Genomic DNA, 144179 nt, shown 5'->3' with positions numbered 1-144179 from the left:
TGTGTATATATACATTTCATATATATACATATATATCTTATACAGATATATCTATTTAGCTATATATGTATATATATAAACACATACATACATATATGCACATAGGGTATATATGCACTATGTATGCACCTATAGCCTATGTGCATACAGGTATATATGTGTCAAACTAGATCTCTGTGTAAATTACTACATAGATATTTCCTGATCTTTCAAGGTATTTTCAAATATATTGTGTCATTTCCTCTTCATAAAGTGTGTGAAGTTAATAAAAGAAGAAATCATGGTACAAAGAGTTAATTTAAATGTTTTGTCCACGATCACAGAGCAGAATCCAGATGAGAGCCTGGTCTCCTGACTCTTTTTTCACAACGCTGCCACGCTTTCTTAATAGGCTTCACTCCAGCTGAGTCTGAGAAGGACACCATGTCCCCATTTCAATATCCTTGAATCAATTTGCTTAAACAAAAGGTCATTTTTAGACAGAAATCTGGTTTGACCGATTTCTTTCACTGTATTGACCAGTTTAAATAAAATGAGCGTCAGTGTCTTTGTTTCTGTGTCACATAGACACAGCCTAAATACTCACTAGGTGCTGTTACACTAGCCTCCACGACCCATTTTAAACCCTGTCTCCTGGATTAAATAAACACATCTCTCTCTAATTAGAATGTGACTGAAAGGCAGGACAGAGAAGATGAAAAGACAGCAGATGACACCTTCCTAAGCAAACACTATTGAATTACAAAGGCAGAAAAAGCTATTTTTAAAAATTGCAACCACAAGGGAGCAAATTTATCTATCATATCATTGTTTTTTTCCTCCTCGTTGCTAGGATGTGATCTATATTAAAGATAGTCGTTGCCTTGGTGAAAAGCTTCCCAGAGCAAAGCAGTAGTGCTCCCCCTGCTGACCGAGATGCCCAGGTTAGTTTTTGTTTTTTCATTTTAAAACAAAACAAAAAATAAGGCAACTGGACGTAGCTAGTAAATAGCTTTAGACCTTACCTGCAAAATTGTATTCCAAGGATATTAGAAACTTATTTAAACGACACTGGAAATTTCCTTTCCTGCTGCACATGACGAGACATAAGGCAAATCCTGACTAAGTGCCAGGTTTCTCACTTCTTAGGGCCATTTCTTTGTTTTGTCTCTTCAACTCAGGTGAACCTGGTGATTGACTTTTCCCGCCTTGATAATTTAAATTCTGGGTGCAATTTGAATTTTTGAAAAGTCCAGGGGTAGGAAATTGCTTATAATATTAACTAGTAACTTTTGCTAATCACTAGTTACTTGTAATGGTGGAGAGGGAGAAAGAAAGAGAATTCTACAAAGATCTTAGTTTATTTCACCATGGAAATTACTGAAAGCATCTAACATTAAAACTGAGAAGTGGTAGGGATGGGGTGATCAGATTAAGGAGGGGCAGGTAAGCTCCACTGAATTTGAAGGGCCTACAACTTATCCACTTAGCTATTACCACAAAGAGTAGAGTTTAGGAGAGGGATTTAGAAATGGAGTCACAGATTTAAAAATCACCAGCCTACATATCAGAGTTAAAATCATAGGTATGGGTGAGATCATCCAAAGAGAAAATAAAGAAAATGAAGATAAGAGGGCTGAAAATGGAAACTTGGGGAACATCACCAAAATTTAAAGAATGGTCAGGAAAGGAACCATTAGTGGAAACTGAGACAGAATCCTCTGATATTTTGGAGGAAAACTAAAAGAAATTATTATCAGATTGACCAAAGTAGGAGAAAATTTCAAGAAGAAGTCAACAGTGTCAAAAACCAAAGAGAAGCCAAGAAGGATGATAACTTAAAGAAACCATTGGCTTTGCTATTTAGAAGATCCCTGGTGACCCCAAGGGAGTATAGTGGTGAAGGCCAAACTCAATTTTAGTGACAGTTTAAATGATAGATAAAAAAGTAAAAGTGATGAGGATAAACAACACTATTGAGAAATCTGGCATTGAAGTAGAAGAGAGAAACAGGGTGGTGCCCAGAGGAGAGAGTGAGGCAGGAGAAACTTTCCTAAGACTGGCTGACTTGAACATGTTTGAAGGTTAATGAGGAAGAACCAATGAAGAGGGAGAGACAGATGAGAGAAGAAGTGATTGGTTCAGACAGGCTCAAGAGAAGTTGGGAGGGGAAAGAATCAAGAGCACATGCTGAGTCTTAGAAAAGAGTAAGACTACATGTTCTTCTTGGACAGCTGGACAGTTAAGAAAGGAAGTACAAATGACTTTCGGATGGTGATGGGGGTGGTGTTTTCAGGAGGACAGCACTGAAATGAGGGTTTAAGGAGAACAGTAAAGGTTTTATGCTGGAGTAGTTCTGTAGGAGGAAAGGAAAGTCAAACCAACCAAAGGTTTGCAAAAGAATCCCTGGACAGTATTGAGAGGACAGTAAGACTGGAAATATAAACTGAAGGAGATGAGTGGCGGCATGGTTGAGTGTTTTTCTCCAGCAGCAACGGGTAAACCAAAGGTATGAGAAGAAAAAAAAACAAGTAATTGGGCTGATTAAGAGTGATAGATTGCCACAGCCAATGCAATGAGTAATGTCCTGGTGAGACTGTGGCAGTGAATGTTTGGCTGTGGTGTGCAGGAGGAACATGAAAGGAAATGAAGCTGGCGGAGAGAAGGGATGGGGTGGAGTGCGGAAGGCTGACAGTTTGGGAAGCTGAGATGAGATCCAGAGACCAGAGATGTCAAAGGAACTGAAAATCCCATTTAGTGGGACAGTGAACTTGGAGAGAGAGGTTTAAGGACAGAAGCTGGAGTATGGATGGGGCTTTGAGAATTCATCATCTCTGGGATGCCATTGTTGGCCTATGAATTGCTGACTGAGGCAGAATGAAATTTAGAGCCAGACGTCAAAACCCTCAGAGAATTCCTCATAGAATATGGGAAGATGAACCTAAATATCAGGTTATAATGACTATAAAGATGGGAATCTATGATGGGCTCCCAGTTTTTGAAGCCCCTAGTCTGTGCCAGGCACTCTGGGGAGGTAATTTGCACATGTTATCTCATATAATTATTTGGTTGTTGCTACTCTGTGAAGAGCTACTATTACTCCCATTTCACAAAAGATGAAACTGAAGCTCAGAGACATTAAGTGATTTGACAAAGATCGCTCAGTTAGTAAATGGCAAAGATGGAATGGGAATCCTTCCCAGGGCTTACTCACCGTACTGTGTAATTTAGTGTTGTGACCCCAGGAGCTGACAACACCAAGCACATTTTAGGAGCCTAAAAGTACTGTCAAGAGAAGAAAGAGGGACTTCCCTGGTGGTGCAGTGGTTAAGAATCCACCTGCCAATGCAGGGGACACGGGTTCGATCCCTGGTCCGGGAAGATCCCACATGCCGCAGAGCAACTAAGCCCGTGCTCTAGAGACCGTGAGCCACAACTACTGAGCCCACGTGCCTAGAGCCCGTGCTCCACAACAAAAGAAGCCACCGCACACCGCAACGAAAAGTAACCCCCACTGGCCATGCGCAGCAACAAAGACCCAACGCAGCCAAAAATAAATAAAATAAATAAATTAGAAAGAGAGAGAAGAAATAAAGAAGGGAGGAGCATAGATCAATGACAAAAAAAAAAAAAATGAAGGACTTGAAATCTCCTGAACTTTCCTCTATACCCCATTGCCTCCCCAGAAGGGTGTGGTCTGATATGAAGGCAAAATCTAATTACCAGCAATAAAAAAGACAGGGGCCTTCTATTTGCTCCCCTCCTCTTCCCTCAGCACTAAACATGGGGTTTTATTTCTAAATCAGAAGGCTAAACGTAATTAAGTTGCCTACGTCAAGCTTCCTGATTATCTTCTATCTGTCCCAAATTGTCCTGTAGGTCAAGTAAATAAAACAATGTGTTCTCAAACATGGACTTTTCCAAAATATGATCACCACTATCAGCCTCGTGTTAGTCCTCCCTCCACTTCCATTAAAGTAATGAAAATGGGCTTAGATTCCTCCAGGGACAGAGACTATTGATATGAATGGAAATTCAGCTGGGTTTTGCTGGTCAAAAGCCGAAGTGAGAATGAGAAATGTTTTGTGTCTTTGCAAACTCACGGGGAAGTACTTTCTCATCACAGTCACTGGAAAGGAGAACATTTTCACGTCTCTATTCTTATTAAATATTTTTAAGAGTGTAATGTTGTAATAAGAGAAAACTTAGCACTTGTATGCAGGCTCTTGGAATAGTTTCCAGGACGCTTATCCATCAAGTACAGCCTCATGACACTCCCCACCATGGCGAAGTGTTGTTAAGACTGTGACTGCCAGGGAGCTGGCACCTCACCCTCCAAGCAGGTTGGGGACAGGTAAATAACAGCCTCAAGTTTATGAGAATAGAGATCAGACCTCCAAGAGGCAGGAGGGAGTATACAAAATGAAGCTCTTGGGCAATCCTCATCTAGCAAATCAGGCGGTTTTCAGAGGTCTCTGTGGGAGAGTGTTTCTATGGTGTCTCTGGGGTGCTCTGGGGATGTGGAGAGTGAGAAGCTGGTGAATGTGGGAACCCATTACTCCTCCATCTAGTGCAGCTCTACTCTTACTTGTTTTATATGCTGGATTTCCAAATAAGGTTTCTTTTAAGCAAAGATCATGATTATTAAAAAACAAACAAACAAACAAAACCAGAAAAGTGCTAAGTTTCTTTCTAGTTCTAAAAATATACTACGGTCTACAGAGCAGCTACCCCAGAGGTGGAATGCTGTGATTTACTGTGGTTTGAGGAGATCCACAAGGATTTGTTTGCTTATAAGTTTATCCTATAAAATTCTAGACAAAAGATTGAAGAAGGAAAGGCAGCTAGGAGAGGTTCAGATTGCTCTGGGGAGGAAGGAGACCTATCAAATGATCCTGAGGGGCCACCAAGAGCCTTCGGGACATCACAGGGCCCCTGAAGGCCTGCAGTAGAGAAGGGTCTTGAACAAGGCTATGAGCACCTAGTAAATTCCATGCTTTAGCAAGACTGGCCCTAAACACAGCTTAGGCAAAGAGCTTGAATTTTTTTCTGGTATCCAGGGAAACATAATTGAGGGAACAGAGGTGGTAATCCATCCTAGAATTGACAGGGAAATTCCTCAAAGGCTTGAATACCGGGTTTGTGTCAAATAAGCTTGGCTAATCAGAGGGAATCGGCAACTGTGATCAGACAAGATGAAATAAATGTTTAAGAACTTTGGGCATGGGTGGGAAGTGGAAGGATAAGGGACAATAGATCCTTCTCTATTCTAAGCCTGAGGAGAAAAGACAGTGATTCTCAAATCCAGGGTCAATACAGAATATGTAACGTTCTGTATTTGTATGTTTTATGTGATTAAGATTCATTTTCAGTTTACGAATAGTAATGCCTAAGGACAGGGTAAAGTTGTTCTTAGTAGGAAACTATAAGTTGAAGATAATGCATACATTTACAAGGCTATTTCTTTTGATTCTTGAATATCTGTATCCTCCCACATCAACTTGCACATAGTAGGTGTCCAGTAAATATATGTCAAATGAACAAATAATGAAAGATTTTTGTATTAAGTCATGGGATCATTGAAGGCTTTTCTTACCTCAGACCACTGATAGAGTCTTTTAGGGGGCATGAGGTGTGTCCTTGAGAGTTGCCACATCAGTGTTAGCTGAACATCATCAACACTATTAAAGACTTTATTGCTCAAATTAATGATTCCTGAGTGGAAGCGTTATTTATATAAGGGATCTCTGCAAATCTAAAAATGTGTTAAGCCCTTACTAACAGTGTATACAGAAACCACGGTTTGCTTTCAGGGACTAGCTTTAGGGTAATAATGTTAAAGTTTTCCAAACATTAATTTTTTAAAAAGTGAATTGAGTACAATGGAGATGCAGTGCATTTAAAGTAACTCTGGGAAAAAAGAAACAGTTGCAATGTAAACAAAGACTGCTGGGAAGTAGAATTGGTGTGACGGCTGAGTGCCTGTATACAAAAGAAAAGAGAGCAAGTTTTTATTCCGTTTCTCGTCAAAAGATCTTCGTAGCTGAAATTTTTAGACTAGATTAACACGTTCAGGAAAGCGTTGCTCTTTTAGAAGATGAACTATTCCTAAGTGCCCTAAGTTTCTTTCCACATAAGGCACAGTTTTATTAAATGGGGTAGGTTTCTACAAACACAGAGAATATTAATTAGAATCATATTTGCATGTCTATTCCCAAATCTAATCATTTGCTTGTTTAAACAAAAATCTCCTTGTTGATTACTATCGAGAATTCTAAAAATTATTCCCTACTCAGTATTCAACTTTATTATATGGTAACTTGTTATTAATAACAAACCCTTGATCATGAGAAGTATCCTGTATGTTACTAACGAATTATTGGTTCATGAAGGTATGCATGTTCCAGAATAAATGATGGAATGATTATAAAATCAAAATCCAGTCTTCTAACCTTCCACTCTACTTTCACTCTTACCTGTTTTCATTCTATTTTATTAAAAAATAAGTCAAAATATCTCACTCCTCTGCTCAAAACCCCACAATGGCCTAAAACCCCAAACCCTTACAAAGGCTATAAGATTCTGTCTGGTCTCATCTTCTATGACTCTACTGCTTATTCACTCAGCTCCAGCCATGCTGGCCTTCTTGTTGTCACTCAGATAAGCCAGGCACACATTCCCTTCTCAGGACCTTTGCACTTGCTGTTACCTGTGCATAGAACAGTCTTCTCCCAAATATCCTCATGGTGTAGTTTGCTCTTTCTGCTCTTCTCCTCACTTCATTCTAATATCACTTTCTCAGTAAGGCCCTCCCTGTTGCCCTAGCTAACACTGAAGGTCACTTCTCACTCTGGACCTTCACTACCCCCTTTCTCTGTTTTATTTTTTCTCCTTAGCACTTATCACCATCTAAAATAAAAGATTGTTGCCCTTGAAAAATGAGCGGGTTAGGGACGCCAACCCTCTGTGCAGTCAAAAATCAGTGTGTAACACATAATTCCTCTGCATCCACAGATTCAACCAACCACGGATCCTGTAGTATGATAGTACTCACTACTGAAAAAAATCCGAATAAAAGTGGATCCATGCAGCTCAAACCCATGTGGTTCAAGGGTCAACTATATATTTTACTTTAGTATCTTTCTTATCTGTTCCCCCACTGGAAGATAAGTTCTATGAGGGCAGGATTTTTCTGTTTTATTCTCCACAGAATCTCCAACATCTAAAAGAGAGCCTGGTACCTAACAGATGCACATAGATATTTGTTGAATGAATTGCATGGAGCCAAATAGCACCAATCCCCTGAACCAAGAATAAGTAGGAAAAGGTGAGAAAATATATAACTTAAATGCATCAGGCTTTACTACTTTGGATCAACTGCTTTTGATAAAGTTAGAATACCTGTATAATTTGAATCTTCTAATTAGTGGATTGTTTCACTTATCCAAAGGTTTCTATCTTCTTTCCAATAAAAACTTCCAAAGATAATGTAATGAGTAGCAAAAATATTGCTTTGTATTTCATCTACTCTCTCTATTGCTTTCTACCAGTTTAAAGTCATAATGAGAGGGATTAGGAGTAAGAGCAAAAAATATAGATAATATCAAATTGGGCAAACAGTCCCTGGAAACAAGACAGTTGGTATTATCAATGGAAATTATCAAATGTGGGTACAAAGAGATTTTCTTCAGTGAGGCACCCTATCTGGTTTGGGTTGTTTAAACATCTAAATTCAAATGGAAATACATTTTTTTAATTATATAGATTAATGGACTAGAAGGTAATTCTCATTACACAAGGAGGCAGTGTTGCTCTGAAAAACTAAAGATTCCACTTCATTAGCTAAGTCATGGCCATGAATCATCATCATACACCCAAAACCACTATGGAAAGAGCCAGAATAATTTTCCATTTGACTACTGGTCCAACTTCTCTAAAATTCATTACCTTCAAACCGAAGTTGCAAGAAACCCAACACAAATGCATTTATAAAACTCCACTGGAAGGTGCTCTGTTTGAATATTCACTCAATACAACCTTGTTTCAGATCAGGATTTTGCCTTCCATAGGAAGATTTTCTTTCAAGAGTGCTTTTAAAAAGGTAACTTTAAATGAAAAAGGTAGCCATTTAAATTCTACAGCTTTTGAATTCTACAACTTGTTTCAGCTGGAATTGAAATCTTACTTCATTTAAATTAAGTCTGCAGGTATCCACGGCTTTGTTGGCAGTGCCAGTGTTGAGGATTGAGGATTTCCCTTCTCCTGCTCTATCAGTATCTTATTAATTCACTCTTAGAGATAAAGGTATTGACTCAGTATGCCATGGAGATCAGAGTCACAGCAGAACTAAATCACAAATCAACTAGAGTAATGAGTTTTGCTTGTAAAACTAACTCTCAATTATCCCCTATGTGGATTACTATTTGGTAGATTTTCCACATGGAATGTTAATATCAAGAGGACTTTCTCCTGCTATTAGCATTCTCTCAAACCCACTCTGCCTATCCCCAGCTGGTGAGTGTAAAGTCCTTTTAAATGCCACTCACCTAAAGCAAATCATAGCTCGCGTGCCACAACTACTGAAACCCGCACACCTAGAGCCCATGCTCCACAACAAGAGGAGCCACTGCAATGAGAAGCCCACATGTCACAAGGAAGAGTAGCCCCTACTCGCCACAACTAGAGAAAGCCCACGTGCAGCAACGAAGACCCAATGCAGCCAAAAATAAATAAATTAAAAAAAAAATAAAGCAAATCATAAATGGGAAAGGAAATCCTCTACAGGTCAGGAATGCAATGCATCCCAAGGCCAAATAAGCTACTCACTCAAAGTTTTGAATAATTAGCACCACAGTCCTGCTTCCTATAATACAGAAAAACTGGTTGCTAGTAGAACTGTACCTTTCTTGAAGACAGATGATATTTTGGAAGCATACTTCTAAAAGTCTAATCTAGGACCCTGGGTGACCCAATACTTGCATTTTCACAAGTGGATTCTGGAGAACAGGGCATGTTTAGGGCCCTCACTGTATTCTGAGAAGTAAATCCAAGGAGCATTCTTCCGAGTGTTGCTTATCTTCTCCTTTTCAGTTTTCCCTCTATTCCAAACCAAAGTTGTGTAAAAGGAAAATCAAGATGGTGTTGGTATTGCTAATAGAGCTCTCTAAAATAGAGCTGGGAGGCCATTGAGGAAGTGTGACTTAATGTATGTCTCAGCCCAGATGAAATCTGAACTTTGACATCTTATTGTCAACACAGGCATCCAGAACATCTTCCCTATGTTCCAGAAACTCAAAATACTTATTGGACCCTTACCCTAAAATAACTCATGACAGCTTATCCCTTAAAGATAATATTTCCTTTCTTGTGTCATAGCCGATCATAATTCCTGCCAGACAGTTTTAACAACCTTGTGGCTTTTGCCTTTGTAAGCCCCTGACTCTTTCTCTTTCCTGGAACACTCTTTTGGTTCTACCAAATCTGTGCCTCCTGAACTGCAATCCTTGAGACCCCAAATAAAGCTCTTTGTTCTTTGCAGCCTTGATGCTGATTACTGTTGGACATTTGACACATGTCTTAACTTAATGGAAAGTAGTAAATTTTCCCAATCTCAGGATAATCTGGGCATGGCTTACTATTAAAAAGCAGGATTTTTAAAGAAATTTGAACAGTCAAGGGACTTCCCTGGTGGTCCAGTGGTTAGGACTTTGCCTTCCAATGCAGGGGGTGCAGGTTTGATCCCTGGTCAGGGAGCTAAGATCCCACATACCTCACGGCCAAAAAACCAAAACATAAAACAGAAGCAGTATTGCAACAAAGTCAATAAAGACTAAAAATGGGCCACATCAAAAAAAAATATTAAAAAATAAATAAAATTTAAAAATTCAACACTCAAAATACTACAAAATCCATTGAGGCCAGATATGTATTTTTTTCTATTATGCACGAGTTAAGACATCTTAAACATGCACTCTTGACTAACAACAAAGACAAGGATACTGGGGCAGTGGGGAGGCGAAATGAGGGGGAAGTTTACAAGGAGACCTAATGCTTTGCTTCAACATATAAATCACTAAAATTCAAGAAATGAGCCATTGAGTACAGGAATATCCTAGTGACTATTATGTGAGTTTAGGTTGAATGCTTTTGTTAGAGAATATTACTGTTGCCCTTTGTGCCATTGACCATTAATGAGTGTGTATCTGACCATAGCTGCAACATTATTTGCACTCCAGGTTCTTCCCAGAAGTATAATTTTGCAAATGCTGCTGCCAAATTCACATTGGCAGCTCACTGACCAGAAATAATATTGAATAAGAGTTGTCCCCCAAAATATGCTGACCATTTATTTTCCTTGATCAGTGATTTTTCACTTTTTTTTTTTTTTTTTTTTTTTTTGCGGTACGCGGGCCTCTCACTGCTGTGGCCTCTCCTGTTGCGGAGCACAGGCTCCGGACGCACAGGCTCAGCGGCCCAGCCACTCCGCGGCATGTGGGATCTTCCCGGACCGGGGCACGAACCCGTGTCCCCAGCATCGGCAGGCGGATTCTCAACCACTGCGCCACCAGGGAAGCCCGATTTTTCACTTTTTAAAGGCAAAGATCTTTCTTCAAAACAAATCTTATTTAGAATCCCAATTTTTAAATAGATAAAATAAGGCTACCCTGATTGAAATGAGAGTGGAGGCTCAGAGCCACTTTTACACCCACCACTTCCCAGCCCTCAGACCCCAGAAGAACGTCTGTGCAACCCTAGGCTTCTGCAAGCAGTGGTTTGAATCCATTGCTCAAGATACTCTCAATTTTATTACTGGATTAAACCAATGTTCAGAGAGATACATATTCGAAAAGTGATTTGGGCCTTTGTAGAATTGTCTAAAAGTACAGAATTAAATTTATTCAAATTGCATCGTTACCTTATTGTTTAATTAAATTAGATTTACTTAAAACGTAACCCAAGGACCAGGAGTCATATTTAGTATAGTGGCCAAAAGTGTAGACTTTGGAACTAGACTGACCAGTTTTCAAATCCAGGCACTCACATTTACTAATTGCATGATCTCATGCAAGTTACTTGACTTCCCGTTGCCTTTGCTTCCTCATCTGTAAAAAGGAGATGAGGACAATAATAGTATCCACCTCAGAAAATGCTGTATTATAATAAGGCTGTATATAAATGAGGAATAAATGAATTCTAGTATGTAAAGAAATCAGAAGAATGCTATAAAATGAAATAAAGTGAACAGCCATGGAAAATTCTATTCTTTAGCTCTCAGTATTAAGAAAATTTAACTTTCACTGTAAGCTGTATATTTATATTATGAAAACATTGTGATTCTTGTAAATGACTATGACTTCTTCTTTATTGTGGCAAAATACAAGGATGTCTCTACTTCTCCCTTCAGGGCCCATGGGAGACAAAACTAGATGACTTCTCACTGAAACCATATTAAGCCTCAGAGTATTTTACAAGTAATCCACGTAACCACTACTAAGTCAAAGCTGGCATGTAAGTAAAACCTACTACTCTCCCTGGGTTACAAGTGCTCTTTCCATTAAACTACCCTGCATTCTAGGTGGAAGGAACAGCAAGAGCAAAGAAATAAAAACAAATGGTGAAAAACTGAAACCATTTTCACTAAGATCAGGAACAAGACAAGGTTGTCCACTCTCACCACTATTATTCAACATAGTTTTGGAATTGTTAGCCACACCAATCAAAGAAGAAAAAGAAAAAAAAAAGAATCCAAATCAGAAAAGAAGAAGTAAAGCTGTCAGTGATTGCAGATGACATGATACTATACATAGAGAATCCTAAAGACACTACCATAAAACTACTAGAGCTAATCAATGAATTTGGTAAAGTTTCAGGACACAAAATTAATGCACAGAAATCCTTGCATTCCTATACACTAATGATGAAAAATCTGAAAGTGAAATTAAGAAAACACTCCCATTTACCACTGCAACAAAAAGAATAAAATATCTAGGAATAAACCTACCTAAGGAGACAAAAGACCTGTATGCAGAAAATTATAAGACACTGATGAAAGAAATCAAAGATGATACAAATAGATAGAGAGATATACCATGTTTTTGGATTGGAAGAATCAACAATAAAAACAAAAATAAACAAATGGGACCTAATGAAACTTCAAAGCTTTTGTACAGCAAAGGAAACCATAAACAAGACAAAAAGACGACCCTCAGAATGGGAGAAAATATTTGCAAATGAAGCAACTGACAAATGATTAATCTCCAAAATTTACAAGAAGCTCATGCAGCTCAATATCAAAAAAACAAACAACCCAGTCCAAAAATGGGCAGAAGACCTAAATAGACATTTCTCCAAAGAAGATATACAGATTGCCAACAAACACATGAAAGAATGCTCAACATCATGAATCATTAGAGAAATGCAAATCAAAACTACAATGAGATATCATCTCACACCAGTCAGAATGGCCATCATCAAAAAATCTACAAACAATAAATGCTGGAGAGGGTGTGGAGAAAAGGGAACCCTCTTGCACTGTTGGTGGGAATGTAAATTGGTATAGCCACTATGGAGAACAGTATGGAGGTTCCTTAGAAAACTAAAAATAGAACTACCATACAACCCAGCAATCCCACTACTGGGCATATACCCTGAGAAAACCATAATTCAGAAAGAGTCATGTACCACAATGTTCATTGCAGCTGTATTTACAATAGCCAGGACATGGAAGCAACCTAAGTGTCCATCATCAGATGAATGGATAAAGAAGGTGTGGTACATATATACAATGGAATATTACTCAGCCATAAAAAGAAACGAAATTGAGTTATTTGTAGTGAGGTGCATAGACCTAGAGTCTGTCATACAGAGTTAAGTAAGTCAGAAAGAGAAAAACAAATATCATATGCTAACACATATATATGGAATCTAAGGGAAAAAAAATCATGAAGAACCTAGGGGCAAGATGGGAATAAAGACACAGACCTATGAGAGAATGGACTTGAGGATATGGGGAGGGGGAAGGGTAAGCTATGACAAAGTGAGAGAGTGGCACGGACATATATACGCTACCAAACGTAAAATAGATAGCTAGTGGGAAGCAGCCACATAGCACAGGGAGATCAGCTCGGTGCTTTGTGACCACCTGGAGGGGTGGGATAGGGAGGGTAAGAAGGAGGGAGATGCAAGAGGGAAGAGATATGGGGATATATGTATATGTATAGCTGGTTCACTTTGTTATAAGCAGAAACTAACACACCATTGGAAAGCAATTATATTCCAATAAAGATGTTTAAAAAATAAATAAATAAATAAACTTATCAAAGGCAAAAAAAAGAGAAAGGAATACAGAGCATGTTTATAAAATAGTAAATAAAAGACAGCATAGGTTTTTATTTATCAAAAATTAATATTAGGGCTTCCCTGGTGGCGCAGTGGTTGAGAGTCCGCCTGCCGATGCAGGGGACACGGGTTCGTGCCCTGGTCCGGGAAGATCTCACATGCCGTGGAGCAGCTGGGCCCGTGAGCCATGGCCGCTGAGCCTGCGCGTCCGGAGCCTGTGCTCCGCAACAGGAGAGACCACAACAGTGAGAGGCCCACGTACCGCAAAAAAAAAAAAAATTAATATTAACTTGTGCACCAGTACTTGAAAATATTAACTATTAATATTAAATAATATAAACTTCATAATAACCCTTTGAGGTAGATTCTATTATCCCTATTTCACAGGTAAGGAAACTGAGGCAGAGAGAAGCTAGTAAACATGCTTAAGAGCACAGAGCTAGTAAACGGTTACTCGGGCAATCGAGCTGCAGATGAGGCCTCTCTTCGGGAGTAAGGAAGAGAGAATGTCAGAGCCGGGCTTTAAGAGGATTAATCTGCTAGCAGGAAGTAGGATGGACATGGAGGGGTAAACAGTAATAATTACTATTGTGTGTTGAATACGTATATGCTAGGCACTCTACTGAGTATTTTATATACATTCTGTCATTTAATTTTCACAACAAATCTTTGGGGCCAATAAAATTATGATTCCCATTTTACAGATAAGGTAACTGACAGTCAGGGAGCTTAAGCAATGACACATAGGTACTAAGTGGCAGAGCTAGGACTCAAACCAGTTTTGCCTGACTCCAAACCTGTGTTCTTAACTGCTCACAAAATATGACTTTATGTGACATATATGAAAAACAGGAGTGAAGAAGGAACACTGATGTAAGATATATTGCAAAGAAGGAATCCATGCAGTTTAGCAACTGCTCCAATGTATCAGAGAAGTGTGGGGAGGGAAGTCAAAGATGCCTCAAGTTTGAAGTGTGCATAACATAGAGAATAGGGACAGTGTTCAAAGAGGGCGAAAAGTCAGGAAGAGCCGGCCTCTGACAGCATGATGAGTTCATACTTAGACAACACTGCTTCCAGAGCAGGAAAACAGTGTGTAGAGCACAGTGTTATTATTTTCACATTAGTTTATGTTACTCATCCGTGAGATTTTCCAAAAACCCATGCAGAGGCAGGACTGGAACTCCTGCTTCTTGACTGAACAGATTTTTCTAACCTCCTTTACCATTGGAACAATAAGCATGATTTTAAAAGTGGTCAGAAGGAAAAGAAATTAAAGAAAGGTGTTAGTTTCTTAAGGAACAGGGTAGCCTTTTTCTCGAGGAGTCTCTGGTCTGTGTTCAATCCTAAAGCAACTAACACATGCTTCTGCACAACAGCTACCAATAGTTTGGCAAGAGATATGCAGGGAATATCAAAATGGGCAGTGCCACCTCAGCAGAAATAGAAGTTCCACTTTTTTGTGAAAACTTCTGTTTCTTCTACACCCACCAACACCACGACCACCAGCACCAGCACCACCACCACAAGATAATGAGGGGAATTTTTCTGAGAAAAAAAATCATGATTGATAAAATTGTCAGGTTTCTGCTCTTAATTAGTTGTTGATCTAGGCAAGTAACTTGACTTTTCTGTGCTCACCTAGTTCCCTCCTCTATAGACTAGGTAGGTTGTCTAGATTCTATTTAGCTCAGATTTAACTTTTACTGAACTGATGCTACAGTTCTTTCCAATGCTTTATATTCTGTTATTCAAAAAAGGTAGAAAGGAGGGACCAGAGGTCTTGAGCCTAAATAGAACATTGAAGCTCAAAGTACTGCTACTATTCATTTCATGCAATTCCCTCGTTTTATAAACCAAAAAAATGAGACACAGGGTCTTGATTCAGCTGGTCAGCAACAAAGTCCACTCTAGAAATGAGATCCTGATTCGCAATCTTGTGCTTTTCCCACTACACCACCGTGTCTTTTCTAACCGGCTGGTTTAGAAATATTTGCCTTGGATGAACTCAGAGTAAGTTACTGGGAAAAAAACAAACAACAAACAAAAAACACAAAGCCTCACTGACCAGAGAGAGATTTATGTGTAGGACTTAAAGTTCTTTTAAGATGAAATCTCTTAACACTTCGACTGAGACATAAAAGTATTAGACTGTGTTATGCAAGGTTTTTTGGTGGAGTAAAATGGCAAAGGCCTCAGACAGAACTCCTGGTCTCACCGCTGCAGGCATTGCATAACCTCGGAAAAGTTGCACGGACGTCTCAGCTCCTGTGACTACAAAAGGAAAGAGATGGTACCTCTCTACCTGGGAGTGCCCACAGCCAAATCTGCAGTTGGTTCCCACTTTGACTTTGCTGCTGGAAAAGCAAACGGAGAAAAAAAAGATGTTCTGAGCTAGGCAGACAGGAAAGAACGTGGGTGACAGAGGGTGCCAGCCAAGTCCTCCACCAGGGCCCCATCTTCAATTCCCTCTTTCTTTACTGCTGACCCTAAGAAGCATACAGAAATAGAGGAACAGTAAATAGAAAATTCAAAAATGGAAACTCTAGTGAGAGTCAGCTGGCACTGGCTAAGGAGTTGTCTGCAGAAGTACATGCTGCCTGCCCCAAGGGCTAGCTCTGCTCACAACCTCTGTGCTGAGCTGTGAGGCTTAATACAACCATCTGGTGGACACCTTGGAATTCCTTAGAGATAGGCACTAAATGAACACAGAAAAAACTAATAAAACTAATTCATTGTTTTTATAGATGAGAGCCTTTTTATTTTCTAAACAAGAGTGAAGATGAAATTAACTACATATCTCCTTTGAGGTAAAAACAATCTGCAACATCAAATAGCTGCCCACTCTGAACACAAAGGAATATTCCTCCTCCGGCACTTGGGTGCTTCAAGTCTTCCAAGGGGTCCTTTTCTTAATGATGGTCTTTATGCTATTCACAATCCCAGATCCAATATACTCAGTGTATCTCTTACCCTAAAATGAATTTTTCAAAAAAAATCACACTAATATTCATTTATTCATTCACCAACAGATATTTATGAGTGCCTCCAATGTGCCAGGCACTGTTTTGGGTGCTAGGGATATAGCAGTGAACGAAACAGACTAAAATCCTGCAGTCATGGAGCTTATATTCTGGTTGAAATCTCTCCCACTTTATTTTCAAAGTGCCCAATTTGATAGATGTTTGTTGAATAAATGAATGATAAATAGTATTGGGGATAACCTGTGAGAATTAGATGAATTACAGTATAAAGATGGGCTGTGAGCTATATAAACCTAAGATAAAATATATATATATAAAAAGAACTAAGGAACACCAAAGCACATAACATGTGCTAGCATAGATAATGCTACCTTCATCTCATGGTAGTCTCTCCTTAGAAGGCAAACCTATAGTAAAAGGAATGAACTAGGTTTTCTTTGCCATCACTCTTGAACAAAATACCATTTATATTACTATTGGCTACATTCATATCCAAGAAAAGAGCTAAAGCCAAACAAAAGTTTTCAACTAATACCAAGGAGATGCAGGTAAAAAAAAATCCTAATAAAACAAAATATAAATATGAACAAGACTAGAAAATGACTTTATGAGGTCCAGAGTACAGGCTACCTCCATCCTGAGGAGAGTAGTAAGAGGTGGGTTCAAATCCTGACTCCCTCCTTGGGTCATCCTCTCAGGTAGTCCCTCGCAAGAAGGATAACTTCACTACCAGTAATGATATAGCAGCTAGAAGCAGTTCTTGTTTAATTAGAGGATCCCAAGTACTGATGAGCAATAGATCTAATATATATATTTAAAGAACATGTACAAAACCATCATTACTTTTGTGAAAGGTTCTGTGTCCACTAAAATGTATTGTATCAGAAAGGCTTGGGGAGGGGGAGAAAGATGGGGAAGGAGGGCAGATGTAAAAGGAGGAGAAGAGGCATAAGTGACACTGGTAAAATTTTTTGTTGACGAACTCTAATCTTTTGCTTTTTAAAACTTTCAAAATATTTTGAGTATTGGTTCTCTTCTTCTTCTCTTTCAAGTTTTCTTTCTTCTCTCCAGCTTTCTTTATTGTCTTTTTTTCCTTTTGGTGCCTTTTCCTTCTACTTTGTCTCCATCTTCTACATATTGCAAAGCTCCAAGTTTCTGTGGCTAAGAAAGGAATGATATGAGAAGAGAGACTGAGAGTGTGACCAGGATTAGAGGCTGAACCATGTAGCGCCCTTGAGCCTTGCTTCTATAAGAATGTCTATATAACCTGGTAAAAAATATCACAGAATGTGGCAGAGATAGAGACTTAGGAAAGAAAGTCCACCATTATAAAGACCAGTCATGAAAAATGTTACAACACTCACAGTCATTTGTTGCACCTCCATACGTTCCACCATCTGGATTTGATATTACAGAAAAGCATACAGGAAGCTTTGAATGCCAGAAGGTGTGCAAGAAGGATATGACTAAGAACAACACCTTGCCAAAAGCCAATATTTAAGATGGACAGGCTGGGCCCCGTACATTCTGACAGGAAGTGTGGCTTACCAGAGCTCTTTCTGATGATTTGCAAAATGCATGAATATTGTTCATCTTGTGACACAGACATAATCATTGCTGGCAGTACAGTGACTAAAAACAGTCACTATGTACCCAGGAAAACAACCAGATACACCTAGTAATAAATCTACACTCTCCATCCATGAATAAAATATAAAATGAAGCAAAATACACAAACAGAAAAAACAATAAGGAATAATGACGCTATCTTGAAAGGTACCATTATTTTTATTGTGAAACTACTGGAATATTTCAAAGTGTTAATTTCTTTTCTTCCTTTCTTTTCTTTTCCTCCTTTGTGTCTTTTCATTTTTCTTTTACCTTCAACCTGCTTCCCAATTCAGGCATGTAGAAAATGATGCATTTATTGCCTCCTAGTAGCTTTGGGACAAGATGGAAAGCAGAAGAGGTCTGCAAATCTTTTTCATTATTCTTTCAGGATCTTAAGAGAGCACAATGGCTTTGTGAAGGGGATGAATGTTTCTGTGCTAAACACAGAAAACGTGTCTTGGCCAGAAATAAAAAGGGAAGAAGACTGTCATAGACAGAGATTCCCTCTGTTCTAGGTTGGTGGCTGAGGGGAGAAGAGAGAGAGAGGGAGGTCTGCAGGTACTCAGAGCAAAGCGAACCTGAGCCCATGTCCTGCCAGCACACTAATGCAGCAGCGAGACCCAGAGAGAAAAGGGCTGCCTGCTGTGTCTAGGCTGGGAAGAGCACAATAACCTAAGTACAAAATTTCCAGCTAATGTCAGCAGGTAAAGGTAAAGCAGATCAGCCCTGCAGGTGATGTATAAACTAAGGTTTTTAGCTTGGAAGCCAACTGCACCTGGTTTGAGCAAGAAAAGAATGTATTATCTCAAAAGTGGAATTTACTGGAAGGTTAGAGGGAAGTTTAAGGAACCAAAAGCAATCTGGGAAGATCTAGCTTCAGAAAGAGGAAGATTGCAGTGATTTTGATGACCTAACAGGAAGTACGGGCTTCCTTCAGGGTGCTGACACCAAGTACAACAGCTACAATCTTTTCCCATCCTTGAGTCACTCCTCACAAAATTTAAATTCCTGGAGGAGTTGGAGGAAACTTACTCAGATCCCTTGCTCAACTTTCAGCTAAGGAAGGTAGAATAACTTGTCTGATAATTGCAGGCAGTGGTAGGCATTGGAAGGGTTAACCGGTGAAAGGAGAATCAAATGCTATTACAGAAAATGACAGAAAGAAAGAATGGATGCTGGGCAGGTATAAACAATATTTGCCAACTACGGATGGCCACTTTATATATATATATAAATCTCATATACATGATTACTTTTTAAGACATTGTTCATGTGTGACAATCAGCTGGAAGAAGTTGAAGTTCAATTTGTCTGAGTACTAACTTCATCGTGTCACTCCCCTGCTTACAACTATTCATTGACTCTTCATTCTCTCCAATAAAGCTCTCAATTCCTTTATATTTCTCTAGTCCTTGCTTATCCCTCCACCTTCAATTCCTTTCCTTCAGGGCACCATACGTTCCCATAACACTGCAAGGAACTTGCAGTTCCTTGAATACATTATCTTATTCATATCCACGAGTCTTTACACGTGCCACTCCCTGTGTTTGGAAAGGCCTTCTCTATCCCTTGTCTGTCCGCAGAGCCCATTCACCCAATTTGAAAACTTTCTCTTTAGGGATACCTTCTTCTCCCTATCATCCTTTCCCCACCACTTCTCTTCTTCATCTTGGTATCCCCAGATAACTTTATTTTACTGTTGTAATTATTTGTTTATATGTTTGACTCCCCTAAAGATACATGAGCTTTCGGCGGGGGTAGATTCTGAATAAATGGTCATTGAATGAACTCATGTACTTCCCAATCAGACACCAAAATTCACCCAGGGCCCACTCTGTTTGTAGTCATATACGGGAGGTGTAGTAGGGAGTCACACAGAATGTTTACTACCACATTAATTCTCCATTAGGGGTATGCAGACTACCAGTGGGGAAGGAAAAATGTTCTAGGTAGGACACAGGTTTTCACTAGAATCTCTGAATATTCACTCTTCCTTAATCCCCATATCCACTTGCAAGCACAATGCACCATTTTCTGCCTACTTTACTTGCTGATATTACTTCTGCAAATTTTATTTGTCTTCATTTCATTTCTGTAGTGGTAAAGTTCAGAGTTCAAATTATTTATATATTTTTAATTACTAGTGAAACATTGGTTTTATATGGTGGATCATTTTATAGCATTGTCCCTAAGAATGTGGGTACAGGAGCCAGATTGCCTGGGTGTGGATCCTGGTCCTGGTCAGGTGACTCTGGGCAAGAATATTTTAACTTCTCTGTGCCTCAGACACCTAATCTATACAAGTGAGGTCCATAATAGTACCCGACACATTGAATAGTTGAGAGGATAAATGGGTCACAGATGTAAAGTACTTAGAACACTGCTTAGCACGTAAAAAGTGCTAAATAAATGTTAGTTACCATTCTCTTTTTTTTTAACATCTTTATCGGAGTATAATTGTTTTACAATGTTGTGTTAGTTTCTGTTTTATAACAAAGTGAATCAGTTATACATATACATATGTCCCCATATCTCTTCCCTCTTGCATCTCCCTCTCACCCTCCCTATCCCACTCCTCTAGGTGGTCACAAACCACCGAGCTGATCTCCCTGTGCTATGCGATTAGCCACCATTCTTATTGCAATAAAATGTACACCCTAACATATAACCACAATTTTTTTGGCCATTAAAATAATGCAGTAAATGAGAAGTATAATAAAAAGTGCATGAAAACATGAGTTTGTTTCTATGATAGTAGGATTCAGATTCTTTGGTGAAGTAATCATCAGGACATAAGAAACAATTGAAAACCACTGCAACACAGAATGACCCTTAAGGAACTGATAAATGAATGGGGGAAATAGGGTAAACACAAATCCAAATCCACCCAGGGACACTTGAACATACTTTCTCACGCAAGAGCTTAGTGACTGGGAAATAACCAAGTATGAGTCCAATGAGGTTATTTAATTTGAAGTGGCTGAGAGAGGAAGGGCATTGCCTTTTAGTTTGGGAAAAAGGCAGGAGTTTAAAAAATCTTGAACTTTGTGAAAAACAATTTTGCCCAATTTAGCATAGGGAACTAGAACTAATTAATGAATCTACTTACTTCATGAGTCAGTATTTATATTTTCAGTCAGTCTTGTTTCCTAGATCAGAGCTACAAAGTTTACTAACCTGTAGTCATGTATCAGAGAATCCCAACTCATTTACTCTGAAGCTGACTTTTGTTAAAGGAAATTTAAATAACTTATCCACTCACTGTAAGAACAGTTGAAATGAAGTTGAAAGCCATATAAAACTGGCTTTCCTGGTTTTCTAAGCATTTTGGTCACTCAGTAAAAGTTATATAATAAAATACGCTGTAACTTTGTTCAGGAGTTTCCAAATTGTCACTCTGTTTATATGGGAAGATGCTTGGAAATCCAAACTTATTTCTGTAGTTTGTGCTTATTACAAGTTGACTAAGGACATTGTATGTTTTGGTAGTTATGAAAATAAGCATTGGCCCTAAAGTCCAGGGTCAAAGCCTATTGATTTTAATGATAATCAAGCCTTAAGACTACTGAAATCCTAAAATATTACCTTTCCTCCTCCCTAATCTCTTACGGTTTAGCTTTTGATGGGATGTGTATTAATGAGATAAATCAGATTACTGGCTAGGGAAAAATAACTGTGCTGTTGCAGCATGTTTGGAACAATATGTGAGGATGCCTTGGCAGGTGAGAGAGATATGTTACCTTGGAAAATGTCTTAAGTCAAATGGAATTTGGAACCTAACGGCTTCTACAGATGATGGTAAAGCAATAATAATGAATACTCTTGTTTTCAGTTTAGCTAAAATCTCCCCTTATGACCTTACTTCTACTACTCAAAAGGGTCAAAAACTCCCTCAATTTTCCCAAACTGAAGCCTACACATCTACATAAAATTATACCAATCCTTTGTTACTTTCTTTTTTCCTAAGGCCATTGCTCTTCCTGCGCTCTGGATCCCACCTGAAATGCCTTTTCTCTTGTATGTTCATTTCCTAACGCCCCTGTGTACTCGATCTTTTCCATCAGCTTTCAAATACACTCAGTCTCTTTACCTCTAAAAAATCCTCCCTCAATCCCACCTCCTCTACTCTATACCACCCTATCACTGTCCTGCCCCCCACAGACTGATAAAAGATTTGTCTACTCTCTTCTTTTTGTCACTACACACTCCTTTTTAAACTTCTATGACCTAACTTCCATTTTCACTCCCCTGAAATGACTGTCACTAAGGTCACCAATGTTCTCTAGGTTGTTAAATCCAATGGACATTTTAGTCCTCAGTGTACCTGATCTCTCAGGAGCATTCAACACGTTGATGACTCTCTCCTCTATGAAACACTCTCTTCTCTTGGATTCTATTCCACCACATAATCCTTGTTTGGTTTTTTTTTTTTTGGAATTTTTAATTTTATTTATTTTTTTATACAGCAGGTTCTTATTAGTCATCCATTTTATACACATCAGTGTATACATGTCAATCCCAACCTCCCAATTCATCACACCACCACCACCCCCATTGCCACTTTCCCCACTTTGTGCCCATATGTTTGTTCTCTACATCTGTCTCTCTACTTCTACCCTGCAAACCGGTTCATCTGTACCATTTTTCTAGGTTCCACATATATGCATTAATATACGATATTTGTTTTTTTCTTTCTGACTTACTTCACTCTGTATGACAGTCTCTAGATCCATCCACGTCTCTACAAATGACCCAATATCGCTCCTTCTTATGGCTGAGTAATACTGCATTGTATATATGTACCACATCTTCTTTATCCATTCATCTGTCGATGGGCATTTAGGTTGCTTCCATGACCTGGCTATTGTAAATAGTGCTGCAATGAACATTGGGGTGCATGTGTCTTTTTGAATTATGGTTTTCTATGGGTATATACCCAGTAGTGGGATTGCTGGGTTGTATGGCAGTTCTACTTTTAGTTTTTAAAGAACCTCCATAGTGGCTGTGTCAGTTTACATTCCCACCAACAGTGCAAGAGGGTTCCCTTTTCTCCACACCCTCTCCAGCATTTGTTGTTTGTAGATTTTCTGATGATGCCCATTCTAACAGTGTGAGGTGATACCTCATTGTAGTTTTGATTTGCATTTCTCTAATAATTAGTAATGTTGAGAAGCTTTTCATGTACTTCTTGGTCATCTGTATGTCTTCTTTGGAGAAATGTCTATTTAGGTCTTCTGCCTTTTTTGGATTAGGTTGTTTGTTTTTTTAATATTGCACTGCATGAGCTGTTTATATATTTTGGAGATCAATCCTTTGTCCATTGATTCATCTGCAAAATTTTTTTCCCATTCTGAGGTTTGTTTTTTCGTTTTGTTTATGGTTTCCTTTGCTGTGCAAAAGCTTTTAAGTTTCATTAGGTACCATTTGTTTATTTTGTTTTTATTTCCATTACTCTAGGAGGTGGATCAAAAAAGATCTTGCTGTGATTTATGTCAAAGAGTGTTCTTCCTATGTTTTCTTCTAAGATTTTTATAGTGTCCAGTCTTACATTTAGATCTCTAATCCATTTTGAGTTTATTTTTGTGTATGGTGTTAGGGAGTGTTCTAATTTCATTCTTTTACATGTAGGTGTCCAGTTTGCCCAACAGCATTTACTGAAGAGACTGTCTTTTCTCCATTGTAAATCCTTGCCTCCTTTGTCATAGACTAGTTGACCATAGGTGTGTGGGTTTATCTCTGGGCTTTCTATGTTCCATTGATCTATATTTCTGTTTTTGTGCCAGTACCATATTGTCTTGATGACTGTAGCTTTGTAGTATAGTCTGAAGTCAGGGAGTCTGATTCCTCCAACTCCGCTTTTTTCCCTAAAGACTGCTTTGGCTATTTGGGGTCTTTTGTGTCTCCATACAAATTTTTTGTTCTAGTTGTGTAAAAAATGCCATTAGTAACTTGACAGGGATTGCACTGAATCTGTATATTGCTTTGGGTAGTATAGTCATTTTCACAATATTGATTCTTCCAACCCAAGAACATGGTATATCTCTCCATCTGTTTGTATCATCTTTAATTTCTTTCATCAGTGTCTTATAGTTTTCTGCTACAGGTCTTTTGTCTCCTTAGGTAGGTGTATTCCTAGGTATTTTATTTGTTTTGTTGCTATGGTAAATGGGAGTGTTTCCTTAATTTCTCTTTCAGTTATTTCATCATTAGTGTATAGGAATGCAAGAGATTTCTGTGCATTAATGTTGTATCCTGCAAATTTACCAAATTCATTGATTAGCTCTAGTAGTTTTCTGGTGGCATCTTTACGATTCTCTATGTATAGTATCATGTTATCTGCAAACAGTGACAGTTTTACTTCTTCTTTTCCAATCTGTATTCCTTTTATTTCTTTTTCTTCTCTGATGGCCGGGCTGGGACTTCCAAAACTATGGTGAATAATAGTGGTGAGAGAGGACATCCTTGTCTTCTTCCTGATCTTAGAGGAAATGCTTTCAGTTTTTCACCATTGAGAATGCTGTTTGCTGTGGGTTTGTTGTATATGACCTTTATTATGTTGAGGGAGGTTCCCTCTATGCCCACTTTCTGGAGAGCTTTTTATCATAAATGGGTGTTGCATTTTGTCAAAAGCTTTTTCTGCATCTATTGAGATGATCATATCGTTTTTATCCTTCAATTAGTTAATATGGTGTATCACATTGATTGATTTGTGTATATTGAAGAATCCTTGCATCACTAGGATAAATGCCACTTGATCATGGTGTACGATACTTTTAATATGTTGTTGGATGCTGTTTCCTAGTATTTTGTTGAGGATTTTTGCATCTATATTCATCAGTGATATTGGTCTGTAATTTTCTTTTTTTTGTAGTATCTTTGTCTCATTTTGGTATCAGGGTGATGGTGGCCTCATAGAATGTGTTTGGGAGTGTTCCTTCCTCTGCAATTTTTTGGAAGAGTTTGAGAAGGATGGGTGTCAGCTCTTCTCTAAATGTTTCATAGAATTCACGTGTGAAGCCATCTGGTCCTGGACTTTTGTTTGTTGGAAGATTTTTAATCACAGTTTCAATTTCATTACTTGTGATTGGTCTGTTCATATTTTCTATCTTACTGGTTCAGTCTTGGAATGTTATACCTTTCTAGGAATTTGTCCATTTCTTCCAGGTTGTCCATTTTATTGGCATAGATTTGCTTGTAGTAGTCTCTTAGGATGCTTTGTATTTCTGCAGTGTCTGTTGTAACTTCTCCTTTTTCATTTCTAATTTTATTGAATTGAGTCCTCTCCCTCTTTTTCTTGATGAGTCTGGCTAATGGTTTATCAATTTTGTTCGTCCTCTCGAACAACCAGCTTTTAGTTTTATTTGTCTGTGCTATTGTCTTCTTTGTTTCTATTTCATTTATTACTGCTCTGATCTTTATGATTTCTTTCCTTGTACTAACTTTGTGTTTTGTTTATTCTTTTTTCTCTAGTCCCTTTAGGTGTAAGGTTAAATTGTTCATTTGAGATTTTCCTTGTTTCTTGAAGTAGCCTTGTATAGCTATAAACTTACCTCTCAGAATTGCTTTTGCTGCATCCCATAGGTTTTGGATCGTCATGTTTTCATTGTCATTTGTCTCTAGGTATTTCTTGATTTCCTTTTTGATTTCTTCAGTGATCTCTTGGTTATTTAGTAACGTATTGTTCAGCCTCCATGTGTTTGTGTTTCTTACGTTTTTTTCCCTGTAATTCATTTCTAATCTCATAGCATGTGGTCAGAAAAGATGCTTGATATGATTTCAATTTTCTCAAATTTACCAAGGCTTGATTTGTGACCCAAGATGTGATCTATCATGGAGAATGTTCTGTGCTCACTTGAGAAGAAAGTGTTATCTACTGTTTTGGGATGGAATGTCCTATAAATATCAATTAAACCTATCTGGTCTATTGTGTCATTTAAAGCTTGTGTTTCCTTATTAATTTTCTGTTTGGATGATCTGTCGATTGGTGCAAGTGAGGTGTTAATGTCCCCCACTATTATTGTGTTACTGTCGATTTCCTCTTTTATAGCTGTTAGCAGTTGCCTTATGTATTGAGGTGTCCTATGTTGGGTGCATATTTATTTATAATTGTTATATCTTCTTCTTGGATTGATCCCTTGATCATTATGTAGTGTCCTTCCTTGTCTCTTGTAACATTCTTTATTTTAAAGTCTATTTTGTATGATATGAGTATTGCTACTCCAGTGTTCTTTTGATTTCCATTTGCATGGAATATCTTTTTCCATCCCCTCACTTTCAGTTGGAATGCGTCCATAGGTCTGAAGTGGGTTTCTTGTAGACAGCATATATATGGGTCTTGTTTTTGTATCCATTCAGCAAGTCTGTGTCTTTTGGTTGGAGCTTTTAATCCATTTACATTTAAGGTAATTATCAATATGTATCTTCCTATTACCATTTTCTTAATTGTTTTGTGTTTGTTTTTGTAGGTCCTTTTCTTCTCTTGTGTTTCCCACTTAGAGAAGTTCCTTTACCATTTGTTGTAGAGCTGGTTTGTTGGTGCTGAATTCTCTTAGCTTTTGCTTGTCTGGAAAGCTTTTGATTTCTCCATGAATCTGAATGAGATCCTTGCTGGGTAGAGTAATCTTGGTTGGAGGTTCTTCCCTTTCATCAGTTTAAGTATATCATGCCACTCCCTTTTGGCTTGTAGAGATTCTGCTGAGAAATCAGCTGTTAACTTTATGGGAGTTCCCTTGTATGTTATTTGCCGATTTTCCCTTGCTGCTTCCAATATTTTTTCTTTGTCTTTAATTTTGGCTATTTTCATTACTATGTGTCTTGGTGTGTTTCTCCTTGGGTTTCTCCTGTATGGGACTCTCTGTGCTTCCTGGACTTGGGTGGCTATTTCCTTTCTCATGTTAGGGAAGTTTTTGACTATAATCTCTTCAAATATTTTCTCGGGTCCTTGCTCTCTCTCTTCTCCTTCTGGGACCCCTATAATGTGAATATTTTTGCATTTAATGTTGTCCCAGAGATCTCTTAGGCTGTCTTCATTTCTTTTCATTCTTTTTTCTTTATTCTGTTCCATGACAGTGAATTCCACCATTCTGTCTCCCAGTCACTTATCCATTCGTCTGCCTCAGTTATTCTGCTATTGATTCCTTCTAGTGTATTTTTCATTTCAGTTATTGTATTGTTCATCTCTGTTTGTTTGTTCTTTAATTCTTCTAGGTCTTTGTTGAACATTTCTTGCATCTTCATTTCTTGCCTCCATTCTTTTTCCAAGGTCCTGGTCATCTTCACTATCATTATTCTGAATTCTTTTTCTGGAAGGTTGCCTCTCTCCACTTTATTTAGTTGTTTTTCTGGAGTTTTATCTTGTTCCTTCATCTGGTACATAGCCCTCTGCCTTTTCATCTTGTCTATCTTTCTGCGTATGTGGTTTTTGTTCCACAGGCTGCCAGACTGTAATTCTTCTTGCTTCTGCTGTCTGCCCTCTGGTGGATGAGGCTATCTACAAGGCTTGTGCAAGTTTCCTGATGGAAGGGACTGGTGCTGGGTAGAGCTGGCTGTTGCTCTGGTAGGCAGAGCTCAGTAAAACTTTAATCCACTTGACTGCTGATGGGTGGGGCTACGTTCCCTCCCTGTTGGTTGTTTGGCCTGAGGCGACCCAACACTGGAGCCTACCTGGGTTCTTTGGTGGGGCTAATGGCTGACTCTGGGAGGGCTCACGCCAGGAGTACTTCCCAAAACTTCTGCCAGTGTCCTTGTCCTCATGGTGAGCAAGAGCCACCCCCTGCATCTGCCGGATACCTTCCAACACTAGCAGGTAAGTCTGGTTCAGTCTCCTATGGGGTCACCGCTCCTTCCCCTGGGTCCCGATGCGCACACTACTTTGTGTGTGCCCTCCAAGAGTAGAGTCTCTGTTTCCCCCAGTCCTGTCAATATCCTGCAATCAAATCCTGCTAGCCTTCAAAGTCTGATTCTCTTGGAATTCCTCCTCCCGTTGCCTGACCGCCAGGTTGGGAAGCCTGACATGTGGCTCAGAACCTTCACTTCAGTGGGTGAACTTCTGTGGTATAAGTGTTCTCCAGTTTGTGAGTCACCTACCCAACAGTTATGGGATTTGATTTTATTGTGATTGTGCCCCTCTTACCTTCTCATTGTGGCTTCTCCTTTGTCTTTGGATGTGGGGTATCTTTTTTGGTGAGTTCCAGTGTCTTCCTGTCGATGACTGTTCAGCAGTTAGTTGTGATTCTGGTGTTCTTGCAGGAGGGAGTGAGAGCACGTCTTTCTACTCCACTATCTTGAACCAATCTACAGTCGCGTACTCCTTGTTTTTCTTCTACTATTATTTCTCAGTCTCTTTTGCTAAACTTTCTTTTTTTTTTTTTTGTCCTCCTCTATTCACCCTTTACTGTTGGTGTTCCTCAAAATCAATCTTAGACCTACCATTCTTCTTATGCTATAACCTCCCTACTTGTTTACATGCATATGAATGCTTTCAGTTATTATGTTTACACAAATGACTCCCAAATTTATACCTCCAGCTCAGACTTCTGAGGTCCAGGCCATATGTCTAACTGCCTACTTGAAAACTCCAGTTAGATGTTCAAAAGGCACCTCACACTTGAAATGTGCAAAATCAAACTCAGGGCCTGCCCTCTACCCTGACTACTTGGTCTTTTTTTTGCTTTAACCTTTCCCTGTCTTGACATCCATTGATGTTCTAGGTCAGAAATGGGGAATCATCCTTCACTCTTTTCCCTCTCACTTCCCATATCCAATATTTCAGGCTGGTAAATTGTCCTCTCCCTGTGTTCTCAGAATTGCCACCAAAGCTCTAAAGCTAACAACAACAGGCTCCAAGGAACCCCTATCATCTAAAGAGTGGGTTAATGAGAAGCAGCAGAGCTAGCTTTGCAAATGCAAGCATCAGTCTCCCCCACCCTCCCTTTGCATTTTATACACACACACACACACACACACACACACACACACACTAGAGTAACATAAAGAGAGTCCCTGGGGATAAATGATGTGTCTCTTTCCCTCCCCATATGCCGAGGTAATAAAACCAATCAAATTTCTTGTAAAGACAAGAAACGTGTGGAAGAAGGAAATACAAGCATCTCCTTGCTGGGTTGGACATCTACTTAGGCAGTGGACTTGTTAATTTGCTCTCAGCACCACCCTGAGCAGCAGAAAAACAGAACTTGAGAATAAAGGAAAGTGACATCAGTTCGAGTGGCACAGTGGTTGGATTTCCCAGAAGACACTGAAGAAGAAAGCCACACTTGAAGGGAATTGCTGGTAGGTGTCCAAGAGGGCCAGAGCCCAAGTGAGGGTGCCACAACACCAAGAGGATGTGGTGTACATTGCTAAAGTAGGGTGTCAAAAGAGGCGGCCCCTCCCACATCAGAGAACTATGCAGAGGACCTTGCATGACCCTGTGAAGAATGCCTCATCAGACAGAGGCAGCATTTGATGCCTACCAAACAGAGTATATCATCAGCAGCTCCAATTAAGTGGGAGACATTTGTAACCTTTCCCCAGCTCTACACTCAGGCCCCATAGGCCACGGAACAGAGAAAAAGGTAAGAAAACAGACCACATGGCAACCCAACTTCCAGAGACATCTTTCAGTCCTTGGGTTATAACTGGACTGAGTGGGGGTGGGTGGAGAAAGGTTTAAATTGGGTATACGATTGGACTAGGCCAGACAGGACTTTTTAATAAGAGTAAATGATCTGCAAACTATGATAATCTGCTAGAGATGTCATTAAGGAATTTGAAAGGAAATGGGATCAGCACATGTGAAGACAGTGGTTAGCAACAAAAGTAGAATCTTTTCATGTTTATATCCCACTGAATTAAGTCCCTTCAACCACCTGGTACACAATCGATCATAGAGACTCCTCTCTGCTTCCAGCACTCTTGGCCCTCTCCACACAGCAGCCACAGTGCTCTCGTAAAACACAGATCTGGTCACATAACACTCCTGGTTAAACTCTTTAGTGGCTTATCATTAACACACCTGGGATAAAGATCTAACTCCTTAACACTGCCCACAAAGCCCTGATTCCAGTCTCACCTGTCCCGCCTCCCTGCTCTGTACTCCACCCACTCTGGTCTGTCCAGGCCTCAGGCACACCAAGATCAGCCTTCACATATGCTGTTCCTCTGGCCAAAACACCCTTCCCCACCCCTCCTTTCCCACTTCCCACTCGTCTAGAGTTCCATTCATACGTCACTTCCTCAGGAAACTATTCCTTAAACTAGGCAAGTATTCCCTTGTTACACACTCTCAGAGCACAGTATACATCTTCATAACACTTATTATAATAATTATATATTTATGTATTTGTTCAATGAATAAAGAGCCTGAGTAGTTTTATTTACCTTTGTACTCCTGACACTTAGCACAGTAGCTAGCAATGAGAAGGCACACAAGAAATATTTGATGAATAAATGAATGAATGAGTGAATGAATGAATGAATTTCCATGCATTTACCAATGTCATTGAGTACATCTCCAACTAGGCATCACTGAACATATTTTATCCTCAGTAACAGCAACAAATGAGATACGGTTTACCCTCAACACAAACATTGAGCAAGTTCACCTTAGCTCTTGTCCTCTCTGGGAAATCTTCTCTGATTACAATAATAGACTACTAGTAGTAATATGAGGTACTTAGTGAGAGCACACTGAGTGCCAGACAGATTGTGCTAAAGTTTCTTTATCAATCTTATCTAATCATCACAACAATACCACGGGCTAAGTGCTTTTATTATCCACTTTTTTAAAAAAAGAGAAGGAAACAGAGGCTTAGAGAAGTTAAGGGACTTGCCGAAAACCACACAGCAAATGTGCATTAAGATGGGACTGGAACCCAGATATGGCTGACTCTAAGACCTATGTTCCTCAATAGTCAAGATATGGAAACAATCCAAATGCCCACCAGTAGATGAATGAATAAAAAAAAGATGCAGGAGGAGGTTCAAGATGGCAGAACAGCAAGGCTTGGAGATCACCTTCCACCCAACAAATATATCAGAAACACAACTACATGTGGAACAACTCCTACAGAACACCTACTGAACACTGGCAGAACACCTCACACCTCCCAAAAGGCAAGAAACTCCCCACGTACCTGGGTAGGGCAAAAGAAAAAACAGGGGCTTCCCTCGTGGCGCAGTGGATGAGAGTCCTCCTGCCGATTCAGGGGACACAGGTTCGTGCCCCGGTCTGGTAGGATCCCACATGCCGCGGAGCGGCTGGGCCCGTGAGCCGCGGCCACTGAGCCTGCGAAGAAAAAACAGCGACAAAAGAATAGGGATGAGACCTGCACCAGTGGGAGGGAGCTGTGAAGCAGAAAAGTTGTCCACACACTAGGAAGCCCCTTCGCGGGCGGAGACTGCGGATGGTGGAGGCGGGGAAGCTTCGGAGCCACGGAGGAGAGCGCAGCCACAGGGGTGCGGAGGGCAAAGCGGAGAGATTCCCACACAGAGGATTGGTGCTGACCGGCACTCACTAACCCGAGGGGCTTGTCTGCTCACCCGCCGGGGCAGGCGGGGGCTGGGAGCTGAGGCTCCGGCTTCGGCTTCGGTAGGATTCCAGGGAGAGGACTGGGGTTGGCTGCGTGAACACAGCCTGAAGGGGGCTAGTGCGCCACAGCTAGCCGGGAGGGAGTCCGGGAGAAAGTCTGGAGCTGCCGAAGATGCAAGAGACTTTTTCTTGCCCCTTTGTTTTGCGGTGCGCGAGGAGGGGTGATTAAGAGCGCCACTTAAAGGAGCTCCAGAGACGGGCACGAGCCGCAGCTAACAGCGTGGACGCCAGAGATGGGCTTGAGACACTAAGGCTGCTGCTGCAGCCACCAAGAAGCCTGTGTGCAAGCACAGGTCACTCTCCACACCTCCCCTCCCGGGAGCCTGTGCAGCCCGGCACTGCCAGGGTCCCAGGATCCAGGGACAACTTCCCCGGGAGAACGCACGGCGCGCCTCAGGCTGCTGCAATGTCACGCCGGCCTCCGACGCCGCAGGCTCGCCCCGCATTCCGTACCCCTTCCTCCCCCAGGCCTGAGTGAGCCAGAGCCCCTGAATCAGCTGCTCCTTTAACCCTGTCCTGTCTGAGCAAAGAACAGACGCCCTCAGGCGACCTACATGCAGAGGCAGGGCCAAATCCAAAGCTGAACCCCAGGAGCTGTGCGAACAAAGAAGAGAAAGGGAAATCTCTCCCAGCAGCCTCAGGAGCAGCGGATTAAATCTCCGCAATCAACTTGATGTACCCTGCATCTGTGGAATACATGAATACAGAACAAATCATCCCAAATTGAGGAGGTGGACTTTGAGAGCAACGATATATATTTTTTCCCCTTTTTCTTTTTTTGTGATTGTGTATGTGTATGTTCCTGTGTGTGATTTTGTCTGTATAGCTTTGCTTTTGCCATTTGTCCTAGGGTTCGATCTGTCCGTTTTTCTCTTTATCTTTTTTTTTAGTATAGTTTCTAGCACTTGTTATCATTGGTTGATTTGTTTTTTGGTTTGGTTGCTCTCTTCCCTTCTCCTTTTTTATTACTTAAAAAAAATTTTTAATAATTATTATTTATTTTAAATTATTTAATTTAATTTTATTTTCTTGTATCTCTTTCTTTCTTTATTTTTCTCTCCCTTTTATTCTGAGCTGTGTGGATGACAGGCTCTTGGTGCTCTGGCCAGGCATCAGGGCAGTGCCTCTGAGGTGGGAGAGCCAAGTTCAGGAAATTGGTCCAACAGAGACCTCCCAGCTCCACGTAATATCAAACAGCAAAAATCTCCCAAAGATATCCATCTCAATGCCAAGACCAGATCCACTCAGTGACCAGCAAGCTACACCCTATGCCAAACAACTGACAAGACAGGAACACAACCCCACCCATTAGCAGAGAGGCTGCCTAAAAGCATAATAAGGTCACAGACACCCCAAAACACACCACCAGACGTGGACCTGCCCACCAGAAAGATAAGATGCAGCCTCATCCACCAGAACACAGGCAACAGTCCCCTCCACCAGGAAGCCTACGCAAGCCACTGAATGAACCTTAGCCACTGGGGAGAGACACCACAAACAACGGGAACTACGAACCGGCAGCCTGCAAAAAGGAGACCCCAAACACAGTAAGTTAAGCAAAATGAGAAGACAGAGAAACACACAGCAGATGAAGGAGCAAGGTAAAAACCCACCAGACCTAACAAATGAAGAGGAAATAGGCTGTCTACCTGAAAAAGAATTCAGAATAATGATAGTAAAGATGATTCAAAATCTTGGAAATAGAATGGAGAACATACAAGTAACGTTTAACAAGGACCTAAAAGAACTAAAGAGCAAACAAACAATGATGAACAACACAATAAATGAAATTAAAAATTCTCTAGAAGCGGGGCTTCCCTGGTGGCGCAGTGGTTGAGAGTCCGCCTGCCGATGCAGGGGACACGGGTTCGTGCCCCGGTCCGGGAAGATCCCACATGCCGCGGAGCGGCTGGGCCTGTGAGCCATGGCCGCTGAGCCTGCGCGTCCGGACCCTGTGCTCCACAACGGGAGAGGCCACAACAGTGAGAGGCCCGCATACCGCAAAAAAAAAAAAAAAAAAAAAAAAAATTCTCTAGAAGGGATCAATAGCAGAATAACTCAGGCAGAAAAATGGATAAGTGACCTGGAAGATAAAATAGTGGAAATAACTACTGCAGAGCAGAATAAAGAAAAAACAATGAAAAGAATTGAGGACAGTCTTGGAGACCTCTGGGACAACATTACATGGACCAACATTCGAATTATAGGGGTCCCAGAAGAAGAAGAGAAAAAAAACAAGGGACTGAGAAAATATTTGAAGAGATTATAGTTGAAAACTTCCCTAATATGGGAAAGGAAACAGTTAATCAAGTCCAGGAAGCACAGAGAGTCCCATACAGGATAAATCCAAGGAGAAACACGCCAAGACACATATTAAACAAACTATCAAAAATTAAATACAAAGAAAAAATATTAAAAGCAGCAAGGGAAAAACAACACATAACATACAAGGGAATCCCCATAAGGTTAACAACTGACCTTTCAGCAGAAACTCTGCAAGCCAGAAGGGAGTGGCAGGACATATTTAAAGTGATGAAAGGGAAAAACCTACAACCAAGATTACTCTACCCAGCAAGGATCTCATTCAGATTTGACAGAGAAATTAAAACCTTTACAGACAAGCAAAATCTAAGAGAATTCAGCACCACAAAACCACCATTACAACAAATTCTAAAGGCACTTCTCTAGGCAGGAAACACAAGAGAAGGAAAAGACCTCTGATAACAAACCCAAAACAATTAAGAAAATGGGAATAGGAACATACATATTGATAATTACCTTAAATGTAAATGCATTAAAGGCTCCAAACAAAAGACATAGCTGGCTGAATGGATACAAAAACAAGACCAATATATATGCTATCTACAAGAGACTCATTTCAGACGTAGGGACACATACAGACTGAAAGTGAGGGGATGGAAAAAGATATTCTGTGCAAACGGAAATCAAAAGAAAGCTGGGGTAGCAATTCTCATATCAGACAAAATAGACTTTAAAATAAAGAATGTTACAACGGGACAAAGAAGGACACTACATAATGATCAAGGGATCAATCCAAGAAGAAGATATAACAATTATAAATATTTATGCACCCAACAAAGGAGCACCTACTGCGTAAGGCAAATACTAACAGCCATAAAAGGGGAAATCAACAGTAACACAATCATAGTAGGGGACTTTAACACCCCACTTTCACCAACGGACAGATCATCCAAGATGAAAATAATAAGGAAACACAAGCTTTAAATGATACATTAAACAGGATGGACTTAATTGATATTTATAGGACATTCCATCCAAAAACTACAGAATACACTTTCTTCTCAAGTGCTCATGGAACATTCTCCAGGACAGATCATATGTTGGGTCACAAATCAAGCCTTGGAAAATTTAAGAAAATTGAAATCGTTATCAAGTACCTTTTCTGGCCACAACGCTATGAGACTAGATATCAATTACAGGAAAAATCTGTAAAAAATACAAACACATGGATGCTAAACAATACAATACTTAATAACCAAGAGATCACTGAAAAATTCAAAGAGGAAATGAAAAAATACCTAGGAACAAATGATAATGAAAATACGATGACTCAAAACCTATGGGATGCAGCAAAAGCAGTTCTAAGATGGAAGTTTATAGCAATACAATCCTACCTTAAGAAACATCTCAAATAAACAACCTAACCTTACAGCTAAAGCAATTAGAGAAAGAAGAATAAAAAATGCCCAAAGTTAGCAGAAGGAAAGAAATCATAAAGATCAGATCAGAAATAAATGAAAAAGAAATGAAGGAAATGATAGCAAAGATCAGTAAACTAAAAGCTGGTTCTTTGAGAAGATAAACAAAATTGATAAACCATTAGCCAGGCTCATTAAGGAAAAAAGGGAGAAGACTCAAATCAATAGATTTAGAACTGAAAAACGAGAAGTAACAACTGACGCTGCAGAACTACAAAGGATCATGAGAGATTACTACAAGCAACTCTATGCCAATAAAATGAACAACCTGGAAGAGATGGACAAATTCTTAGAAATGCACAACCTTCTGAATCTGAACCAGGAAGAAATAGAAAATATGAACAGACCAATCACAAGCACTGAAATTGAAACTGTGATTAAAAATCTTCCAACAGGGCTTCCCTGGTGGTGCAGTGGTTGAGAGTCTGCCTGCCGATGCAGGGGACACGGGTTCGTGCCCTGGTCCGGGAGGATCCCACATGCTGTGGAGCGGCTGGGCCTGTGAGCCATGGCCACTGAGTCTGCGAGTCTGGAGCCTGTGCTCCACAACGGGAGAGGCCAGAACAGTGAGAGGCCTGCGTACCGCAAAAAAAAAAAAAAAATCTTCCAACAAACAAAAGCCCAGGACCAGATGGCTTCACAGGCGACTTCTATCAAACATTTAGAGAAGAGCTAACACCTACCCTTCTCAAACTCTTCCAAAATATAGCTGAGGGAGGAACACTCCCAAACTCATTCTATAAGGCCACCATCACCCTGGCTACCAAACAGACAAAAATGTCACAAAGAAAGAAAGTTACAGGACTACATCACTGATGAACATAGATGCAAAAATCCTCAACAAAATACTAGCAAACAGAATCCAACAGCACATTAAAAGAATCATGCACCATGATCAAGTGGGGTTTATCCCAGGATTGCAAGGATTCTTCAATATACACAAATCAATCAACGTGATACACCATATTAACAAATTGAAGGAGAAAAACCATATGATCATCTCAACAGATGCAGAGAAAGCTTTTGACAAAATTCAACACCTATTTATGATAAAAATCCTCCAGAAAGTAGGCATAGAGGGAACTTACCTCAACCTAATAAAGGCCATATATGACAAACCCACAGCTATCATTGTCCTCAGTGGTGAAAAACTGAAACAATTTCCACTAAGACCAGGAACAAGACAAGGTTGCCCACTCTCACCACTCTTATTCAACATAGTTCTGGAAGTTTTAGCCACAGCAATCAGAGAAGAAAAAGAAATAAAAGGAATCCAAATCGGAAAAGAAGAAGTAAAGCTGTCACTGTTTGCAGATGACATGATACTATACATAGAGAATCCTAACGATGCTACCAGAAAACTAGTAGAGCTAATCAATGAATTTGGTAAAGTAGCAGGATACAAAATTAATGCACAGAAATCTCTTGCATTCCTACACACTAATGATGAAAAATCTGAAAGTGAAATTAAGGAAACACTCCCATTTACCACTGCAACAAAAAGAATAAAATACCTAGGAATAAACCTACCTAAGGAGACAAAATACCTGTATGCAGAAAATTATGAGACACTGATGAAAGAAATGATACAAATAGATGGAGAGATATACCATGTTCTTGATTTGGAAGACATTGGGACATTGGGAAAATGACTCTACTACCCAAAGCAATCTACAGATTTGATGCAATCCCTGTCAAACTACCACTGGCATTTTTCACAGAACTAGAACAAAAAATTTCACAATTTGTATGGAAACACAAATGACCCTGAATAGCCAAAGCAATCTTGAGAAAGAAAAAATGGAGCTGGAGGAATCAGGTTCCCTAACTTCAGACTATACTACAAAGCTACGGTAATCAAGACAGTTTTGTACTGGCACAAAATCAGAAATATAGATCAATGGAACAGGATAGAAAGTGCAGAGATAAACCCACACACATATGGTCACCTTATCTTTGATAAAGGAGGCAAGAATATACAGTGGACAAAAGACAGCCTCTTCAATAAGTGGTGCTGGGAAAACTAGAAGCTACAAGTTAAAGAATGAAATTAGAACACTCCCTAACACCATACACAAAAATAAACTCAAATTGGATTAAAGACCTAAACGTAAGGCCAGACACTATCAAACTCTTAGAGGTAAACATAGGCAGAGCATTCTATGACATATATCACAGCAAGATCCTTTTTGACCCACCTCCTAGAGAAATGGAAATAAAAACAAAAATAAACAAATGGGATGTAATGAAACTTAAAAGCTTTTGCACAGCAAAGGAAACCACAAACAAGATGAAAAGATGACCCTCAGAATGGGAGAAAATATTTGTAAATGAAACAACTGACAAAAGATTAATCTCCAAAATTTACAAGCATCTCATGTAGCTCAATATCAGAAAAACAAACAACCCAATCCAAAATGGGCAGAGGAATAAATAGACATTTCTCCAAAGAAGATATACAGATTGCCAACAAACACATGAAAGAATGCTCAACATCATGAATCATTAGAGAAATGCAAATCAAAACTACAATGAGATATCATCTCACACCAGTCAGAATGGCCATCATCAAAAAATCTATAAACAATAAGTGCTGGAGAGGGTGTGGAGAAAAGGGAACCCTCTTGCACTGTTGGTGGGAATGTAAATTGATACATCCACTATGGAGAAGAGTATGGAGATTCGTTAAAAAACTAAAAATAGAACTACCATACAACCCAGCAATCCCACTACTGGGCATAAACCCTGAGAAAACCATAATTCAGAAAGAGTCATGTACCACAATGTTCACTGCAGCTGTATTTACAATAGCCAGGACATGGAAGCAACTTAAGTGTCCATCAACAGGTGAATGGATAAAGAAGATGTGGTACATATATACAATGGAATATTACTCAGCCACAAAAAGAAACGAAATTGAGTTATGTGTAGTGAGGTGGATGGACCTAGAGTCTGTCATACAGAGTGAAGTAAGTCAGAAAGAGAAAAACAAATACCGTATGCTAACACATATATATGGAATCTAAAAAAAAAAAAAAATGGTCATGAAGAACCTAGGGGCATGACGGGAATAAAGACACAGACATACTAGAGAATGAACTTGAGGATATGGGAAGGGGGAAGAGTAAGCTGGGAGAAAGTGAGAGAGTAGCATGGACATATATACACTACCAAACGTAAAATAGATAACTAGTGGAAAGCAGCCGCATAGCACAGGGAGATCAGCTCAGTGCTTTGACCACCTAGAGGGGTGGGATAGGGAGGGTGGGAGGGAGGGAGATGCAAGAGGGAAGAGATATGGGGATATATGTATATGTATAGCTGATTCACTTTGTTATAAAGCAGAAACTAACACACCATTGTAAAGCAATTATACTCCAATAAAGATGTTAAAAAATTGTGGTACATATACACAATGGAATATTATTCAGCCAGGAGAAAGGAGGATATCCTCCCATTTATGACAACATGGATAGACCTTGAGCACATTATGCTAAGGGAGATAAGTCAGAAAGAAAGACAAGTACTGTATGGTACCACTTGTTTGTGGAAGCTAAAAAAGTTACACCTATTAAAAACAGAGAGTAAAATGGTGGTTACCAGGGCATGGGGGGAGGAGGTGCTGTTAAGAGAGATGATGTTCAAGGGTACAAACTCACAATGAGTAGTAAATAAGCCTCAGAGATCTAAGCACAGTAGAATGATTTTAGGTAATAATGTTGTCCAAAAAATTTTTTTTAGAAACCTATGTTCCTAACCATTATAATACATTGTTTCCAAAACACAGGGCTTTCCCCTCATTTAATATTTAAGATTGTTTCTGGAGATATAATCTTCTAATCCTTACGTACTGTTCTTTTCCAGTGCTACTTAACACCTGGATTAAGATATAAGACTTCATGTTTGTATGTTTTGATTTTTCATTAAATTTTAAGTTACTGGCAGAGAGGGGCCTTTTATTGTGTTTTGCTTCTCTGGCTTCCTCACATGGCCCATGCTTGGTTGTGAGGGCTGAGAAATATTTATACAGAATGAATGAATAAATGAGCACTGGAAGTACCTTACTTAATAGTTTATGTGGACTAAATGTGCTATGTTCATTAAACACAATTCCAAGTTTAGGGAGACATATTTTTAATAAAGATGCCTATGGATCAATGCCATGACTCCTATTTAAGTGTTTGATATGACAATATAATGTTCCTCTGGAAAAGTTAACACACCGTATTTTCTTATCTAGAACATCAAAACCTGACCACTTTGTTAGATGTTAGTTTCAAAACAATTGCCGAAATGTTTATGTTCATTTGAGATAAAATATTAAATAGACAATACCTTTTATCAGCTATGTAAAGTACATTAGGTTCATCTTCATTTTGTATAAGGCTAGAAGGCACCATTCAGATAGTAAACCTCCATTTACCTGCTCAAATATTAAATCTCCCCATGAATGGTGTGAATGTAAAATCTTATTCAGGTATTTGAAAACTATTTTGTTACTGAGAAAGAAACCTAGAAGAGAAATCAATAATTCTCCTGGCTTCAGACCAACAGTTTTGTAATTGTGTCAACCAAATAATTTTCAATTTATTACCTCACGTCAGGAAATCATAAAGATAATTCTTTCCCACTTACTACAACTGGGAACCCCTGAGGTAAATCTCCCTAGTTAGTCATAGATATAGGAAACAATACATCAAATATATACATTTTTGCTTAAATTCATTTTGCCAAAATTGTATGAAGCTTTATCATCTCCACAATAGAAAACATGGGTTGAAATAATTAAATGAAAAACAAATACTGCTCTCACATTCACTGCTTCCAACTTCATGCATCTGCCTCTTTAAAGGATCCACAGCTTACTTCATCAAGTGCTTTGCTCCTGAACATTCACTGCAGAGTTAAGAAAAGAAAATGAGTTATATGCAGCTATATGAGGTTGTGTTCACTTAATCATTTACTCTAAGTAATATGGACCTAAGGACATGACACATTGTAAGTTAAAAGAGCAATGGCCTAAGAACTACAATTTGTAGTTTAATCTGGATGCTGTTTTAAATCTCTTTGAATTTCCGTTTTCCCACTGGAAAAATGGTGAAATTCCTGACTTGCATCTACTTATAGGAATTTTAGGAGGACTGAGATGATATATCAGAAACACTTTGAGAATATCTAAGGTTAGCTGTATCATAATTCTTGGTATTTTTAAGTAGCTTTGGCTTTATTTTACATAGATACTACTGAGGAAGACTGGAGAGATAAATGGTTCCTTCTATTACAAGCCTTTTTCAGAATTTCTCAACTCATATCAACAACCAGAGCAAAATAATATTTGTGATCCTTGATTACTTTAAAATACAATTTTTAAAAAGCACGAAAGAAGTAAGACTGGTAACTTTCTATTCAGCTCAAATTTATTTTAGAAATGTTAACTTCACCATGAACTATTCACCTTCAGTCTTAACTGTATTTCATAGGGATGATTTAAATTTCTGATATTCTGGTTTCCACTGATGAATTCTGCATTTTGACAAGTTTTGATGAAGTCTATTCACTCTAGACAATTAATACAAACCTAACTTGAATAGTTGATTTTGACTTTATCCCCTTGAGTTCCTAGAACTGCCTTGATTAAATTTTAAAATATAATTACAGGTAGCACATTGAGTCAGTCAGTTAGTCAGAGAAATCTGAGCTCTGAATGCCGACTTCCTGCAGCACACTGCATTAAGTGCTCTGGAGAGGGTGGCGGTAGATGGGAACAGTCATCATGAAATGATTTAAGGATTATTATTAACACAACACATCACCAAGTACAAAGTATTCAAGTGGAAACTGTATACACAAAAGTTCAAGAAATGGAGAATAAAGGAAGCACCTTTCCTGCTTTAACTGCCTGTCCTATACATTTAGTAAATGTGTTTTGTGACTGCTAGTAGCTTTGCTGGCATCCCAAGAAAACAAATTAAACAATGTTGGTCGACTTACAAATGGGCAGCCTGGGTTGGTGCAGAGCAGTTCTTTAATTTGTTTTACCTGGTAATACTGCAACAGTTTTGTTAAGTCAAGGGTCAGGGAGAGATTTTTTTAAGAAACTTTTTGTTTTGGAATAATTTTAGATTTACAGAGATGTTGCAAAAATAATACAGGGTTCCTATATACCCTTACCCAGTTTCCCCTAATGTTAATATTTTGCATTGCCATAGTACATTTTTCAAAACTTAGAACCAACATTGGTATATTACTATTGATTAAACTTTGGAATTTATTCTAATTTCATTCATTTTCCACTAATGTCTTTTTCTGTTTCAGGATTCAATCCATATATCACATTGCATTTAGCAGGAGTGTCTAACGTCTTGCTGCTGCTATTTAAAAAATCAGTCGTTTCTGGACAATGAGGCTAATCAGTCAAAATATTAATGTGAGCAGTAATAAAAATGAATTGAGTGTCCAAGGGCCACCTGGGCACACCATAGTATCAGATTCTTAACTAGCTTTGGAAAAAGTTAAATATGGTTTTGTAGGCAGTCATTAATCTTTTATTTTTTTATTTTATTTTATTTTTTTGCGGTACACAGGCCTCTCACTGTTGTGGCCTCTCCCGTTGCGGAGCAACAGGCCCCGGATGCGCAGGCTCAGTGGCCATGGCTCACGGGTGCAGCCGCTCCGCTGCATGTGGGATCTTCCCAGACCGGGGCACAAACCTGTGTCCCCTGATCGGCAGGCGGACTCTCAACCACTGCGCCACCAGGGAAGCCCAATCTCTTTTATTTACCTAAAGGTGACGATTGTATCAATACAAGCTCTATCATCATTTCTAGAGGGTTTTTTTTTTGTTCTGGGGGCATTTTTTTTTTTTTAGTATATCCATGAGAACATTTTGATGTGATCATTCTTTTGGTATCACCTAGTGTAGGCACCTAGATTTTCCAAACGAAGACATGGGAAGAGGCTGATTTGGTTCCCAGTTAAGGACGCTTACCTTAGACACTAGAGAAAAAAAAAAACCTTAAATGGTCGGCTTATATGTATCAGAAGATAATTATGGATCAAGACCAGTGGGTCTCCAGCTTGGGCATGCACCAGCATCACCTAGAGGGCTTATTAAAATACAGATTTCTGAGTTCCATCCTCAGAGCCTGACTCAGAGGGTCTTGGCTAGCCCAGGCATTTGCACTTCTAACAAGTTCCCAGGTGATGTGATGCTGCTGGTCCTGGTACTAAACTTTGGGAATCACTTTTGTTGATAGTTGCATGAAAGAAAAATAAAGCTATTTTGTTCTGACAAGGTATAATTATAGGTCCCTGGATTTATCTGTTGCCTACCAGTCAGATAAGGGGTCTGTTAAATTTCATTTCATGTCTGTGCAACAACTAAGTTAGAAAAATAAAACAAATATATTAGCTTTCTGCAGTAGTTCCACCAGTCTGTCTTCCCTTCAAGCAATGTAATCATTTAAAAAATAATATTGTTTTTAACAATAATATTATAAACCAACAATAAATTTTTGGCCTGAAACAAGGCCTCTGACTGATCAGTGGAAATTAATATGGGTGGGGGATGTAACGCACATCTTCAGCAGTGTTTCTCAGACTTTAATGTGTTTACGGATCACCTGGGGATCTCTCGGTTGGCCTGGGTATGGACCCCGAGATTCTGCATTTCTGTTGAGCTTCCAGATGATGCCACTGCTGCTGGGCCATGGATCATACTTCAAGTTAGCTCTATTATGCCTTCTGAAGGTTTTAGCAAATACAAGATGTTCTAGCATCTAGTGCTCCCTGGAGAACCCTGGAACTTCCTAGCATGTCTCTGTCATAGGAATAGTGCCTTGGACTAAGGCAAATTTTGGAATATACTAATCTGCCTCTGAACTCTAGACTTTAGAATAAAGAAGGGATAATTGTAGGGAAACTAAATCAACAAAATCTTCCTGGAGGGTACTGGTACATGGTGGAAACTTTTGGAACCTGGTCACTTACTGAGGGGTCCTTTATCTCTAATCTCCACTTTTTTACCCTAGTTAATCTAGTAAGTAGGCGTGACCTAGAGAAAAAATAGAGAAGAGTATAATCCAGTTCTGCAGTTTCTGTCCACATCACTGCTGTGAATGCTGATCTCATGAACATGTCTTCAGTTCCTCAGACTGTTCTTCCATCTCCTTACCTCTCTGTCCCAGAGGTCCTACTGGCTCGTATGATGGAAATTCCAGGAAAGCTACTGACTTTTGTTATTTCCCCTAAATGAAGCTTAGCTTTCTTTCAATTTTTGTGGAGCCAAAGGCCAACATTATGTAAGACCTTATCATCCCTATTAGAGTGTAAAGGGATAAAGAATAAGGAGTCTTTTATCTCTATTTCGACTGGTTGCTATAAGAAAAAAAAAGGAAACTTCAGAAAAATTGAAAAGGTTTGTTGATTGCCTCAAGAAGAAGAGTGGCTATGAGAATGCATTCTTTTCCATCGTGGGTTGGAAAAGAAGAAAAACCTTAGTCAGAAACAGCTAATAGTATAAACTTTGGCTCTCCCAAGATGCTGCCTAATGATCCATCATAGGGTGGGATGGTGATGTGCATCTTGCACAAATGAACAGGGTAGAAGGACCCCCACAAAGCACCCCTCAGACTGTCTCTATCGGTAGACTCCCAAAATATTTTCAAGTTAATGATAAGGTGGCTCTAGCTAACTAATGGTGGCAATGGAAAAGTCAGGCAATTTTCAGGGATCCATAGATGAAAAAGGTAACAGTGAGATGGCCTAGCCTGAGAAACAGCCATTGGAAGTATATATCAACAAGAGGCCCTCACCACTCACAAATCTCCTAATTCTCTGCTTCCATCCCCTGCATTGCATTATAGGTACTACCATCAGTGACCTGGAGCCAAAGGAAGCCCCTATTCAAGAAAATCAGAATTTCAGAAAACCTCTATCCCCCATTGTAAGCTTGGCAGCCTACTAGTACCTGAAGACTTTTCTGACGAGACTAGTAGTGATTTTAACAAACGTGATTTTTTGATATTGTAGAATATAGTGTGTCAACTTTTAGAAGAAATGCATAACTCAGTGAACCAATATTTTCCAGATGACCAGTGAATGCATGATATTACAAAATCATGCATGGGTAAAAGATCCATTAAAAATGAAAAATGGACTATTAGATTTTAATGTAACAGAGCATAAAGAGCTGCTTAATATGATTTCAGATTGTACATTGCAACTAATCTTTAAAAAACTTACAACTAGTCAAATTTTAATGTAATATCAAAGACGAACATCCATGGCTATCTGAAGAAGTTCTTAAATATTCCTCTTTTCCAACCACATACCTGTTTGAGGCCAGGTTTTTCTTTATATACTTCAACCAAAATGGTATGTCACAACAGGTTAAACACAGAAGTAGATATAAATCCAGCTACCTCCTATTAAGCCAGACATAAAAGAGATTTGCAAAGCATGTAAAATAATGGCACTCTTCTCATTAGCTTTTTTGTTTGGAAAAATACAGTCATTTTCATAATGTGTGTATGTTATCACATAATGGGTTTATTGTTATTATTTTTAAGTAAAATATATTTTTTTCTCAGTTTTAATTTCTACATGGTAAATATTGATAGATAGCAACCACATAAATGAAAGTTCTTTGGGGTCCCCAATAATTTTTAAGGACAAAAAGTTCTAAAACAAAAAGTTTGAAAACTGCTAGCCTAAGCTAAGGACTATGCTTCATTAGCTTTCATTTTTAATATTATGTCTCTGATAATTGTATAGAATGTTTGCTATATTTTATGTTCATGAAATGATATGGTAGAGAATATTTTATTTCACATAGTAATTCTTTCTATGATTATGGAAAATTAGGACAAATATGGGGAAAATAAACAGCATCAGTTGAAAACAAATAAATGAATGAGTATCTGTGTCTCTGGTCTGAGTGATCTAATCACTACATTCAGGTTAATATCGATGGGAAATACATCCTGAGCTACCAACAAGGGACTTACAAACACACCTAATCTGGCTCTTTGAAGAAGACATGAGAAGAAACTTGGCCTTCATTATAAAACAAGGTAGTGGTTATAGAACCTCTCATACTTTTGGGATTTGCTTTCTTACTTGGGCTCTCCCCACTGGAGTTCTTTGAAGGCAGGGAGATAGGTTTGTTTGTTTTATAATTCTATAGCCAGAGGATCCGGCATAAAGTATGACTTAATAAATATTTGTTTAATGAATGAATCAAAAGAACACTAGATACTTAAATATACAAAAGCCATTCCAGGCTGATATTTAAATTATATTTATGGTTGCTCCATAGTCAGAAACACCACTCAGAGGCACAGTATACCTTACAAAGAAATAAATACAAGTTCCTTTGATGAACTCAAACAATAAGAAATTACTTTAAGAGATGATATTTTAGTGAAACTGCATTTAAAAAAAATGTATTACTTATTTTTATTTGGTTGCACTGGGTCTTAGTTGCAGCAGGCGGGCTCCTTAGTTGTGGCATGCAAACTCTTAGCTGTGGCATGAATGTGGGATCTAGTTCCCTGACCAGGGATCGACCCTAGGACCCCTGCATTGGGAGCACAGAGTCTTATCCACTGTGCCACCATGCAAGTCCCTGAAACTGCATTTTAATTGTGGTGCTGCTTTCCCTGGTCAGGTAAGGATCAGAAATATGCATCACCATTTCTGATATGGTGGACCTCTACGTGCTCTGGAAATATTAACAGGCAGAAAAAAACCCTGTTTATTCAAACATCTCACCTTATTGCTAAGGATCAAGCTACTTGGAAAATAAAGAGAGCACTGTCCTTGCATCCTACACCATCATGGCCAAGTTTAGAGTCTACCGAAAAAAAGTTAAAGGTCTCAAGGAAATGATCCGAAATTATTCCAAAGATACAATCTAAAGACTTATTTCTGGAGGAAAAGTTTTGGTTTCCTAATATATTTTTGGTTTCTGGAAAGGCCAGGAAATGCATTGTCTATTTCACAGTGTGGAGTATATAGGGATGATAGTATTCACCACACAATTACTCTCCAGGTTTTCAGTATCTGAGAAGTCCCTGTATTTGAGTCATTCTAATTCAGTTTTAGATAAGAGAGGGTGTGGTTCTAATATCTTCTCACAAAATTGTATTCATTCTACTCGTGTGGACTTTAATTTCTTTCAAAGGAGAGCTGACATTGTGAGAGTCCTATCGACACTTGGAATCCTTGTAATAACTTCTCAACCAACTTCCTGTGTCAGTACAGTCTGGGAAACAAACCTCATTAGTCACTAAGGTAACTTAAGGTATAGAATACTGTAAACGAAAAAGAGAACTCTCAAACTTCCATTAGATAAGTAGTTTAAGTGCCCAAAACAGGTCTTGGGTACCAAGGAAACATTCACAGATGAGACGCTAGCTTTGTAATAGTTCTCTTGTTCTGTCAAAAGAAAATTTGGAGAGCTTTACTTGATATAAACATTTTATCAAGCAAGAAACACTACTCACAAACAGGGCGATTTGAGCTGAAAGGTGGTTAGAAGCTCAGCATTCAGCAGTTACAGCTGAATTTATAAAGCATGGATGAGGGAGTACTTTTCTTTTTTTTTTTTGTGATTGGTTACTAGAAACTTAACGTCTTTTTATGGGAGTAGCACTGTGTACACTGACCCGAAGAAAGCTTTTGTGTTTTAGGTCAGAGGCAGTACTTTGGGGAAATCAGGATAGTTTAAGTTTTGGTTATTTAACTATGAGTGTTTGGTCAAAAAGTATATTCAAAATGTGGCCTCTGTTTTGGTTTTTCTTTTAACAATTCTGAGCAACAAACTGAATGGCATAATTCAAGCTCAGAAAGCATTAATTTATTACTTTGTGTTTGTCCAAGGGTTATACCACATTGCAAATAAAAAATCTTCCATCCCTAAAACTGATATTCCTTTTTCTCATGCAATGGATTAATATTTTGAACTTTTGGAATGGTTTCTGTGATATAAAGAGCTTAAGTCATATTGTAAAATACAGATCAAATTTTCTCAACAGAATCTTAGGTCATACATTTATTTAGATCACTGAACTCATCTGGTGTCCAAGTGTTGTATTCCATGGTCTCCCAAATGTCAGAACTAAAACAAGTAAAAGATATTTATTAAATATCAAAAATAAGTGTTTTATTTTAAAATAATGTATACTCTATTAGAAGTGGACCCTGAAAATAATGAACAATGAAGCAGTTACTGAGAAAAAACAAATGGAAGAAATGGACCTCATATTAAGCAGCACTCTACACTGACCACTACTGAATACTTACACTAGAATTGTGTTTTATCTTCTTCTGAACTGTAAGGTACTTGAGGGCAAACATGATGTCTTTCTTTCTCAACAATGTTTAGCTTAGTCTCTAGATCTAGACATAATAAAAATAGCTAGTTAGCATTTATTGGGTGTGTGTATTTCTTTAATGTACATTATCTCAACAACCTCTGTGGTAATATAATTAGCCCAGTTTACAGATGAAGAAAATGAGGCTCACAGAGATTATGTGATTTAACTGAGATTTTATAGCATCTGAGTCAAAATCTGAACACAGATCTGAATATAGAGCCCACTGTTTCCATCATACTTACTCACCCTATTCATTTACTGAGTAGCATTAAACACACATTTGCTGAATTGATCAATGCTTTTATGATTTCTTCCGGATAAGAATTTTATTCTAATCATAGAAATCGTCTTATTCAACCCACACAACTATTATTACCAGTAAGTCATGAAGGTAGTCTCTATAAGCAGCCTTTTTTTTTTTTTTTTTTTTTTTTGCTGTACGCGGGCCTCTCACTGTTGTGGCCTCTCCTGTTGCGGAGCACAGGCTCCAGACGCGCAGGCTCAGCAGCCATGGCTCATGGGCCCAGCCGCTCCGCGGCACATGGGATCTGACCGGGGCACGAACCCGTGTCCTCTGTATCGGCAGGCGGACTCTCAACCACTGCACCACCAGGGAAGCCCATAAACAGCTTTTGGTCTCATTTGTAGGGCACCACTGAATAAATTAAAGACAGTTATCTAGTTCAGGATTATTTTGTATTCTTATAAGGAAAGAATGTATTATATGTAGGGAGATAAAATATTAAGGCTAGAAGAGAATTCCAAAATATTTTTTTCAGTCTATGTTTTTTAGATAAAGGTTGGTTTGTCTCCTCCTGCTGCCCCTCCTCCTCCTCCTCCTCCAACTCCTCGCTTTTGATCTGATTTTTCCTCTTTAAATAAACTGCATAATATTTTATAAATTATTGCAGCCAAACCTGTATGTCAGTGATTTTTTAGCTCAACACTATTTGTTCCTTTCTATTGTATTGTACAATTCAAATCCAGTTTTGGATCTAAACATGATAGGTTTGTCTTCTAATCACAATTTTGCAGTTGTGGCTTGGTAGTAAGTTTTGGTGGGACTCTTATTCTAAAAGACAGTTTTGATGTTTTTAATGTCCTGTTTAAAAGAACTTAAAAAGGTGAAAAACGCAGTATAGACACCAAAATGTTGGATTATCAAAACACCCAATGTCAATATTGAAATATATAACTTGAAATTAAGACAATTTCTGGAAAATCAAGTGCTGACTCTAAACCAAAAGGAATTCTGTTTGGAGGGCATTTTCATAAAAAATTAAAATGAGAAATACAGTAAAATTTAACCACTGGGGAAACACTTTCTTCACTTGTCTTCCATGACACTCTACTCTCTTGTTTTTCCCTTCTTATTCTCCTTTACTAGGTCCTCCTTTTCTCTACAGCTCTTCATGTGGGACTGCTCCAGGATTCAGTCCTTCATCCTCTTCTATTTTTCAGTTCTTTATCTACACTCATTATAATGGTTTGAAATACTATCCGTTTGCTGATGACTCCCTAGTTTTGCTCTCTAGCCCACAGCTCTCTCTCCTGCTGCAGAATCACACATCCCAACTGACTACCTGACAACATGATGACGAGTAAGCATCTCAAGCTTAACATTCCATTACTGAAGTCTTGATCTTACCCTTCAAACTTGCTCCACATGAAGTCTCTCCCATCTCAATTGATGGTAACTCCATCTTTCCAGTCACTCGGTTAAAAAATCTTGGAGTCATCCAAGATTCTTCTCTTTCTCTCATGCCTTTTATTCAATCGTAGGAAGAATCTGATCACTTCTTACCACCTCCACTAGAACCACCCTGGTTCATGACATTCATTTCGCCCCTCCTGTCACTTTCCCTCCCCTACAGTCCTTTCTCAAGAGAAGAGTCTGAGTGATGCTTTTAAAATGTGTCAGGTCACGCCATTCCTTTTCTCAAAATCCTCCAAGAAATCTTCACGTCACATAAAAGCCAAAGTCCTTACAAAACCCTACACAATCTGGCACCCTAACCCCCACCCCACTCCCGCCAGCACTTACTCTCCTCCTTTCTCATTTGACTCCTGGCTTCCACGGTGTTTCCTGAACAAGCTAGGCTTGCTACTGACTAGGAGCCTTGGAGCTGTAAGTTTCCTTTGACTGGACAGCTTTTCTCAGATTAACAGATCTTCCCCCAGTTAACTGCATAGTATGCCCCATTACCTCCTTCAAATCTCTGCTCAATAATGAAGCCCACTCTGAGAATCCTATTTAAGAGTTGTAATCTGCCCCTCTATCCCCTCATCTTCTTTTATACTGTTCTATTCTTTCCCCACCGTGCACTACTTAATATTAATAGCTTACCACACTAATTATTTGGGAGCTCATTTTTGTCTCTAGTAGAATGTAAACTCTCTATACTTCAAAGATTGTTTTGTTCTTAGGTTTTAGGGGGTCGGCACACGGAAAACGCTCAATAACGTATTCCACCAACTCATCATTTCATTGTTCACACGGCTGGGCAAGCTCCCTAAACTCTCCTTAAGCCTAAATTTCAGCACCTTCTTAAACCGCTAGATCTCACAAAACTATACATTTTCCTTTAAGAACTTTCCGACCCCGGAAGTAATAGCTTAAAGACGGGGGTCGGAGGAGAAAGCTACTTCCGTTTCCGTACAGACCACAAGTAGCAAAAATACCATGGCGAAGGCCGGGGAAAAGAGTGGCGGCAGCGGAAACAAAGGCTTGAAACGCAAAGCTGCTACTGAAGAACCTCAGGAGGCTGCAGTCGCTGAGGATGGGACGACGGAAAGTGGGGTCCAACCCTCGAAGGCGGCTGCCTTTCCTCCAGGCTTCAGCGTTTCGGAGATTAAGAACAAACAGCGGCGACACTTAATGTTCACGCGGTGGAAACAGCAGCAGCGGAAGGTATGAGGCGCGGAGACGCCAGAGCGCGTGCGCGTTTTCCCTTTCGCTCCCCTGGGGTGGAAGTTGGGGGATGGAGGGGATGTAGAAGGGGCATCTAACCCATTCTGGTGTGCACGTATGGGGGAAGGGTGTCCTAGAAGACTTATTGGGACTATAATTTCTAATCCGAGATCTGATGGATTGAGGGTCAACAGGCGCTGGGGGAAAAAAAAAACAACTATTTTATATTGTGTGTCAAGCATTCTGTTCAGAAGTCGACAGAAGTTACAGATTTACGGTACATCTTGCCGGTTCTTGATCATTTTAAAAGCATGTTTTGTTTATAAAATATTTGAGTAACTAGTGATGGTTTTATTGGAAACAACCTGAAAACTCCTCTCTCATTACCGTTTATTTTTAGTACTTTTCAGGACAAGCAACCAGCATAGCCACGGTTTTCTTTAGGATGCAATTTGCAAAGGAATGCAAAACAAAACAACAAAAACTATTTAACTTGTTTAGATGTACATTTTGCACTTTCACTTAATTTGAGGTTTTATAGTAAAAGATAAAGCTAGTGAAATTTTAAACATTTAAACTTGTCAATTTAGATTAGTGTTTTGAAGGAGCAGAATCTTTGAGAAATCTTATTGATTGGCTAGCTCATTTGGTTTACAATAACAGCTACGGAAATCTAAGTCAGGATGTTTCTTTTAATACATTTCTAAGATTGCTCAGTTTAAATATTCATAGCATTAGTAATTTGTAACTTCAGTATGTGTTTGTGATATAACTGGTGGTTTCTCAATATTGTTCTTTTCTTTTTCAAATCCTTTAGGAAAAGTTGGCAGCTAAGAAAAAACTTAAAAAAGAGAGAGAGGCTCTTGGTGATAAGGTAAATGAAACTTTTAGTCCTCTGCTTTCTGTCTGGTATTAAGGAGTGCTCCCTGATACTTACATTGAATCACTTTCTTTTAAAATTTATTATGAAATATTTTGGATATATAAAATGATATAAAAATAAGGCAGCATACCCCTTTCTATCCTTTACTCAGCTTAAGAAATTATGCATTAGTAGATAGTGTTCAAGTTCTTGTGTACTTTTTTCTGATTGCTTTCCCCTCCAAAGAAACACTCATTGGGACTTCCCTGGTGGTCCAGTGGTTAAGAGGGTTAAGACACCGCGCTTCCACTGCAGGGGGCACCGGTTTCAAACTTAGATCCCTCTTGACATGTAGCATGGCCAAAAAAAAACGATAAGCACTCATGAAATTGCTCTTTATTGTTCCCATGCACTTCCTTTATTACCTTTACTATGTTTGTGTCCCTAAACAGTAAACCCAGTAGTGGTGTTTTGCATGTTTTCAAAATTTCAAAATGGTGTGTCTACTTCAACTTGCTTACTTTACTTAACTTTATGTGTTTGAGAGGCAGAGACACATCTCCCTGACTGGGAATGGGGAAGATCCCCGGTTTAGGCCTGTAACTGGAGCTCTTCTGACTTGATGCACTTTGTTATGCAAGGCTGGGGAATGGCTGGGCACAGCCTCTTCTGTTGTAGGGTTGGGGCGTGTAAGAATGAGAGCTGACTCTGAGGTTAGGAACCTTCGAAGAGTGAGAATGGGGAGTGGGAGGAAGGTGAGATACCTGAGTGGATTATGGCAAAGAAGAGAGAAGAGATAATGCATCAAGAAAGGATTTGGCTATTTTTGTGATATTAACAAAAAGTGAAATCTTTCTATTGAAAAATTTTAAAAGAACTACTAAATACTTCTGCATTATTGCGCAGCTAAGTTATTTTCATTTTAGTTTCATTTTATTTATAGTTAGTTCTAGGTTACAATTTATACTTGCAAAATTTAAAAAATGTTCGACTTTTCCCCCCTCCCATCTCTTAAGATGAGGGACCAAGAAATGATAAGCATTTCTGAGAAAGTGAAAAATAATAGACTATATATATATATATATATATATATATATATATACACACACACACACACACACACAAACTAAACGCTTCTTCTTCATGAATTCTATTTATAGTATTAGGTTAAATCACAGGAAGTTGCCAGTGTTAGACTGTTTTGACCTGCGAAATCCTATCAAGCAATGTTAGTCTTTTTTAAACTCTCAATAATCAGTCAGTTATAGCAAATTAATATGCTGATCACCATTTGAAAATATCACCTTTCTTGTTTTTGGATTGAAAGATGACTTCCTAGAACTGCCTCTTTTAAAAAATTGCTTCAAATTTAATATTCATTTCATAGAATAATAAAAAATCCTATTTTGTCAGTTCATATTCATCTCTGTTAGTGTACATATATTTTGGATTAGTTTTAGTCAGTATATGGTTACAGTTCTGTGTTCTTGCTCCTTAAAATTTCATTTACACAATATTTTGGTCTAAGCAAACAATATTGTGCATGATTGCTGATTCTCATGGTATTCCATTATGCTGGAAATGCTGTAGTCATTATCCTGTTGTTGGACATCTGCCCTATTTACTGTTCATTTCCAGTAACCATAGTGATAATACATATTTCTTTGTATAAATTGCTCCCCCTTTTCATTCCTTACCATAAATCCCCCAAACTAGAATTACTAGTTCAGTAGATGGAAACAGATTTATAGCTTTTCTTATATATTTCTGAATAGCTTTCTGAAAGTATTGAAACAAAGCTACATATATATGTACCTTTGTAATTTTTTCCCATTTGATATTTTTCTTCTTCATGAATAATTATTTTGATTCCAGTTTCTTCTCTCTGCTACTTCTGCCTGGTTTTAAGCCATTTTATTTAGTGTCAGCAGTTCTTCCAGTATGTGCATGTGTCTGCTCAGAGAATTAAAAAGCCTCTTACTCAATATTGTTATTAGGATTGATGTAGCAGTGGGTTGAAATGAGGAACAGATTGAGTTTTTGTATTATTTGCAGATTTCTGTTATTCTTCCCCAATCATAATGCAAAATTATTAATGTAAAATGCTCCTAAGACTTAACCCTTTTTCTTTTATTTAGGCTCCACCAAAGCCTATACCGAAGACCATTGACAACCAGCGAGTGTATGATGAAACCACAGTAGACCCTAATGATGAAGAGGTAATGTTAGAAGTCTTAAATGAATTTGGATGACCACACTTGATAAATTGTCTATTCGTATGTCAATGTTTAAATTAAAGTACTAACTGGTGAAGATGTATAATGGACTGATTCAACTGTAATGTTGGCATATTATCATTATTTATTGTAGATTATTTCATAATTGAGTTTCCCAACAATGCTGTAGAAAAAAGGAGTAATTATTTATTTTCTAGAAAGGTATTGTATTTTATGCCTAGGTAAACTTATTTGTCATTTAATCTCTATAATAGTTCCAGTGTTTTTTAATGTCATTTGAAAAGCATTCCTGATACTATAGATTTTTGTAGTATTTGTTATACATTTTGACACCTAAGGATAACATTTGATGGTATTTTTGTGTCCTCATAAAACTCTTGGTTTCAAGATAACCTTCCACTTTTCACATTTTCCCTTTAAATAGTTTGCAACAGTACAGTGAGAGAATCAAGGTTTTAAAACTTTGTATATATATGTATTCTTTGATTTGTGTACGGGAAACTTGTTTTTGTTATATTTATTTGCTTTCAAACAATGCTGTTACCAACATTCTTTCACATATTTCCTGGTATAGCCATTCATTCATTCAGTTTGTCAGTCAGTTTTCCAGCAAATGCTTCTTGATTGCCTGCTATGTATGGAGATCTGTTTTAGGGACATGGGATTCATCAGTGCACAAAATACACATATACACACAAAATTTCTGCCCACCCAGAGCTTACTTTCTAGGAAGAGAGACAAACAATGAACATAATAAAATAAATTACCATAGGTTAGCAGATGGTAGGTTACTAAAATTAAATAGGGTAAAGAAGATTCAGGACAACTTGGTGTAGAACGAGTTTGCAATTTTACAAAAAGGGGGGGGTGCATGAGAGGGAGTATCTGTGTGTGTGTGTGCCTGCATTTTATTTATTGCGACATAATTTCAGACTTAATAGAAAAGTAAGAATTCATGTATACAATTCACCTGGATTTCCTAAATGTTAAATTGTATCACACTTCATTTTCCTTTATGTTCTCTCTGAAATGCTTGAGAGTAAGTGGCAGATATAAGCCCCTTTACTCATACATGCTTAGTGTGTTTTACCTATAAACTTTTTTTTAATAAGCACAGTGTACAGTTTCCAAAATTAGACAATTAACATTGACATACATTATTATCTGATCTGTACAGCTTACTCAGATGTCACAATGATGTCATTTTTCATAAAAGAAAAATCCCAGTTCTTGCATTTCATTCCATTACAATGACTCTAACCTCCTTTAGTTTGGAACAGTTCCGCAGAATTTGCTTTTAATGACATTGACATTTTTGAAGAGTACAGACCAGGTATACTTGTAGAATGCCACTTAATATGAGTTTGGTGTTTGCTCATGATTATATTCAGCTTATGTACTTTTGACAGGAGTACCACAGTTGTGACGTTATGTTCTTTTCAGTGCTCTTAGCAGGAGTCACATATTGTTGATTTTCCCATTACTGGTTATGTTAACTTTCATCACATGATTAAAGTGGTGTCTGTCAGGTTTCTCCACTATAAGTACTATTTTCCCCTTTGAATTTAATAAATATTTTGGGAGGGAGATACTTTGAGATTATATAAATAAATATATGTTACTCTTTAAACTCTCACTCAAGATTTTGCAATTACAAATAATTTTTTCCAGTCTGATAGGTGAGAAATTGTATTTCCATGTAGTTTTAATTTGCTGTTCTTTTGTTATGAATGAGGTTGGACATCGTTTCATGTTTTCTTCCTTTCTTTCTAATCAATTGTTTGTTCATGTCTCTTGCCCATTTTTCTGTTGGTTAGGGTTGCAATTTTTATACAATGGTTAGGGTAGGCTTCATTGAGGAGATGATCTTTTAGCAAAGACTTGAAGGATGTGACGAAATCAGCCATCTTTGGGCAGAAAGTAATCCAGGATAAGGGGACATGGTCAGCGCAAAAGCTCTAAGGCAGGAACATGCTTAGTTTATTTTTGAGAATCAGTAAGGAAGCCAGTATGCTGAAATTAAGTGAGCAAGAGGGAGGGTGGTAGAAGAGGTGCCAGGAAAATACGGGGAAGGGAAGAGGCCAGATCAGCGACTTTGCTGGCCATTGTGAGGACTTTGGCTTTTATACTTAGTGAAATGAGGAGCCATTGGATGGTTTTGAACAGGGGAATGATGTGATTGTATTTATTTTTTTTAAGTAATTGGTTGCTTTACTGAGATAGCAGTCAGAGAGGTAAACAGACTAGTTAGGAAGCTAATCCAGGAAAGAGATGATGATAATGATGGTGGTGGTGGTGATGATGATGATGATTGGGACCACAGTGGTTACAGTGAATGTTGAGAATCAGTCTGATTCTGAGGTTTGAGTTTTTGGCCTTGGTGTATTTTGATATTAGAGCCACTAAGAATTTCTTGATATGAGGTGTTAGAGAAAGAGGATTCAAAGATGGCATTGAGGTTTTTAGCCTGAGCAATTAGAAGGATAGAATGATGGAATTATCATTGACAAGGTATGGAGAACAGGCCTTGGCTGGAGATAAATTGGGGATCAAAAACATGTAATGTAAAAGTTTCCCTAAATATTTACATAGGGGAGAATTTGTTAGGTCATGGGGTGTATAAATGTTCAACTTTACATGAAAGTGCCAAAATGTTTTCCAAAGTGGTGGTTGTATCATTTTGCACTCCCATGGTGTAAGAGCAATATTCCTGGTCATCCACGTTCTGACCATTGCTTGGTATATTCAGGTTAGTGATAAAGGGCTATCTCTTTGTGGCTTGAGTTTGCTCTTCCCTGATTCCTAAAGTGGTTGAGCATCTTTTTGTGCATGTACTGTGGTTTTGGTAGAGATATGCCAGCTCATGTCTTTTGCCCTATTTTCTATCCTGTAGTGTATTTTACTGATTTGTAGAATTTCTCTTAATTTTTACTAATCCTTTACACGTATTACAAGTATCTTCCAATTTGTGGATTCTCTTTTTACTTTCTTCTTTGGTGTCTTCTGATGAACAAAAGTCCTTAATATAGTTGGGTTTAATTTTTTTTGTTTTTGTGGTGAATGCTGTTTTGTCATGTTTAAGAAATCTGTCTCTATCCTGTAATCATATGATATCATATTTTTTTTCCGAAAAGAACTGGAGAGCTACTTTCCACATTTATGTACTTAATTATCAGGAATGAATTTCTCTGTTTGGTGTGAGAAAGGAAACCAGTTTCTCTCTTCCACTGCTCCCTCCTTCCCCCTCATACGTAACCAGTTTCCCCAGCACCATTTTTGGAGCAGTACAACCTTTTCCCATAGTAAATTGTAATGCTGTGTCATATATTAGGTATCCATATATGCTTAGTCTTTTTCTGGGCTATTTTTTTGGTAGTTTGTTGCTCGATCAGTTCTTTACTTTCTTAATTATTTAGCTTCATGATAAGTTTTGATACCTGTTAGGGCAAGATGCCCCTCCCCATTACCATCCTCAAATCCCTCTGTTCAGGAGTGTTCTCTTCCTGGACCTTTGGTCTTCCATATGAAATTATAAATTGTACTAAATCAGATCAGTTTGAGGATATATATATATATTGCTTAATTAGGTCTTATTTAAATACTGAAAATGTATTTCAGTGAATTTCATTGTTTTCTTAATACAAGTTGTACACATGAATCTTGTTAGAGCTATTCCTGGGTATCTTACATTTTTTCTTATTAGTGTAAAGCACATCTCTTTGAAAACTGTTTAAATTGCTGATTTACAAAAATGCAGTTGATTTTTTTAATACATTTTTTAAAACATCTATCTATCTATATTTGGCTCCGTTGGGTCTTCGTTGCTGCGTGTGGGCTTTCTCTAGTTGCTGCAAGCAGAGGCTACTCTTCGTTGTGGTGCACAGGCTTCTTATCGCGGTCACTTCTCTTTCTGCGGAGCACAGGTTCTAGGCCTGCAGGCTTCAGTAGTTGTGCCACGCAGGCTCAGTAGTTGTGGCTTGCAGGCTCCAGAGTGCAGGCTCAGTAGTTGTGGTGCACGAGTTTAGTTGCTCCACGGCATGCGGGATCTTCCTGGACCAGGGATCGAACCTATGTCCCCTGCATTGGCAGGCGGATTCTTAACCACTGCGCCCAGGGAAGTCCCTGCAATTGATTTTTGGATCTTGATCTTCTAACCAGTAGTTTACCTAAATTCATTTCTAATAATTTGTCTGAATGTTGTTTTCATTTCATGTTTAATCCTTTCTGCAAATAAGTTTTTGTTAATTACTTTCAATCCATTAACAGTTTCTTTCGTTCTTACTTAGAACCTCCAGCATGTCAAATAAATAGAAAAAGCAATATTAGCATCTGTGCCAAGTTACTGATTTTAAAGAGAATACTTCGTGTATCATTATTAATGTTTGTGTCATTAATGGTAGATTCTCCTTATGAGTTATGGAAATTCCATTCTTTTTTGCTGGATTTTTTGTTTAATGAAGGAATGTAGAAAGTTAGATGCTTTTCCTGCAAATATTAAGATAATTTATGTACTTTTTCTGCAGATATTGAGATGAATGTGCAGTTTTCTTGTTTATTGCACTAATGTAGTAAACGAAATAGATTTTCTAATCTTAAACCTCTTGTATTCATGGGATAAATACAATTTAGTTAAGATGACACAGGCCTACCAGAGAATGGACTTGAGGATACGGGGAGGGGGAAGGGTAAGCTGGGACAAAGTGAGAGAGTGGCATGGACATGTATACACAACCAAACATAAAATAGATAGCTAGTGGGAAGCAGCCGCATAGCACAGGGAGATCAGCTCGGTGCTTTGTGACCACCTAGAGGAGTGGGATAGGGAGGGTGGGAGGGAGGGAAGAGATATGGGGACATATGTATATGTATAACTGATTCACTTTGATATAAAGCAGAAACTAACACACCATTGTGAAGCAATTATACTCCAATAAAGATGTTTAAAAAAAAGATGTTTTATCTTCTTAACATATTGTTTTGGTTTTTTAATACTTTGTTTAGAACATGTACATGTGTGTTCATGAGTGAGACTACAGTAATGTCCTATTTTCATTCCTAATTTTATTTATTTGGGCTTTTCACCAGAGGTGTATGTTTTGTTTTTCTTTTCAAACTACTGTTTTCTTTAATCTTCTCTATTGAATCTTTGTTTTCTATTTCATTTATATCTCCTCATACCTTTATTTCTTTTACACTATGAGTTGTTTTTATTTTTTTGATTAGCTTATTTTCATCTTTTTTGTTATGAGCAACTAAGGTAATAAAATTCACTTTTGCTATAGCCCCCAAGTTTTAAGATGCATTTCTTTCATTATTGTTTAAATCTGAGTACCTCTTTTAATGAAAGATGATTTCTTCTTGTTTGCTATATTTTTTTATTTCATTAGTTTTCCCCTCATCCTTGTTATTTCTTTCCTTCTGCTTACCTGGAAGAGCAAATGAAAGCTCTTCCATTTGCTCTTCTTTTTCTAGCTTCCTAAGATGGAAGCTTAGATTATTGATTTTATACTTTTTTCCTAGTATAAGCATATAAAGCTCTGGTTTTCCCCTAAGCACTGCTTTAGCCACATCCCATACATTTTGGTATGCTTGTTGTGTTTTCATTTTCATTCTGTTCAAGATATTTTCTAATTTCTCTTGTGATTTCTTCTTTGGCTTATGATTTTCAAAAAGTGTCCTGTTTAATTTCCAAATATTTGAGGATTTCCCAGATTCCTTTCTGCTGTTGATTTCTAATTCAATTTTATTGTGGTTTGGGACATATTTTGTTTGATTTCAGTCCTTTTCAATTAAAGAAATTCCTAGCATTTATGTCCTAGCATAAATAAGATCTATTCTGAAGAATGATTTATCACAATCTACTTCAAATAAATACTGACACGATTCTGGTAAAATACAGCAAGTTTGCACCAGTATAGCTTCATGACCCTCCACTCTTACTCATGCTATTATTGTCAGCACATGTTGTTATATATTACATCTGTCTATGTTATAAACCCAGTGTTGTAATTACTGCTTTAAACATCCTGTTTTTTTTAAAGAAATTAAGAGCATACACACACAACACACCCACAGAGTCTTTTATGTTTACCTTCATCGTTACCTATTTACAGTGCTCTTCTTTCCTGCTTGTGGATCAGAGTTACCATCTGGTATCATTCTCTTTCAGCTTCTAGAACTTTCTTAAGCCTTTGTTTTTATAGCAGGTCTGATAGGTAATTATCTCAGCTTTTGTTTATCTGAAAGTGTGCTTATTTTGCCTTCATTTTTGAAAGAATTTTGTGGGATATAGAATCCTTGGTTGACTTTTTTTTTCTTCTGGTACTTTGAACTTGTTCCATTGCATTTTGACCTTCATTATTTCTCTTGAGAAAGCAGCCATTAATAATCATTGTTCCCATGTATGTGATTTATTTTTTTCTTCTTTCAAAATTTTCTGTTTTTTGGCTTTTACCAGTTTGACACTGATGTGTTTAGGTGTTGTTCTTTCTTTTTATTCTACTTAAGGTTTTCTGAGTTTGGACCTTAAGTTAGAGTTTTTCATCCTTTATTTCTTTGAAAATTTTTTTCTGCCCTCATCTCTCCTTTGGGGACTTCCTTTTCACACACACTGTTGAAATGGTTATGAGTGTTCTAAAAGTTTCTGCAGCTTTGCTCCTTTTGCTATGATTGTGTTCTCCATTCTTCGGATTGGATACTTATTAATCTATTTTCAAGTTTATTGATTATTCTGTATCTTAGATCTGCTATTAAGCCTGTATTTTTCCTTAATTCCTTGAATATATCTGTTATAGCTGCTTTGAAATTTTCACTAAATTCAACATCTGGGCCCACTCAGTCCGTTTTTATTGACTTCTCTTTTCCTGATTATAAGTCATACTTTTCTGTTTCTTTGTATATCTAATATTTTGGTTGAAAATTGGACATTTTAGAAAACATTGCAATAACTGGATTGTTTTTTGTTTTTTTAAGGGTTATTGATTCTTTTTGTTTTAGTAACTTGTCTGGACTTAAACTGGAATCTGTCTGACAGTAGCATTATGTTACTACTCAGTTTGTTATTTTTAACATGCCTCCCTAGGGACTGTCCCAGTGTTTGTGTGGATTAATGGTCAGCCAGTGATTTGGGTAGAGGTTGTGGTGTGACACCATGAACCCCTAAGACATACATACCCTCTGCCAGCTGAGCTGTGTGTGGATTGAGGAATGCATTCAGAGTTGCAGCCATTTTTCAAGTCTCCCTTGCCTTTTAGGTGCACTGGATTCTCAGGTCTCTCTCATGTGTAGTTTAGCTGTCAGTCAGGGATTTGGGGAGAGATTATGCCAGTCCCTCTATGATTTTTACTTCCAGAGCTCTCATTAAATTTTTGGCTGGTCCACATCTACCCTGAACTGGGCCTGTAACCTTGGATTGGCAAAGCTAGCGTCTTCACACCTGCCCCTCCTTGAATCTGGTCCACCACCTCTGGATTCAGGATTGCTGGTTGTCGCCTACTATCAGTCCTGAAGTTGGTAAAGTTACTGTTTTCACCAACAAGATTGATAGAGGAAATGGAATAGCTCTAGGCAAGATTCTTGATGTTCTTGCCCACAGATGTATCCATTTTTCAAGAATAAACGCATCTCAGTGTGTGTCTTGAAATTGTTTTTGACAGGTTTTTTTTGCAGTTTTATATTAGTATTCTTCAGATAGAAAATTACCCAACCTCTTCACGTTGCCATTAACCTAAGTCCCTCCTGGGCCCTCTTTAAATCACCAGTCAGCTAGGTAGTCAGTGTTATAGAATCCCTACTGTAACTACTTTTAAAATGCTGGCCCAGTAGAATGTTTGATGTAAAATTATCTCTCTTTCTGTTTTCAGGTTGCTTATGATGAAGCTACGGATGAATTTGCTTCTTACTTCAGCAGACAAACTTCTCCCAAGATTCTCATCACTACATCAGATAGACCTCATGGGGTAAACATATCAATTAGTATAGCTCTTGAATTCTTAATTTTCTTGCATTACTTAGATTACTTAAGAGAACTCTGTTCAGAAGAGTTAAATTATTAGTAATTGCCTTAGATTATGCCTGTAAATAAGCTAAATAAAATGTAATGCTGATGTGATACAGGCTCACTAAGCATGATTCTTCAGGATAGGCTTTCTCAGCCTCAGCACTGTTAGTATTTTAGGCTGGATAATTTTTTTATTGTGCAGATTGTCCTGTTCATTATAGGATGTTTAGCAGCATCTCTGGCCTCTATGCACTAGATATCCGTAGCAGCCAAACCCCACACTACCACCAGTCATAACCACCAGAAATGCTTCCAGATGTTGCCAAACATCTCTTGATGGCAAAATTGTCCCTAGTTGAGAACCACTGCTTTAGGCTGATCAGCCTTTGATGGATGAAACATTGTTTAGGTTTCACTCTTTCCCTAGCCTTGCTCTCTTTTAATAACACTATCTTATAATAATTACTTCTTTGCTTATATATATGTGCTATACAGATTTGTATTCTTTTTCACTTTTGAGGATTTTTGTTATTTTGTTTTATAGAGAACAGTACGACTCTGTGAACAGCTCTCCACAGTTATACCAAACTCACATGTTTATTACAGAAGAGGACTGGCTCTGAAAAAAATTATTCCACAGTGCATCTCAAGAGATTTCACAGACCTGATTGTTATTAATGAAGATCGTAAAATACCAAGTATCCTTTGTTTTTTTACGGAAGTTTTCCTGTCTAAACAAGAGACAGCTTCAGGGAATTCATAATCTAGTAGGAGAAAAGAAACATGCAAACAAACAAAAATATAGTGTGGATAGTACAATTAAGAGAGAAATACAGGATACAGTGCAAACTCTGGTAAAATCTGCCCTGGGGATATCAGGGAGGAAGTACTTGATAGAAAAAAGTGCTTAAACCCCGTCTAGGTGGATATGGGTGAATGAGGTAAGGAAGAGGAAGAGTACCCACTGCAGAAATAACCATTTGGAAAGATAGAGGCGTGAAGGTGCTGACCCAGTTGGGGATCTGCAACTGTCATTTGATATGACTAGATTTTATGGTGCCAGAGGTGGTATCACAGGATTGCATTTTTAAAGTAGGTATTTGGGCCCATATTATGTATTAACTAGTATATCAGATGCCAAGAATAATCTGTCCTTTTACCATGAATCACAGATCTGAGGTGAATGTGTTCCCTAAATCCTAGGTGTTTCTTCCTGTTGTGAGGTAAGAGATCATATAAAGGATGCCTAGATTTTTTGTCATTGCTGTTGTTTTACTTACTCATCTCATGGTGGCCTGTGAACTCAGTAACTTCAAAGATGGCCAGTTGAATGAGTCAAAATTAAGGACTTAAATAATAGGGACAGTACTTCTCTGCTGCCAGGTTAACATTTTTTTTCTTAAATCAATGAACACTTTTTAAAAAATAATGGTTTACAAGCTGTTTTTTTTATCTAAATAATTTTTATGGCTTTTATTGTTTTCAATGTAAGTTAAAGACTTTACCCACTTGTACAGGTTGCTTTTCAGAGACTTTTAAGACTAAAACTAGCTTTGTATTGTGGTATATTGTTGGTCATTTTATAATTTGGCCGGATCGTGAGTTACTGTAACAAAGTAACAAAAATCTCTTGAATACTTAACTATTCCAGAAGAGATTTAAGATAGTTGTTGCCTTTTTAAAATTACCCTCCCAACATAAGGTGGCAAGGTCTGCGTTCCTCTATTTTTGGCAGTTAAAAACCCATCATCATTTCATTACTAGCAAGCCTGCTAGTAACTCTTTGCTAAGAAGCAAGCATTTATCAATTCAATAAACATTCTATCCATCTCTTGCCTTTAGAAAGCTTATATTCTCTTTACTTTATAATACTGTGTTGTCTTTTTACCCAAAATGTATTAATATTTTTCTGCTTACCATATTGGACACCCTAGAGGGTAAGTTAACCGTCAGGTAATTAAGGTACCATCAGTACACAGACCTGATTTAAGGAAATAATTAGGCTACTTAAGTAATCCAAATGTGAAACTGCTTACTCCTATTCATATAAACATATATATATATATATATTTATATATATATACAGTCTGCCCTCCCTGTCCACGGGTTCTGCATCTGCAGATTCAACCAACTGTATTGAAAGTTGGAGGGCTTACTCTACTATGCCAATTTATATAAGGGACTTGAGCATCTTTGGATCTGCCCTCCATGGTGGGTCCCAGAACCAGTCCCCCACAGATACTGAGGGAAAATTACCCAAGACTTAATTTTTGGATACAGAATCATGCAGCAGTTTCTAAAAGTCCTCATGATTGGAAGTTTTATAAGTATAATCCTGCCTGGATATTAATTTTTATAATTTCAAAGATGTTTCATTTTCTTTTCTGATTAACATCTAGTAATGCAGCTGATGTCAGAGTATCAGTGAAAGACACTAGGAAAACAAATCTCTTGATTTGCTTGATCACATAGAATGATCTTCAGACTAATGCACGTTGGTAAGCCGGACTGGAAGTCCATCTTGGATAAGAGATTGTAAGATAAGGCAAAGAATATCTGCAGAAACTTGTAAATGAGACTGTTGCTCTAAGGAAGATATGAGACAGGTAAATGGAGGAAGGACAGTGGCTAATCTTTGCCATGATCCCCCCCCCCCCCGAAATGTAGAATTAAAGGGAGAATAATTTGTAAGCACCTAATAGAAATGGTGATTCCTAGAGACTTAACATGGGCTCACAAATAACAAATCATGACTCCTAATGATGGCACTTGGAGAAAAGTTGAAAGAATTGAAGATATCCAGCCTGGAAATAAGAAAGTGGGAATGTGACAGCTGTCTAAAGATATACTGACAGTAGGAAGGGCTACTGTGTGCCATATGGTGGAAATTTATAGTGGTATACATTTTTGACTTATTCTAGAAAAGAACTTTGTTATCCTACCAGTAGCCTTGTGGCTTTGGGTCAGGCAGATGTGATATCAAATTCAGAGTTCATTACTTGCTATTTTTGTGAATTTAGTCAAGTTTCTTAGTTTCCTCATATTTTAAATGTAGGAAATAATACTTATCTTTGGGGTTCCCACAAGGATCACATTAAATGTATTATGTTTCAGAGGCATGGTGCCTGGCCTGTACTAGGCATTTTATTAATTGTGGTGCAGTGGGAAGCATGAAGGCTTTTTCTGGAGAGAGACAGACTTCCTCTATTCATTATTTCTAAATGGAAATTTGAGGTAGGATAAGTCTTTGTGCTTTTGGCAGCTTATAGGGTGTTTTACTTTCCTAGCCTTTGTATCAGTCGTAACAAAATGCCTCTATACGTTTCTAAATGGAAATTACCAGTCAAGAGTTTGGGCTCAGGTGTAACCCCACCCCAGTTGTGATCTACTGCCATGTAGCACTGAAACTTGGGTCGAATCTACCTGACCCTTCTCAGACTCTTCCTCATTGCTAAAATCAGTATGACTCCTATTTTACATGGTTTGGGATAGAGATTAGCAATAACATAAAGCCTTTTGTACAATGCAGGTACTTAGGAATTGATACGTCTGGATTCTGTAGTTTCTTTTGACACAAACCACAATTTAGTGGGAATGTTCTGGAAAGGATTCAAGCCTTGATTTAGGTTGAAACTAATGACATCTACCTCTCTTAACCCCCTCAAGATTTTATGATTTTTTTCAATGTGCAAATGACACAGAAATACTTTTGCCTGTACCTCATGAGGTTGAACTTTTGGTGAGTCCTTGAAGGGAAGGAAAGAATTCAAACATTTACTGATAATCTGCTATGCAGTAGGCACTAGTATCTGTCAGAAATTAGTTAATAGATTTGTTGGGAAGAAAGGCATTTTACATGACTGTAACTCAAATGACAAGTGCTGTAGTAAGTAACAGTGAGATCGAGACTATTTAGAGCTTAATTTTGACTGTAAAGAGGTGGCATTTGAAGTGGGTCTTAATGGATGAGTAAAATATTGTAGATATTTGAAATACAATGAGCAAAAATCACATGATAGGATTAATGTGTGTGGTGTGTGAGAGACTGTGTCAGTGTCTACCAGCTTGGAAGCAATATGGGGAGACAACAGGTTAGAAAGGTAGTTTGGAGCCACAGTATGACTGCTATGACGATGTCTTAAATCTATAGATGAGTCTGTGGTGAGAGTAGTTTGAAAGTAGCTACAGCTGTCAAACTCTCACAGTATCGTTTTTCACATAGCACACGAGGAGCTATGGTACAGATAGTGACACAGCCGAGTCCCATAGCTTTAGTAACTGTAGAACCAAGGCCTGAATCCAACTTGATTTAGTCTATATTAGAAGATGTACTTGAAATGGTGAGAGAGGTCAAACCAAGCAAAATACTGTTTTCCTAATCTGGGTGGAAAATCTCAAGGACCTCAATTAAGACAGTAACAATTGGGGTAAAGAGGAAGCTATAGAAGTGAGGAGTTTAGGAAGGTGTAAAAGCAGTAGATAGGATTTGATGGGAGGAGGAAGGTGATGATAATAACCACCATAGTTTTTCAGTAGATGAATGGGAGAATGTTGATGGCTTTTTTTTTTAATCTTGAATTTTTATTTTTTATACAGCAGGTTCTTATTAGTCATCCATTTTATACACATCAGTGTATACATGTCAGTCCCAGTCTCCCAATTCATCATGTTGATGGCTTTTAAATATGGCAACATTTGTTTTATAAAACTCATATTGTGTGCAGAAAAACAGTTTAATTCTGACCTCCTTTTAAGGTTAAGTATTTGAAAGAATCAAGTTGTGCTACAAAGACTTGGGGTATGTTGTGTAGTTTAGCCGCATTCCAAACTTTTAAAGCCCTTGGGCTGCTAATCCTGCTGATTGTAGGTAGTTGTCTTATACTTCATTTGTAGTTTAGAGTGTCTAGCCTAATTCTGTTTGTGGTAGGGTAAGTGTTTAATTAATAGGTTGATTTTAAATTGTGGTACAGTAATCCCAAGAATTAAGACCATGTCTCTTGAGAACACTAATAGCCTTGATTTCCAGAAGAGAGTCTGTCTCTGGTCTTGTAGGATGATATTCAAAACTGCATATCTTGACCTTAACAAATGTGTAAGACATACATATATATGTATGAAAGTGTGCCTTTTAAGGGTTATAAAGCCTCTTAACATAGAGGTAAACTTATATTCCATTTGCAATGCTACAATTATGCTAGAATCTCATCCTTTTAGAGTATTATAGTAGTGGATTTTAGCTCTTTTCACCTACTTCAGTTGAATGCCGAACGTACCCTATAGCTATTTACCATATTGTGAAGAGAAAAAGTAGGACTGCTATAGGTTAGTTAATTTTTCTGAAAGATTTAGGTTGACTTCTGTGTCTTGAGTTTTGGGTATGGTAAGAAAATCTGTTAAGTCAGAGGAATACATGCACCCACATATTTACCTAGCTACAGATTTTAGGAGGCTTTGGGCATACAAAGGACTAGTTATTTAAACAATTTAAAACTTAGATTACAGAATGTAATCTAAATGTGTTCTTAGCTTTGTGAACAGATGGATTAATTCTGAGTCACTTGCCAAATGGCCCAACTGCTCATTTTAAAATGAGCAGTGTTCGTCTGCGTAAAGAAATTAAGGTAAGTTTTATGCATTCCTTGATTGGCATTGGTCTTCTCACAGTATTTGATCAGTAAATGCTATAACCTATATAGATCTAATTGATTTTAATAATGGTATTTGCTCTTCTGGTTAAAGGGATACTTTCGTGTACTGACCATTTTCTTGTGAGATTATAATTGAGTTATGGCAGACAAGCAATAGCCTTCGTTACTATGAAACATGTCACTTTTTAGTAGAACTTTCTTTTTGGTGCATTCACTGCATATTAAATAATTTTAGATAAATCTTATTTCATGGGTTTGATTAAGCCATTAAGATGACTAAAATGTTTCAATGTCATGTAAATTCGAAAACTTGAAATTGCAGTGAGATCGTTATTGTGACTTTTCATCATTTTTCTAGAGAAGAGGCAAGGACCCCACAGAACACATACCTGAAATAATTTTAAACAATTTTACAACACGGCTGGGTCATTCTGTTGGACGTATGTTTGCATCTCTCTTTCCCCATAATCCTCAATTCATTGGAAGGCAGGTTGCCACATTCCACAATCAACGGGATTATATCTTCTTCAGATTTCACAGGTGAGAAACTCCTTGGACTTCAATGATGAAATACATTTTACACACAAACCTGTTTTCTAATGTATTCTGACAAGTATTGTAGATGAGAAATTATCTTTCAAACTGTCATATTAAAGAAATAACAGTTTGGGTTCATTCACACTAATTTCCTTAACTCTATTTTATCTTTGAAGATACATATTCAAGAGTGAAAAGAAAGTGGGAATTCAGGAACTTGGACCACGTTTTACCTTAAAATTAAGATCTCTTCAGAAAGGAACCTTTGATTCTAAATATGGAGAATATGAATGGGTACATAAGGTATGTGCTTACTCTATGAAAAGCCATTTAGATAATTTTAAAAGGATGGAATGAGAATAAAACGACGTACTTTAAGCTTTGGGTGTTTATACCTTAAGTTAGGCTTCTGAATTTCTTCCCAGGAGCTAGCAATAATCAGTCTGTGATACAGTGTTCTGGTCTAGAGATTAACCCTGGTTCATCTGAAATATCTCTAAAGATCAGTGGTTCCCAAAGCGGGACCAGTAGCATCACCTAAGAACCCGTTACGAAGGCAGACTGTTGGGCTACAGACCTGCTGAATCAGTAACTTAGGGAGTGGGCCAGCAGTCTGTTTATGAGCCTGTGTTATAATGATTCTGCAGCATGCTTGAAAATTATTTTATAAAAGTTATATAGAAGTTATATTAAAGTTAAAATTATTTTATAGAAGGTTTTATAGAGGTTTGGAGATCATTTTAAATTATAAATGAAAACTTTAATACTTTAAAACACATAATTTTTCAACCTAATAAGAAATATTTCACCTAAGTATGACTAAAATTTTATATCTGTTATACACACACATATTGGAGCAGTAATTTCCAATACTTTTTATATTAGAGCTAAAGACTTAAACTGTCTCAGAGACAAACCTAGAGGTCCTTTTTTTATAGCACTGTTACAGATTGTTTACTTTTGTTGTTGTTTTTTCTAATTTTCAGCCCCGGGAAATGGATACAAGTAGAAGAAAATTCCATTTATAAAGTACTGAGGGGATAGTATTGGATTGTGCTGAACAGGCCTATCTTGAATTTATGAAAGAAGAACCTTTTCAAAATGGCATTTACTGATTTCATAAGCCTTCTGTCATGTCTGGATAAAGTACCAAGTGCCATGAATTGCCACTCACTATTTATGTAGCAAATAAAAGGTCATTTTGGTAAGAGTTTATAAATTCAAGTTTCCTAAAGCTTAATTCTCTTATTTTTAGGTAATTGTTAATAGTTGAAATTGGGATCAGCATTCAAACTAACATTCCTGTTTGTACTTTCATGGAACATGTGGGCTGGAGAGAAATACAGTGCTTGGTAAATACTGTGTAGCCCACTGTTTTCTATCAGACTGATCTTCATAGTTTTAATTCTGTTTCCTGAAAATACATATATTTGGGGGTGAGGTTTCTAGGCTGTTTTAACATTTCCTTAAGCCTTTCAAGAAGGGAAGAAATTTTTAAAGCAAAGTGTTTTGCCAAGGACTAAAAGCAAAAGTTGCAAATTATTGATGCTAATCTTTGGTTCCCTTTTCCTTGGTACTTCTTTACCTCATTACATTGTACTGTAGTGTACCTCGGGCTCTGAAATTTTTCTCTTCCATCTTGTAATGGAATTCTTATATATCTAGTCTTTACTATCCTTACTAGGAGAGCCATGTGTTATGAAGTAAATAACTTCTAGGTGTAATGGTAATACCCCACAAAGTAGTTCATTAGAAAACAAAGTTAACCCTGTAAATAACTCATCAATAGAAACTAGTATTATTAGCAGCCTCCTCCTGACCTTAAAAGAACAAATTTGCAACTTACCTTTAATTCTCTAACAGTCTTGCAAATGTATGGCATAAAGTTATGTGAGATGAGCTGCTGGAACAAACACTAAAAATTTTAACCCCTTAAAGATGATGGGGAAATTGTCATTTTGTTCTTAGGTGTTCAAAACAAATTAATATTATACATAGTATATTTAATACCAGTAATTAATCCAAAAACTTTTATACTAAGTATTTTATTGTATGCTGCCACCAGTGTATATAAAATAATTACCCTTGTGAAACAGAAATTCATGAATATTCAGAGAGGTAGACTGACAAAAGTAGAAGTTTGTATAGTATGGCACATGTTATAGAGACAGGCTTTTGTACAGGCTTCAGATTTAGCTTTCCTTTGAATATTCACCGGTTTATGAAAAGTGGTTTAAAAACCTGAAATGAAAAAACAAAAAAACCCCAGTGAATTAGGGTAAAGTATCATAAGAACAATAGCTTTTTTTCTGAATAGCAGTACATCTTACATTACATTTAAGGTATTCATCTGAATGTCAGCTTATAAAATGCTTTCAATTAAACTAAGCCTGTTTAAAAAAGAAAAAACAAACAAACAGACATCACAGGGTTTCTAGGGAAAAAAATGAGAAACAGGATAGAAAATGCCTGTGGTGTAAAATGTAACTTTCTCTTAACCACTCTCAAGTATATATATATATAACTTATGATTTATAACCACTCTCAAGTATATGTAACTTAGGGTTTAGAAATAAACAGACTTAAAGTTTGACTTGACAATATCATTGCCAAAATACACTCTGGATCTGAATTTTTAAAAAGGTTAATATAAAAATCTCTGAAGTTGAGAAATATCTGAACACCTCTAGGAAATGAGCAATAGTATCGAGGAGAGCAAGATGCAATCCCTTCTATCTACCCACATAAACCTATATACAAAGAGAAATGTGTACATGGATATTGACTATAGTAATGGTTTAACAGCAGAGGACTGGAAGTAGCCTAAATGCAACTCAATAAGCCAATGGATAAATAAACTAAGGTTCATACACATGACAGAATACTATACAGCAATTAAAACGACAAAACAATCTATGGATTAACACAAATCTCAAAAGTAATGCAGTAATAGCTGTTCCTTAAAAATAATACCTATGTTTTAAAACTATAAAACAATAAATATATATAAAAAGTAAAAACAGGGGCATAACAACTTCAGGTTAAGTCATCTATATGGAAAGGTAGGAAAAGTATCTTTTATTTCTTGAAAGTTGGGAACCCTGGCAGTCCAGTGGTTAGGACTTGGGGCTTTCACTGCCAAGGGCCAGGGTTCAATCCCTGATCTGGGAACTGAGATCCCACAAGCCACACAGAGCAACCAAAAAAAAAAAAAGGTAAACCATTTAATTCAGCAGAGGAGACACCTGGTTTTTTATACTTAGTTAAAAATTTCTGTTATTACTTCATTACAAAAATGTTAAAGAAGCATAAACAAAATCAGTGTTGAAAATAACAATGTGTAGCCTCAGTTAATCAGTGCAAATTACAAAAATGAGATAGGCAGAAGAAAGTAGCAAAGAATCTGAGATCTGTTTGGCAAGGGCTCAGCAAAAAAGTACTCTTAAGCTCCAGGTGGAATAGCAAAGTTTAATTTGGCAGTTTTCAAGGTTATTACATTTTAAATGTCATTCCTTATTGTTACTTCTGGGAATTTATCTTAAAGAAATGGGTAAAGTATACAATGGGTACCAAGATCTTCGCCTCAGTGTATCCTCAGATTTGGAAACCTCAATATTCGATGAAGTATAATTTAACTTATAGTACAACCACATTTACAAGGACTATTAAATGAGAGCACCAAATCCTAACCTCTAGACCACCAGGGAACTTACAAAGACTATTAAATGAAATAAGAAAATTCAAGTGTAGAAAAAAACTGTGCATACTATGCTCACTATTTTTCAATGATTGTTTTTTTCTCTTAAAAGGAAGTATCTATTAACAGTGGTTATTTCTAGGTATGTGGATCATGATAACTTCTATTTTAATACCTTGTACTATCTGTTGCTAAATTATCTATGCTTTTAAAAAAATTATATAAATATATATATTTTTAAAAGCTATGAGTATAAAGACTTAAATACAGACTCTTTGCATCCATGCCACTCAGTGTGCCTAGGACAGCCAACATCAGCATAACATCCCAGGCCTACTTTCAAGTTTGAGAAGAAATGCTTTTACATCCAAATATTCTTTTCCTAGCCAAAAGTGTTTCAAATCATAATATCCACAAAGCTAAGGGCTTATTATACTGCCAGAATTAACAGCCATTATTTTACTTTGAAATCTAGATTCTTATCCCAACCATATTTTAACCTTGAGCAACTCATTAAACACTTATCTGCAGACTCCTATGAAATGAAACTATTAACAGCCAATTAAGAAGCCAGGCTTAACAGTATTTTAAATGAAAATAAACACTTTGTGAAGAGAATACAAGAGGAACCGTAAAAATATGAAATTTCCCAAAACTGCCATGAAGAATTAATACTGCCAGGAACAAACGACTTTTAACCTGTTAAATATGAAGGTGCTAGACTTAAAAAGAATTACTTCCCTTAAACTCAAAGGCGGGGTTTTTTTTTTTTCCCTGTGTTTCGAAAATCTTAACCAATTCAACCAATCATTGTATTTACTGGAAACATGTACTTATACAAACTTCCTGGACACTCCCAAGTCTACAAAGTTTAATTAGGGAGGGCACAACTGTGTAACATGGTATTTTAGGAAGCAGCTTCCTGCACTTGGAGGAGTCAGAATGTCTGTAGATGGTGTGTGCCATACACAGTCTTTTTTTTTTGAAGCACTATTTAAGTTTGCTTCTCGTAGGTCAATATGAGTAAACGCTCTGACAAAAGTCCTATGGATTTATGAAGGTAGTACCCTTGGATTACATTTTCAATTATCCACATCATGTTTTCTTGTCACATCTCTTTTGGATTGACATATGTTTTTGCATACACTGACATTTGTTCTGTAAGTTACACGTTAACATATAAAAGTATGCTTTAAACCAGCCCAAAATTTAGTTTCTTAATCCTCTGAAAACCAATCCACTGTCTACCACCATGAACATATATACTTCACTTCTCTCATTTTATCTTTACCTAACAACAAAAAAATTAAAACCTGTTGTTCCCCAGTCCAAATGCCAACACCATGTGAGCTTATTCGGCTATCTCTTCAGTTTCTCTTGCATTCACAACTCCCAATTATTTGCTATGCTGGTCTATTAGATCATCATTAATCCAAATCAGTTGATAGTACTTCAAAAGCCACCACCATGAACACTGCAGATTTTTTTTTAATGTTTAATTTTTTTTTTAATAATGTGCTGTTATTTACTGATTTATCCTCTTTTTTTTTGGCCGCACAGCATGTGGGATCTTAGTTTCCAGACCAGGGATCAAACCTGTGCATTGGAAGCACGGAGTCTTAACCACTGGACCAGCCAGGGTAGTCCAATGTCTAAATATTTGCTAGATACACAAAAATAAAACTAAACTAGTATTTGGGGGCATCAGAATACACCATTAGGCCAATGCTATAAAAGGTAACATGACTTGTCACAGCAGTGAAATTTTCTAGTAACTCCTATATCCTCTTTATGGTTATTAAATCCTCTACTTAATCCTTTATGGTAAAATAGAAACAATTAGTCTTTATGACTACTAAATCAGCAAATTTCATCAATCCTCACAAAACAAAGACTGGAAACTCTAAGTGCCAAACAAAAGTGTATGGGATGATTTTGCTCAACTTATAAGTGCTGCAAAGAAAGAGACCTGACTAGTTATCCCTACTGTGTGGGGCTTTGTTGTTTTAATTTAAGGAAACTTACCTTGCAAAGATTCATTTTACTACAAAAAGGAACAGACTTTCTGAGGTCTGAAGGGATTTGTACTTGAAGATACTCCAGTCAGCAGGGGGTCATGTTGAGCATTCTGCAGACAGAATTGTTTCAAATCTGCAGCTGCCTGCGAAACCTGTATATAACAAAGGGTGGGGGAAGTGGGTGGGAGGTGGTGACAATGTTTTAATGAAGTTTTTCTCAAATCTTCAAAAATACCTGCCAATAAACACCTCTCTTAACTCAAAAAAGAAATATACTAATTGAAGCTCAACAGTCATATACTGAGCTTTTATACTTAAAACACTGCATGTAAATAAGTATGAACAGTACAATTCTGTTTATTTGTAAAGCACAGCACATCCTGCTAGTTTATTAATAAATAGGTTGTTCTAGTGTAACCTTGAGGGTACTCAACATCTTGTCTTTTATTAAAAGCAGTACTCAGGATATTATAGGTTAAAAAGTGTTAAAATGCTAGTAAACTATCACTCTGTCTTGAAAGCAGTATGGGAAATGGGAAAATGCTACTCTGAGTGAAGATCATGTTCAAAATCTGAACCATTCAGTTTATTGTTTTGGTATATGTACCATCAGCTGTTTAATGTTACAAAACTGGACAGTGACAGTTTCTGCTCAGGGTCATGTGACTGAAAGGCTGATTAGCAAACTTCAGTTTAACAACTTTACCAAGCAGCCTGCCTTTATGAAACTGTGTATGCCTTAAATGTGATTTAATAATTTTCATATATGTATGCAAAGCCATTTAAACAGGACTTAGGAACTTCTGTGGGTTCATAGTTAAAATAACTTTATATCATGTATCACTTAAACATCTACTATTTGTATATATTCTGGTAAGGTGTGATACAGGACACCAAAACAATAAACTGAATAGTTCAGATATATAACATGAATGACTAAAGGATGCCTCAAATACATACAATATCCTAACTCTTGAATTGAGGTTTAAGAAGATGGAGAAGATAATAATTTATTTTATTGTTTTAACTTCCCTTAAGGAGGGTGAGAACAGGTGTCCAGTCTGGCTGGGTAATATTTAGCCTTTGAAAGGGAGCTTAGGGCATCACAAATGCTCTCTACAAAGAACTTCTGCACATGACAGCTGTACCCCAGACATTAACCTGATAAAAGGATCCATCATCATGAGATGAATCTAAACTCTTCTTGGAATCTAATTTATAAGTTTGGCTTATATACCAATCCAGGGTAATGAGTTCCATGAATTTATTTAGCAACTGTGTAAGTAAACAGTTTATAAATTCCTGGTACCAAGTACTATAACAAATGGGTACCCTGCTCCCCTAAAAGGTGTAGCTACAGTGGGGGAATGGTGGTATAATTTTTCACTGTTGTATAACATGGTTTCATTCATTCACATTAACCAGCAGTAAAGGATGTGTTAATTATCTGCCTAAAGTGTAGGTAGGCGCCAGCTTAACTCCCTTTCACAAACTTCTCATCAACTCTATGTGCCAAATATAATTTTAGGGACTGAGAATATGTAAGAACAGCCAGATCCCTGCTGTTATGGAGCTAGCTAACAGTTCAGATGAAAAGAGACAAGGTGCTCTGCAGAAAAACAAGTGTTTTTTTAGATCAGGACCTAAGAGAAAGTGTCTTTGAGGAGGTGACATTTAAATTGAGATCTCAGTGACAAGAGATCCAGCCAAGTGACCATCAGTGAGAAAATGATCAGTGACAATTCCAATCAGTGGGAAAATGGACACAAAGGCTTAAAACTCTAACAAGCTTCTAGCCCCTATGGCACTGTAATAATCACCATCCAGGAGGCTGAAACCCTATAATCCTGGCATAATAATCAGCGCCCTCTTTCAAAAGTGCCCTGGGTTAAGTGTATGGTTACCAAACAGTGGGAGAGTCTGTCAAGCATTTGTGATAATTTCTATCAACTACTCAAACATGAAGGCTTAAAAAGTAAAGGTGTGGTAATTCGAAAGTAAAATATCACTACAAAAGCATCTAGCATAGAGTCATGGGTAAAACAGAAACAAAAATGAAATTGAACTAACCACATTTTGCAACATGTCTAATGAAAAGCTCATTTAAAGTCCCAAGGTGTAATGCCTCCTCTCCTTGCTACACACAGCCCTGGCATCAGACAGATTTCTAAATAAAACCAAATCACTTGTGGTGCCTTTAATGATTCCGACGAAAACCCTCCTAAGAATAGGAGGAAGGCATCATGCTGGGGAGTTATTGGAGGGGCTAGAGTTTTCATGGTAAAGCGTGAGCCTGAGGACTTCAACTCATTTTCTTTGGAGATTAGGGCTAAATACCCCTACTTAACACTTTCTGCTTTCAACCAGCATTTTTCCCCTCCCCCCATTTTTTTCTTTCCCGGGCCACTCCAATCTATGATAAAGACACGCCTGAATGATAAGATAGTGATTTCAAAGTTAAATCCAGCCAAGACTAACCATAAATCACTGGAATGAGGTAAGAATCTGGAGATTAGAGAAATGGATTCGAGACAGCAATGGAGTTTACAACACTTAAAGGACAGGAAGAGAGGAGAATCCCACCCCAAGACTGATGGGAATTTCCCTTCCCTCCCGAGATGACCACAACTGAGTAAACTAGGTCCCTGACATTTCTACTTAAGGAAATGGGTAAATAGGAGACCATCTTACTCCACAAAACATTTCAGGGGGAAGTAAAAACTAGCCTAATGAGTACAGAATCAAATCATCTTGGAAACTGGCTTTTTCTTTCAACAGAGTGCATGCTTTATACTCTTCTCTGTTTCTTTTTTAATTACAAGTGTTTCACACGTAAACTGACCCGCACCAGAAAGAAGCCAATCCACGCAGGATTTAAAAAATCAGGAAACTCGAAATAGCACTTGAACGTCAGGTTGTTATATCACCAGACACAAAAGGCTTTTTCCCCAAAGTAAATACCCCAGGACAAGATCAATGCTAAACAGATGCCAAAATAAATAAAACTGGTCCACCCTAATTACTTTTTCGGGTACGCGCGGACCAGTAGATATACCCAAAGTCACAACACAGCAAACGGTGCCAAACAAATACGAAATGCACGCTTTGTACGAGGCTGTACAGGGCACCAGTGGTAACCTTAGACATTGCGAACGTTTCCAAAACAGGCTTCTTTAAAGTTATGCAAGAATTCGTTTTCAAGTGTGTGTTCGGTGAATGAGAGGAGCTGGAAGTAAGACTCTACTACTAAAGGGAGTGGATTTGGGAAAGTTCTGAAATGCAAAGAAAAAATACTTCTGAATCAAAAGTCGGATAAAACCCCGTCGGGTGACAAAAAACAGAGGAGCTGGTCGAGAGGGCCGGGAAGGGTGCGGACTGCGCGCGGAGGAACAGCTGTTGGCGAGCACGGCCGCGGAGTCACTACGGCGGGAGGGAGACGGAGAGGAGGACCGGAATGCGGAAAGCCGCTGTTCAAGCCAGGGCCAGCTCGCCTTGGAAAGTCTTGGGGCGGAAGGGCACACTAACCTGCCCCCCAAACCACAGCGCCGACCCGCGCCGCTACTTTTCTAAAGCTGGACGCCGAGATCGCCACCGCCGAGAGCGCGTCCTCCCTAGGGGTGGCGAGAGCCGGACGCGAGCCTCGCCCGCCGCGCCAGCTCACCAGCCGGATTCCCCCCGCCACCTCCCCCGCCCTCCCCTCCCCCTCAGCCGTCCGCCCCCGCTCACCTTCACGCGGTTGAGCCCGGCCTCCAGCCGGAGTTGTTGAACCACTTTCTTCATAGCGGCGACGCTGGAGGAACCAGACATGGCGCACGCGAGAGCTGGGCAGATCGGCAATCCGTCGGTGGATCGGTGGTGGGTCCTCAGGGCCAGACGGCGGGACGGCGGGGCGGCGGGTCTGCTGAGCGGGGGGCGGGGCTCGGAACTTTGTCTCTAAGTTTCCGGTTCTTTGCCCCGTGGCTCCACCCGCGGCGCGCATGCGCGCCCTTCTCCGCCTTCTGTTTCAGCTCCTCACTCGGGCGGGAGCCCGAGCCTCAGGGGGGTGAGGGGAGAGCTGGGAGCGAGAAGGGGCGGAGCGGATGGTGGGCGCGGCCGCTGCGGGATGCTAACGCGACCAGACACCCATCCTCTCCTCTCTCCCTCTCTGGAGAGGATGATTTGGGAGAGGTAAGGAAAGAGCTTGTCGTTATCCTCCAAGACCCGAGGGGACCGGTGAGAGAAGTCAGATATTGAGGGACTTTGTAAAAGGCCTGGTGGCGGGACGACGAGGCGGTTCCTGTTTTCCTGACGGAGTTGGCGGCAGAGGTTGAGGGAAGGGAAGGGGAGAGCCTTACCGAGGCGTAAGAGCTAGAAATACGGGCTTGAGTCACTGGCACCCTGTCCCCTTAGAGACGCATCCCTAAGTGACCCAAGTTTGTCCAACGGGCGGCCCATCCGCAGCCCGCTTCCCCATCGTCGGACCCCAATAGGAGTAGATGCAAGGTTAGGGACCTCAACAGCAAAAAAAAATTGACTCTTTTCTTTAGTGCTTAGCTATAAACATGAATTACCTATGTATCTCCTCAGCCGGCATCTCACTACTGGTTCAATCAGTCATTCTCTCTAGTCTTTATCTCTTTTTCTGTTGTGGTTTACAAATAATTACAGCTTTCTCATAACATGGGCTTGCTTCATGGATATGATACTGCTTCATGACTTCCCTTTATACATTCATTTTGCTTCAGTATCTACTAACTACATACTTGAATCTTGAGTTCTTCTCCCAATTTTAATTCCTAAGGGCTCATCTATACATGCCAGGCCACTTTGTCTCTGGCCAGCCAGGATTTGGTCTTTAGTATTGATACAGTCAGTAATGACAAAGGAAATTGTAGCTCAAAACACGGCTTGTTTGCTGTTCCTTTAGAAGGAATACTATAGGGGGCAGTTTAATTTAGGATAATAGTAAAGCAGGTCTTGATTGCTCTATCTTGAGTTCACTTAATGAAAAATTTGTTCTGAGTTAGAATATCAAGTTTTTAATGCATCCAGAAAAATTGAAAATTGTAGTCTCCCAGTTGGCATACTAGTTAATGAATGCCAGTATGCTGTATTTAATATAGATTATTACCATTAATTCTTATCTAATAAAGAAGTTGAGTTGTGCTTTGTTAGGTTCATAATTGAGACTAATAGTAGTACAATGTCAGAAAGAGCCTTTGGATAGATACAGAAATAGAAATATTTAATGTTTCCTTAAAGTACTAATGTATTTAAAATAGCGTTTGAGATGGTTAAAATGACAAATCACATTTTGTTTTAATTGTTGTAAAAAATTTATATAGGAAGTAATATGTGGAAATAATTTGATTTGAAAGATTGTGTGTCCCAGAATATAATCTTTTAATTTTGATACCATTAGAACAATTAGTGGAGTCTGATAGGATTTCGTAGAGACATAATCAGTACTAGATCACAGGAATTTTAAGTTCTGTCAGATTTAAATCACTATCTTAACATAAAGCAAAGCTTTGGAATCTTTTTTTTTTTTTTTTTTAAGAGAAAGAAGCACACTCCATAGACAGTGTGGGCCATCTCAGAAGGTGAAAGGCACCAGGATATGGGGATTGTCAGTTTTTATAGGGGTGGGTAATTTCGTAGGCTAATGAGTGGGAGGAGTATTCTAGCTGTTTTGGGGGAGGGGTGAGGATTTCCAGGAATAGAGCCATGGCCCACTTTTTTTTTTTTTTTTTTTTTTTTGCGGTATGCGGGCCTCTCACTGTTGTGGCCTCTCCCATTGTGGAGCACAGGTTCTGGATGCACAGGCTCAGTGGCCATGGCTCACGGGCCCAGCCGCTCCGCGGCATGTGGGATCTTCCCGGACCGGGGCACGAACCCATGTCCCCTGCATCGGCAGGTGGACTCTCAACCACTGCGCCACCAGGGAAGCCTGACCCAATCTTCTTGAAGAGGAAGCACTTTTGTAACAGCATCAGAGTACAAGGATAACTGTCTATAAATGACAAGACTTAAAAGGCATGGTTAAACATCTTATTACAGTGTAATCCATAAAGAAGCGACAGACAACATTTTAAGATGACAACTAGAACTATAGCATTAGACCAGGACATATCCAAATTCCAGAAACTATATAATTTTTAGAATGTCTGTGTTAATAACATTCATCTATACAGTATATCTTAAGTAGGTTAATCGCTCGTGTGATAATGCTCTCTATGTAATTTAACATACCAAATAATACTGGTTAAATATTTCTCTCTGAGATGCCGCAGGGGCCCTCCAAAACATCCCAAAGTTAGCTGAAAGTCAAAAGAACTTTGATTAAAATTTGATATTTGGGAAGTTTCTCAAAAAGTTTCAACACTTGATCAAATAAGGTCATTGGTCACTGTGAGACAATACTTATTTGTTAACCAAAGTTACAAGAGATCTCAAAAGCAAATACAGATCACTTAAAGGCAAAGAAACTCACACAATATGTTATCAGAAACGGCATTCCAGGGACTTCCCTGGTGGCACAGTGGTTAAGAATCCGTCTGCCAATGCAGGGGACACGAATTTGAGCCCTGGTCCGGGAAGATCCCACATGCCGCGGAGCAACTAAGCTCATGCACCACAACTACTGAGCCTGCGCTCTAGAGCCCACGAGCCACAACTACTGAGTCCACACACCACAACTACTAAAGCCCACGTGCCCAGAGCCCGTGCTCCGCAACAAGAGAAGCCACCACAATGAGAAGCCCGCGCACTGCAACAAAGACTAGCCCCTGCTCGCTGCAACTAGAGAAAGCCCGCACGCAGCAACGAAGACCCGATGCAGCCGAAAATAAGTGCATAAAATAAATAAATTTATTAAAAGAAACAGTATTCCAAGAAAACCTTGTTCTTGGGACTTCCCTGGTGGCTCAGTTGTTGAGAATCCGCCTGCCAACGCAGGGGACATGGGTCTAATTCCCTGGTCTGGGAAGATCCCATGTGCCGCGGAGCAACTAAGCCACAACTACTGAGCCTGTGTACCTAGAGCCAATGCTCTGCAGCAAGCAAAGCCCGTGCACCACAACGAAAAGTAGCCGCGGCTCAATGCAACTAGAGAAAGCCCACGTGCAGCAATGAAGACCCAATGCAACCCAAAATAAATAAATAAATAAATAACTTTTTTTTTTTTTAAAAAAAGGAAAACCTTGTTCTCTTAACGGAAAGAGAAACCAAATCCAAGACTTAGCTTACTCCCAACAAAATCCATTTACCCACCTAAATTCAATCCAATCTTAGAAAATCCTGATCATGCGTAACTCTTCAGTATTTTTTCATCCTCACGCCTTCTTTTTTTTTTTTTAATTTATTTTATTTATTTTTGCTGTGTTGGGTCTTCGTTTCTGTGCGAGGGCTTTCTCTAGTTGTGGCAAGCGGGGGCCACTCTTCACCGCGGTGTGCGGGCCTCTCACTATCGCGGCCTCTCTTGTTGCGGAGCACAGGCTCCAGACGCGCAGGCTCATTAGTTGTGGCTCACGGGCCTAGTTGCTCTGCGGCATGTGGGATCCTCCCAGACCAGGGCTCGAACCCGTGTCCCCTGCATTAGCAGGCAGATTCTCAACCACTGTGCCACCAGGGAAGCCCCCTCACGCCTTCTTTTACTGAAGACACATATCTAACTTTGCTTAAAAATATTTCCACATTGGATTACTTTTCTTACTGACAAATTTGCAATAGATATAATAAAGTCTAGTAAACCTAAGTACAACAGAAATATTGTACAATATTATACTTAACATTGATGACTCTAAAGACGTGTCTATATTAATGAAGCCAACAAGCTTAAGCCACCTTCAATACCAGATATCAGTTTAGTACTGAATATTTTCCAGTACTACTGGGGCTACTCTTTGTTGCAGTGCGTGGGCTTCTCATTGTGGTGGCTTTTCTTGTTGCAGAGCATGGGCTTTAGGCGCACGGGCTTCAGTAGTTGCGGCGCACGGGCTTAGTTGCTCCTCGGCATGTGGGATCTTCACAGACCAGGGCTCAAACTTGTGTTCCCTGCATTGGCAGATGGATTCATAACCACTGCGCCACCAGGTAAAATTCATTCTGGCCAGATTATTTTCTATTTCTGCGCTAATTTCCTTTAAGTCAGTGAAATAGAGCTCTTTTACTAATTACTTTTTGGCAATACCATACATCTAAGACACACATAGATACGTACGAACACACAAACAAACACAGAGACCTCATTGTTCCCATTCCAGAATTTCAGCCATGAGCCAGGTACAGCAATGTAAAACCCATCAGTCTGCAAAAGAGGTTGGATTAAAATTGGGTTTCTGGCAGATGTAATAAATCAAGCTCACTTGTCTAGATGGCTAAACTCTTATTAATAATATTTATGGAAAAGATGCTTAAGATTTTTATTTGTCCTTGACAAGTTCCAATTTACCCCCTTTTTCAAAATCTGCATTTTAAAAAGATGGCAGAGATTAGGGTTCCTGGAGAAAACCAGGTCAGATATTTGCATCTCAAAGGCACAGGCAACTTCCTCCTAGGATGACTGTTTCCCCTTTAATACTTACAAGTCTCTTAAGATAAATAGGGAAGCTTTTGGGAGTGATAAAAGGATTGGTGGGCTTTGGATTATTTTTGGAGCCATACCTTTGATTCTGTAGAGACCAGATTTGTAAAACAAGGATAGTTTTGGTTTTTTTTTTCTGTTTTTAAATAATTGGGTGGCTACCTCAATGATACTGAAAGACCGATATACCTATTAACCTATGTTGGAATGTTTTACTTTCCTCATTTAGCTTAGGGGAGAACGCCTCCCCCAAAATTTCTATGAGGTACGGTTAGCTTAGACTAGTGGCCTCCCATTTTGGTATGCTATTTACAACACTTTTGGGAATCCTCCCTAGGTTTAAGAAATTTTTTAATTATAGCCCTCAGTGAGGCCTTTGATCGGAGGAGGCTTGCCTACAGCCTCATGTGATCTCATATTTAAAGGTAGCCAGACAATTTTCTTTTTTTTCTCCATTCCATTCCTATCCTGCAGGCACCCTCAGCTTGAATTTTAAGTTTTGTCAGATTTAAATCACTATCTTAATATAAAGCAAAGCTTTAGAATCTTGAAAAAACTTCTCTACTATTGGTATTATAGTATATCCCTAAGGATTGTCCCACTTTGATAATTCTTTTTTAGAGTAATAATTCTGCTACCTTATTTTTTAACTTTTATTATATATTTATATACTTTAAATTTTGTTGTGTATTCTTGTAAACTGTCATACATTTTCTGAGGGAAAACACAAGAAATAATACACAAACATAGGTACACAAACCTGATATACTTAAAGACTGATATTTTCATCTGGAATAATTGTTCACATTTATTATTATTGAGGTATCCAAGGCCAGGAAGAAATGTAAAGGGTAAAACAATTTTCATCATTTTACAGCATTTGTATAAGTTTAGTCTTTCTACTTCCAAAAGTATATTTCTACTTTGTGTAAAACACTATATGTATTTAACCTTAATTTTTGACCAAGAGAAAATGAATTGTTTAGAATAGTAAAAAATGTTCTAGTCACAAGTCTATTATAATTTACCACTTTACTTAGTTGTATGGGATATATGTTCATTTCATTGCAGTTACCAGCCCTACTTACTAGTAGTATATCTTTTTGAATTATTATAATGATTGTATACTTATCAAGTTTTCATTTTGAGTCTAAAGCCTTTTGTGTTTTTCTGTTTTTGAATGAATCAGAGACCAGAAATGAGTGGAATGCTATCTTAAACAAGCCAAAAATCTGTTATAACCTTTATTAAATACTACTTCAATGAAGAAAGATTAAAAAAAACCCTACAAAATTCCAACTGATAATTACCACATTCAGACGTTGGTGAATATGTCCCTCAGTCCAAGTCGACCTTCCTCATCAGAGGTAAGAAAATCTTTTTTACACTAAAATGTAAGAAAAACCTGCTTATCATTGGTATTGAAAAGTTTTGATAAAGCAAAAATATGGATTATATAAAGTATTAGATACCAACACCACTGTGAACCCAACTTTGTGTATCCCAGTACTTGATTACAGTTCTTGTATCTCTAAGGACCCCAATTATACTGGGACCTCCAATGCATTGATCCTATCACCTTTTTTTGTTTGTTTGTTTATTCCTCTTCTCAGGATGCCTTCCATGGCTGGCTTAAATATCACGGAGCACTCTTTGGGGTTTTTTTTGGAATTTTTGAATTTTATTTTATTTTTTTATACAGCAGGTTCTTATTAGTTATCTATTTTATACATATTAGTGTATACATGTCAATCCCAATCTCCCAGTTCATCCAACCCCCACCCCCGCCCCCCACCACTTTCCCCCTTTGGTGTCCATACGTTTGTTCTCTACATCTTTGTCTCTATTTCTGCCCTGCAAATTCATGGAGCATTCTTGATCACTCTCTTGCACATACTTTTGACTCCTTGCCCTCTCTCATTTCACTGTAGTCCTTGACAAAACAAAAACCCTGCTTAATCTTCTTCACCTATTCTTCATATATACCTACAGTGGAACATGGCTGGAGAAAAATATACCAGCATAGGACTATTCTCATTTTAAATTAATGACCATGAATCTCAAGTGGAACTTTTTGCTAGTAGGCAATAAGACTATCTCCCACTCACTCATTCACTCTTCCACTATTCTAGATAACTATTTCATACCTTCTCAAACCCCCAATACCTTCTTCTCATTTTCACTTTAAATCAACTCCAGTCAAGCTTTCACTCTACTATTCCACCAAAACTGCTGTTAAATTCACCTTTACATTACTAAATCTATTGCTTAATTCTTATTCCATATATGCTTGATCTGTTTGTGCACAGTAGTTGACACTGTTGATCACTCTGTCTTCCTTGACATAATTCCTTCACTTAGCTTTTAGCATACACATTATCTTCATTTTCCTTCTACATTCCTTGTTATTCATTTTCAGTCTTCTTTTTCGTGTCTTTTTCTTCTTCCTGTTCTCTTGATATTGGGGAATTTCAGGGGTCAGCTCTTTGCTCTCTTCTCTGTTTGCACTCATTGTGATCTCATCCAGTCTAGTAGCTTTTTTGGGGGGGGGGGATTATTTCACTTTATTGTACCTTTAGTTCTTTTTTTTTTCATTTTAACATCTTTATTGGAGTATAATTGCTTTACAATGGCATGTTAGTTTCAGCTTCACAACAAAATGAATCAGTTATATATATACATATGTTCCCATATCTCTTCCCACTTGCGTCTCCCTCCCTCCCACCCTCCCTATCCCACCCCTCCAGGCGGTCACAAAGCACCGAGCTGATCTCCCTGTGCTATGCGGCTGCTTCCCACTAGCTATCTACCTTACATTTGGTAGTGTATATATGTCCATGCCTCTCTCTCGCTTTGTCACAGTTTACCCTTCCCCCTCCCCATATCCTCAAGTCCATTCTCTAGTAAGTCTGTGTCTTTATTCCTGTTTCACCCCTAGGTTCTTCATGACTTTTTTTTTCTTAAATTCCATATATATGTGTTAGCATACGATATTTGTCTCTCTCTTTCTGATTTACTTCACACTGTATGACAGACTCTAGGTCTATCCACCTCATTACAAATAGCTCAATTTCGTTTCTTTTTATGGCTGAGAAATATTCCATTGTATATATGTGCCACATCTTCTTTATCCATTCATCCGATGATGCACACTCAGGTTGTTTCCATCTCCGGGCTATTGTAAATAGGGCTGCAATGAACATTTTGGTACATGACTCTTTTTGAATTATGGTTTTCTCAGGGTATATGCCCAGTAGTGGGAATGCTGGGTCATATGGTAGTTCTATTTGTAGTTTTTTAAGGAACCTCCATACTGTTCTCCACAGTGGCTGTATCAATTTACATTCCCATCAACAGTGTAAGAGGGTTCCCTTTTCTCCACACCCTCTCCAGCATTTATTGTTTGTAGATTTTTTGATGATGGCCATTCTGACTGGTGTGAGATGATATCTCATTGTCGTTTTGATTTGCATTTCTCTAATGATTAGTGACGTTGAGCATTCTTTCATGTGTTTGTTGGCAGTCTGTATATCTTCTTTGGAGAAATGGCTATTTAGGTCTTCTGCCCATTTTTGGATTGGGTTGTTTGTTTTTTTGTTATTAAGCTGCATGAGCTGCTTATAAATTTTGGAGATTAATCCTTTGTCAGTTGCTTCATTTGCAAATATTTTCTCGCATTCTGAGGGTTGTCTTTTGGTCTTCTTTATGGTTTCCTTTGCTGCGCAAAAGCTTTTAAGTTTCATTAGGTCCCATTTGTTTATTTTTGTTTTTATTTCCATTTCTCTAGGAGGTGGGTCAAAAAGGACCTTGCTGTGATTTATGTCATAGAGTGTCCTGCCTATGTTTTCCTGTAAGAGTTTGATAGTTTCTGGCCTTATATTTAGGTCTTTAATCCACCTTGAGCTTATCTTTGTGCATGGTGCTAGGGAGTGATCCAATCTCATACTTCTACATGTAGCTGTCCAGTTTTCCCAGCACCACTTATTGAAGAGGCTGTCCTTTCTCCACTGTACATTCCTGCCTCCTTTATCAAAGATAAGGGGACCATATGTGCGTGGGTTTATCTCTGGGCTTTCTATCCTGTTCCATTGATCTATATTTCTGTTTTTGTGCCAGTACCATACTGCCTTGATTACTGTAGCTTTGTAGTATAGTCTGAAGTCAGAAAGCCTGATTCCTCCAGCTCTGTTTTTCGTTCTCAAGATTGCTTTGGCTATTCGGGGTCTTTTGTGTTTCCATACAAATGTGAAATTTTTTGTTCTAGTTCTGTGAAAAATGCCAGTGGTAGTTTGATAGGGATTGCATTGAATCTGTAGATTGCTTTGGGTAGTAGAGTCATTTTCACAATGTTGATTCTTCCAATCCAAGAACATGGTCTATCTCTCCATCTATTTGTATCATCTTTAATTTCTTTCATCAGTATCTTATAATTTTCTGCATACAGGTCTTTTGTCTCTTTAGGTAGGTTTATTCCTAGATATTTTATTCTTTTTGTTGCAATGGTAAATGGGACTGTTTTCTTGATTTCACTTTCAGATTTTTCATCCTTAGTGTATAGGAATGCCAGAGATTTCTGTGCATTAATTCTGTATCCTGCTACTTTACCAAATTCATTGATTAGCTCTAGTAGTTTTCTGGTAGCATCTTTAGGATTCTCTATGTATAGTATCATGTCATCTGCAAACAGTGACAGCTTTACTTCTTCTTTTCCGATTTGGATTCCTTTTATTTCCTTTTCTTCTCTGATTGCTGTGGCTAAAACTTCCAGAACTATGTTGAATAAGAGTGGTGAGAGTGGGCAACCTTGTCTTGTTCCTGATCTTAGTGGAAATGCTTTCAGTTTTTCACCATTGAGGATGATGTTGGCTGTGGGTTTGTCATATATGGCCTTTATTATGTTGAGGAAAGTTCCCTCTGCCTACTTTCTGCAGGGTTTTTATCATAAATGGGTGTTGAATTTTGTCAAAAGCTTTCTCTGCATCTATTGAGGTGATCATATGGTGTATCTCCTTCAGTTTGTTAATATGGTGATTGATTTGCGTATATTGAAGAATCCTTGCATTCCTGGATTAAACTCCACTTGATTATGGTCTATGATCCGTTTAATGTGCTGTTGGATTCTGTTTGCGAGTATTTTGTTGAGAATTTTTGCATCTATGTTCATCAGTGATATTGGCCTGTAGTTTTCTTTCTTTGTGACATCCTTGTCTGGTTTTGGTATCAGGGTGATGGTGGCCTCGTAGAATGAGTTGGGGAGTGTTCCTCCCTCTGCTGTATTTTGGAAGAGTTTGAGAAGGATAGGTGATAGCTCTTCTCTAAATGTTTGACAGAATTTGCCTGTGAAGCCATCTGGTCCTGGGCTTTTGTTTGTTGGAAGATTTTTAATCACAGTTTCAATTTCAGTGCTTGTGATTGGTCTGTTCATATTTTCTATTTCCTCCTGTTTCAGTCTTGGCAGGTTGTGCCTTTCTAAGAATTTGTCCATTTCTTCCAGGTTGTCCATTTTATTGGCATAGAGTTGCTTGTAGTAATCTCTCATGATCTTTTGTATTTCTGCAGTGTCAGGTGTTACTTCTCCTTTTTCATTTCTAATTCTATTGATTTCAGTCATCTCCCTTTTTTCTTGATGAGTCTGGCTAATGGTTTATCAATTTTGTTTATCCTTTCAAAGAACCAGCTTTTAGTTTTATTGATCTTTGCTATCGTTTACTTCATTTCTTTTTCATTTATTTCTGATATGATTTTTATGATTTCTTTCCTTCTGCTAACTTGGGGTTTTTTTGTTCTTCTTTCTCTAATTGCTTTAGGTGCAAGGTTAAGTTGTTTATTTGAGATGTTTCCTGTTTCTTAAGGTAGGATTGTATTGCTATAAACTTCCCTCTTAGAACTGCTTTTGATGCATCCCATAGATTTTGAGTCGTTGTGTCTCTATTGTCATTTGTTTCTAGGTATTTTTTGATTTCCTCTTTGATTTCTTCAGTGATCACTTCGTTATTAAGTAGTGTATTGTTTAGCCTCCATGTGTTTGTATTTTTTACAGATCTTTTCCTGTAATTGATATCTAGTCTCATAGCGTTGTGGCCAGAAAAGATACTTGATACAATTTCAGTTTTCTTAAATTTACCAAGGCTTGATTTGTGACGCAAGATATGATCTATCCTGGAGAATGTTCCATGAGCACTTGAGAAGAAAATGTATTCTGTAGTTTTTGGATGGAATGTCCTATAAATATCAATTAAGTCCATCTTGTTTAATGTATCATTTAAAGCTTGTGTTTCCTTATTTATTTTCATCTTGGATGATCTGTCCATTGGTGAAAGTGGGGTGTTAAAGTCCCCTACTATGAATGTGTTACTGTCGATTTCCCCTTTTATGACTGTTAGTATTTGCCTTATGTATTGAGGTGCTCCTATGTTGGGTGCATAAATATTTACAATTGTTATATCTTCTTCTTGGATCGATCCCGTGATCATTATGTAGTGTCCTTCTTTGTCTCTTCTAATAGTCTTTATTTTAAAGTCTATTTTGTCTGGTACGAGAATTGCTACTCCAGCTTTCTTTTGGTTTCCATTTGCATGAAATACATTTTTCCATCCCCTTACTTTCAGTCTGTATGTGTCTCTAGGTCTGAAGTGGGTCTCTTGTAGACAGCAAATATATGCGTCTTGTTTTTGTATCCATTCAGCCAATCTGTGTCTTTTGGTGGGAGCATTTAGTCCATTTACATTTAAGGTAATTATCGATATGTATGTTCCCATTCCCATTTTCTTAATTGTTTTGGGTTCGTTATTGTAGGTCTTTTCCTTCTCTTGTGTTTCTTGCCTAGAGAAGTTCCTTTAGCAGTTGTTGTAGAGCTGGTTTAGTGGTGCTGAACTCTCTCAGCTTTTGCTTGTCTGTAAAGGTTTTAATTTCTCCATCAAATCTGAATGAGATCCTTACTGGGTAGAGTAATCTTGGTTGCAGGTTTTTCTCCTTCATCACTTTCAATATGTCCTGCCACTCCCTTCTGGCTTGCAGAGTTTCTGCTGAAAGATCAGCTGTTAACCTTATGGGGATTCCCTTGTGTGTTATTTGTTGTTTTTCCCTTGCTGCTTTTAATATGTTTTCTTTGTATTTAATTTTTGACAGTTTGATTAATATGTGTCTTGGCATATTTCTCCTTGGATTTATCCTGTATGGCACTCTCTGTGCTTCCTGGACTTGATTAAACTATTTCCTTTCCCATATTAGGGAAGTTTTCAACTATAATCTCTTCAAATATTTTCTCAGTCCCTTTCTTTTTCTCTTGTTCTTCTGGAACCCCTATAATTCGAATGTTGGTGCGTTTAATGTTGTCCCAGAGGTCTCTGAGACTGTCCTCAGTTCTTTTCATTCTTTTTTCTTTATTCTGCTCTGCAGTAGTTATTTCCACTATGTTATCTTCCAGGTCACTTATCCGTTCTTCTGCCTCAGTTATTCTTCTATTGATCCCATCTAGAGTATTTTTAATTTCATTTATTGTGTTGTTCATCATTGTTTGTTTCATCTTTAGTTCCTCTAGGTCCTTGTTAAATGTTTCTTGCATTTTGTCTATTCTATTTCCAAGATTTTGGATCATGCTTACTATCATTATTCTGAATTCTTCTTCAGGTGGACTGCCTATTTCCTCTTCATTTGTTAGGTCTGGTGGGTTTTTATCTTGCTCCTTCATGTGCTGTGTGTTTTTCTGTCTTTTCATTTTGCTTATCTTACTGTGTTTGGGGTCTCCTTTTTGCAGGCTGAAGGTTCGTAGTTCCTGTTGTTTTTGGTGTCTGTTCCCAGTGGCTAAGGTTGGTTCAGTGGGTTGTGTAGGCTTCCTGGTGGAGGGTACTAGTGCCTGTGTTCTGGTGGATGAGGCTGGATCTTGTCTTTCTGGTGGGCAGGTCCACGTCTGGTGGTGTGTTTTGGGGTGTCTGTAGACTTATTATGATTTTGGGCAGCCTCTCTGCTAATGGGTGGGGTTGTGTACCTGTCTTGCTAGTTGTTTGACATAGGATGTCCAGCACTGTAGCTTGCTGGTCATTGAGTGAAGCTGGATACTAGCGTTGAGATGGAGATCTCTGGGAGATTTTCGCCGTTTGGTATTATGTGCAGCTGGGAGGCCTCTTGTGGACCAGTGTCCTGAAGTTGGCTCTCCCACCTCAGAGGCACAGCACTAACTCCTGGCTGCAGCACCAAGAGCCTTTCATCCACACGGCTCAGAAGAAAAAGTAGAAAGAAAGAATTAGTAGAAGTAGAAAGAAAGAAAGAAAGGAGGGAGGTAGGGAGGGAGCAGGGAAGGAAGGAAAAAAAGAAAGAAGACAAAGTAAAATAAAATAAAGTAAGATAAAATATAATGAAGTTATTAAAATAAAAAAATAATTATTAAGAGGAAAAAAACCCCAAAACAACGGATGGATAGAACCTGGAACAAATGGTGGAAGCAAAGCTATACAAACAAAACCTCACACAGAAGCATACACATACACACTCAGAAAAAGAGGAAAAGAGGAAAAAATCATAAATCTTGCTCTCAAAGTCCACCTCCTCAATTTGGGATGATTCGTTTTCTAAAGGAGGGAAGGAAGGAAAGAAAGAATGAAGATAAAGTAAAATAAAATAAGGTTATTAAAATAAAAAGTAATTATTAAGAAAAACAAACAGGACGGATAGAACCCTCAGACAAATGGTGGAAGCAAAGCTATACAGACAAAATCTCACACAGAAGCATAAACATACACACAAAAAAAGGAAAGGGGGAAAGAATAATAAATCTTGCTCTCAGAGACCACCTCCTTAATTTGGGATGATTCGTTGTCTATTCATGTATTCCACAGATGCAGGGTACATCAAGTTGATTGTGGAGCTTTAATCCGCTGCTTCTGTGGCTGCTGGGAGAGATTTCCCTTTCTCTTCTTTGTTCTCACAGCTCCCAGGGGCTCAGCTTTGGATTTGGACCCGCCTCTGCGTGTAGGTCGCCTGAGGGCATCTGTTCTTTGCTCAGACAGGACGGGGTTAAAGGAGCCGCTGATTCGGAGGCTCTGGCTCACTCAGGCTGGGGGCGGGTGTGTGGGGGAGGGAGGGGCACGGAGTGCGGGGCAGGCCTGCGGCGGCAGAGGCCAGCATGACGTTGCGCCAGCCCGAGGTGCACCGTGCGTTTTCCCGGGGTAGTTGTCCCTGGATCCCGGGACCCTGGCAGTGGCGGGCTGCACAGGCTCCCCGGAAGGGGGCGTGGATAGTGACCTGTGTTCGCACACAGGCTTCTTGGTGACGGTAGCAGCGGCTTTAGCGTCTCATGTCTGTCTCTGGGGTCTGCACTTTTAGCCGCGGCTCGCGCCCGTCTCTCGAGTTCCTTCAAGCAGCGTTCTTAATCCCCTCTCGTTGTGCACCAGGAAATAAAGAGGGAAGAAAAAGTCTCTCGCCTCTTCCGGCAGGTCCAGACTTTTTCCCGGCAGATCCAGACTTTTCCCCGGACTCCTTCCCGGCTAGCCGCAGCGCACTAACGCCCTGCAGGCTGTGTTCACGCCACCAACCCCAGTCCTCCCCCGGTGCTCTGACTGAAGCCCGAGCCTCAGCTCCGCCCCGGCGGGTGAGCAGACAAGCCTCTCGGGTTAGTGAGTGCCGGTCGGCCCTGATCCTCTGTGCTGGAATCTCTCTGCTTTGCCCTCCGCACCCCTGTTGCTGTGCTCTCCTCCGCGGCCTCGAAGCTCCCCCGCTCCACCACCCGCAGTCTCCGCCCGCGAAGGGGCTTCCTAGTGTGTGGAAACGTTTCCTCCTTCACAGCTCCCTCCCACTGGTGCAGGACCCGTCCCTATCCTTCCGTCACTGTTTATTCTTTTTTCTTTTGCCCTACCCAGTTACGTGGGGGGTTTCTTGCCTTTTGGGAGGTCTGAGGTCTTCTGCCAGCATTCAGTAGGTGTTCTGTAGGAGTTGTTCCACGTGTAGATGTATTTCTGGTGTATCTGTGGGGAGGAAGGTGATCTCCACGTCTTCGTACCTTTAGTTCTAGTTTCTCTCACTAGAATAGAGAACTACTCTTCCATTCCCCGAGTGTTATACTCTCTAATCTCCAGTCTAGTAGCTTTAAATGCCAACTTTATGCTAAGTATTCTCAAATTTATATCCCCATCCCAGCCCTCTTTCCCAAACTCCAAATTGATAATTTTCAGCTGCCTACTTGAAATCTCCGCTTGGATAGCAATAGACAGCTGAAACTCAGTATGTCTGAAACTGAACTACAGTTCTCCCCCCAGCCCAAACCCGTACTAACCATGACCTTACCCATCTCAGTTGATGGCAAATCCATCCTTTCGATATCTGAAGCCAAACACCTTGGAGTCATACATCACACCTTACTCAAACTTCACTTCTTGGACTCTAGCTTCAAATTATATACAAAATCTGACCACTTCCCATCACCTATATTGCTAGCATGTTAGTCTGAGCCACTATCACCTCACACTTTAATTATTGAAATAACTCTATAACAGGTTCCATTTTCTTGTCCCTTATAGTCTGTTCTATTATCCCTTTAATAATTATTAAATATACAAATATTTGGGAGTAGAGCATTATGTATGCCCAAATGTGAAGTAATATGTAATACAGGGTATTATGAAGTGTTCTTACCCCAGTTGATTAACATGTGTCAATTGAGGGCTATAAAGTCAACTGTTCACAGGAGAGAGAAGGATTGGAGAAATAAGTTAAATGACACCTTAGGAGTTAATAAGGTGAATGCAGAACAGCCTGTTAAACAATTGGTCCAGTCTCTTTAAAAAGTGCCATGAAGAGAAAAAAAAAAAGCAGGTCTGGAAAACTCTTCCAAATTAAGCTTTTTAAAAGTTGTGACAAAGGGGAGAAGGAGAGAGGGAAGGACAAATTAGGAGTACGGGATTAATAGATACACACTAGTATACATAAGATAAATAAGCAACAAGGATTACTGTATAGCACAGGGAATTATATTCAATGTCTTATAATAACCTATAATGGAATATAATCTGAAAGAAAATAACTGAATCATTTTGCTGTATACCTGAAACTAACAAATTGTAAATCAACTATACTTCAATTAAAAAAAAAAAAAAGACGTAACAACCAAATGCAATATGTTATCCTTGATTGAATTCTAGATTGAAAAACATTCTGAGGACAGTTGGACAGTTGGCGAAATTTGTATATGGACTAGATATTAGTTGACATTAAGCAATTGTTAATTTTCTTAGATTTGTATCCGGACTATTCTATTTAAAACTGAAAACTACTCCCTCTTTTATCTTCCCAATTTCCTTGCCCTGCTCTACTTATTCTCTTTTCCCAGTACTGCCCACTTTCTGATTTGCTATATCACTTACCAGTGTTTTATATTTAATGTTTATTGTCTATGTCCCTCACAGGACTGAGACTAGTCTGAGGAAAATGAGTCACTTGCCTTTGGTGCAAAACTTAAGCAGGCATCAAAAAATTAAGTAATTAAGATAAATATTTTAATAAAAGATTTTTAAAATGAAAAACTAATGCAAAAACCTGTGACAAACAAGATATCAACATTTTAAGTAGAAACAGGATCTAATAATGCTATGCCTAGCCATTTTGGAGCCTGAGGCAAAAGGCAAAATATGTGCCCGTCTGTATACCTTTTAATGTATTTTTATTATTTATTGTAAAATAGTTATTTTTACTTATTTAAAAAAATTTTTTAATCAAAGTATAGTTAATTTACAATATCATGTAAGTTTCAGGTATACAGCACAGCGATTCAGATATATATATATATATGAATATATATATATATTCTTTTTCAGATTCTTTTCTCTTATAGGTTATTGCATAATACTGACTATAGTTCCCTGTCCTATTTAATGTATTTTTAAAATAATAGTTTTAATAAGAATATTATTGATGGATTTACTTCCATTAAAGCCAGGATAAAGTTGGGTTTTGATATAAATAGAATGTTTAACCTTAAAATGATGTTGTGAGTTTTAATACAGGCTTTCAAAATTTTCAATATTTTTTCAACTATGTTGTTCTGGAAAAAGTTAACCATTAAGAAATGTATTTTTAAAAAAAACATGTATATAGCAGTTCATATTTTTCCTTTCTACTCAGGCTCTAATAGTACCATTCTGTCTTTATGATATTTTATTCATCATGAATTTTTTGCATTGAATAGATTTATTTATTTATTTTATTTTTGGCTGTGTTGGGTCTTCGTTGCTGCGCATGGGCCCTCCCCAGTTGCGGTGAGCAGGAGCTACTCTGCTACTCTCCTTTGTGGTGTGCGGGCTTCTTATTGCGCTGGCCCCTCCCGCTGTGGAGCACAGGCTCCAGGCATGCGGGCTTCAGCAGTCGCGGCACACGAGCTCAGTAGTTGTGGCTTGCGGGCTCCAGAGTGAAGACTTAGTAGTTGTGGCACGCGGGCCCATCTGCTCCATGGCATGTGGGATCTTCCCGGGCCAGGGCTCGAACCCGTGTCCCCAGTGTTAGCAGGCGGATTCCCAGCTGCTGTGCCACCAGGGAAGTCCCTGAATAGATTTTTTAAAATATTATTTATCTTGATTACTGAGGTTTTGGTACCCCTTTAAATTTTGTACCTGAGGTGAGTGCTTCACTTCCCTCACCCTTCTTCTTGTCCTGATACCTCATTAGAATCTCAGCTGCATGCAGGCAAGGATCTTTGTTTTATTCACTACATATTTATAGTACCTAGAACAGTGCTGGCACATAGTAGGCATATTTGTTGAATGAATGAATAAATCCAAATTCCCAATTAATTAATTTACTTCACAAAATGTTTCAAAGGTCAGGAAATGTTTTGTCAACTGTATTTTCTTTGTATTGCTTCCTCTTTCAATTATAGAATGAAAGTCTATATACTTTGAATTATAATTCATGAATTGTTATAAAATATATAGAAGTAATTACTTCATCTATGAAAGCAGAGTAAAACCTTTAGTTAAAGAAATATTTTTTTCTCCTGTAAAATATTAATACATTTATATAATGGGCAAGGCCATATTTACTTCAGATTTCTGAAGGTTTTACAAATATTTAATAGTATAGCTTTAATATTAAAGTATTAATATATAGTATAACTTTAGCTGTTAATAGGATGGTATAGTTAGAGAATAATCTTTTAAATACCCTGATATTCAAAATACAGCTTATAGGAAACTTCACTATTCCATCTATCTATTCAAACATCTTAAACTGTTGGTTAATATTCTGACATCAGAACTGTACATGTAATCTGCTTGGTCTATAAAAACAACTTGAGCAAAATACTCAGTTCAAGAGCCATTGTCGGGCTTCTCTGGTGGCGCAGTGGTTGAGAGTCCGCCTGCCGATGCAGTGGACACGGGTTCGTGCCCCAGTCTGGGAAGATCCCACGTGCCGCGGAGCGGCTGGGCCCGTGAGCCATGGCCGCTGAGCCTGCGCTCCGCAACGGGAGAGGCCACAACAGTGAGAGGTCCACGTACTGCAAAAAAATAAATAAATAAATAAAAAGATGTTAAGAGCCATTGTCATTTCCTGTAAAAATTACTAATGTTAATATAAGGTCATATTTACTTAAAATTTAAAAAATGTTTCTCACTTAGTATCATAGAGTATAATCATTTCAATGCTTTGACTTTTAATATACATGAATAGCAAACTTTCATTAGACTAAAAGATAAGCCTTTATTTGCTGTAATTGTTCTGTTGTAATAATCTAAATATTCTTCCCCATAGATACATTCTAATTGAGGTAATAAAACACTAATAGGAAAAAAGCTAGTACATATAAGCACAGACAAGCTAAGCTTACAGACATGCCCTATGTGAAAACAACCATTCCTTTCCCCATCACTGGTCAGGAATAGGTTCTTCCTTGAATTCTGGGAAACAGAAATATTCCCCAAGCCCTAGTATTCACACTTTAGCAGGTGCTGAGAACTAGCACTCATCACAGCTGTGTTAGGGAGACAATATGTAAAGGATAAGGATTCTACAAGATAACACCAATGAAACTGTGTAGGTAGAGGTCAGGGAAGGTGGAAAGATTGGTAATAAGAAAACTGATCTTGGCAATCTGGTATCCTTACTGCAAGCCACAAAACAAGCATTGTATGTTGGTATGTTAAGGAACTCTAGGACCACAGCTATGACATTGTTTCCAAGGGAAAATGTGCTCCAAGTGCCAAGTAGCCAACCTAACAAATTTTTGGCTCTTCATTTTGTTTTTTTGTGTTTGTTCAGAGGATGCATGTATTCCATGTTTATTTCAATTATGTTTTTTAAACTTAAAATTCTAGAGGACATCAGTTGATTTTTTTAACTTTAAAAATATTTTAACTGATTTTATTCTCAATTTATTCACTTGGTGGAACTTCATGTTTTTTATGTCCCTGAAGGATCTTGGAACTATCAGTTAAATACCATTTCAATAGAAGTTGTTAACAAATTAATTTTAGCTGGATTTATAAGGCAAGTATTTTGTAGTCATGTTACAATGTGCCTGAAAAAGCAATCTTTTTTTTTTCTGCAGAGAAAAATGCTTTCTGGAAATTCAAAAATTCTAAGTGAAAAATATCTTATTCATGTGATGGATCCAGTCCCTGACTTAATGAATACTATCAATAGGTAGTGCTATATAACAGTTAAAAAGTACTATAGGAACAGATGTCACTTAGCCATAGTACTGCCACCTAGAAAACAGAGTATAACCTGTGTATTACTATGGCTATACCCAAAGAGAATTAAGAGAGAAATTATCTGAAATTAGAAACCTGTTGAAGAGCTGTGAATAGCGATTAAACCAGTATATCTACAATTACTTTTTCACTGAACTATTTAAAAATAGAAACAGAATACACACACACACACACACACACACACACACACACACACACACACACGTGTATATATACACATATATGCTCACTTCTGGTTTCTTGTATTTATATAAGGTTTATTTCTTTAATCAAGATTTTTCATATTTAAACCCTTTAAAATGCAGTATATTCCTATTCTATGCTAGTTAACGTATCATTATTATGTATTTGCTTATGCGATTATTTGTTTAACATAACTCCCATTAGACTGTAGCTCCCTGTGAGCAGGGACTTTATGTTATTCACTACTGTATTTACAACCAGTGCCTAACAAGGTGTTTAGCACTTAGAGGCATTTAAATGTTTATTGAAAAAATTAAATAATGAATGATAATGGGAAGAAAAAATTTTCCCCCAAAGTAAAACTATAAAGAAATTTGCTATGTGGAATTCTTGGGCTCAGTAGGTAGATTTAAAGTTTTTGTCATTAGAGTTCTGTTTATTATAGCAGAATATTAATTTACTGATCATTAAGTTAGTTTTCCTTAATCAGGGAAGGAAAGGAACAACCCTCATAACTTCTTGTTCTTTTTCACGATAAGTAAAATTGCAAAATACCAATCACAGAATTCTAGATTGGAAGGAACCTAATGGCAATTTAAGCTAACTTCTAAAATGCTTCTAATATCAATATTCTATTATAATATTTTCAACAAATATTTATTGATGTTTTTCTGTATACAAAATGAGAAAAAAGAATTGACTATGGATCCTGCTCTTAAAGAATATTCAGTGTAGTGGTGAAGATAAAATACATAAATAATTAAAATAGCATATTCTGTATATTTAGAAGAAAAGGAGACTGCTTCCAGCAGGACAAGAGGGGAGATGGAGAACTTTAAGGAAACAGTGATCATCAGTTTAGATTTTGACAGAAAAATATTTGATCTTGCAAAGATGTTGGGTGGGAGAAGCTTTCTGAGCAGAGAAAATAGAATGAGCACAGAAGTGGCAAAGGAGGCAACTCTAGGGAAAAGTGAGTGGTTTGGTTTTTACTAGAGCATTGACTGTGTGAAAGGGAATAGTAGACAACAAGTTGTAAAAGTTGTTTATTGAAGGTCTTGAATGCCAGATTAATGAATTTGGATTTTTTTTTTTTTTCTGAAGCTTTGGAGTTTTTGAGCAAAACATGACATGATGAGAGCCTTAAGAAACTAGAGACAAGAATTGTAACCAGGAGACTTTTGCAGTGGTTAGGCAAGAGATAAGGAGAGTCTCAGGACAGGCTGCCTCTCAGATTTGATCTACTACTATTTTCTCCTTGGTTCTACACTTTAGCCACAAAAATCTTCCTTTGGCCCTCACATGCAGCAAATTCATTTCTATTTTATCATCTTTGTACTTGCCTGGAAATCACTTCCCCCTATTTTCAAATAGCTTGCTTCTTGTTTTCATAATTCAGTTCTCAGCTCAATTATTATCTTTCAAAAATGGCCTTCTCTGACCACCTAGTTTTCAGGTATTCTTTCTCTGAATTCCTCTCTATTACATCACTTTGTTTTATTTTCATAAATCATATATCACTATCTTAAATCACATTTATTTAACATCTGCTCTCCCAAGTAGAATATCACTAAGTAGAATCACATTTATTTAACATCTGCTCTCCCAAGTAGAATGCTCTCCCTGAGAGCAGGGAGTTTGCATTGTTTACAGTTGTATCCCCACCATGTAGGACACTACCTAACACATAGTATACCTCAATATTTGTTGAAAGAATGAACGAATAACAAATTAACTCTATGGGATGAATATTTAGGAAATAAAGTTTACAAAGTTGGATTCTAGAACCAGATTACCTGGTTTTGAATCCCAACTTGAAAACTTCCTATTTTATAAAATCTTGGGCAAGATGCTTAACCTCTCTTTGCCTCATTCTTGTCTGTGAACTACAGACAATATGTGTGCCTATCACATGGAATTGTGAGGATTAACTGAGCTTTATATGTAAAGCATTTAGAATAATGCCTGGCACATAGTAAGTCCATGCAAGTGATAGCCATAATTATTATTATTAAATGACATAGAATTTCTATCATGTTTAGTACAGTGAATAGAAATAAGATTATATTCTACGTTTTCTAGAATATAGCCTTAGTTACTAGCTTTTTGATTTGATTTTTATATCACAGAAATATGCCGTCTGCAAAAAAGTGAGGGTAAAAGTAATTGAAAAACGTTACAGAAGCTTTAATTATTTCCTCATTTATTTCCAGGTGAAGGCAAAGCAAGAATCAGAACTGAAACTCAAATCATTTGCTCCTCCATATGTATGTAATGTGACACTTTAAACTTATACTAATTTTTTAACTTATTTTTTAAAGTGTAAACTAATTTTTTAAAATTTCCTCTATGTTTTAGGCTCTTCAATCAGAATTATATTTGCTTCCTATAATGGATCATTTAGGAAATATTTATTCAGCATCATCAGCAGTTTCTTTAGATGTGCAGCAGACTAATAATGGTGTTGCTGAGGCTGACGGAATAATACACAGACCACTTAGTGTAACTTTGTCAAAGGAAGAACCTGGAACAGATCCCAGTTGTTTAGAAAACACTTTGAAAAAGCTTCTTAACAAGAATCAGGAAGAAGGTGATTTCAACTGGAATGGGAACGACAAAGAGGTTGTTATAGTACATTTTAACAGTCAGGTCTGGGCAAATTCTGGGCACATCTAGCCTTACGAATATAGGCAGTATAAAAGGAAAGCTACAATTCAATATGGGGATTTTAAAAACTAGTTTCACCAGTTGGGAGGAAAAAAAGACAATTTAAGTACTGTTCGAAAATAAAAATAAAATCAGGGCTTCCCTGGTGGCGCAGTGGTTAAGAATCTGCTTGCCAATGCAGGGGACATGGGTTCAAGCCCTGTTCTGGGAAGATCCCACATGCCGCGGAGCAACTAATCCCATGTGCCACAACTACTGACCCTGTGCTCTAGAGCCTGCAAAAAAAAATAAATAAAATTTAAAATCAAATAAAGTCAAAATACTTACAGCACTTACGTAAAGCCTACCACCTTTTATAATAGTTTCAGATAAAATTAAGGCTAAAGGAGAAAAGAAGTTATTGTTTCATAAAATCTTGATATTATTATTATAGTTCAGAAATATCTTAGCCAGGAAAACAGTATAAAACCAAAGCAAAACAACTTTAATGTTGGGAGACATTTGTATTTCAAAGACTTTAAAATTTTTTAATAAATGGTTACACCCACCAATTTACTGATAATTCAGTTCTTAAAAAGTGGTAGGTAATTAAAGAAATCAAAATTAAACTTATAAACATATAAATAAAGCTGGAACTACACTCTAAGAATCGATTGAAAAAAAGTCAGTTGAATTTTTTTACTTACTGCATACAGCAAATAAATTGTGATGGAAAAGCAAATATACTAAACATTTATGAATTAAATGAATTCTCCCCCAAAATAATACACTCCTTTTTCTGTGAATCTATAACATTTTATATGTACATCTACTCTAGCTCTCAAAACACTATATTTTTTCAAAAGTAAATAGACCTGCTTTCTTATTAAGTTGCATAGGTATTGAATGCTGCATTGCATCATTCTCTAAACAGTTATTAGGAATAAGAGATACATGTCATATATTCCTATCAAAATGTCACTCAGAATCTACTGAGTTTTCCATTGTTGTTTGTTTTGGGGGGCAGGTGGGGGGAGTGGTATTTTACTATCAGTTTTAAACAGCTGATATATCTATTTTTTGTTCCTTTGCCTTGAATATATCTTTTTAGAAAATCCCTATTTGTTGTCTTTAAATGACTAAGTCCAGTGCCAGACAGGAAATAAGTGGTAGCAACCTGACTAAAACTAAACCAATATGGGCTTCAGGTTGCAAAATACTGTGGCAACTCTTGTAAAATGACTTTTCAAACACTAATATGACTCCAATTTTTTCTAAATTAAAAAAAATTGATTTCCCCAAGGGAAAAAAACCTGTATTAACATTACCAGGTTCACGGATCTCTTGTTCATGTAGATCATGTGGAACATTAGTGCTAATGTTTTAAAGACATTGTGTGGTTTTCTTATATGGAGAAATTCTGTTAAAATGAAGGGAGATTTTATAAATGAAAATGTATGTGAAATAACAAATGGCATTATATGCTCCATGTTTATACCCAGCACTTTCCAGAGAAGGATCCTCAGAATACTCTTTTAAAAGATGCTTTTGGCAAAAGCTTTATGAAGACAACAAAGTTTGAATAAAACCCAACTTACCCCCTCTTGCAGATTCATATTGTACATAAAAACAGAGAAATCCTGCCATAGGGGTGTGTGTGTGGGGGGAATTTGTGTTCTGTTAGGATTGCTTAATCCAATTTTTCCCAAACTGAATTTACCAAAGAATTCTCCTTTTGCATAAACTAAAGTTTCATGAAATTCAGTTTGGGAGAGTAAAGTTCATAGAGATTCTGAAACATGGGACAAAAGTATATAGGATGTACATAAAAAACGAAAATTGTATTTTAGTATTTTCTTAATATTATGAACTTTCTTTGCTATGGATGGGCATCATCATCAGCTGGGGGAAAAGCCACTCCAAATGAACATCAGACTGGAAATAATCAAATTGGAAATTCTGAATTGCCAGGATCACAGGAAGATTCAGATAATGATTATTTTAGCGGCAAAAAAGGTAATTAATATGGATGTTGATTCTACATGTCATAATCTAGACTATAAGAAAAAGAGTGAGATATCCAGGGTACTGTTATAAAAGACTTCTAATTAGAACAAAGATATGAGTGAAGTTAGTGACATTTTTAATTAAAATTACCTTGATTCTGATGTTTACTGTTAGATACTAATATTCCCTTCCAACATAATGAGGGATAATTTATTGCTTAAATTTATTCTGTTGTAATCCTTTTGTCATCAGGGGCAACCTAATGACAGAAAAATTTCTGTCTTCATTTGCCTTTCTTAGAATTAATTTTTCTGCCTCTTTTATATTCCTGGTTTTGAGTAAACTAATCATGTTTGAGTTTCACATTGGTATCATTTCATTCAAAATTATAGTACTTAGACAACAGTTTTGCATATAGTCTTCTGAAATTAAGATAAGGAATTTTATAAACAATTATTCACAAAAGAACTATAAGCAAAGTATGTTTACAAAATTTCCAGTTATTTTACCTTGCTATAGACATTGGACTATGATTTGAATTTAGCTATAATATAATGAAATATTATTTTATAAGTCATGCTAAATGTAGTTTATGTTGATAACTAATGAGTTTGAAAGATAATATAATGGTTTCAAGCAGACTTTAAAAATTTTTAATGTTATGTTTGTGTTTATGGAATATTAAATAAAAAACATGAAAAGTTAATATTCATGGAATCATTTTTTAATATGACTTACAAATCTGTCATTCCCCTTTAAGTCAGTTTCTTTGGAAAAATGAAGATGATAGAACTAATATCATTAGAAGAGAGGACAATCAGGTATGATTTTTAAATTTTAAAAAAATTTTATTTATCTTTTTATACAGCAGGTTCTTATTAGTTAGCTATTTTATACATATTAGTGTATATATGTCAATCCCAATCTCCCAATTCATCCCACCACCACCACCCCCCGCACCGCTTTCCCCCCTTTGTGTCCATACATTTGTTCTCTACATCTGTGTCTCTATTTCTGCCTTACAAACCAGTTCATCTGTACCATTTTTCTAGATTCCACATATATGCATTAATATACGATATTTGTTTTTCTCTTTCTGACTTACTTCACTCTGTATGACAGTCTCTAGCTCCATCCACATCTCTACAAATGACCCAATTTTCGTTCCTTTTTATGGCTGAGTAATATTCCATTGTATACATGTACCACATCTTCTTTATCCATTCCTCTGTTGATGGGCATTTAGGTTGCTTCCATGACCTGGCTGTTGTAAATAGTGCTGCATTTTTTTAGATGTGGTATTGCACCATAATATTTATACTGAAATTGAAATGGAACTGCAGATTAAAATGTCTTAAATTTTCTAACCTTAAATGTTAGAGAAGGGGAGATAAACCTCAAAATTCAGGAGCCTGCAAATTCAGTGAAATTTCTGGGAGTTTCATGATCTGGGACATGTTGATGTATGCCCTTTAAAGTAAAAACCAAGTTTTTGTATCTTGCCCCAGCTACCATGAAGAATGAGTCACTTGATGGACCTGTTTGGAATTTGGAGATTTACTGCATTCGGATGCATGGCTCCAATCTTTTTCTTTTTTTTTTTTAATCAAGTAATCTAAAAGACTGCCAACTTTGAGTGGGCCCAGAGCAAGAGAAGGCTCACAAGGTGATCCAAAAGGCACAGCAAGCAGTGCTGCCAGTTGTGTGCTAATATCCATCCGGTCCAGTGATGCTTGATATGTTAGAATACATATGTTGGTTGTTGGTTGTTGGTTATATATGATATGTTGGTTGGAATGCTAAATGGAGTCTGAGACAAGTCCTGAGAGGAGAATCACAGCTCAGAGCCTTTGAGTTTTGGAGCAGAGGCATGCCATATTCAGCAAATAATTGTTTTATTGTTGCTAGATATTAATAAAATATGCTGTCTTCACACTTTAAAATTTTTCCAGCTGGTGGGTGCTTAATGCTATTTCACTGTGGTTTGAATTTTCATTTCCCAGATTACCCATACAGTTGATCATATTTTTATATTTTATAGACTCCATTTTGATAACTTTTTTGGAGAACTACCTTTCCAAGTATTTCTATTGTGTTGTCTGCCATATATTTCTGATTAGTAGGAATTTTTAATATACTTTGGAGGGTAGTCCTTTGATGCTTATGTGCATTGCAAATATCTTCCCCTACTCTGTGCCTTGTCTATAATCTACATTGTTTAATATGTTGTTTAAGTGTTCCATATCCTTTTTTTCCCCTACATTTTTCTTTCTATGTCTTGGACTGAGAATAGATATATTAGAATCTTCTGTTATTAGTATTTTACATCCTTATTTTATTTTATCCTTATTTTATCCTTATCCTTTATCCTTTTATCCTTACATCTCCTGTGGTTTTTGATTTATTTAGATTTCTATGTATTATTTGGCACAAAGTTGTTCTCATGCAAATAGTAATATCATCACTTTTGCATTATGAAGTGCCCTTCTTTGACTCATTAAATGCTTTTTTGACCTGAATTCTCCCTTACTGCATATCAAGATACTAACCTCTCCTTTCTTTTTGTTTACATTTATTTGGTATACCCCTATATTCCTCCCCTACTTTTTTCCCCAACTTTTCTGAATTGCTTTGCTTTAGGTATGTCTTTAACAGACACGCTAGAGTTGGGTTTCCCTTTGTAAGCCAGTCTGAAAGTCATTTTCATTTAGTAGATGAGTTATGTCCATTTATGTTTTTGATAGGACTGATATATTTGACCTCAGATTTCTCATTTTACTTTATGTTATAGTTACTATGTGTTACTATGTGGTTTATTTGCACTCCCCCCCACTCCTGGTATTTAGGAAATCTGAATCTCATTCTAGTGTTTACCTTTATACTGATACAAATTTGTGCTAGTATTCCTAACCCTCCTTTTTCCTTTTTTTAAAATTTATGCTTCTGATTTTGATTTGTTACCTCTAAAATTATCCTCTGACTCCTATCTTTAAATTCAAGGCAATTAAAAAGTCATCTTTCCCCCTCCTTTCTCCTCTCATTTACTTTTAATTGTGTTATTTCTACTTTGTAAAAGAACAGAACATTTATGGGCTGTGCTTCTTGTCTTATCCTCCTCACCTTTGTTTTAGTCTTAGATCTATAATTAAATATGTTCAACACTTACTGCCAGTTCTTTTACACAAGATTTTTCAATCATTTCTTCATTGGATAAAGCTCTACTTATTAAAAAAAAGCTCCCAGGTACGATATTCCCTTACTTCTTACATATTTAAAATTTTGTCTAGAGCAGGAATAGGCAGACAAGGCCCACAGCTTGTTTTGTGAAGCATGGGACCTAAAAATGTTTTTTACATTTTTAAAAAGTTGAAAAAAATAAGAATTATGACAAATACCATATGTGGCCCACAAAACCTAAATTATTTATTCTGAGGCCTTTTACAGAAGAAGTTTGCTCGTCCCTGCTTTAGAGCCTTGGTACTTGAAGGATAGCTTGATTGGCTGTAACATCCTTGGCTTACATAATTTTTCCTTGAGTTTATGTTTTATATGTTACTGTTAAGAAGTATGATGCCAAACTGATTTTCTTTTCTTTGTAAATTGGCTTGGTTATTTTTGTCTGGAAGGCCAGAGGATCCCTTTAATGTGTAGTAGTTTTATCAGGCTATATTTCAGTTGAGAGTTCTAGGTCTGGTTTTTATGGGTACCCAGTGGGCCCTTTCAGTATGAAAATCAGGACTTCTTTTATTTCAAGAAATTATAACTCTAGAAAACAATATAAATAGCAGATCCATTCCATGGTTTTTTGGGTTTTTTTGTTTTTTTTTCCAGAGACCTCAGTTGGTCTTATCCTAGTTCTTCTTTACCTTTTATCTCTACTACTTTCTCTATGATCTAGTTTACTATTTTCTTTATGTTTAATTTTCTTTATTCCTTTTATTTCTGTTCTCTATTATGCTTACTGTATTTTTGGTCATATCTGTTCCTTTTTGGATACCTGTTATTCATTTCTGAGACAGTTTTGTTTTTTCTTTAATTTCTTTCCTCAGTTTGGTCAATTTCCATTTTACATCTTCCTGTTATTTTTCCATTTTTATTCTGAGTTTCTAAATATGTGATTTGTGGTGTTCATTAATACCTAAAATGATTTGATTTAATTTAATTTAATCTATGTTGGGAATATTGTTAATTTTTTCTCTGCTTCCTGGCTGCTGGTTTTGTTTTGTTTTAGTTCTCAGTTTTGAGGGTTTTCAAAAAGTAACTTTGTATGGATGCTATATTATGTTGTAGATTTTGTCTATGTTTATTTGTTTTGGATTTTTCTGAATCAGTAACAGGTGTTCTTATAGAGAAACAGGTGTTCTGGTGGTTTATTTTAGCTTGTATCAATAGATTAGGAAAGCTCTCTCCTGTTGTTTTAGTGAAATGCAGTTATTTATTTATGTATTTTTAAATAAATGGGGCCTTAAGGGAAGTGGTCTTTTTTCTTTTTATTCTTTCCTGCTAATTTAATTCAGCAGAACTCTTAACTTGACCACCTTCTTTTCTCTTACCACCTAGCCCTGACGAATATCTCTTGCTTCCAAAGAATTTTCCTCTCACCCAGTAGCTGTGTTTTCCCATAATTACCACCTCTGGCCACCTACATTTTAAAAGCCCCTTTCTTTTAGATTCCTCATAGAAAGAGCTTTGATTTACCATTTGGTACCCTTACTCAGTATTCTTCCACCACATGCAGGACCTTCTCCTTTAAGACTAAATTGTGGTTGATGTTTACTGTGTTATCTGTGTATTGTGCTCTTTAATGCATAGTTCCCATCAGACTCTGCCCAGGTGTGAGCTCCTAAGCACACTCTGCTGGTCTAGGGTGTTTATTTCCCCACTTACATGTAAATTAAAGTATATGTAAATTAGAGGATTCTGTGTCCTAGTTATTCTACAGATATAAATTATGGGTGATTGTATTTGCTTTCTTTTTATAGTAGTTGAGAGCATGCGTGGAGAGATTTTAGTGGCTGCCATTATCCTGTGGGAACCTGACCTTGTAAGTTAAGGTCAATGCAATAAAATAGAAAAAGAATAATAAAACAAACAAAGTACGGGTAAGGGATTAATGAAGATAAAAGTAGAAGCTAATAAGTTACAAAAGTTAAAAGCCTGGCAGAATTGAAAACAACTCAAGGTCTATAAAGTGGTATTGGCAGAAACATTAACATTGGTAAGGCTTGAGGTAGTTTATCAAAAAAAGAGTAGAAACACAAAAATTAGGTGAGATGAAGGCAATATAACACAAATACAGAGGTGATAAAATTTATGAGAATAAAATGTATGCTAAAATTTGAAAATGTGCTAGGATCTCGAATTTTCTAAGCAAATATACATGATCAAAATTGGCTCAAAATGAAAAAAATTCAATAGCCATCTTAGAAACATTTAAAAGTTGCCATAACAAGTAACTGAAATCAGAAATCTTGGAAGGAAATCATGTTTAGAAAGGAATATGGATTCTTTTTTTTTCTTCTTTTTGAATTTTAACTTTGAAGCTCCTGTGGTATAATGTCCAAGTAATGTCCAGTGGAATGGAGAAGCTAGAGCACAAGAGAGGGTCTATAGTTATAAAGACAGATTTGGGAGTTCATCACCATACAAGTAAAAAAATGCATTACTGTTGTGCATTACCAGATGTTTACAAATAGGTGAAAAACAATGTGTAACCCTACCAGATCTTACTGATTATCATGTTTGCTTACAGCTAGGTAAAAAAGAGTGCATCAGCCTACCAGGCCTTATTGATTTTCCTTCAGTTGCTTGTCAACCTGCTCTTTCTCCAGGAATAACTGATATATCATTATTACAGATTGAGAGTAAGTATGATGATACCATAAGTACAGATGTAAGTACAGATGATTCTGTGAGGTAAAGTTAAATAATGTTAATGAGGAGTTAATTGTTTAATGCATACACAGTTTCAGTTTGGGAAGATAAAGTTTTGGCGATAAAGGGGTGGTGGTTGTTGTGGAACATTATGAATGCATGCAGTGCCATTGAACTGTACATTTAAATATGGTTAAAATGGTCAATTATATATGTTTTACTACAAGAAGTTAAAGTATTTTAAAGTCTGTGACTTATGTTGATTACTGCATATGTGTGTCACTAATATTATTTCTGCTTTTTAAATATGTACTTTAAAATATACATTTTTCCATGTAAGATTTAAGTACAATAACTTCGGTCCCAGGATAAATTTACTTAAAGAATTAAAACAAGAGGTATAACTACATGAGTTTTGCCTAGTTTCCATACATGTATGTAAATGCAGAAGAGACATACTGTATTGTTTATATATATATAAATCCCCTGTAGATACTGAAATGACTTCTCAGTGTTTTCCATCGTGGCACATGCTGTACTGCAGCCAGAAAACCAGAGTTTGGGGTAAAATTCATACTTGCTGTTGTAAGCATTTTTTAGTTTTATACTCTATATTTTAGGATATGAGCCGTCTTTTAGCTTTTGGACATTGATGAGTATGGTTTATAATCTTCTAGGAGAGAATATTATCGAAAAAAATGAAACAAGTAAAGGAAGAAAGAAGATATCTGGAAAGAATTAAAGAAGAACTAATAAAAAAAGTTGAAAGACTATTGGAACAAGGCAAATTAAAGCAATATCATGGTAAAGTTTATTACATATCTTTTATCACTATAAAGGAAACTCAAGTTTTATGCCTTTGGAATAAATGATAAAATGATAATATTTACTATTTTACTGTTGTAGTTTAAGTGGTACACTAATATAAATTCACTATAGGAAAGATGAAATCATTGTTCAACTCTATATAATAAATGCAACATGCCTTTTATTAAAATTCAATTATTTTTTAAAATGGACATTTGTTTATTCATTTCAACATTCATTTATTAAATAAGTATTTATTAAGGGCCTACTGAACTTAGTCACTGTTCCAGGGGCTGAGGTGATACTAATAGGCCAACATAATCTTGTCCCTGCCTTTAAAATGCTTATGGTGCAGTGGGGAAATGATGATCAAGTTAAGTAGTAGTGATACATACTGATGACTGCTATGATAAAGAAATTACAAGTTCTATGCATAGGAGTACAGAGGAAGAACACCTAAATTAGATGGAAGAGGTCAAGAAAGGCTTGCAGGAAAAGTGGTAGATGTACTAGAATCTGAAGTGTGCCTCCTCTTGGCTATAGGCCTTCAGGCATTCTTTCACCTCTGCCACCTAAATCTTCTTTTCCTATCTTCTCCTTCTACCCACTTCTTCCCAGTTCCTGGTTATTTCCTACCAGTCATTCAATCTCAGCTAAGATACCACTCTCGAAGCCTTCTTTGAGTCCCTTAGTGTCCCCTAGGTGCTCAATTTTGTTGGTATGTATGTGTGTCTGCTTTGCTAAACTGACTGGATGAGTGAATAAATGAGAGAAATGAGGTAGGAAAAATAGACAGTTTCCTTGCAATAGAATTAGAAACAATGTTGTTAGAACTGGTAGAAATGGAAAAATGAGCCAGGGTGGAGAAAGTATAGGATAATGGTTTGAGAGATGTTAAATAATTGAGAGGCCTGCATTTTGTGTTGTATTTGAGGATAAAAAGGGTAAAAGATATATATGGAATTAACTGCCTTTAGGATTCTCAATTTACAGCAAAATTATTGCTTCAGTACTAGATCTGACTAGAGGTTATAGACAATGTCAGGAGGTATTTCTTAATGTTCTACCTCATAATATTAAAGTGTGTCCCAGAAGTGGTGGCAGTGATTTGGCCTTGTGCTGTTAAAAGAGCAATTTTATCAGACAGTATTGAGCAATGGATTAGAAATCACAGGACAGTGATTCTAATACTAGAATAATCTTATACTTAGGCAAGTTATTTCTCCTCTTTGTGCCGCACTCCTTCTATTTATAAAATGAGAATCATTGGTCACTTTCTATTTCAACAGGAATGTTTCAAGATAAAAGGTATGTATCAGCCATTAAATATTTATTGAGCCTACTATATACCTCAGTTCTCAGCATTGTTTTAAATGCTGAGGATACAGCAGTAAACAAGACAAACATAGCCCTGCCATTAAGGAGCTTGCCTCTAATGGGAGGAGACCGGCAATAAATAAGTAAGACAATGTCAGCTACTGATTAGAGCTGAAAAGTCAATTAAAAGAGTGCAGTAAAGAATGGTGGGGCAGGAGAGATGGTTTAGCTAGGGCTTTCAAGGAAGGCTTCTTTGAGCAGATATAACTAAGATTTGATGAATAAAATGGTAAGCATGTGAAGAGACAGGGTAAAAAGAGTCCAAACAGGAGGAACACTAAAAATCAAGGTACAGAGATAGAAATAAGCTTGCAGAATTAAGGACCTGAACTAAGACCAGTACAGCTGGAGTGTGATAAATAAGGAGGAATGTAGAGGGAGAAAATCAAAAGATCAGCAAGGAACAGATAGGCCAATTCAAGGAGTTTGGATTTTATTATCAATACAAGTAATATGGGAAGACATAAGAGGATTTTTAAACTAAGGATTTATGTGATTTTTAAAATATCTTAAAAAGATCAGGATGACTGCGGTATGGAATAGCCTGTAGAGGGGCAAGTATGGAAGCAGAGAGACCGTTAGAAAAATAATACAGCTTTCAAAAGATGATAGTGGATTGCCTAGGAATGTAGCATTGAAGAAGGGATAATGTGCCAGATGCTCGAAGTATTTTGGCAGTGGTACCAGTAAAACTTGCAGAGGGATTGGTTATAGGGCTGAGGAAAATAGTTAAAATCTTGAGTTAAAAGTTCCATATAGTTTTTTATATATATATATATATATATTTATTTATTTATTTATATTTGCGATACGAGGGCCTCTCACTGTTGTGGCCTCTCCCGTTGCGGAGCACAGGCTCCGGACGTGCAGGCTCAGCGGCCATGGCTCACGGGCCCAGCTGCCCCATGGCATGTGGGATCTTCCCGGACCGGGGCACGAACCTGTGTCCCCTGCATCAGCAGGCAGACTCTCAACCACTGCGCCACCAGGGAAGCCCCATAGTTTTATATTTTTAATTAAATCAATTTATAATATAGAATTTTAAAATTTGGTATTTTCATTTCTTCGATAATCTGAAAAAAAGAAACATAAGCATATTCTGGTATACTAGCATGCAGTTTGTGTTCCAATTAAGTTTATATTTAGAATCTCATTGGTGTCAAAGTGATTCCCTAAACTGGCAGAGTTTAATTTCTAGTTTTCTAAACCAGAAGTCTCAGGTTTAAGAAATTCTGCCCTACAGAAGTTTGGGGATATACCTGGAATAATGTTGATAAATGATGAATCAGAATCAGCTGATTACACAAAACAAGTCATTTTGGGGCTGAAAAATAAGGAAAATCTGAAAAAATATATTTTGCCTTTTCTTTCATAGCTTTAATTATATAAATAGTGAATTCAAATCAGATTATAGATAAAAGTAATTGAAATAAAAAGTATACACTTCTTGCTCTTCCCTGGTGGCGCGGTGGTTGAGAGTCCACCTGCCGATGCAGGGGACACGGGTTTGTGCCCCAGTCTGGGAAGATCCCACATGCCGCAGAGTGGCTGGGCCCGTGAGCCATGGCCACTGAGCCTGCGCGTCCGGAGCCTGTGTTCCGCAATGGGAGAGGCCACAACAGTAAGAGTCCCGCGTACCGCAAAAAAATAAAAATAAAAAAGTATACACTTCTTGCTATAGGTAGTATTTTGAAGAAAGATTTTCTAAACAAATTACAAGCTTAAAGAAGAACTTGATTTTGGTTCCTGGATTTATCAGTATTTTACTATATTTATAAGCAAGTCCTTTTATTATCCAATAAACATTTTACTCTTAACTCTAATTTCCTCAGAATATAAGAGAGGAAGGAGAGGAGAGAGGAATGGTTTAAATTAACTTTGCAGGTTGAAAAGTTTAAACAAACTATAGCCTTTGCTTTTTTTTTTTTTTTAAATAGCCTATGATGTTTAGAAGAAAAAGTACTTTGAAACAAAGAAAGTTACAGCATCATTGGAGGAGATTTTAACAAAACTTCGAGAAGATTTGGAACTTTACTATAAAAAATTGCTCATTCAGCTTGAAGCCAGGGTGATCAAGATGAGACCAAAGAATCTGGCAACCATCACAGACTCTAAGGTACTACTAACTATGTTCACATTCTGTTAGAGAAGTTCTATTTAAAATACATGCTTTGTAATGTATTTAATGTATTTAATATACATACTAGCAATGTAATGTAATGTGCTAGTATGATCATATCTAGGATGTTTTGGGCTACAGGTAACAAAACCTTGGCTTAAACTGGCTTAGACAATAAGTAAATTCATGATCTCGTGTAATGCGTGCTGAGGAGATAAAATCAGCTGCTTAATGATGTCTTTAAGGGCCTAGGTACTTCTGATATTTCCTCCCTATTATTTTCGGTGTTGGCTTCATTCTAAGACTGCTTTTCCTCAGGGTAGCAACAGAGTTACCAATGGCAAGTAGAGATATATGCCTCCAAAACAAGAGACAACCTCTTCTAGACGCATGGACTATATAAAACTTTCCCTTTGGCCTGATTGGGGATCAACCAAGCCTACCCTGGATTGATCATAGTTACCAGCGAATGCTATATTCTGACTTAGCCTAATTAGGATCTACCTCTGTACCAGGGGAAAGGGTCAAGATTCTATGGGTAAGAGAGAAATACCTAATGAAGTATGGCAAGGGAGTAATAGTGAGTTATACATTTCTTTTCTTTCAGTTGGGGGTGGGAAGCACAGTTTGATAACCACAGAATCTATAGGTAGTGATATTCTAAATAAATGATAAATTATATTAAATTTTGATCAATTCATTTTCTTGAGATAGTCTTCAATCTTGACAGATGAGAGACATGAAGTTTATTTTTTAGTTGAGTAATTCTACCATATAATTAAACAACAAATTCCAGAGGCCATTTATCAGTTTAATTTTTGTTTGTTGATACCACTTATCCAAAAAAAATTTTATAATATGTTAATTATGATTGAGTATAGATTTAACTTTAGACATGATGAAATATTAAGTTTACTTTTTTCCCAGTTTTATTGAGATATAATTGACATATAACATTGTATTAGTTTAAAGTAGAAACATAATGTTAAGACATATGTTTATGTTGTAAAATGGACACCACAATAAGTTTAGTTAACATCCATCACCTCACATAGTTATTTTTGTGTGTGATCAGAACTTTTAAGATCTACTCTCTTAGCAACTTTCAAATATACAGTACAGCATTGTTAACTATAATTGCCATGCTGTATATTACATCCCTAGAACTTACTTATCTTGTATCTAGAAGTTTATGCATTTGACCACCGTCACCCATTTCCCCTAATCCCCACCTCCTGCTTCTGCCAGAGCCACCAACCTCTTCTGTTTCTATGAGTAAAAGTTTACTATTTTAGATCTATTTAATATAAAATCCAAATAAGTTTAAGTAAAAGTTTCTTCTTATTAGCTGATACTTTTTTTTAAGCATTATTGAAACTTTTTTTTTTTTTTTTTTTTAACTAAAATGATGGTTTTTAATGGGAACCAGAGATATGGTTACAATTACATAGTCCGACACAAAAAACCCGTGGGTGATCAGGAGTTGGAAGGTTACAAAATAATGAGGGTAACACTGGGTACAGGAGAAAGCCGCTCCAGAACTTCAGGAGCCAGGCTAATACGGCCTCTCCCTGCGGTCCTGTCTGTGCTCACCCCTGGAGTCCATCTTGCCAGGGCCAAAGCCACCTCTGTCCCCACCACCCCGGCCCCCTCGGAAGCCCCCACGGTCCCCGCCTCGGCCTCGGTAGCCGCCCCGATCATAGCCTCCTCTGCCACCACGACGATCGTCTCCATAGTTACCCCCCATATGAGAGCCTCCTGGTCCCCCTCCTGGGCCATCCGGTTTAGGGGCCTTACACTGGTTGCATTCATTCCTCCAAGAGAAGTTCATGTTCTCACACGTAGGATTAGGACACTTCCAGTCCCCTGCTCGCTGCTGTCCTCCACCACCACCGCCACCGCTGGGGAATCCTCCTCGGCCCCCGCCACCACTGCCACCACCTCCATAGCCTCCACGGCCCATGGGTCCTCCTCGCCCTCGGCCTCCACGACCATTGCCACCACCCGGATTGAAGTCTGCTCGCCGAGTAGCAAATGAGACCTTGATAGGATTCCCAGAGAATTCTTTACCATCAAACCAGTCAATAGCTGCTTTAGCAGAAGGTGGGTCATCAAATGACACTGTTGCCTCTCCCTTCAGTTTGCCTGTTTCCCTGTCTGTGTACAGATTAATCATGGGCTGTCCTATTTTCTTATTTGTCTTAATGATACCAATCTGCTTGAAGTAATCAGCTACAGACTCAATTGTAACATTCTCGCCCAGGCCTTGCACGAAGATGGTGTTGTTGTCTGAATTATCCTGTTCAGAGTCATGACGTGATCCTTGGTCCCGAGGGCCACCAAATTTATTGAAGCCACCATGGTCACTTCCGCCCATGCCGCCTCTGCCTCCACGGCTGCCTCCACGACCTCTGGGTTCATAGCCACCACTGCTGCGGCTGTAACCACCGCCACCGCCCCGGCCACGGCCCCCACGGTCCTGCTGGCCTCCCCCGTAGCCGCCGCCACCACTCTGGTCCTGATTGCCATAACCGCCGCCACCACTACTACTCATGGAGGGCTGATCTTGGCCATAGTTACCTCCACCACCCCCTCCACCTCCACTGCTGCTGTTGTACTGGTTCTGCTGCCCATAGCCCTGAGGGGGATTATAGCTTTGCTGCTGTCCATAGCTTTGCTGCTGTCCACCATAGCCAGACTGCTGGCCATAGCCCCCACTCTGGGGCTGCCCATAGCCGCTGCTCTGAGAACTGCTACCGTAACTTCCCGAGGCGCTGCTAGGAGTTGGCTGCTGGCCATAGCCAGGGTATGAGGACTGCTGCCCGTAAGACGACTGAGAACTTTGGCTACCGCCATAGCCACCAGTTGAGCCATATCCCTGGGGAGTTGACTGTGTGCCATAGCTGTTCTGGGTCTGTCCGTAAGAACTACCATAGCTGCTCTGGCCATAGCCTGAAGCATCCGCTGACTGGCCGTAGCCACTGTAACTCTGCTGTCCATAGGGCTGACTGCTCTGCTGGGAATAGCCCTGCCCAGGCTGGGTCGGGTAGGCCCCATAACTTTGGGTTGCTTGTTGAGTATAGTCGTTTGAGGCCATGTCCGCGCACACGCGCACAGGCCGACAATCAGCAAGATTCCAACACCACAGCACCGACGCCTCGAGGACTGAGCCTATTGAAACTTTTTATCTTACTGTTGTCTCAAGTTCAATATATGATAATGTTTTTTTCACAAAAGAAGCTTAAATAATTTCTTTGTTGACTATTACAGCTCATAAACTTTTCTGAACAAAAGTAACCAAAAGGCTTCTAGAATAGGTTTTCTCACATTAAACAGATTTTCTTATAAAATACAGTATTTCATTATTAAATATTTTTAAGTAATTCTAATATGATTCCACTGATAAACCATTATGCCAATTTCTAAAGCCTTGCTAAGTATCTTAATCTAATGTATTCCTCTTATAGTAATAGTTGTTGGTTTTCATGGTGCTAATTTAATGGTAACTTTTACAAATATGTATTTATTTTTATAATACATGAAAATGGTAGTAAAACAGAAAGGAAAGTGGTCCCTAAAACATAAGAAATCAACAGTTCAATAGTAATTTACTCCAAAGCAAAAAGTTTATTTTATGGAATGGGTTATTTTCATGATTTCCTTTTTTGAAATTTGATAACACTTTGTAGTTTGTATTGGCAGGCAATTAAAATTAAAAATGAATAGATGTTATACTAAACAAAGATGTCTTTATATATCTCATACAGAATTACCTTATTATTCAGATCACTGAAGTACAGCATGCTATTGACCAACTTAGAAAATTGGATACTGACAAAATGAAACAGATAACAGAAATTAAGGTATTTTGTATTTCCCCTAATCAGATTGTAACATTTATCTTAAAATAAAATATTTTGGTGTTTTAACTTTGGCTGTCAGTAGCATAAGGGTAGTAAGGACTGACTGTCTTAAAATTGTTACCTTAACAAAAACAAGAGCATGACTGGAAGATGGGTTCAAGATGGTGGAGTAGAAGGACATACTCTCATTCCCCTTTGCAAGAGCATGAGAATCATAACTAACTGCTGAACAATCATTGACAGGAAGACACTGTAACTCACCAAAAAAGATACCCCACATCCAGAGACAAAGGAGAAGCCACAGTGAGAAGGTAGGAGGGGCGCAATCACAATAAAATCAAATCCCATAACTGCTGGGTGCATGACTCACAAACTGGAGAACACTTATACCACAGAAGTCCACCCACTGGAGTGAAGGTTCTGAGCCCCAGGTCAGGCTTCCCAACTTGGGGTTCCGGCAACAGGAGGAGGAATTCCTAGAGAAACAGACTTTGAAGGCTAGAGGGATTTCATTGCAGAATTTCAACAGGACTGGGGGAAACAGAAACTGCACTCTTGGAGGGCACACACAAAGAGGTGTGCTCATCGGGACCCAGGGGAAGGAGCGGTGGTGACCCCATAGGAGACTGAACCAGACCTATCTGCTAGTGTCTGTGTCTCACCATGAGGACAAGGACACTGGAAGCAGAAGTTCTGGGAAGTACTCCTTGGCGTGAGCCCTTCCAGAGTCCGCCATTAACCCTGCCACAGAGCCTGGGTAAGCTCCAGTGTTGGGTCCCCTCAGGCCATACAACCAACAGGGAAGGAACCCAGCCCCACCCATCAGCAGACAAGTAGATTAAAGTTTTACTGAGCTCTGCCCACCAGAGCAACAGCCAGCTCTACCCACCACCAGTCCCTCCCATCAGGAAACTTGCACAAGCCTCTTAGATAATCTTATCCACCAGAGGGCAGACAGCAGAAGCAAGAAGAACTACAATCCTGCAGCCTGTGGAACAAAAACCACATCCGCAGAAAGATAGACAAGATGAAAAGGCAGAGAGCTATGTACCAGATGAAGGAACAAGATAAAACCCCAGAAAAACAACTAAATGAAGTGGAGATAGGCAACTTTCCAGAAAAAGAATTCAGAATAATGATAGTGAAGATGATCCAGGACCTCAGAAAAAGAATGGAGGCAAAGATCAAGAGGATGCAAGAAATGTTTAACAGAGACGTAGAAGAATTAAAGAACAAACAAACAGAGATGAACAATACAATAACTGAAATGAAAAATACACTAGAAGGAATCAATAGCAGAATAACTGAGGCAGAAGAACGGATAAGTGACCTGGAAGATAGAATGGTGGAATTCACTGTCAAAAAACAGAATAAAGAAAAAAGAATGAAAAAAAATGAAGACAGCCTAAGAGACCTCTGGGACAACATTAAACGTATTAACATTCGCATTACAGGGGTCCCGGAAGGAGAAGAGAGACATCAAGGACCCAAGAAAATATTTGAGGAGATTATAGTTGAAAACTTCCCTAGCATGGGAAAGGAAATAGCCACCCAAGTCCAGAAAGCACAGAGAGCCCTATGCAGGATAAATCCAAGGAGAAACATGCCGGGACACCTAGTAATCAAATTGGCAAAAATTAAAGACAAAGAAAAAATATTGAAAGCAGCAAGGGAAAAACGACAAATAACATACAAGGGAATTCCCATAAGGTTAACAGCTGATTTCTCAGCAGAAATTCTACAAGCCAGAAGCGAGTGACATGACATATTTAAAGTGATGAAAGGGAAGAAACTACAACCAAGATTACTCTAGCCGGCAAGGATCTCATTCAGATTTGATGGAGAAATCAAAAGCTTTCCAGACAAGCAAAAGCTAAGAGAATTCAGCACCACCGAACCAGCTCTACAACAAATGGTAAAGGAACTTCTCTAAGTGGGAAACACAAGAGAAGAAAAGGACCTACAAAAACAAACACAAAACAATTAAGCAAATGGTAATAGGAGCATACATATCGATAATTACCTTAAACGTGAATGGAATAAATGCTCCAACCAAAAGACACAGGCTTGTTGAATGGATGCAAAAACAAGACCCATATATATGCTGTCTACAAGAGACCCACTTCAGACCTAGAGACACATACAGACTGAAAGTGAGGGGATGGATAAAGATATTCCATGCAACTGGAAATCAAAAGAAAGCTGGAGTAACAATACTCATATCACACAAAATAGACTTCAAAATAAAGACTATTACAAGAGACAAAGAAGGACACTATATAATGATCAAAGGATCAATCCAAGAAGAAGATATAACAATTATAAATATGTATGCACCCAACATAGAAGCACATCAATACATAAGGCAACTGCTAACACCTGTAAAAGAGGAAATCGACAGTAACACAATAATAGTGGGGAATTTTAACACCTAACTTACACCACCAGACAGATCATTCAAAAAGAAAATTAATAAGGAAACACAAGCTTTAAATGACACAATAGACCAGATAGATTTAATTGATATTTATAGGATATTCCAACCAAAAACAGCAGATTATACTTTCTTCTCAAGTGCGCACGGAACATTCTCCAGGATAGATCATATCTTGAGTCACAAATCAAGCCTCAGTAAATTTGATAAAATTGAAATGATATCAAGCATTTTTTCTGACCACAACGCTATGAGATTAGAAATCAATTACAGGGAAAAAATTGTTAAAAAACACAAACACATGGAGGCTAAACAATACATTATTAAATAACCAAGACATCACTGAAGAAAACAAAGAGGAAATCAAAAAATATCTAGAGACAAACGACAATGAAAACACGATGATCCAAAACCTATGGGACGAAGCAAAAGAAGTTATAACAGGGAAGCTTATAACAATACAAGCTGACCTCAAGAAACAAGAAAAATCTCAAATAAACAATCTAAACTTACACCTAAAGGGACTAGAGAAAAAAGAACAAACAAAACCCAAAGTTAGTACAAGGAAAGAAATCATAAAGATCAGAGCAGAAATAAATGAAATAGAAACAAAGAAAACAATGGCAAAGACCAATAAAACTAAAAGCTGGTTGTTTGAGAGGACAAAGAAAATTGATAAACCATTAGCCAGACTCATCAAGGAAAAGAGGGAGAGGACTCAATTCAATAAAACTAGAAATGAAAAAGGAGAGGTTACAGCAGACACCGCAGAAATACAAAGCATCCTAAGAGACTACTACAAGCAACTCTATGCCAACAAAATGGACAACCTGGAAGAAATGGACAAATTCCTAGAAAGGTATAACCTTCCAAGACTGAGCCAGGAAGAAATAGAAAATATGAACAGACCAATCACAAGTAATGAACTTGAAACTGTGATTAAAAATCTTCCAACAAACAGAAGTCCAGAACCAGATGGCTTCACAGGTGAATTATATCAAACATTTGGAGACAAGCCAACACCCATCCTTCTCAAACTCTTCCAAAAAGTTGCAGAGGAAGGAACACTCCCGAACTCATTCTATGAGGCCACCATCACCCTGATACCAAAACCAGACAAAGGTACTACAAAAAAAGAAAATTAGAGACCAATATCACTGATGAATATAGATGCAAAAATCCTCAACAAAGTACTAGCAAACAGAATCCAACAGCACATTAAAAGGATCATACACCATGATCAAGTAGGATTTATCCCAGGGACGCAAGGATTCTTCAATATACGCAAATCAATCAATGTGATACACCATATTAACAAATTGAAGAAGAAAAAACATATGATCCTCTCAATAGATGCAGAAAAAGCTTTTGACAAAATTCAGCACCCATTTTTGATTAAAAAGCACTCCAGAAAGTGGGCACAGAGGGAACCTTCCTCAACATAATAAAGGCCATATACGACAAACACACAGCAAACATCATCCTCAATGGTGAAAAACTGAGTGCATTTCCTCTAAGATCAGGAAGAAGACAAGGATGTCCAGTCTGGCCACTATTATTCACCATAGTTTTGGAAGTCCTACCACGGCAATCAGAGAAGAAAAAGAAATAAAAGGAATACAGACTGGAAGAGAAGAAGTAAAACTGTCACTGTTTGCAGATGTCATGATACTATACATAGAGAATCCTAAAGATGCCACCAGAAAACTACTAGAGCTAATCAATGAATTAGGTAAATTTGCAGGATACAAAATTAAGGCACAGAAATTTCTTGCATTCCTCTACACTAATGATGAAAAATCTGAAAGAGAAATTAAGGAAACACTCCCATTTACTATTGCAACAAAAAGAATAAAATACCTAGGAATAAACCTACCCAGGGAGACAAAAGACCTTTATGCAAAACTATAAGACAGTAATGAAAGAAATTAAAAATGATACAAACAGATGGAGAGATATTCCATGTTCTTGGATTGGAAGAATCAATATTGTAAAAATGACTATACTACCCAAAGCAATCTACAGATTCAGTGCAATCCCGATCAAGTCACCAATGGCATTTTTTACAGAACTAGAACAAAAAAATCTTAAAATTTGTATGGAGACACAAAAGACCCCAAATAGCCAAAGCATTTTTGAGGGATAAAAAACAGAGCTGGAGGAATCAGACTCCCTGACTTCAGACTATACTACGAAGCTACAGTAATCAAGACAGTATGGTACTGGCACAAAAACAGAAATATAGATCAATGGAATAGGATAGAAAGCCCAGAGGGAAACCTACGCACCTGTGGTCACCTTATTTTTGACAAAGGAGGCAAGAATATACAGTAGAGAAAAGACAGCCTCTTCAATAAGTGGTGCTGGGATAACTGGACAGCTACATGTAAAAGAATGAAATTAGAATACTCCCCAACAGCATATACAAAAATAAACTCAAAATGGATATACAAAAATAAACTCAAAAGGGCTTGATGTAATTCCAGACACTATAAAACTCTTAGAGGAAAATATAAGTAGAACACTCTATGACATAAATCACAGCAAGATCCTGTTTGACCCACCTCGTAGGGAAATGGAAATAAAAATAAACAAATGGGACCTAATGAAACTTCAAAGTTTTGCTCAGCAAAGGAAACCATAAGCAAGACAAAAAGACAACCCTCAGAATGGGAGAAAATATTTGGAAATGAAGCAACTGACAAAGGATTAATCTCCAAAATTTACAAGCAGCTCAATATCGAAAAAACAAAGAACCCAATCCAGAAATGGGCAGAAGACCTAAATAGACATTTCTCCAAAGAAGGCATACAGATGGCCAAGAAGCACATGAAAAGCAGCTCAACATCACTAATTATTAGAGAAATGCAAATCAAAACTACAATGAGGTATCACCTCACACCAGTTAGAATGGGCATCATCAGAAAATCTACAAACAGCAAATGCTGCAGAGGGTGTGGAGAAAAGGGAACCCTCTTGTACTGTTGGTGGGAATGTAAATTGATACAGCCACTGTGGAGAACAGTATGGAGGTTCCTTAAAAAACTAAAAATAGGATTACCATATGACCCAGCAATCCCACTACTGGACAGATACCCAGAGAAAACCATAATTCAGAAAGACACATGCACCCCAATGTTCATTGCAGCCCTATTTACAATAGTCAGGACATGGAAGCAACCTAAATGCCATCGAGAGACGAATGGATAAAGAAGATGTGGTACATGTATACAATTGAATATTACTCAGCCATGAAAAGGAATAAAATTGGGTCATTTGTAGAGACGTTGGTGGATCTAGAGACTGTCTTACAGAGTGAAGTAAGTCAGAAAGAGAAAAACAGATATCGTATATGAACGCATATATGTGCAACCTAGAAAAATGGTACAGATGAACTGGTTTGCAGTGCAGGAATTGAGACACAGATGTAGAGAACAAACGTATGGACATCAAGGGGGAAGTGGTGGTGGGGGTTGGTGGGATGGATTGGGAGATTGGGATTGTCATATATACACTAATATGTATAAAATGGATAACTAATAAGAACCTGCTCTATAAAAAAATTTTTTAATAAAATTAAAAAAGAAAATTAAAAAATAGAAAGCATGAATGAAAAAAATACAATAATAAATTCTGTGAAAAGATTCCTAGCAAGGCCAAAGTAAAATTGAATAAAATTTCACTAAGAAATAAAGTAAAAGAACCTTGTGAATCAGTATAGAGTCTCCGTAAAATATTTTGAAAGAAGTAATATTCCTACATTAGAGTTGTTCATAAATAAGTCTGACAAACCACTGAGCTCTCTGAGCTCCCATTTAATTTTATTTTTTTCTCCTCTCTTGGGTAATTATCTCATTCTCTCTGGTTATTTTCATATATATATATATATATATATATATATATATATATATATATATATAAAATGTTATATGAATGCTCTCAATTCACCTCTTTATCAGAAGTAGCTTTATGACCCAGAATAATGACCCCTATGTAGAATTAGCACTGTCCAATACAACTCTCTGTGATGGTGGAAATGTTTCATACCTGCACTGTCTGATAAGGTAGCCACTAGCCACATAAGGATGTAGATTGTTGTGTGCCTGAGGAATTTAATTTTAGATTTAATTTTAGTTAATTTCAATTTAAATAGTTACATGTGGCAAGTTGATACTCTACTGGACAGCGCACTTCTAGATTATTTTCACTAGCCTCATACTCAAGGCTAAATCCTGGCTCAGCACTGAGAAGCTTAAAACTTAAACTACAGAAAAGGAAAAAGGCAAAGGACAATTTTAAACCAAAAAAAGGAGTTATTTAAAATTCTTATACAGTCTGCACTCAAAAAAATAGTTCGTTCAGTGAATTAAAACTCCTGTGCATTCAAAAAAAAGGAGAGAAATCAAATGTGGAAACTTGTCCCCTTAAGGATAGTTGGATGGGTAGAAGGGAATAATAAAAATACCTCCAGTGCCTTCATTTATGACTCTCTCAATGCTCTTTTCTTCTGGAAAGCATACAAATTAGTTCTTACCATTTTTGTATATTTTAATTTTATAAATATTACATATAAATGTTTTGAACCCAAATTAGAGTTATTAGTGAAAAAACAGGAAACACAAATGGAAGAAAAGAGATCCAAGTTTTCAGCTTATGCACTGGGGGGAAAAAATCCTACATTTAACCATAGTGCCTAATTGTCACATAGTAAACATTATAAGAATTTTTTATTGATTTCTGAATGATTTACCCCAAACTACCCATAAGATACAGAACTAAGGGGCAGAAAACCTAGCTTGACTGTTGCAACCATGTTCAAGATAATATAGCACTATCAGTGCTTCTCAAAGTTCAATGTAATGTCACCTGGGGATCCTGTAAAAATTAGCAGGATCTGACTCAGTAGGTCTGAGGGGAGGCCTGAAAGTCTTCAGTACTAACAAACTCCCAGGTGATGCTTATGCTGCTGGTCCACAGACAATACTTGGAATAGCAGGAGCTCTGGTACCAGATGGTTTAAGTTTGAATCCTGGCTGTGCCACTTACTAGTTTTATGCCTTGAGCAAGTTACTTAACTGCTAGGCATCTCAGTTTCCTCAACTGTAAAATGGGGAGAAATAACAGTATCTGCTTCAATTAAAAATTTGAAAGTATCATAGTACACTTAGAAGAGCACTTGCCACACTTATATTTCTTAAGTACTTATTCAGTTTCTAAGGGCTGGGAATTAAGGTTTTTGGGAATTTTTTTTAGGAGGTAGAGGTTTTTTGTTTTTACTACTTTCTTTGCACAATGAGAACAGATTTTGAAATAAGCAAAAGATAAAATTCTTTCTCACTCTAGTTTTTTAGAACCGTTTAATTTTTTCATGCCTATATACTAATAAATGAAATTATTTGGTAGCATATCTAGCATGCGTATTCAAAGGGACTTATGAACTACACATTTACCATAGTAATACAGTGCAAGTAAAGGCATTGAAGGCAAATGAGAGAAGACATGAAAGCTGTCATAAAAACCCTTATTTATATGACGATTATATAATTTTAGAAAGGTAAGATGAAAGTTCAGTTTTGAAAGTCAATTATTCTTTTATAGATGAGAAAACAAGCAGTTTCAGATTTACGCACATTGAAAGCTGAACTGGCACAGAAGAAATTTATTACATCTTTTCAATCTCAATAAGGTATGTTAACTTAAAATTTTTATTTGTTAAAAAACTTACTTGAACAGATTTGTTTAACCGTTGTTCTCCTTGTTTTCATATAAATTATAAGTTTTACATCTTTTCCTTTTTCATGTGTTTATTATACAGTGTTTCAGGAAATATTAGATGTAAAAAAGCAAAATGGTGTCTATTTGACTATTTTTGAAGGTTTCAGATGTGTAACATATTATTTTACAGTACTGTATTTCATTATTTTCATTTTTTAATAGTCTTAAAATGTAATACCTAGAATGACTGTAATATGAAAAATCATATATTTTAATAGATATGAATCTAACTTGCATCTACAGCTATGTAGAGATTAGTACTAAGAATTTAAATTTTTAAAATTTATTTTAAAAATACAGAGACAGCAGTAATTCAGCAAGTACTATGGAAAATGGTTGGTTTTACTTTGCCGTAAATAATTGTGCAAGTAGGAAATGAAATATTCTCATAACAGATGACTGAATTGTCATTTATTCAAATTTGGAGAGGGAAAAATGTACAGGGAAGGCAGGATTTATGTAAATCCAGAGTTTAAGGATGCAGATTTCTAATCTAAGTATTTATAGGAACTAATATAAGTTCTACACAATATTCTTCTTAATTGCCTTGAGAAAGGAAACTGAGACCTCTGTACATTTCTTTGCACAAAATGTCTCTTTTAGAAAGAAAAAAACAGTTGAGAAACCAATGTCTTTAGATAATTAAAAGTAAAATGCAGATATAGAAAATGAAAAAAATTTAACCATGGAAACAAAACTAACCAAGAAATATATTATAGATGTCCATAAATGAAGGAATATTAATAATTGGAAGGGTAAATGCCAATGAATAGAATCGGGTTCAACACCAGGTTTTTCATAAACATTTCAGATATAACCTCAAAAAAATAATTTAGTTGGAAAATATTAGGTGGCTCTAACCTACTAATTCAAAATATTAGTACTAAGTTATCTTCTTGTATTTTCTAAGTATTTTGATCCTTTATATTCATTATTCCCCCCCCGGAGGCATAAGTGAGTTTAATTCAGGTGACTCAGAGAACATGAGTGCTGTATGGAATCAGGAAGGAGAAAAATGATTTGCATCAAATGAACCTAAAGACACAAAATTGCAGGTTTTAAATTTAGATTTATTGAATAAAAAATATAGAGCAAACTGATTCCCAAAGACTAAATTTTTAAAAATATATTTCTAAGCAAAATATTTCTACTTCAAATTATACATATTTTAGAAATTAGCATTGATTGGTAAGCATATATTTTAATATGGAGGAAATTTTAGCATAATAAAATTGTGAAAGCAGTTGTTCCCAACTATAATATTAAACATCATACAGAGGAATATTTGATATGGTAGGTTGACTTGTTTCTTACCTTTATATTGTTGTACACTGAAGATATAAATAGGTATGTATTTTTCAAATTCAAACAAAGCATTTCTTTATTCTTTATCTGTTTTTGAGTACACTAATAACTAAAATATGTAGCAATCTGAAAAAAGGTATATATTTTTTAATCTCTTCAAGAAACTAGATCTGTTTAAACAGATCATTTTTCTAAACCTTAATAGTTTAACAAAAGATGTTCACCTCTGTCACAGCTTTGGTTTTAAAGCTTTCCACATTTCTTCAGTTTGCTGTTTGTCTATAGCATCTCCAGAGTAGTCAAGACAGTTTGCATGCCACATGCCAATGCCGGGTAAGCCACGGTTTTGTACATATGCTGCCTTTAGAGAAATGCTCTGAGGGTCATCATACCACACTTGATGAAAATGGCCAGCCTGATCCTATACAAATAAATTAAAATGTAACTTTAAAGTATTCAGTGCAATAAGAGGGAAAGGTGTTTCTTAAATCCAATGATTCAAGAAGGAGTCAATGAAATAATAAAAATTTTAGGGCATACATAATACTTTCCATGGTTCTATATGTAATACTTTCTAGATATCATTGCTTATGGCACTTTTACAACAATAGAGATTACACAAATGAGCCTCCCAGTATATCCTATTTAAAATCCTTCTCATGCCCTAAGATTCTTTCCTTGCTCTGATCTGATGATTATCAACCAAGATGTACTGTACACATTTGAATCACTTGTGAGGGCTTTTAAAAACAGATTCTTGGGACCCACACCACATGAAACCTATTGAATCAAACTCTTCCAGGGCTAGTGCTATAACATATATTTATTTGTTTCTTTATGTTATGTTTTAATGTTACAATAGGTGATTCTGATATGTAGCCAAGGTTAAGGAGAATCACTGCTTTTGTCCTCTAAAACCAGCTTATATACTTTTTGGGATTTCCTTACAGTTCCTGGAAATGTGCCTAGTTAGGAGCTCAACAGGTGATTTTGTTTATGATGAATGTCAGTGGACAAAGAAAACATCTCCTTTTCTAAGTCTTACAGAATTGAGTCTAAGAGCCTGTTGGGTCTGGACCCCATGGGTGACTTAGGCACCCACCTAAGAACCACAAACTAGAAACTAGTCTTATGCTCACCTTCCACCCTGTAAAGTCCTTCTCCCCAGCATCACTTGCCTCTATCTAGTGCTAAACACAGTCTCTTTTAGAAGGTATGTAAGCTATGGATAAAGGATAAAAGAAAGAGGAAAGGAGCAGAATTAGGCAAAAACGTAAAGGAAGAGAAAAAGATAGGAAGTAAAAATAGAAAGATCTGTGATTTAAAATAATTTACTGATTTTTATATGTCTGGGGAACTCTTTAAAGACAGTTCTCAATGAATACCAGTAATATTTCTATTTATGGTAGCACCACGAGAATTAGAATCATCTCCTAAGATGACTGCTTTAAAGGACAATAGTCACTTGGTAAATGAATAAGCTATGGCATATTTAAGTATAGTAGATTCATTACATACAAGCATATCTCATACTATATCTTATATTCCGTTCTTTAAAATCTGTAGAACTAGAAAAAGCTATACATGCTCTAGTTCCAATTGTGATTCAATATTAAAAGGCAACTTGCAAAACCTGTACCTAAATATAGAAAGATTTATTTTTGTAGAGTCAGGGGCAAACCCAAAGACATGCACCTTTGAAATTTGCCATCATTCTAGCTAGTACTTTGAGCCTTTTTGATATGTTAAGAAATTTCAAATGCCTCAAATAGTGAAGGATCAAAGGATGAAAAACTGAGTATATGTAAGTTTGACAGATGTCTGGTTAAGGAATGTATGCCTCCAAGAATATTGAGTGCAAGATGAAGCTGCTATTGCTGAGACAGCATAAGAAAGCAGAATGATTCTCTTCAGTTAAAACAAAAACTTGATTTGGGTTGCTGTGGAATTTTACAATGAATGAAGAAGAACAAATTGGTTATAAATAGATGGTTGTCTGAAGTGCCATTAAATGAATGGTTTTCAAGGCTCATCAAAATGTTTTCTGAGTTCTAAAATCTTAAAGAATGTGTCTTCTTATGCATTAAGGAAAAAATAAGTCAGGAATTACAAAAAACAGTACATCATAGGGTAATGTATTTATTCTAAATTACATATTTCCAAACTATGTATAATTGGTTAAACAAACCCTTTACCAAACTGATATCCATGAAACACTGTTCCCCTGCATGTTTCTAAGAGTGCTAGGAAACAGGGTTCTATGTTAAACAATTAAATGGCTTTATGTACTGTAGTACATCTTAAATCCTTGAATATAATGTTATATATTATAAATCTCCAAGAGAGACTTACAGTTTGTAGTGTTTTCCAAATATATTTGGCCATGGCACATGCATGTGTATCTGTGTGTGTTTGTGTGTTTGTGTTTTTTTTAGTATATTCTTTTTATGTTTAATCTTTAAAATGAAAAAAATATATACAATTTTAAAGGTTACTTTCCATTTACAGTTATTACAAAATGCTGGCTATATTCCCTGTGTTGTACAATACATCCTTGAGCCTATCTTAAACCCAACAGTTTGTACCTCCCACTCCCCCACCCCTGTCTTGCCCATCGCCTCTACTCTTCCCACTGGTAACCACTAGTGTGTGGGGGTGTGTGTGTGTCTATGTGTTATTAACAGTTCCCAGAACAGAGTTCTATAAATACTTTTTGGTAAAGACAGGATCACAGTGTACCCTAGTTTAATGTTTATACTTAAGATTCTAAAGTTTAAAAAGCTCTACACTAAAGCCTTCTACATAATTGATATACAGGCATGTACATGTATATCAATTATAATTTATTAAATTTGTATATTTGCAGTCATCCTTTTGTAAATGGGTACCAGACCATTAGAAAGAAATATAAATTGTTGCTGGAATTAACATTCATCATATCATTTTAGGGTTCCTTTTGTAGTAACATAATTCAAGGTAAATTAAAGATGGTTTGTACTTAGATTTTTGAGGTGTGAAAAAGTTTTTATTATGCTAAAGGTAAACTATGGAAAAGATGACTTTTCTTTGTCCCTTTGGTATGGCAATTCCTATTTTTCAAACACTACCTGACAGAATTGCTAGTCATTTACTCTGTTTCTTCAAGTTTCTGTTTGTAATATTTTTGTCTCTAATTTTTAATTTTGTTGAATATCACATAGTTTGAATTGTGGAATAAATTTGAAATGATACCATTTTCCATTGTGAAGTCCCTGATGACACATCTCCTGTTCTCAGCCTCATTCCTCCCTATATAAGAGCCTCATCAGAATTTTGAGGCTACTTTGAAATAGAGGTTTTCAGAGCAAGTAACCCATTTTGGCCCAAAGCTCTTTCAAAAGCCACAGACATCATTTATAATTGACAACTCTTAAGGAAATCCTGTTTGTGACACACATGTTTTTATTATATCATCTAAAATGACAAGTGGCCCATGCAGAGCAGTTCCACTATTAGCATAACTTGAATTGTTCACAAGGGAAGTAAAGTTCCTGATTACACAGATTCAAAGACAAGTCTACTCATGTAAACAGCAGTCTGTATGTTGTACACTATAAGAAAACTGATAGAAAATCTTACTTTCAAATATGTAATTATGAAAATACACAATTATGAAAACTAAAGATTGATAACTTGTGAAAAGTCTTACTTGATAGTGATAATAAGGAGACTGCTGAATTTTATCCCACAGTCTTCCAGAAGTAGAACTATTTACTTGCTTCATGATCATTTGATAGGCCACCTGACGGTATACAGCATCTTTACAAGGGTTTGCAGTGGTACAAACATGATTCTAGAAATGCAAAAATGTTCATGTTATAGATTATCAATTAAGCAAATCTTAAGCAATTAAGCAAATCTAAAAATATAATAAAATTATTTATTAGACATAAAATATATACTACAGATAGATAACCTGACTATATGGAATAAAAGTTAAATTTCATTACTAAATAGAAATATAATATTCAGAAACTTGTATGGGATTTAATTATTTAAAATAAACTGTCTACATTTTAGTCTCAAACTATATTAAATAAATTCTCAATAAAGTGTATATATTCTATATAGAGAGAAATTTCTAAATTATAAATAAAATGAAGTTTATATAGAGGAAACAAAACAGACTCTAAAAAATATAATAGAAAGAGAAAAAAATTACATAAGAAATGATCTTTTCTTACCACTGATAGATTTTGGCAGGTATAATCATAACCATACCAGGGAATACCCATTACAAGTTTCTTAGGGTTAATGCCTGTCTTGATGTAGTCATCATATCCTAACCAAATAGGAACAGAAAAAGCATATTTTTTTCTCTTCATATGTCTACTAATGTGTTCATACAAGCTATGCAACCACTCAGAATCCAAGTTTGTAACAACAGGTACATTTATGTAAAATATTAATATGGTGTTTCTCAAATATATTATAAAAGTCATCTCTTAAGAACTATAAATTTGGTATCACTTTCTAAACAATTTCTTTTTGAATAATAGAAAATATTCAAAACAATTTAGATCAAATTGAAGCAAAAAATTCACAAAATTTAATTTTAGGAACAATGACACATTTTAGTAACAATGACACATTTTAGGAAAGCATGCTAATTGTGTCTATTAACTGCTAAGGCATGGATTTGATATTCTAGATTCTAAAGCTTTAAAAGAAGTTCTATAAGTCTTAAACTTTCTGGCAGGTGTGGTCTCACAATTACTTACAGAACACACAAGTGTTCCCCATTTTATCAATATCCTATAAGCATGGATTACAGCTTGGGATAAGGAATGACCCCATCTTACTCTGTAGCAGATAATCTGTAGTTATAGGAAACAAAGAGAAAAATGAACAAATTCCTGGTACTATCAATCTCTTTCTTGCCCATGCTGCAAATTATGTTTTCCCACCAAGATATGTTCCAAGATTAGCTAGGATGTTGAGTAAATTTGCTGTTTTTCAGAGGCTTTAAAGTTATTGTGTACTGTTAAATATCCAAGAGAGGGGTGGAGTATGCATCATTTCCCAAACATATTTGATAATGAACCTTTTATTGATATACATAATTATCATCTCTTTCATAAACACAGTTGGCAAACATTGGGTTAAATAGTTATTTTGTATTATAACACAAATTATTTTTCAAATTTTAAATAGTATATGCTTATGATCAGACTATTCTATCCAGACAATTAGGACGTGATAAAATGAGGCCAGGGTCTATGATTTTACCTCTATATGAAAAATAAAATAATTTTTATTTATTACTCAACACTTAAATCTATGCTAACTATCCCAGAAAATCTCACTTAAGTCCAAAAGATAGCAAGCAATCTTTAATTCAATTGGTTGATGGGATATAAACCAATCCAAACTTTGGAAAGGATAATGCAAAGGCCACATCATATGAATGACAGATCAGAAGTACTCTTTTTTTTTTTTTCTTGCGGTACGCGGGCCTCTCACTGTTGTGGCCTCTCCCGTTGCGGAGCACAGGCTCCGGACGCGCAGGCTCAGCGGCCATGGCCCACGGGCCCAGCCGCTCCGCGGTATGTGGGATCTTCCCGGACCGGGGCACGAACCCGTGTCCCCTGCATCGGCAGGTGGGCTCTCAACCACTGCGCCACCAGGGAAACCCCAGAAGTACTCTTAATTCTAATAGAAATATAATTTTTAATGTAGCATGGGTACTAATAGTAAATGCCAAATAAGATAAAGCCAGTCCTATCAATCATGTATAATAGGTACTCACTTTATAGCTACCTTTGCTATTAAATTATTTAACATTGGTTATTTCAACAAAAATATTCTATCAGATTCTAAGTAAGCAAATATCTTCTTCGTGTAACTTTCTGACAAGAGTGTTGACTTGAAGTTAGAACACCTGCTTGAGTTCCAACCATATAATACTTAATAGCTGTGCAATCATGAGAACTTAACACCCTTCATCTTATCTATAATAGAGGGTTAATATAATACACCTACCTCCCAAGACTTTTTAGAGGTAATTGAAAACTTCAGAACTTTAAAACTTTTTGTAAACTTTAAAGCTCTCAAATTAAGAGGTTTTTATATGTTTCAAGAAAGCGTTACAAATGGAAAAGGTATACAAATGACTTAGAAATACTAAAATATATCTTAATGTTTGAGGTTATAGAATTAATATCGCTGATAAATGATTGTTTTGTGAATTCTTACCAGTTAATGTCTTAGTTTAGGGAAAATTGGCTCCTGCAATACATTGTGACCAGACCAGACTTCGTTCACCATAAGACATCACAAAGAGAAAGTCACAAGCATCTGCAATTCCAGTATAATTATAGCACCTCCTACCTAAGCAGTTTGGAGACCAAGATACATCAAATGTTACCTGTGGGAAAACCATTTTATGTAACATGATCAAATATGCATATTATGGCAGATGTTTTGTTGATTATATATTCTCTTGCCTCATATTACTCCCCCCCCTCAAAAAGAACCACTTGTGTGTCTGACTTAAGGTTTGACATGTATGGAACTAGAACAATTCTAAGAAATATATTTTTTGCCTACACGGACTGACCCAGACATATATTTTGGACAATGTTTTGGACATATATTTAGATAATGGACATATATTTGGACACAGGCATATTTGGACATATACAATGACCAGGAGCAGGCACTGTGTAGAAGAGGAGTTTAAAGTCACATGCCTCCAGAGGACAGACTAGCAACTCGACTGACTGAAGGAAACTGGTGTAATCACAGTAGGGTGTGGTAGGGCCCATAAGCAACTAGAGAGTAAAAGCACACTAAAAGCATTCAAATACGAAAGTTCTTAAAAATATCATGCAAGCTAAATAGGTCATCTCTTGGCACAAGCTTACTGGACTGTGTTGGCAGCTTGAGCCCTTGATTTACAATTACTTTACATGGTAAGTTTAGTCCAACATTATAGTTAAAGAGTAGTGGTGTTTTATGGCTACAAGTATAAATTAACTCAAAATGTTGAACAAATCACTTAAATGGTCTTATTTTATGGAAATATTCAAATAAAACTTGAGTGTTAAATTATCTTTCATTTTTGAATAGTGAGCCAGTCCTCAATAAGGATGAATCTCTTTCAAAGATTTATTGCCGGGATTCCCTGGTGGCGCAGTGGTTAAGAGTCCGCCTGCCGATGCAGGGGACATGGGTTCGTGCCGCGGTCCGGGAAGATTCCACGTGCCGCGGAGCGGCTGGGCCCGTGAGCCATGGCCGCTGGGCCTGCGCATCCGAAGCCTATGCTTGGCAATGGGAGAGGCCGCAACAGTGAGAGGCCTGCGTACCGCAAAAAAAAAAAAAAAAGATTTATTGCCTTAAGATGTTGGTCAAAGGGTCAAACTTTCAGTTATAAAATAAATAAGTTCTGAGACCTAATGTAAAAAAAAAGATTTATTGCCTTAACTGAATATTAATTAGCTTTATTTTATTAATATAGGTCTGCAAACATTCTAAAGCTTCATTAAAAGTTTTCTTCTTAATTAGGCTCTCAATAAATGTATTGATTAATATTACAAAAAATTGAGGTATTTTAGTTAAATTTTTACACTTTGGCTAATTTATTCTACTATAACTCTTTTTAGGACTTTCTCAAAATTCTCTCTGTAATTCTTTCATTATTAACACTAAAGGAAGCTCTGCTTTGTAAGTCTAGGCTTTCCCCAAAGCTCTCCAGCAAAATAGGTTATAAAGTGAAATTTTTACATAGTGGACTTCATTTTATCACTGTCCCCTCTTACAAAATGGAAGTATAATAAGGTAATAGAGAAAGTGATTGCCTCTAAGCAGGTAAATTTCAAATCCATTTTGTAAGTCCTTACCTCTCTCCTGAGCAGTGAGAATATTTTCACCTGGGTTTCCTCCTGAGCAGTGAGAATATTTTCACCTGGGTTTCCTGTCATGGATAATCTCATATTTTTGAGAAGGCAGCATTATTAGAAAAGAAATTAGAAAAGAAATCAATAGACTTTGGTTCTTTTCTTGGCTCTCTTATAACTAGGTTATTTCATTTTAAATATCTGATCTGTTTTCCCACATGTAACAATGAAGGTGTAGAAAGAATCCTTCAAGAGCACTTCTAGCTCTTTAATTCTGTGATCACAAATTCTATAATCCTAAATTATCATCTTTTCCCAAAAACTCATTTCTCCTTGCTGGGGCTCTATATTAGTCATTTTTTTCTGGTCACCAGTTTAAGAACCTTTGGGCCATTTTGTGACTCTTCTTCCCTCACACCCCATAACTAATCTCACATTTTCCTTTGAGTGGCCTCTCACAGTTTTTCTGCCCATTCCTTTCCATTAATTAATTAATTCAATGAATATTGAACACTTGCTGAGTGTTAGGGTTATGCCATCATCCCAGTTCAAACCATAAATTCCAAGTTATTGGATTACTGGGTTAGTCCTTACAGGTCTCTCTCCTCTAGACTTTTTTACGTACTACCATAAATAATCTTCCCCAAATACTTTCTATACACATTACCCATTACATACAGAATAAAATGCATACTCTTCAGTGTCACATCCTGGATCTTCCACAATCTGGTTCATCTTGGCAACTCTACTTCCCACTAACTTAACTAACATGAACTTGACATAGCAGCCCAAATTGCTCTACTTGCCCCTCAAACATGGAAATAGACATTCCTACTGCAAAATCTTTGCTCAGTCTCTTCCCCCTTGCTCTCACTATAGCTTAATCAGGACTAGCAAATAAGTTCCCATATATTAATTCTACCCTATTAACAACAGCAATCTAGAGAATGAGGGAAAAGTTTCCGAGACCAAAATGTGTGAGGAGAGGAGTATGGTGGCTTGCATACCAGGTATTTGCTATTCTTTATCTAAATTGTACTCATCTGAAAAGCTGAATTCCACACTGACAAACCTTCCCTACTTGTATAAAGCCACAGAGTTGTTGATCGTTACATCATTTATTATTTTTCCAGTGACTCTCAAATTCATGTTGACCAACTACACCAGAATCACCTATCACACTTGGTAAAAATACAGTTCCTAGAATCTATGCCAGAATCAACTTCTGGGCATATTTTTAACAAGCACTCCCAGGTGATTCTGAGATAGATTTAGAGTTATTAGTTTATACTATATATATCCTACTTAACTAGACTTAAAATTTTGAAAGGCAGGTATCATTCATATATTCAATAAGTACTTTTTAAACATTGTGTTAGACATCAAGGAACTGGTCCCTGCCTTCAAAAAACTCACTGTCTAGCCTAGCAGTTTTTTCTCAGCTTTACTAAGGTATAATAGACAAGTAAAATTGTAATATATTTTAAGTGTACAATATGATGATATGCATATATATGCAAAAGTATTCCCATCAAGTTAATTAACATAGCCATCACCTTATTTATTTTGGTGATAACACTAAAATTCTACTCTCAGCAAATTTCAAATTATACAATACAGTACGATCAACTATAGTCATCATGTTATGCACTAAATCCTCAGACCTTATTCATCTTACAACAAAGTTTATACCTTTTACCAGCCTTACTGTATCTAACTACAGTTTCCTTATTGACGTTTCCCTATTGATTATCTGTCTGAATAAGCTGTCCATTGCTGAAAGTGGAGTACTAAAGTCCTCTACTATTATATTGCTGTCTGTTTCTCCCTTCAGATATCTTAGTGTTTATTTAATACATTTGGGTGCTCTGATGTGGAGCACCCACAATAAATATTTGAAATTGTTATATCTTCTTGATGAACTGACCCTTTTATAATTATATAATGAACTTTGTCTCTTGTTACCATTTTTGGCTTAAAGTCTATTTTGTCTGATATAAATATAGCTACCCCTGCTCACTTTTGGTTTCCATTTGCCTGGAACTAGTTTTTCAATCCTTTCATTTTTAGTCTATGTGTGTCCTTAAAGCTGAAGTGAGTCTCTTATAGGCAGCATATAGTTGGATCTTGTTTTTTTTAATCCATTCAGCCACTCTGTGTCTGTTGATTCAAGAATTTAGTCCATTTCCATTTAAAGTAATTACTGATAGGTTTCTACGTAATATTGCCATTTTGTTAATTGTTTTCTGGCTATTTTCTAATTCCTTTTTTCCTTTCTTCTTTTCTTGCTCTCTTTCTTTGTGATTTGTGATTCCCTGTAGTGGCATGCTTGATTCCTTTCTGATTTTCTTTTGTATATCTAATGTAGGTTTTTGCTTTGTGGTTATCATGTGGCTTATATTAAAAAAAAATTTTGTAACTATGTATGGTGATGGAAGTTAACTAGACTTATTGTGGTGATCATTTTGCAATATATACAAATGTCAAATCATTATGTTGTACACTTGAAAAAATAATTTTTTAAAACATCTTATAGTTACAACAGTCTATTTTAAACTGTTAACAACTTAGAACACATACAAAAGCTCTACATTTTTATACTCCACCACCCGACATTTTATGTTTTGGATGTCAAAATTTCCGTCATTTTTTATGTGTCCACTAACAAATTATTGTATAGTTTTTTTTAAGAAGGAAACATCCTAATGTGTTCCTTTATAATTTCTGTAATATACTTTTTTATTGACGTATAGTTAATTTAAAGTGTTGTGTTAGTTTCAGGTGTACAGCGAAGTAATTCAGTTGTACATATATATATACCTATTCTTTTTCAGATTCTTTTCCATTATAGGTTATTACAAGATATTGAATATACTTTCCTGTGCTATACAGTAGGTCCTTTTTGTTTATCTGTTTTGTATATAGTAGTGTGTATATGTTAATCCCAAACTACTAATTTATCTCCCCCCTACCGCCCCCCCCACCGCTATCCCCTTTGGTAATCATAAGTTTGTTTTCTTTGTCTGTGAGTCTATTTCTGTTTTACAAATAAGTTTATTTGTATCACTTTTTAGATTCCACATATAAGTGATAACATACGATATTTGTCTCTGTCTGACTTCATTTAATATGATTATCTCTAGGTCCATCCATGTTGCTGCAAATGGCACTATTTCATTCTTTTTTATGGCTGAGTAATATTCCATTGTGTATATATACCACATCTTCTTTATCCAGTCACCTGTCAGCAGACATTTAGGTTGCTTCCATGTGTTGGCTATTGTAAATAGTGCTGCTATGAACACTGAGGTGAATATATCTTTTCGAATTATAGTTTTGTCTGGGTATATGCCCAGGAGTGGGACTGCAGGATCATATGGCAACTCTATTTTTAGTTTTTTACGGAATCTCCGTACTGTTCTCCATAGTGGCTGTACCAATTTACATTCCCATCAACAGTGTAGGAGGGTTCCTTTTTTCCACTCCCTCTCCAGCATTTATTATTTGTAGACTTTTTTTTTTTTAAAGAAGATGTTGGGGGTAGGAGTTTATTAATTATTTATTTATTTTTGCTGTGTTGGGTCTTCGTTTCTGTGCGAGGGCTTTCTCTTGTTGTGGCAAGCAGGGGCCACTCTTCATTGCGGTGCGCAGGCCTCTCACTATCACGGACTCTCTTGTTGCGGAGCACAGGCTCAGTAGTTGTGGCTCACGGGCCTAGTTGCTCTGCGGCGTGTGGGATCCTCCAAGACCAGGGCTCGAACCCGTGTCCCCTGCATTAGCAGGCAGATTCTCAACCACTGCGCCACCAGGGAAGCCCTGTAGAGTTTTTAATGATGGCCATTCTGACTGGTGTGAGGTGACACCTCATTGTAGTTTTGGTTTGCATTTCTCTGAATAAGAATCTCTGGGAGTTGGACCCAGTGTACGTGTGTGTGTTTAATTTTTTTAAGATTCCTGGTTATCTTGGTGTATGACCAGTTTTGAGAATCACTGATCTGGGGCCACACTGTCCTTCTGTTACTCACACATTGCCTGGCAAGAGTCCTTATGTTGTGATCTTCTCTCTGATCATGCTCATTATGGTACTAGGGAAATACTGCCTTTTGTCACAGCACTGACAAGCTCTATGGAATTAGGCTTTGAGCCTTACTGGGCCTTGGGTGCTTTGCAAAGTAATTCAGAGTCTATGGAGCAAGTGAGACACTTCCCCAGAACTACCTCTACTCTTAGGCAAGAGCTGTTTCTGTCCTGCACTGATGAAAGCAGAGCCTGGGCAGCTAAATCCTTCCTGATTCCCATTGCCTATCTAATATTTCTAACTCTGCTGCAAGGCAGGTAGGTGGGGCAATTCCAGTATTGTATCCTGATGTGAATAAAGAACAGATTTGGCACCTTAAAATTTTATAAAACTTCTCTAGTTAAGAACTCAAAAGTTCCAGAAAATTTTTTAGGATGTACTGAAACTCTTCCTACTCAATAAAACTGAGATTCTATTTGCCATACCTTCATGAACACATTTTGATAGGAAAGATAAGGGGTTTCCAAAAAACACCAAATGAATTTTTACCTGTGATCCCTCAATTTCACAATGGAAAGAGTCTGCAGTTTCTTTGACTAAAGCAGTTAACGCATAATATTCATGTGATGAACGAGCAACTTCTTGTCTAGATTAATTCCATCCATATATTGTGTTTTGGCCAGCTTAACTTGTTGAGCTAACCAGGATGCTCTTAAAGTAGCATTAATGATATCCCTTATGGATACATCTCCTATGGAAGAAATATACATCTTTTGTACATATATGCTTTTCACAGTTTAATAAAATTTACTTCACAAACTCATTCCAAAGAGATCCAAATGTCTTTAAAACACCTCATAATTTTGGAATACTAAGCCCCAAATTTAAGTTTTCCAAACGAAGAAATAATATCTCAAGATCACAGAAAATCATTAGTCATTAATCTTCGAAATAACCATTATGAATAAATAGTAATATTATCAAATTAAAAGAAGAAATCATGGACTATGGCTAGCTAAGGGTCATCATGCACCCAAAGTAACAATTAAACATTGATCATATGCCAGGCACTGAAAGTACAACAGTGAATAAGACATAGGGGTCCCAATTAATTGGTGGCAGAGGAAATTAGTGGGGCCTGGAAAGTAGGAGACGGTAGGCTAGGAAGAAATAGGGGCAAGTGTCAAGGCCTGGAGGCAGAGCATGGAGGTTTGCTGACGCCTAAAATTTGGAGGGAGACAACAGTGAAGAACCTGAGGGTGGTAGGCAGGGTTAAATCATGAAAGACCTTGAAGCCCTCTTGAGAAATTATCCCAAGGGAAAGGGTTTTAAAAAGAGAATATACATATTTTAGGTATGCATTTTAGAAAAATCCCTTCAGCTGAAGTGGAAACTGGTTTAAAGAGGCAAAACTGGAGGCAGAATATCTAATAGGAAAGCTTTGGAAGAATGCAGGCCAGAGATGATGGTGACCTCAACTAAAGTTGTGGAGCAGTGGAGACTATGAGATAAATGAATAAATCTGGAAGATCCTAAGAAGGCAAAATTAACAGGACTCTGATCCACTGAATGAGTAAGGTAAGAGAAAGGGAGGAGGTTGAAAATACTCAAGTTTCTGGCCGCTGCAGATGGACTCATAGATACTGCATTTACTATGAATGATTTCTGGTGAACCTTACTTCTTAGACTAGTACTCAAGTTAAATACTAAGATGGTTGATGTTATGTTTCTCCTGTATTTTTTTCTCCACAGATAATATTAGAAGCACTGATCATTTTTACTTTATCCCAAATAATGTGTTAATTCATTGATTTAGCAAATATTTATTGAATTCCCAGTAAGGTATAGGCAGGGTATATTGTTAGGCATTAGTGACACAGACCAGGTCCATTGGTTATTTAATGCAGTAGTTTTAAGGGCTACATGGAAATGCAGGGTGCCATGACAGCATATAAAGGGGACCTGCAACCCTGGTAAGGCAGGAAAACTTCCCTGAGGACTACACTCTTTAGGGGAGGCCAGAAATCTGGGCAATGACCTAGACAGGGGACAGAGGAGGGGTACCAATGCACAAAAAAGAGCATTCTCAGAAGAGTGAACAAAAAAGGGCAAAGGTCTCAATACCTCAGGAGAATTCTGAATTTCTGGAGCCAAAAGAAGGTCAGTGAGGCTGGAGCACAGAACTCCTGAAAGTACATGGAAACAGATGAAACTGATGAAACTACTGAGGTAGGTGGTAGCAGGATCAAGTAGGGCTTTGTAGACCACTGAGGAGTTGCTATTTTCTCCTGAGATGAATGGGAAGCATTAAAGTATTTTAAGCAGAGGATCGTAAGATTTGCATTAAAAAATGAGAGAGACAGACAGACACACAGGGAGAGGGGGAGAGAGAAAGGGAGAGCGATATCTATGATCACTGGGCCACTGTGAGGAGAATGGATGGGTGAGGGTGGGGAGAGCTAGCTATAAAAATTAAACCAGGCTTTTCCTAATTTTCTGTCTCCTTTTTGGTTTTTTGTTTATTTTTCAGAAATAACTGCATAACCCATTTTTCTACTAGGCAGTTACCCACTGAAATAATAAAAATTACAAAATGTGAAACTGAACAGCCCATTGTTTTTAGACTTCTTAGAATCATATTTATGTCACAAACCTTACCCCTATTTCAATTCTGATAACTAAGATTGAATGTGTTAAAAATATACAGAGAGCTTGTGATATAATAGAAATACTAAAAAATAGCTTAATGAACCAATTGAATATATAAGGGAAAAAGTAATGCAGTCTAGTCTTTGTCTTTGAAAAATATAGGTCAGTAGAGAGAAAAGACCATTAACCACCAGCATACAAATGAACAAAATTTGGCTTCTTTGCATAATTGGTTTTCTAAATGCCCACAGATGCCGCCTAACCGACTAAGAGGTATTGGGTGCTACAGAAAGGCTTTCAGATGTTAGGCTTACACACTAGGCAGGTTCTCCATAAACACTTCCACCATTTTTACTTCTTCTAAGCAATTATATTACTTTTTTTAACTGACATTTAAATGTCCCTGCCTCAAATGTAATCTGCTAGATTAAGAACTGGCAATTGTCACTATGTTTACACAAGAATTGCTCTTTTGGACTGAACTTTTCCACCTGCCTGGTGTGTCCAGTTCCTGGTGCAGTCATCAAACTCTAGGCAGACAAGTGGTCTTCACCTTACCTCCGAAAGGGTGTTTGCTTAAAGCTGCCCAAGGCCTTATAAATTCTTAGGTGGGTAGATGGAATTTTTACTTAAAGACCTATTTTTATCCCCCTTCTTGTGTGGCAGGTATAGAAAAGCAAAGTAAGCAGAACTTTCATTCTTCCACTGGACCGTGGGAGTGCTGAGATTCTTTCAAACTGATCCTCAGTTCTCTTGGAAACCAATGGGTGTTGCTACTTAGGAAGTATCTCCTTACCAGCCTCCTTGCTTATCTGGCCAGACTGCCTGGGGAGAGGCACAGCAGGGCAATGCAAGGAACTTGCACTTAGAGTCAGATCTGGGTTGGAATACTTACTGTGAGACCTGGGAGGAGTTACTCAACCTCTCTGAGCCAAAATTTCCTAATCTTTAAGGCTGAAGGAGATCTGTGGACAGAAAGGCCCCTCCGCGAGAGGTCAAAGCTGGTTTTGCGCCCCCAACACCTCTTTCTCGGGTTCGGTTATTCTACTGTAACTCCTCTTAGGGCCTTGAGGACCAGATCTGGAGCGTCAGGGGAGAGAGGCCTCTGACCTCGAAGTCGGGGCGATGAGCGATGGGTGATGGGCCGGCACAGCGCTGGGGCCTGGCACTGGCAGTCGGCCCCGAGCCCGACGCGCAGCGCCAGGAGCAGCGGCAGCAGCAGAGGAGCCAGCCCCAGGGCCCCGTGCAGCGAGGGAACGAGGCGCCAGCACCGGAGCTGCGGCCAGGCCATGCCAGCGGCTCACCAGTCAGCAGAGCTGTCCCGGATTCCCTGGTGGCGCCTGCTTTATGGATGGGAAGGGAGGGGCCGGGCCGAGCTCCCCGGCTGGGCAGGGGAGGAGCTGGGCGGTCGCCAAGTCCGGGGGATCTGGGGCTGCGGGAGAGGGACAGAGGCCGAGGCTGCGGTGCCCCTAGCACGTCGAGCCCAGGGAGCCGGGGCCTCGGTGCCCGGCAGACAGTTGACTCAAGTGTATATTGTCTACCATCTATGTGCCTCTCTTTGGCTCTGTGTCATAGTTGTTTGTGTCTTCCTTGTGGAGTCTGAAACTGGAGGGAGTCCTCAAAATGGAGAAGTAGGATGCCTTGGAAGGGATGACTGTGCTACATGGTTGGAATGGCCCAAAGATTTTGAAGTTACAGATATCTGTTGAATTAAGACAGCAGTTCGAATACAGCCTCTAATTTCGCCTCCTCCCATGCTTAAATTCCAGTGAAAACCTCAACCCACAAGGGAAGGGAGATGACAGCAACATTTTGGAAGCTTGAAAGCACAAGTATGAGGGGTAAGTGTCCCAGGCCCCAACAGTGCGGAAACTTGAGAAACAACGCAATTTAAACCAGAATCTTCAAAAGGTTCCGGAACTACAAGAGATGCCTCAGGAATTAGGGGTGAAGGGGAGATGAAGGTTAGGATGTCCGAAAATAAAGGGGACTAGGTGAAAGCTGCTTGAGGAGCAGTGAAATCTCTAGATCCTTTCTCCAACCTTATGTCTCTGGGCAGCTGCCCCTCTCCCACCCAGGCTGAAGTTTGGAGGTTTAATGCTCTGAGGAGGGTGAATTCTCTGGTACTTGCTCAGGTACCATACCTAAAATAGGATATAACTGACTTTGTGCCTGACCACAGATATTGACAACATGCCCGCAGATCATCCTGTAGCAAAATTTAAAGTCAGAAACACCAGGCACCCACTCAGAGCTCCCTCTTTACTTTTTATCTCTTACTTTTAATCATGGACAACAAACAAGACAATTGAATAATATAAAAGGAACAACAGAAAAAGGAATATGGAGGAAACAAACATTGTAAGGAGGACATTTAAAAAAAAAAAAAAAAAAACTCTCAGTAATATCCCCAGAAAAGCAGGAGAAGATGAAGCCACAACAGGATGAAATTTTTTTAAAAAGCAGGGTGGGACTAGAAAGAGTTCTTGGAAATTAGAAAGAAGATCACAGAAATGAGGGAAAAATCACAGAAGATTTGAGCAAAGTAACACAAAAATACTCTTCAAAAAGAAAGAAAATTGGAAGAGCAGTCCAGATGGGAAGAAATCATCAATTAAGTAATTCAAGAAAAATTCCAGGAATGAAGGACAGGAGTTTTCAGAAGGAAAGAGCAAAGAATAGATCCTAAGAGCTTCCAGAGAGAAAAAAAATCACAAAGTATCAAGAATCAGAATGTCATCAGGTTTCTCAACAGCAACATCTAAAGCTCAAAGACAATGAAACAATGTGTTTGAAATTCTGAAAGAATATGCTTTCCACATAAAATTCTGCAGAATTATCAATCAAATGGGAAAGTCGTAAAATGTCAAAATATTGACCTATCATATACTCCAAATGGAGTGTCTAGGCCCCGCCCCCAGAGATTCTGGTTCACTGAGTCTGGATGGGGGCTGTGAATGTGAATTTGAAACAAGAGCCCCCAGTGACTGTGATGCAGGTGGTTGTGGTATATAATCTGAGAGTCACTGCCATAATTAGTGATTTTATAATCTCTCCAAAGTACAGCTTTTGATTTTACATCTCACCACTATTTCAGAAGCCTTCTCCATTTAGTAGGGCAGTATTTCTTATTATGGGAGCTCACAGTTTTGTTTTTGAGGACCTGTGAATAGCTATGAACTCTCCAGAAAACAGCATATACATATTCATACAAATTTTGTGAACCAGTTTTTAGTTTATCTGTGGACCACTAGGGTGCTCTTAGGTATAAGGCTAAGAAGTGATGTTTTACATTTACATTCCCGGAGTGGCATTCACATTTCTTTTACTGCCACAATTCACTCATGCCCCATTTTTCAAAACCTCCTCAGTTCAGCTCCTTCCCATTCTCCTTACCTACTGCTATCTTATCATTCCTGCTGCTAACTCTGCATATAAAAGTATCGAATTTTCCTGAACCAAATCAGGATGACACTTGATACGAATGACAGAAAACTCGAGCAAAGAATAGTGGGAATTTATTACCTTAAGGAACTGAACTTTCATGGGTAGATCTTCAGGACCCGGAGACGTTAATCATATCACTAGTTCTCAGTCTCATTCTCCATTTCTTGGCTCTGCTTTTGTCTGAGTTGGCTCTGTTATCGGGTAGATTTTCTCCTTATGGTGCAAAGATGGTTTCCAACATCACAGGCTTCCTGACATCTCCAGAGCCTCCCCTAACATTTGCAGGCCCCAGGGCAAGGGCACAAATGGAAGTCCACACACCTGAAGTTAAATTTTTTTTTTTCCTAGAGATTTTATTTTTCAACGGGAAGCCAAAGTGAAATGAGTGCAAAACTGAGACTATAAGTCTCGATATAGTTTTCCACTGATTAGTATCTCATTTTCTGCCTACAAATCGGTTTAAGGACACTAAGTTTTAACTCACGAAGTTGCTGGGAGGATACAGTCTGACAGTTAATATCAACATCTTTTCGTAGTGTTTGTAAATGCTTGGCATTCTCGTTATTAGTAATGCAATGTTTTTGCATTCTTATCAGTAACATGTTTGTCATAGAATATTGTAGAGTTAACATTCTGAGAAGATCAAACAATATTCAAATTTTTATTATGTGCTGGTGAAAAATTAAAGAACACATTGCTTAGTGTTACACATAATTTTTGAGAGGGGGCCTATGCTTTCAACTAATTAACAACTTCCATATCACGTCAGGTTATTTGGGTACACAGAAGTGATTTTTTTTTTTTAACCCACAGCAATTGCGGTAAATTGGCTCCCAAACTGATCACGAGAGACTTCATTTATTCTTGTGTTGTCATGAGGTGAAGATGTATTAGGCCCCAAGTTTGTATGTTAGGATTATTGCAGTTTTGAATTGTATGAAATGACTAAATTTCTCAGTTATTTAGCTTGAAAAAATACAATTCAAATATTGTAAAAATGAGACTCCACA

General features: G+C 37.6%; 5 protein-coding genes across 5 annotated transcripts; 2 read left to right on the top strand and 3 right to left on the bottom strand.

The window, feature by feature from the left end:
* Positions 1-50301: 50301 nt before the first annotated feature.
* On the top strand, positions 50302-69353 carry RPF1 (ribosome production factor 1 homolog). The gene is made up of 9 exons (XM_082833280.1): positions 50302-50531; positions 51349-51405; positions 53532-53612; positions 61493-61588; positions 62174-62327; positions 67168-67250; positions 67636-67817; positions 67991-68117; positions 68801-69353. Exons 1-9 carry the CDS (start codon positions 50304-50306, stop codon positions 68840-68842), a joined length of 1050 nt encoding a protein of 349 aa, XP_082689406.1. The 5' UTR covers positions 50302-50303; the 3' UTR covers positions 68843-69353.
* A 487-nt stretch (positions 69354-69840) lies between these two features.
* On the bottom strand, positions 69841-77442 carry GNG5 (G protein subunit gamma 5). The gene is made up of 3 exons (XM_082833281.1): positions 77256-77442; positions 73537-73681; positions 69841-70055 (listed from the first exon to the last, which is right to left on the bottom strand). Exons 1-2 carry the CDS (start codon positions 77334-77336, stop codon positions 73556-73558), a joined length of 207 nt encoding a protein of 68 aa, XP_082689407.1. The 5' UTR covers positions 77337-77442; the 3' UTR covers positions 69841-70055; positions 73537-73555.
* A 5912-nt stretch (positions 77443-83354) lies between these two features.
* On the top strand, positions 83355-123783 carry SPATA1 (spermatogenesis associated 1; the record flags this gene model as incomplete). Its single annotated transcript, XM_082833741.1, is given in 15 exon segments — positions 83355-83366; positions 83370-83459; positions 96455-96676; positions 99185-99238; positions 99330-99561; positions 101520-101633; positions 102389-102390; positions 102392-102445; positions 107377-107488; positions 108176-108192; positions 108194-108302; positions 111620-111630; positions 111634-111798; positions 115569-115664; positions 123697-123783. Coding segments are annotated over 15 exon segments (1377 nt in total).
* Positions 113215-114953, bottom strand: LOC309972656 (RNA-binding protein FUS). The gene has a single exon (XM_082856446.1). The coding sequence runs from the start codon at positions 114896-114898 to the stop codon at positions 113357-113359; it is 1542 nt and encodes a 513-aa protein (XP_082712572.1). The 5' UTR covers positions 114899-114953; the 3' UTR covers positions 113215-113356.
* Positions 123784-125288: 1505 nt separating the features above from the next.
* CTBS (chitobiase) lies at positions 125289-141013 on the bottom strand (the record flags this gene model as incomplete). Its single annotated transcript, XM_082833740.1, is given in 8 exon segments — positions 125289-125599; positions 128867-129010; positions 129402-129499; positions 131413-131428; positions 131432-131584; positions 137623-137717; positions 137720-137824; positions 140833-141013. Coding segments are annotated over 8 exon segments (984 nt in total). The 3' UTR covers positions 125289-125407.
* Positions 141014-144179: the final 3166 nt, after the last annotated feature.

The sequence above is a fragment of the Leucopleurus acutus genome (genome assembly GCF_964270905.1).
Source record: "Leucopleurus acutus genome assembly, chromosome: 2".
NCBI classification, from domain to species: Eukaryota; Metazoa; Chordata; class Mammalia; order Artiodactyla; family Delphinidae; genus Leucopleurus; species Leucopleurus acutus.
The sequence above is the reverse complement of the archived record's forward strand: the minus strand, read 5'-3'. Positions and strand labels throughout refer to the sequence as shown.

What these genes read in the sequence shown, in the direction of transcription:
- GNG5 (XM_082833281.1), bottom strand. Translation starts at nt 77,336, where the DNA reads ATGTCTGGTTCCTCCAGCGTCGCCGCTATGAAGAAAGTGGTTCAACAA. An exon ending in CCGGGCTCAACCGCGTGAAG is followed by an intron (nt 73,682 to 77,255) that starts GTGAGCGGGGGC and finishes TGTTATATACAG; the next exon opens with GTTTCGCAGGCAGCTGCAGA.
- RPF1 (XM_082833280.1), top strand. Translation starts at nt 50,304, where the DNA reads ATGGCGAAGGCCGGGGAAAAGAGTGGCGGCAGCGGAAACAAAGGCTTG. An exon ending in GAGAGGCTCTTGGTGATAAG is followed by an intron (nt 51,406 to 53,531) that starts GTAAATGAAACT and finishes TCTTTTATTTAG; the next exon opens with GCTCCACCAAAGCCTATACC. An exon ending in TGAAGATCGTAAAATACCAA is followed by an intron (nt 62,328 to 67,167) that starts GTATCCTTTGTT and finishes CTTTGTGAACAG; the next exon opens with ATGGATTAATTCTGAGTCAC.
- LOC309972656 (XM_082856446.1), bottom strand. Translation starts at nt 114,898, where the DNA reads ATGGCCTCAAACGACTATACTCAACAAGCAACCCAAAGTTATGGGGCC.